Source organism: Arabidopsis lyrata (assembly GCF_000004255.2).
Source record: "Arabidopsis lyrata subsp. lyrata unplaced genomic scaffold ARALYscaffold_6, whole genome shotgun sequence".
Lineage (NCBI taxonomy): Eukaryota > Viridiplantae > Streptophyta > Magnoliopsida > Brassicales > Brassicaceae > Arabidopsis > Arabidopsis lyrata.
In genome coordinates, this window is record NW_003302550.1 from 1,373,506 (window position 1) to 1,495,429 (window position 121,924).

The 121,924-nt window shown below is 35.7% G+C and overlaps 21 protein-coding genes, 3 long non-coding RNA genes and 1 pseudogene across 38 annotated transcripts in view; 14 read left to right on the top strand and 11 right to left on the bottom strand.

Moving 5' to 3' along the window:
- LOC9309209 (phenylalanine ammonia-lyase 3) overlaps positions 1-1,186 on the top strand; it is a 3,805-nt gene extending 2,619 nt beyond the window's left edge. Inside the window, exon 3 of the mRNA XM_002871035.2 lies at positions 1-1,186. This exon is cut by the window's left edge and continues 151 nt beyond it. Coding sequence (XP_002871081.1) covers positions 1-921 — 921 coding nt within the window. The 3' untranslated portion in view covers positions 922-1,186.
- A 309-nt stretch (positions 1,187-1,495) lies between these two features.
- On the top strand, positions 1,496-7,336 carry LOC9307152 (probable lysine-specific demethylase ELF6). Of its 2 annotated transcripts, XM_002871036.2 has the most exons (7): positions 1,500-3,041; positions 3,371-3,449; positions 3,577-3,644; positions 3,948-4,098; positions 4,190-4,692; positions 4,777-4,941; positions 5,087-7,336. In XM_002871036.2, exons 1-7 carry the CDS (start codon positions 1,985-1,987, stop codon positions 7,072-7,074), a joined length of 4,011 nt encoding a protein of 1,336 aa, XP_002871082.1. In that variant the 5' UTR covers positions 1,500-1,984; the 3' UTR covers positions 7,075-7,336. The 2 variants fall into 2 exon arrangements, with proteins under 2 accessions (XP_020877334.1, XP_002871082.1); XM_021021675.1 differs by having other exon boundaries at positions 1,496-3,041; positions 4,190-4,941.
- A 1,506-nt stretch (positions 7,337-8,842) lies between these two features.
- LOC9307153 (OTU domain-containing protein DDB_G0284757) lies at positions 8,843-11,873 on the top strand. Of its 3 annotated transcripts, none has more exons than XM_021022386.1 (11): positions 8,843-9,105; positions 9,406-9,800; positions 9,885-10,102; positions 10,196-10,269; positions 10,640-10,694; positions 10,777-10,851; positions 10,949-11,022; positions 11,110-11,158; positions 11,280-11,364; positions 11,451-11,507; positions 11,624-11,873. In XM_021022386.1, the coding sequence occupies exons 2-11, from the start codon at positions 9,500-9,502 to the stop codon at positions 11,671-11,673; spliced, it is 1,038 nt and encodes a 345-aa protein (XP_020878045.1). In that variant the 5' UTR covers positions 8,843-9,105; positions 9,406-9,499; the 3' UTR covers positions 11,674-11,873. The 3 variants fall into 3 exon arrangements, with proteins under 3 accessions (XP_020878045.1, XP_002871083.1, XP_020878046.1); XM_002871037.2 differs by having other exon boundaries at positions 8,843-9,109; positions 11,624-11,867; XM_021022387.1 differs by lacking the exon at positions 8,843-9,105 and having other exon boundaries at positions 9,577-9,800; positions 9,890-10,102; positions 11,624-11,867.
- Positions 11,809-13,351, bottom strand: LOC9307154 (thioredoxin-like 3-2, chloroplastic). Its single transcript, XM_021022389.1, has 5 exons — positions 12,987-13,351; positions 12,654-12,728; positions 12,463-12,529; positions 12,313-12,330; positions 11,809-12,202 (listed from the first exon to the last, which is right to left on the bottom strand). Exons 1-5 carry the CDS (start codon positions 13,304-13,306, stop codon positions 12,098-12,100), a joined length of 585 nt encoding a protein of 194 aa, XP_020878048.1. The 5' UTR covers positions 13,307-13,351; the 3' UTR covers positions 11,809-12,097.
- Positions 13,352-13,469: 118 nt separating this feature from the next.
- On the bottom strand, positions 13,470-15,704 carry LOC9309210 (probable protein S-acyltransferase 15). Of its 2 annotated transcripts, XM_002873096.2 has the most exons (7): positions 15,325-15,703; positions 14,839-14,931; positions 14,642-14,743; positions 14,491-14,562; positions 14,164-14,262; positions 13,965-14,060; positions 13,470-13,839 (listed from the first exon to the last, which is right to left on the bottom strand). In XM_002873096.2, the coding sequence occupies exons 1-7, from the start codon at positions 15,583-15,585 to the stop codon at positions 13,747-13,749; spliced, it is 816 nt and encodes a 271-aa protein (XP_002873142.2). In that variant the 5' UTR covers positions 15,586-15,703; the 3' UTR covers positions 13,470-13,746. The 2 variants fall into 2 exon arrangements, with proteins under 2 accessions (XP_002873142.2, XP_020878047.1); XM_021022388.1 differs by lacking the exon at positions 14,642-14,743 and having other exon boundaries at positions 15,325-15,704.
- Positions 15,705-32,222: 16,518 nt separating this feature from the next.
- LOC9309211 (glycine-rich RNA-binding protein RZ1C) lies at positions 32,223-35,570 on the top strand. Of its 2 annotated transcripts, none has more exons than XM_021022447.1 (4): positions 32,223-32,341; positions 32,428-32,548; positions 34,422-34,954; positions 35,046-35,570. In XM_021022447.1, the coding sequence occupies exons 2-4, from the start codon at positions 32,438-32,440 to the stop codon at positions 35,323-35,325; spliced, it is 924 nt and encodes a 307-aa protein (XP_020878106.1). In that variant the 5' UTR covers positions 32,223-32,341; positions 32,428-32,437; the 3' UTR covers positions 35,326-35,570. The 2 variants fall into 2 exon arrangements, with proteins under 2 accessions (XP_020878106.1, XP_020878107.1); XM_021022448.1 differs by having other exon boundaries at positions 32,223-32,337; positions 32,426-32,548.
- A 283-nt stretch (positions 35,571-35,853) lies between these two features.
- Positions 35,854-42,675, top strand: LOC9307155 (protein RNA-directed DNA methylation 3). The gene is given in 19 exon segments (XM_021022449.1): positions 35,854-36,200; positions 36,414-36,661; positions 36,744-36,899; positions 37,019-37,177; positions 37,266-37,349; positions 37,477-37,544; positions 37,624-37,983; positions 38,069-38,123; positions 38,190-38,322; positions 38,325-38,347; positions 38,463-38,606; positions 38,688-38,790; positions 38,866-39,015; positions 39,094-39,148; positions 39,276-39,340; positions 39,494-39,563; positions 39,934-39,970; positions 40,089-41,147; positions 41,228-42,675. Coding segments are annotated over 19 exon segments (4,404 nt in total). The 5' UTR covers positions 35,854-35,986; the 3' UTR covers positions 42,449-42,675.
- A 328-nt stretch (positions 42,676-43,003) lies between these two features.
- On the bottom strand, positions 43,004-47,897 carry LOC9307156 (probable pectate lyase 13). The gene is made up of 5 exons (XM_021022441.1): positions 47,252-47,897; positions 46,317-47,024; positions 45,974-46,190; positions 45,359-45,564; positions 43,004-43,437 (listed from the first exon to the last, which is right to left on the bottom strand). The coding sequence occupies exons 1-5, from the start codon at positions 47,443-47,445 to the stop codon at positions 43,203-43,205; spliced, it is 1,560 nt and encodes a 519-aa protein (XP_020878100.1). The 5' UTR covers positions 47,446-47,897; the 3' UTR covers positions 43,004-43,202.
- A 1,090-nt stretch (positions 47,898-48,987) lies between these two features.
- Positions 48,988-52,258, top strand: LOC9309212 (SHUGOSHIN 2). Of its 4 annotated transcripts, none has more exons than XM_021022444.1 (16): positions 48,988-49,198; positions 49,292-49,384; positions 49,460-49,549; positions 49,636-49,673; positions 49,773-49,881; positions 49,988-50,011; positions 50,113-50,178; positions 50,266-50,307; positions 50,407-50,503; positions 50,580-50,646; positions 50,735-50,884; positions 51,005-51,109; positions 51,217-51,321; positions 51,426-51,503; positions 51,614-51,709; positions 51,794-52,258. In XM_021022444.1, the coding sequence occupies exons 2-16, from the start codon at positions 49,328-49,330 to the stop codon at positions 52,053-52,055; spliced, it is 1,386 nt and encodes a 461-aa protein (XP_020878103.1). In that variant the 5' UTR covers positions 48,988-49,198; positions 49,292-49,327; the 3' UTR covers positions 52,056-52,258. The 4 variants fall into 4 exon arrangements, with proteins under 4 accessions (XP_020878103.1, XP_020878102.1, XP_020878105.1 ...); XM_021022443.1 differs by having other exon boundaries at positions 49,300-49,384; XM_021022446.1 differs by having other exon boundaries at positions 49,300-49,384; positions 50,449-50,503.
- Positions 52,259-52,274: 16 nt separating this feature from the next.
- LOC9307157 (cytochrome P450 84A4) lies at positions 52,275-55,410 on the bottom strand. The gene is made up of 2 exons (XM_021022442.1): positions 53,133-55,410; positions 52,275-53,037 (listed from the first exon to the last, which is right to left on the bottom strand). Exons 1-2 carry the CDS (start codon positions 54,039-54,041, stop codon positions 52,408-52,410), a joined length of 1,539 nt encoding a protein of 512 aa, XP_020878101.1. The 5' UTR covers positions 54,042-55,410; the 3' UTR covers positions 52,275-52,407.
- An 816-nt stretch (positions 55,411-56,226) lies between these two features.
- Positions 56,227-57,430, bottom strand: LOC9309213 (zinc finger protein ZAT6). The gene has a single exon (XM_002873099.2). The coding sequence runs from the start codon at positions 57,110-57,112 to the stop codon at positions 56,390-56,392; it is 723 nt and encodes a 240-aa protein (XP_002873145.1). The 5' UTR covers positions 57,113-57,430; the 3' UTR covers positions 56,227-56,389.
- Positions 57,431-60,089: 2,659 nt separating this feature from the next.
- Positions 60,090-60,715, top strand: LOC9307158 (S-protein homolog 21). The gene has a single exon (XM_002871042.2). It carries the CDS (start codon positions 60,128-60,130, stop codon positions 60,518-60,520), a length of 393 nt encoding a protein of 130 aa, XP_002871088.1. The 5' UTR covers positions 60,090-60,127; the 3' UTR covers positions 60,521-60,715.
- Positions 60,716-60,945: 230 nt separating this feature from the next.
- On the top strand, positions 60,946-62,465 carry LOC110227871. The gene is made up of 5 exons (XR_002331533.1): positions 60,946-61,023; positions 61,149-61,201; positions 61,286-61,650; positions 61,742-62,117; positions 62,195-62,465. It is a non-coding gene; the product is annotated as an uncharacterized LOC110227871 (long non-coding RNA).
- A 5,448-nt stretch (positions 62,466-67,913) lies between these two features.
- Positions 67,914-75,213, top strand: LOC9309215 (pullulanase 1, chloroplastic). The gene is made up of 28 exons (XM_002871043.2): positions 67,914-68,226; positions 68,318-68,459; positions 68,542-68,594; positions 68,696-68,804; positions 68,944-69,080; positions 69,171-69,370; positions 69,460-69,609; positions 69,893-69,953; positions 70,149-70,269; positions 70,507-70,597; positions 70,673-70,766; positions 70,950-71,045; positions 71,143-71,283; positions 71,494-71,544; positions 71,692-71,762; positions 71,884-71,976; positions 72,099-72,189; positions 72,614-72,685; positions 72,931-72,987; positions 73,074-73,142; positions 73,236-73,292; positions 73,507-73,581; positions 73,724-73,812; positions 73,896-73,973; positions 74,077-74,215; positions 74,432-74,541; positions 74,632-74,731; positions 74,856-75,213. The coding sequence occupies exons 1-28, from the start codon at positions 67,990-67,992 to the stop codon at positions 74,964-74,966; spliced, it is 2,895 nt and encodes a 964-aa protein (XP_002871089.1). The 5' UTR covers positions 67,914-67,989; the 3' UTR covers positions 74,967-75,213.
- A 1,388-nt stretch (positions 75,214-76,601) lies between these two features.
- Positions 76,602-78,837, top strand: LOC9307160 (salicylate/benzoate carboxyl methyltransferase). Of its 2 annotated transcripts, none has more exons than XM_021023727.1 (5): positions 76,602-76,738; positions 76,952-77,087; positions 77,385-77,780; positions 77,870-78,127; positions 78,347-78,837. In XM_021023727.1, exons 1-5 carry the CDS (start codon positions 76,650-76,652, stop codon positions 78,716-78,718), a joined length of 1,251 nt encoding a protein of 416 aa, XP_020879386.1. In that variant the 5' UTR covers positions 76,602-76,649; the 3' UTR covers positions 78,719-78,837. The 2 variants fall into 2 exon arrangements, with proteins under 2 accessions (XP_020879386.1, XP_020879388.1); XM_021023729.1 differs by having other exon boundaries at positions 76,653-76,840.
- Positions 78,838-80,661: 1,824 nt separating this feature from the next.
- LOC9307161 (zinc finger protein ZAT5) lies at positions 80,662-82,631 on the top strand. Its single transcript, XM_002871045.2, has one exon. It carries the CDS (start codon positions 81,285-81,287, stop codon positions 82,371-82,373), a length of 1,089 nt encoding a protein of 362 aa, XP_002871091.1. The 5' UTR covers positions 80,662-81,284; the 3' UTR covers positions 82,374-82,631.
- Positions 82,632-83,706: 1,075 nt separating this feature from the next.
- On the bottom strand, positions 83,707-84,436 carry LOC110227893. The gene is made up of 2 exons (XR_002331561.1): positions 84,003-84,436; positions 83,707-83,906 (listed from the first exon to the last, which is right to left on the bottom strand). It is a non-coding gene; the product is annotated as an uncharacterized LOC110227893 (long non-coding RNA).
- A 3,450-nt stretch (positions 84,437-87,886) lies between these two features.
- On the top strand, positions 87,887-90,763 carry LOC9307162 (NAC domain-containing protein 78). 2 transcript variants are annotated; one of them, XM_021021338.1, is made up of 6 exons: positions 87,887-88,300; positions 88,415-88,692; positions 88,810-89,004; positions 89,342-89,905; positions 89,982-90,099; positions 90,183-90,763. In XM_021021338.1, exons 1-6 carry the CDS (start codon positions 88,135-88,137, stop codon positions 90,569-90,571), a joined length of 1,710 nt encoding a protein of 569 aa, XP_020876997.1. In that variant the 5' UTR covers positions 87,887-88,134; the 3' UTR covers positions 90,572-90,763. The 2 variants fall into 2 exon arrangements, with proteins under 2 accessions (XP_020876997.1, XP_002871092.1); XM_002871046.2 differs by having other exon boundaries at positions 88,813-89,004.
- Positions 90,764-90,839: 76 nt separating this feature from the next.
- Positions 90,840-94,065, bottom strand: LOC9307163 (acyl-CoA-binding domain-containing protein 4). 2 transcript variants are annotated; one of them, XM_021021339.1, is made up of 14 exons: positions 93,951-94,065; positions 93,510-93,647; positions 93,349-93,426; positions 93,132-93,263; positions 92,993-93,059; positions 92,854-92,915; positions 92,630-92,769; positions 92,393-92,519; positions 92,201-92,315; positions 92,005-92,093; positions 91,831-91,914; positions 91,425-91,745; positions 91,285-91,344; positions 90,840-91,196 (listed from the first exon to the last, which is right to left on the bottom strand). In XM_021021339.1, the coding sequence occupies exons 2-14, from the start codon at positions 93,618-93,620 to the stop codon at positions 91,038-91,040; spliced, it is 1,545 nt and encodes a 514-aa protein (XP_020876998.1). In that variant the 5' UTR covers positions 93,621-93,647; positions 93,951-94,065; the 3' UTR covers positions 90,840-91,037. The 2 variants fall into 2 exon arrangements, with proteins under 2 accessions (XP_020876998.1, XP_020876999.1); XM_021021340.1 differs by having other exon boundaries at positions 93,510-93,640; positions 93,951-94,034.
- A 343-nt stretch (positions 94,066-94,408) lies between these two features.
- LOC9309216 lies at positions 94,409-96,161 on the bottom strand (annotated as a pseudogene).
- Positions 96,162-96,456: 295 nt separating this feature from the next.
- LOC110227272 lies at positions 96,457-98,082 on the bottom strand. The gene is made up of 2 exons (XR_002331061.1): positions 97,757-98,082; positions 96,457-97,475 (listed from the first exon to the last, which is right to left on the bottom strand). It is a non-coding gene; the product is annotated as an uncharacterized LOC110227272 (long non-coding RNA).
- Positions 98,083-99,650: 1,568 nt separating this feature from the next.
- On the bottom strand, positions 99,651-103,383 carry LOC9307164 (protein BTR1). 3 transcript variants are annotated; one of them, XM_021021005.1, is made up of 9 exons: positions 103,095-103,383; positions 102,845-102,931; positions 102,114-102,352; positions 101,909-102,015; positions 101,295-101,488; positions 100,970-101,094; positions 100,321-100,416; positions 100,190-100,251; positions 99,651-100,100 (listed from the first exon to the last, which is right to left on the bottom strand). In XM_021021005.1, exons 2-9 carry the CDS (start codon positions 102,927-102,929, stop codon positions 100,004-100,006), a joined length of 1,005 nt encoding a protein of 334 aa, XP_020876664.1. In that variant the 5' UTR covers positions 102,930-102,931; positions 103,095-103,383; the 3' UTR covers positions 99,651-100,003. The 3 variants fall into 3 exon arrangements, with proteins under 3 accessions (XP_020876664.1, XP_020876665.1, XP_020876666.1); XM_021021006.1 differs by having other exon boundaries at positions 102,845-102,934; positions 103,095-103,302; XM_021021007.1 differs by having other exon boundaries at positions 99,667-100,100; positions 100,970-101,031.
- An 806-nt stretch (positions 103,384-104,189) lies between these two features.
- LOC9309219 (uncharacterized protein SYNPCC7002_A1590) lies at positions 104,190-106,316 on the top strand. Its single transcript, XM_002871048.2, has 6 exons — positions 104,190-104,650; positions 104,750-104,940; positions 105,061-105,106; positions 105,243-105,325; positions 105,407-105,523; positions 105,907-106,316. Exons 1-6 carry the CDS (start codon positions 104,401-104,403, stop codon positions 105,976-105,978), a joined length of 759 nt encoding a protein of 252 aa, XP_002871094.1. The 5' UTR covers positions 104,190-104,400; the 3' UTR covers positions 105,979-106,316.
- Positions 106,317-109,647: 3,331 nt separating this feature from the next.
- LOC9307165 lies at positions 109,648-114,046 on the top strand. 2 transcript variants are annotated; one of them, XM_021022467.1, is made up of 8 exons: positions 109,648-109,855; positions 109,963-111,357; positions 111,671-111,789; positions 112,146-112,733; positions 112,843-113,152; positions 113,272-113,437; positions 113,524-113,626; positions 113,707-114,046. In XM_021022467.1, exons 2-8 carry the CDS (start codon positions 110,179-110,181, stop codon positions 113,822-113,824), a joined length of 2,583 nt encoding a protein of 860 aa, XP_020878126.1. In that variant the 5' UTR covers positions 109,648-109,855; positions 109,963-110,178; the 3' UTR covers positions 113,825-114,046. The 2 variants fall into 2 exon arrangements, with proteins under 2 accessions (XP_020878126.1, XP_020878127.1); XM_021022468.1 differs by having other exon boundaries at positions 110,148-111,357.
- A 2,712-nt stretch (positions 114,047-116,758) lies between these two features.
- Positions 116,759-117,521, bottom strand: LOC9307166 (cyclin-dependent protein kinase inhibitor SIM). The gene has a single exon (XM_021023934.1). It carries the CDS (start codon positions 117,358-117,360, stop codon positions 116,965-116,967), a length of 396 nt encoding a protein of 131 aa, XP_020879593.1. The 5' UTR covers positions 117,361-117,521; the 3' UTR covers positions 116,759-116,964.
- Positions 117,522-121,924: the final 4,403 nt, after the last annotated feature.

The window sequence follows — 121,924 nt, forward strand, 5'->3', positions numbered from 1 at the left end:
CAGGGGACACCGATTGGTGTCGCCATGGATAACACTCGTCTAGCACTTGCTTCGGTCGGGAAGCTAATGTTCGCTCAGTTCACTGAACTCGTAAATGATTACTACAACAACGGGTTACCCTCTAATCTATCTGGCGGGAGAAACCCTAGTCTTGATTACGGGTTAAAAGGCGCAGAAGTAGCCATGGCTTCTTATTGCTCAGAGCTTCAGTTCTTAGCTAATCCTGTGACGAACCATGTCGAAAGCGCCTCGCAACACAATCAAGATGTTAACTCTCTTGGGCTGATCTCGAGCCGAAAGACAGCAGAAGCTGTGGTTATCCTCAAGCTCATGTCAACAACTTACTTGGTAGCTTTGTGCCAAGCCTTTGATCTGAGACACCTTGAAGAAATTCTAAAAAAAGCGGTTAAGGAGGCTGTGAGCCAGACTGCCAAAAGCGTTCTAGCTATCGAACCATTCCGCAAACACGACGACATTCTCCGAGTTGTCAACCGCGAATACGTCTTCTCCTATGTTGATGACCCAACTAGCCTCACTAACCCTCTAATGCAGAAGCTGAGGCACGTCCTCTTCGACAAAGCTTTAGCTGAACTGGAAGGCGAGACAGACACGGTTTTCCGAAAAATCGGAGCGTTCGAAGCCGAGCTGAAATCTCTCCTTCCTAAAGAAGTGGAAAGAGTCAGGACAGAGTACGAGAACGGTACATCTAATGTGGCTAACCGAATCAAGAAGTGTCGATCGTATCCGCTGTACCGGTTTGTGCGAGACGAACTCGAGACTAGGTTGCTAACCGGAGAGAATGTCCGGTCACCAGGAGAGGATTTTGACAAAGTCTTCACAGCGATCTCTCAAGGCAAACTCATAGACCCTCTGTTCGAATGTCTCAAAGAGTGGAACGGAGCTCCGATTCCTCTCTGCTAGAACGTTCACTCAGATCAAAGTCTTGCCTTGCCTTTTCAATATCCTGCTTCTTTTATGATTATGTTGTGTGGAGAATATTTGGTGTGTATGTTTAGTTTTCATGACACTGAGTCACTGACTTTGATCAAAGTCTTGCCTAGCCCTTTCATTGTCCTGTTTCTTTCTTGTATGATTATGTCGTGGTGTTGTGGTCGATTCTGTAACGGGTCAGTCTTGTTAAACATAACTTTGATATTTTTATTTTATGTTTTACAATTACCAAAAATTCTTAAGCTTTGGTCAATGATAACTTCTCATACTAGAAATCAGAAGATGTAAGTTTTAGCTAATCACTCTCCAATATATAGAGAGATTCGAACTCCTAATTTTTTTTTGGAATATTTCCTAATTATTACACCAATAGAACTACAGACGTTTTGTTTTCAAAAAAAAAAAAGAACTACAGACGTTTTATAAATCCAGTTAATACTATATTTTTTTAAATTAAAAAAAAAAATAGTTATTTCAAAAACTGGTTATAATAGGGCCATACAGTAGTGGGCTTTTTATAGGTCCAGTACCGGTCCGTAAGAGTCAGTCCGGTCCACGAACCACCGCACCGCTGGTTTAAGTTATCTGACACCTCGCGCACACTAGTAAAAGTTTTTTCATCTCACGCTAACATGCACCAACGGCAAACGTTAAAATAATTTAGGAAATTTCAAGATTTAACATTTTTTTACACAACTTTCTCTCTCTTGCCTCTTCTTCAGTTCTTCTCCGTCTCTCCGTCGTTGCGCAACCGCACAGTTGATATCGTTTCTTCTCTCCTCTCTTTATTCTTCTTCTTCTCCTCATGGAGATTCCGCTGCTTTTGCTGATCGTATCAGTGCCTACAATTTCATCGTGTTGATTTGGTCTCGATTGGAGGGAGCCAAGAAGAATATATCTTTGAAATCAGCATCGAATCTAGGGTTTTAGAGTGCTGGGTTTCTTCAATTGGTTGCTGTTCTTGATCTTGTTCATGGTGGGTTACATCTGATTTTGGTGTTTGAATTGTTAGTCATACGGAATTTGAATTGAGATGGGTAATGTTGAAATTCCGAATTGGCTTAAAGCTTTGCCATTGGCACCTGTGTTTAGACCTACAGACACTGAATTTGCAGATCCCATTGCGTATATATCGAAAATCGAGAAGGAAGCTAGTGCTTTTGGGATTTGCAAGATCATTCCTCCTTTACCCAAGCCATCCAAAAAGTATGTTTTCTATAACTTGAACAAGTCTCTTTTGAAGTGTCCGGAGTTGGTTTCGGATGTTGACATTTCCAAGGTGTGTAAAGAGGATAGAGCTGTATTCACCACTAGGCAGCAAGAATTAGGCCAGACTGTGAAAAAAACGAAAGGAGAGAAGAGTAAGAGTAATTCTCAAAGGAGTGGTGTTAAGCAGGTTTGGCAAAGTGGAGGCGTATATACATTGGAGCAGTTTGAAACTAAGTCGAGAACTTTCTACAAAAGCCAATTAGGGACGATTAAAGAAGTGTCACCAGTTGTCGTTGAGGCATTGTTCTGGAAAACGGCTTCAGAAAAGCCTATATACATAGAGTATGCTAATGATGTGCCTGGCTCTGCTTTCGGTGAGCCAGAGGGTCATTTCAGGCATTTCCGGCAGAGGAAGAGGAGGGGCAGGGGATTTTATCAGAGGAAGACAGAAATCAATGACCCATCAGGTAAGAACGGTGAAAACTCATCCCCTGAGGTAGAAAAGGCACCCCTTGCTTCTACAAGTTTATCATCTCAGGATTCGTCCAAGCAGAAGAACGTGGATATTGTTGATGAAATGGAAGGCACTGCAGGCTGGAAGCTCTCCAACAGTTCGTGGAACCTTCAGACGATTGCACGTTCACCTGGTTCTGTTACACGTTTCATGCCAGATGACATCCCTGGTGTCACATCTCCCATGGTTTATATCGGTATGTTGTTCAGCTGGTTTGCCTGGCACGTTGAGGATCATGAGCTTCACAGTATGAATTATCTTCACACTGGCTCACCAAAGACTTGGTACGCTGTCCCTTGTGATTATGCGCTTGACTTTGAAGAGATTATCCGCAAAAATTCTTATGGCAGAAACATTGACCAATTGGGTACGTTCTTTTTGAAAACTACTGCTAATGATGATATAATGATTCTGTATATATAGAGATGTGTTGTTGTTATAATGCATGTGAAAAATGAGGTTTCCTAGAATGATTACCGCATCGACTTTTTCTTTAATAGCATCATTTTCCTACTTTGCAAATGAAAATGTGGCTAACATTGACCATGGTATGAAGGGAGTTTATTACTCGTGGTTAAATGTCGTAGGTCTTATTGTTTTTACGCTATGATAGATAGGAGACATTGCAATACTTCTTAGGAAATGCTTTGTCCTTCTGTTTCTCATTAACTCTTCTCTGCTCGTTGTTACTATCAGCTGCTCTCACCCAACTAGGCGAAAAGACAACTCTTGTATCACCTGAGATGATAGTTGCATCTGGCATTCCCTGCTGTAGGTAGGCCTTTTATTTCATTGAAACTTTCACTTCTGTTATGTGGAGATGTGAGGCAGTATATGTTTTCTTATAAATACTTCCATGCTCTGCTATATCTATGTTTATTTGTCTTTGTTTGCCTACGTAGGTTGGTACAAAATCCTGGTGAATTTGTTGTGACTTTTCCGAGGTCTTATCATGTAGGATTCAGCCACGGTAAAATGCCTTTTTTCAAACATTTATTTCAAGTCTTAGTGATTCTATGCATTCCATTTGCACTCTCTAAAGTGGTTGAGAAAATGTGAAAAATTGAATAAAGCTGTGGAGAAAAAGGGTGTTTATCGACATAGCATGAGGTGAGGATTGATCTTCTAATCAGAAGAATGAAGAATCATATTTCTATTGAGTAGTTAGATCAGTCACATAGTAAAAAAGTGGTTAGTTTGGCTTAGATTAGGAATACGAATTACGAACTTTTCGGAATCCATAACTAAGCAGATTTAATATAACTTTTCCTAGGTTTTAACTGTGGGGAAGCCGCTAATTTTGGAACCCCACAGTGGCTCAACGTAGCTAAGGAAGCTGCTGTGCGTCGGGCAGCCATGAATTATCTACCCATGCTGTCCCATCAGCAGCTGCTATATCTCTTGACCATGTCCTTTGTTTCAAGGCAGGTTACCATGATCTCTTTGTCAGATAACCTTTTAAGTTTTGATGGACCATGTCAATGCTCATATTCTTGTAAATATTACATTTTCCAGAGTGCCACGATCATTGCTACCAGGTGGTCGTAGCTCCCGACTGAGAGATCGGCAGAGAGAAGAAAGAGAGTTCCTTGTGAAAAGAGCTTTTGTAGAAGATATATTGAACGAAAACAAGAATTTATCTGTTCTTCTTCGAGAACCAGGCTCTCGTTTGGTGACGTGGGACCCTGATTTACTTCCGCGTCATAACGCAGTGGCTCTTGCAGCTGCTGCTGCTTCTGCTGTTTTACCTCCAGCAGTGGCAACAAATGAACTTGAGGAGGGTCATTCTGAATTGCAGAATAAAGAGAAGACGACTCTTTTAGAGGAATTGAGCTTGTTCATGGAGAAGCTGAATGATGTATACTACGACGATGATGATGGTCTGCTTAACGATTTCCAAGTTGATTCTGGAACCTTGCCATGTGTGGCGTGTGGCGTTCTTGGCTTCCCCTTTATGTCTGTGGTCCAGCCTTCAGAGAAAGCATTAAAAGATCTCCCAGAGAGACAAGGAGATACAGGTAACAGATCAGTTCTTATCCAAGCTATGAACTGCATCATATGCCTTTTAAAGCCTATTAATTGTGTTTCTATTAACTATACAGATGCTCAGGAAATTACGACACTGTCATCAGAAAAGTCTGACTGCGAATGGAAAACGTCTTCTCGATATATAAGACCTCACATTTTCTGCCTTGAACACACTATTGAACTTCAGAGACTGCTGCAACCCAGAGGTGGACTGAAGTTCCTTGTAATTTGCCATAAAGGTTAGTCTGCATCATTTGCTCTACTTTTTGACAAACTGTTACATAGGAGAGAATTATGAGTTTTACACCCACCTGAAAACGAAAATTATGTAAAAATCTGTTGATTGTTGATCATTCTGCTGTAACCTTTTTGAAATTGTTGCAGACTTTCAAAAATTTAAGGCACATGCGGCTATAGTGGCAGAGGAGGTCAAAGTCCCTTTCAGATATGATGATGTCCTGTTAGAGAGTGCATCTCAGGAAGAGTTGAGTTTAATTGATCTTGCAATTGAAGATGAAGAAAACTACGAACACGGTGTAGACTGGACCTCAGAACTTGGCATCAATTTACGGTACTGTGTTAAAGTGAGGAAAAATTCCCCTACTAAGAAAATTCAGCATGCACTGTCACTAGGTGGCTTGTTCTCCGATACCAGCCAGATGCTAGATATTTCAACTATGAGATGGCTGCAGAGAAAATCACGCTCAAAAGCTAAACCCATTTCTACCTCAAGTTTCACACCTCGTGAACATCTTGAAGTAAAAGCAGATGGAAAATTAAGGGATAATATGGATTCTCAGGCCGGAAAAAAGGAAGAAAAGATCATCCAGTACTCTAGAAAGAAAAAGTTGAATCCAAAGCCTTCTGCAGAACATGGTCAGGAGCTAGCTACCCTAGCTAAATCAAAAGATTTTGATAAGACATGCAATAAATTTACCAATAGGTCACATCTGGATAGTGCAATTCGTTCTGAGATGAACAGTGAGATTGGAGACTCTGGAAGGGTCATTGGGGTATCATTTTCCATAAATCCTTGTAGCTCATCTTTCACTGTGGGACATGGGCAAGAACATCCCGAGATCACTGTCAAGTTTGGTTCAGCTTTAGATGGGAATGTCACAAATAGTTCCAGTATGGGGAATACAGACTCTGCTGACCTAACCTTAACCTCCATATCTAGAGAGCACCAAGGACACTCTTTGACCAGCAACAATAATGGCTCCAACTCAGGTAGTCATGTTGTGGCAAGCCAGACCATACTTGTTTCTACAGATAATAATCATGGTGGACCAAGAAAATTGTCTGGTGATTATGTCTGCAGTGATGTGTTTGTACGTGGTATTCAGGAAGCGGTTGAAATGAGTGACCAAGAGTTTGGAGAACCTAGGTCTACTGTCACTAATATCGAGGATGAACAGCAATCAAAGTTGGTGCAACCAACCAAAAGAGAAGCTGTATCTGGTGATCACGCACAGGTGGAGGGAGCAGAAGCTGTGTGTACCATAGAAAACTTGTGCTCTGAAATTATTCTGCACACTGAGCATTCTTCAGCTCAAGTGGGTATGGAAATTCCTGAAATAAACACGGCCAGTGAGAACATAGTTGTTGACATGACCCATGATGGTGAACCTTTAGAAAGTAGTGATATATTAAGTTCGAGCAACGGTGATCAAGCTTCTTCAAATGGATTGCAAGTTCTAGATGATGAGCTTAGCATGGAGAGCGAAGTTTCAAGCTCAGAAAACACTGAGGTTATCGAGGCTCCCAATTCTATGGAAGAAGCAAAGAAGAAGCGGAAAATAGAATCAGAGTGTGAAACAAATGATAATCTAGAGCGTAGCATTGGTTTCATAAGGAGTCCTTGTGAAGGGTTGAGGTCAAGGGGCAAGAGGAAAGAAACATGTGAAACTTCATTAAAGCCCACTGAAACGAGTGATGAAGAGAGGAAACCCATTGCGAAAAGGCTCAAGAAAACTCCAAAGGCTTGCTCAGGGAGTTGTCACCAAGAAGTCCCCGCGACAACTCACCCCAACCGATGTTACCTAGAGGGATGCAAGATGACTTTTGAGAGTAAAGCGAAATTACAAGCTCACAAGAGAAACCGTTGCACTTACGAAGGGTGTGGAAAGAAATTCAGGGCTCACAAATATCTGGTGCTTCATCAACGTGTTCATAATGATGAAAGACCTTTCGAGTGCTCTTGGAAAGGATGTTCCATGACTTTCAAATGGCAATGGGCGAGGACAGAGCATTTGCGTCTGCACACAGGAGAACGACCATACAAATGCAAGGTGGATGGATGCGGATTGTCGTTTAGGTTTGTATCGGATTATAGTCGCCACAGACGGAAAACCCTGCACTATGTCACATAGAACGGCACTGAATGCTGCAAAATGGTGGCTGGAGAAAGTGAAAGGGCCTCTCTTTGGAATTGAGAGTTGTTGTAAGATCTAATATCTGGTTGGTTTTTTTAGTTGTTGTCTAGTGTTTTAGACCGTTGTTATGTCTCTTTTTGTAGTAGATGCGACTTCTTTCCACTTTTGAGAACGACTCACTCACACTCTTGTTTGCTTTGACTGTTAAACTCGTAACCATTGGATTCAAAATGTTAATATGCATGATTTTCCCATTTAATCCCAGATCTCTTATTTATTAGGTTCCCAAACGGTTTAGCAAAAATTATCTTGGAACAACTTGTGGATCTTGTTTTCTCCCAGTTAACAAATAGTACCTATCTTTTACGGAATTGTGTTTTAATTGGAAACATAAGTTTTGAGTTTGGTTACGTGAGATTGACGAACTCAATGAGAATCTCACGTAACCAAACTCAAAACTTATGATATGGCATATCATACGTGTGATTGACACACATATCACGGTGAGAAGTATGATATGTGTGTCATTTGGAATTGACGAACACGTGTATTAAACTTGGAATCTATGTCAGATATTGTTGTTACGTATACGTGAGTTAATCCATTATTCTTAATTCTTATTTTTAGAGTTTTTTCTTGTTCTACAAAATTTAATGTTTTATAATAACATCATTATTACTTTTATTTGTAACCAATAAAAAAAGGAAAGAAGTAAAACTAAAATTATTAAATTAATAAACAAATAATTAAATAATATAAAAATTATTTTTTTTTAATTTACGTATAAAACTCAAAACATCAAACTTAAGAGAACATAAAAAATTTTATCTATCGATTACGTATCTTATTAAATCAGTAAATCACGATATAACGCTAGTAATAATATAATATTTATTTTACCAGCAAATATGAAGGAATTGTAGAACTTGGATTAGATGATTGAAGGTGTGAAAAAAAAAAAAAAACAAAGGTAACCATTAATTATTAATGATTGTAATATCTAGTAAACCACCTCGTACCTCAGCGTGACAGCGACTCCTAATACCAAATACGATAACACACATGCCAATTGAAGTAGAGAAATTGTTAAAAATACCCCTTTTGGTGTGCCCCTTTTCAAAAATGCCCCTTTTAGATGTCCATTTTCAAAAATGTCCCTTTTAAAATCTGAAATTTTTATAAAGTTTTATTAGGTTTATAAGGTACTTATGGATTGTAACTACTACTTGAAGACTCGATCCAAGTATTTATAAGGTTTTATAAGGGGTTTTTAAAGGTTTTACAAGTTATTTTAAAGGATTTTTAAGGTTTTTCAAAGATTTTACAAGATATTTTAAAGGTTTTTAAAGGTTTTTAAAATGCATTTATAAGGAATTTATAAAGTATTTATAAGATTTTATATACATAGAAATGTAGTTTGTGTATGTTTTAATAATATTACATACATATTTGGGTAAATCTTATATTTTTAAGAGCATTTTTTATAAGGTTTTAAAAAAGGGGTATTTTTGAAAAGTGACATTGAAAAAGTGGCATTTTTGCAAAAGTCCCATTGAAGTAATATGTGCAACTATAATGTCTAGAAAAAAGTGGAAAAATTAAATATACAGTGATTAATGATTATAATGAATGTAAATTTAAAGAAATAAATAAATTTACAAAAAATTGTAGGAATAGAGAAACAAATTATTTGGTAATTTATGACTAAAAAATGAAAATATCTGAAAAGGATTAAATAAAGCGTGATCTAATCGTTATAGAAAGTGGAGACACGTGGACAAATCAGGGGAGGGTATTGGGAAATAGCGGGGTTTTAGGATTGTCTTTAGCAACCGACCTCCGATATTAACCCGACGACGGTGTGAAACGCCGTTAATGTTATATATATCTGCCGGCTCTTTTCTTTTTTCAACGGCTGCGATTCTCTCTCTCTGACCAAACCCATCTTCAAAGGTTTTCTCTTTCTTTCACTTTTTCTCGTTCCCAAAATTTTCATTAAAAAGTTTCAGCGATCTCCAGGTTCCCGAGGTTGGTGAGTTTTCCAAATTCTCTAACTTTTTTTCCCTTTTCTTTTCATTTGATCAATTCGTTTTGAAAAGGTCAATCAATTGTTATTAAAAATTATTATATTGTTGGATTTGTTGGGGCTTTTTGGTGAAATTTGGTTCTGGGTTGGTCTCCAAATTGATGAGTTGGGCGGCAATCTGTTGCTTTTAGCCTATTGCTTTGATGATTTGCACACTAAATGCGGTTTCTTTTGATAGTTTATACATCATATCGAGAGAGTTTGTTAATGATCATGCGTTCCTCGTTTTCCATCTTTTGCAGGAAACTCAATTCTAAACGCAAGAGCAAGCCAAAAAACGCAATTTTGGTTGTTTGTGTTTTATAAAGTTTGACAATTTTATCAGTTTTTGAATAAATGGGGTATGAGCCTGATCCTGATGCTCTTCGCTGGGGTCTTCATGATCTGGAGGTTTGTACACTTACAAATGCTGGTTCTTGCTCTACTGTAACAAGGTATGAGTCAGGTGGTGGTGGTACTCAAGGCTATGTTAGAGAAGGTTATAATCAGCCTTTGACTGGTTATGTAGACAATGATGCGGCAATTGCTCAGTTTTATCAAGACGAATTGTCTAGAGTTGCTCGAGCCGAAGCATCGGGGCTCAATAATCTTAGTCCTACTTCTGTTGTTGCACAAGAGTGGCCTCATCCTCATCAAGGTGGATTTTCAAAAGTTCTTAGCTTTTATGAATTGTCTATGGAATCACTATTTGGAAAATCATTAGTTTACTTTTTGTCTGCAGGGCAGGAAAATCAAGGGGAAGCCATTGCTATATCCCGGGAAAGTGATATTCTTCATAATCATAACGGTAACATGGAAGATAAGAATGTTGCAAGGATAAGATTTCAAGGAGGACAAAGTTCCCCACCTCGTGATGATGACTCAGTTTGTTCTGTAGAAATAGAAGAAGAATCTTGGTCAGAGGTTGGGAAGCGACTGAATCAAATGATACCTATTGCTGTAAGTACCTCTTTTCTTTGTGAGGTTTTCTGATCAACTTATCAGAAGCATATGTAAGTTTTAAAACCCCTGATTTTGCTTGGTGTGATGCAGCACGTGCCGAAAATCAATGGGGAATTACCGTCAGAGGATGAACAGATATCTGATCATGAACGGCTATTTCAGAGGTATGTTATAGATGTGGTATCCAATACATGCTAGAGAACAATTGCTTGTCACCATTTCCGTGGATTTGGTTGGTTTTTTTAAGCTGTGAGAACATAGAAATGCAATCATATCTCTAGTCTCAAGTTGCATGGTTAATTGGTACATCGATTTTCTGGAACAACCTGAGCTGCTTCAAATGAACTAATATTGACTTAATTAATTTTGATAGCTGAGATTTTTGTGGTTTCAAACTTCTTCTCAGGCTTTTTGTTAGTTAGTGCTAAGAGTCCAAACAGATTGTTTTAACTTGGCAATTAATCTTAGCTTTATACATTTATATGAATGGATATTTAGAAATCTCTTCTTTTGTATGGCAATTATAAACTACAGATTACAGCTTTATGGCTTGGTGGAGAACAAGATTGAAGGAGATGGAAACTGCCAGGTTTTTTTCTTTTTCTCATTTCTAATAAAGGCTTTGCAGATAAATCTCTAGCAGCGTCTCACTGGTTTACATTTTTCCTCAGTTTCGGTCACTATCAGACCAGCTTTACCGCTCTTCAGAACACCATAACTTTGTCAGAGAACAAATTGTTAATCAGGTTGAGATATAGTACCAAGAAAAGAATCTATTCTCCTCCATTTCAGTTCAATATTCTTATCCTTTGATGATTTAACATTCTCATATATATATTCCAGCTTGCATATAATCGAGAGATGTATGAAGGTTATGTTCCAATGGCGTACAATGACTATCTTAAAGCAATGAAACGGTCAGAAACTTTCAATTCCTACCATTGAAGGTTACTGCTTTAGCTTATCACTAATGGTGAGAATTTCCTAATGTTTTGGGAACACAGGAATGGAGAATGGGGTGATCACGTTACTCTTCAGGCTGCTGCGGATTGGGTACTTACACAACCTAAGCACTTTCTTTTCTGTAGAAATTTTGTGTGTAAGATGAAAGAATCTTTAGGGAATGAGGTGAGATTTAGCTACTTAAGTACCTTTTTTTTTGCTGTTATTGCAGTTTGGTGTTCGGATGTTTGTGATAACGTCATTCAAGGATACATGTTACATTGAGATCTTGCCGCAATTTCAGAAGTCTAATCGCCGTAAGTCACCTACAACTGCAAATATTCTCTCGTTTGACCCAAAATCTCAGACATACAATAAATTAATGTGTTGGCTTTTGAATCAGTTATATGTTTAAGCTTCTGGGCTGAGGTTCATTACAATTCAATCTATCCTGAAGGAGGTATGTGACATTTCTTGTATGATTATAATCTGTTATAGATTCTGTTAAGATTTCTTGTTTGATCAAATTAGTTTGACTATTGAGCTTTGTCTTCCTGTGTTCTTGGCAATGTGTAGAGCTGCCCATACCGGAAGGCAAGAAGAAGAAGAAATATTGGGTTTTCTGATGGAAGCACAAAGTTGATGAAGTCTGCATATCAATATGTTTATTCTTTTTTTTCTAACTTAGAATATATTTAGTGTTAGAGAGCATTATGCGCTTGTATATACTGAACATAATCCCGTTAGCCATAGTCTGCTCATTCTTTTCAATAAAAGTTGTATTGATCTTATAAATAAGTAAGAGTCTACAATTACATTACATTTGTGGGTATCAACCGATATAGGATGGCTACAATTCTTGCTTACCAAAGCCTCAATGTGTTTCCCTTACTCCAATAGTCTAGTTACAGAACAGATAAAAAAACAAGACCAATCAACCGATAGTTCAAGTTACAGAACACATACTCCCATAACTGAACATTCCTATGAGTGACCCCAAAAAACTAAGAACAATCTGAGGAAAAAAGAGCAGAGCCTTGAGACCGCAATTCAACTGATTGAATCGTTCTCTATCATTTCCCTGACTTCGTTAACCACAAAATGCGCTTTGTGGCCGCCAATAACTTCAGCTTGTTTCTGACCATCTCTCCATAGCTGCAGAGTGAATAAGACACAGAAATCAGTGATTGTTTTGAAAAGAGTTTAGTCAGAGTCTAGATCTGAATTATAAGTTCCTTGAAGATATGGGAAAGGATAAAAGAAACCTGAATCGTTGGCATTTTCTGCGTCCCCCGGTGTTCCAAACATTAATTAAGTAGTTGTTAGATCAACAAGCCAACAATCCAAGGTTCTGATTAAAATTGATTCGAAAAGAGTTGTTAATACAGGAGGAAGATTTGTAGAATAGGGCTTACCGTAACTCCTGCACGGGAAACAAGTCTATATGGCACAGCGTTGACATCAACATGATAAAACCGCAGTCTGGAAGAAATAGTTTGAATCAGAAAACCACCAGTAAGGTAAATATGTAGGCACCAGTTAGAATAAATCTCACTGTCAAGATCCAAACATTCTCTGAAAACAAGAATATAAAATTACTCAAAACCTTGGATAGAATTCAGCAGCCAGCTTTTCGAGTTTTGGTTTCAAGTAAATACATTTCCTGCACCAAGCTGCCATCCTACAAAATCCATGTAGCTAATCTTCACCAAACCATAAATACACAATCAAACACATAAGAGAGCAAAGACTCGAGCTTTATGAAGAAAACAAACAATTGACGAATTCAGGAGACAGTGAAACACCATGAGAAATCCAAAAACGTAGGAAGAATCTGAGTGCAAAGTACTCTTTTTTTCCATCGGATTCTTGTTGATACTAGAATCAAGGAACCAATCCCATATAGATTTGATCTAAAATCTCTAACCTAGAAACTCACCAGACAATTACAACTGATTCACCAAGCTTCTGAGCTTCCTCCATCACTTGATCAAAGTGGCTCTCGCCACAGATCGGTCCGAGCTCAACAGACACCGGCGAGTCATCGAGCTCTTGCAAACCACCGTCCTGCTTCAGGGCATCGACTTCTCGGAATCTCTCCGCTGCCAAACAGATTTTATCGGTAAAAGAATGAAATTTGAAGTATCTCGGTTGAGAGAATAAGCTCGAGGTTTGACGAGAGAGATATGGAGGAACCAAAGCTGAGATCTTTGGGTTTAAAGATCGCAGAGATGATGACAAATTTACAACTTCTGACATTCTCTTTCACTGAAACTCTCAACAAGATTAGCAATAATAATACGTAACCTCCAATCCAATAGTCAAATATACCAGAAAAATAAACTCTTTTAGTTTTAGGAAAAGCCCCCACCGTTTTAATGGTAATATCGGATTAAAGCCTCTACTTTTATATGAAACAATATAACCCAACAACATTCCGATGATCTTACATATCAAAAACCATACTTGAAGCTGTTTTATCTTACAAAACTGTCACATCAACACTGTTCAAGAAAGCAACACTGTTCAAGAAAGCAAAAGAATTTATCAACTTCGTTTAGCTCTGTTTAACCTGAAAGACATGAACACTGTTCCATATTTTGGCTTATGAGGTCACAAAAAATGTACAAGTGTATGATTGAATTGCTGGGCAGATCCGCTGAAACTGTAACTGGAGATCGGTGACTGAAATTTTTAAGCTAGCTATCTCTCGATGCAGAGAAGCTAATACCGTCTTCAGAATTCCTAGTAAATGTGGGGCATAGCCATTTGATCATGTTAGGGCCTAACACCTGTGAAAAGCATGTAACTTTTTCTGGTCAAGTTCTTGATCAGAAATACATAACAGCGATGAATTGACTGAAGACTTCACATTGTGTAAGACACAAATGATAGAGGTCAATGTAATGAAAGGTACCGAGGTGATGTTTTTGTAAACACCAATATCGAATTGATGCCTAAAGCTTTGTCCTGATTTTCTAGCTAACCACGAGGCCCGCTTTGAATCATAATGCTACAAAGAAAAATTGCCGATTTACGCATTGAAATTTTATATGGAAGAAAGCCTCTTTATACGTCCTATCTTGAAGACTGTAGAGGAAAAATAGAATGCATACCTCAATGGTGGTTATATTGTGTGCGATGAGGTAGATATGCCAACAAAGGAGAGTCCCAAGTGTTATGCTTAGTCCGATCATGAAGATCCCACAACAAACCTATACCGTCAACAAAACACCGATAACTGTAAGTTGCTTTCGATACCGATAAGTTACTCATCTCTAAGTTTTCTATTCTTCAGAAAAAGATGTGATTCCTCGATAAATCTGCTTGATGACAAGTAACAAGTTTTTGAGAGAGTGCAGCATTCTTTTGAAACCAATGAAAATCGCTTAAATGCTAAGGATGCAGAAGCTATAGAAGACTTTCCAGTAAACAAAACTTACAATGAAAGTTTTGAGTGGAACATTTCCCGCATAGGAATCTCCGTTCTTGAATGCACAGCAAACCAGCAACACCTAAAATAACATTCATACACATAAGAGGAAAGTCTGACCAAGAAAAAGATTCATAAATTGAGAATTGGGATTTAAGTACTGTAGAGTAGATGGAAGCCACAGTTGCATAAAACACAAGAATGAAGAAAGCCTTATAGTTTGCATAACCAACACAGTTATTTATCCAAAGGCAATGGTGGTCCTGTCACATATATACATAAAAAACCGTTTAAAAACGAATCTCGATACACAAGATTCTGACAAAGCTTTGACTCAAAAGTGCTAAAATTTACCTACCATCTTCAAGACGCATCTTCTGCAAACTCGGCAATGGTGAGTCCGAAGAGGTTTATATGCAAAGCACTTATCACATTTCCTTGTTTCTGTAGCCTAATAAGTTAAATCAAATCAGAACAACATAATTCTATGCCCACTTGCAATCTCAAATTATCCAGGAGGAGGCAAATTTAGAACTCGAGGATTTCAAAATTTAAGCAGCTACTTTATATCAAACAGCATCAGTGATATAGCCATTCTTCCTAAGCTTAACACTAACATTAAACCCCTTTTCTGTAACACGGAAGAGAAAAAGCCATCGACTTTCACCTATTGTGAGCCTAAACTTCTTCAAATGACAATATAAGAATCGGTTACCGATCAATAAAGGCAAAAAAGTAGCAAACCCCAAAGATTCACAGATTTATCACTACTACTAGTTCAAAAGAGCAACAAAACATAAATACCCAAATGCTTCAAATTCAGAGGTACACAGGGGGAGCTTACGTTACCATTGGACCAGCCAGAGTCTTCAACATCAGGAACATAAGATGCTGGAACACGACCTGGATCTACAAGAACGCAAATCGAGAGCGAGAAGAGACAGAGAGATGCCAAGAAGCTGAAGAGTAAGGCGTTTAATTTCCCAGCTGAGCTTCGTAAACCAACCCAATCATCAATGAAAATGAAGAGTGTGACGTAGTACACGAAACCCATCACCAGAATGACCGAAAGGACCGGGATCGAGAAGAATCTCCGGCAACTCATCGCCAAGATCTCTCCGTGGCTCGTGAACTCTCGACCGGTTTATTCCTCGCCCGCCCAAAATTTGATGGTAAACCGAATCGAAATTTCCCAAAATGAAAAAGAAAAAAATAAGTTAGTCAAATTTGCTTGAAACGAACGATATTTAATTCGCTACTTAATTACTTACCAGTGCGAAACGGGCTCATTAGTTTGTGGTGGCTTAATATGGTATCAACTAATTAAATTGGGCTTGTGGCCTAATATAATGAGGAAGAAATTTAAATTTACTTCATAAAGTATTAGGCTATTAGCTTACTTTTTATTTATAACAATTATAAAATCTAAACAAAATCCCTTTAATATCTTTAAACCCGTTTGACTCGTAATTGTTGTTTTTTGTATATATCATTGAACAATTCTTGGGTTCACCCCTAGGAGTGAACTACTTTCATTCACCCCCTTTTAATTATCCAATTAGAATTTGCCATATCATCTAGTTAAAAAAATTAAAACAATAAGATTAAGTCATAACCACTCTTTTATAAACCGAAAACGATATTTAATCTCGTTTAATCACAAAATCTAAACCCTAATTCTCTTTTGTAAACCCAAACCGTCATTTAAACTCGTTTAATCGTAAAAAATCTAAACCCTAATCGTACTTTCTAAACGCAAACCGACACTTAACCTCGTTTAATTGTAAAATCTAAATCCGTTTATAAACCCAAACTGATAGTTAAATTCGTTTAATCATAAAATCTAAACTCTAATCCTTTCTAATAAACCTAAACCGATACATAATTTCATTTTAGTGGCAAATTAAATTTTATAATTAAATAAATTTTTTATTATTAATAGGTGGCAGATTTTAATTGGATGAAATAAAAGGGGTGAACATAAGAGGTTCACCCCTAGGAGTGAACCCAAGTATTTTTCTATATCATTTATCTTTGAGTAGTTTTTCTAATAAATAATTTTAGTTAAAACTATTATTAACATCTGAACTTAAATACTTTATTTTAAAACTTAGTTATCAACTAAAAATTTTAAATATAGAGATTTTTTTTTAAGTGTTCATTTGTATGTTGTCTATAGACAATAAATCGATTTTCCGTCTACCCAATTGTAGAAATAACTAAATTTCACAACTATTTAGATTGCTTCTATAGTATTAAATCATCAATGGCATCAATTGTACGTTGGTCGTCGATGTTGTTGTATATAATCTCATTTTTCTATTGATTTGATTAGAATAACGTACAAAATTTGTCCGTCGATTCCAAGTGGTCTAGAGGAAAAAAAGCTCGAGGTTTGATGAGTGAGAAATCCAAAAATGTGGGAAGAATATGAGTGAAAGTTTTGGTAATGAATTTGAAGAGTATCAAACTAGATCCATCACCTCCAAAGTAAAGCAATTCATTTATGGAAACACTTAGCATTCTTGGACTTGGACGGTGAGGCCTAAATGTTACAACACAAGTATCAATCATTTTTCATTTGCGTTGACCCAAGGTTAACAGGAAGTAGACAACGTCCTCTGCTTCTTCACAAGCCACTAGTAGTCGATACAACCCCGAGAAAAGTCAAATCCTAAGAAAGCTATGGTTACTTTCTTGGGTAAAGCATGAGCTATTATCTGTTATGTCGTTGAAGGATTCAATAGGAGTAGCCTTGAGACACTAGGGTACAAAATCAATCCTCTTTCATAGTAGTAGGCTCTGCCTAGGCCCTCTGTTATTGGACAGAGTCTGATAGTGACCGGTATCTGCCGTCTGTCATCTTCAAAAATCCAAACTTGCCAGAGAAGTAAAGAAGAAAAACAAAATTTGAAGAGAGAAAACAATCTGAAATTAGTTTCAACGGTAGGATTTCTTTATCAAGATTAATGGTTCGTTGTTGGCTCAAATCAATAAACGCTATCCGTTTAAAACCAAACTAGATCATCACCCGTACTACAGTACGGGTTAAATTTTATTTATTACAAAATTTATATATTATATATTTTAGAATAAAGTTGTGATATATTATAATAGTAATTGAAAAAATATAATTAGATTTTTGTCAGTCCCTATATATAATATTAGAATGAATATATTTTCCTTTTTTAATTATACTCAATTATGGATTTTTTTTTTAAGATATGAAAACGGAAAATAAAATTATTTTAATAAATTAATATGGTCTGAACAATTAGTTAATTTATATTAACAACCATAAAATGAGATTGCATATAATTCAGTTAGATCAAAAATCAAAATATTATAAATGAATCGCTTCTAAAACGTAGATTATTTTAATTAATTAAGAAAGTTAGCTATTATTTGCAATTAATTTAGGAAATTATTTTTTCAATTTCTAATTCTTTGGTTGTTGAAATAGAGATTTGTTTGAGGTAACTACGAAATTTACAAATTATTCGCGTGATCGAATATGTTATGAACATATATTTAGTATATAATATACCAAATTCAATCCGTACGTGGAATTTATATTTTTATTTTAGAATCCTAATGAAAATATTGCGTATACAATCTATTATTCGTTATTTCCAAAATTGCTTGCACAATTAAATTTTCAAATATTTTGTGGTGTCAACTTTATTTAATATATCTAATCATATAATCTTAACATGCCATCTATTATAAGGATCATAATTTTATATCATATAATATATTACATTTAACCCTCCGCCTACTATAACTATTTTAAATATATCTTTTTAGAAAATCAAATTACAGTATTTATAATTTTTTTTATCTTTTTAATCTATTAAATATTTATGATATTCATTAAAATATTAAATTAAACTATTTTAAAATGTTCCAAATTAAAATCTTTAAAAATATTTCTTGTAGTATATAAAATTATGAATTTCAAAAAAGAATTATCTGAAATTAAATAGAAATATTCAAAATCATAACTCATTTGTTAATATAATATATTATATTTAACCCACTGCCTATTATAAATATTTGTTTTTAAAAAATCAAATTAGAGTATTTATTGATGATATTCTTTAAATATTGATGATATTCTTGAAAAATATCTAGTAAAACTAATTTTATATGTTGCAAATTAAAATATTTAAAAATCTTATTGTAGTATATAGAATAATACATTTCAAAAAATAAATGTATGAAATTGAATATAAATATTCAAATTCTGACCCGTTACTTAGTCGAAATTTTTGTTGAACTTATTTTGGTTAAATGAAATATATTACTCAAATGTGAATTTTTGTCCCGTTAAATTTTTTTCTTCATAGATTTAACAATTTATATTCGTTTTTAAAAATTCAAATCTTGGCATATGCAGAAAAAATTTACTTTTTTTGTTATATGGATGATATGATGATTTATTTGTTTCTTAAAAATAGAATCATATAAAGATGAGAGGTGAAGTATAATGATTAATAACAAATTAATATGGTAAGTTAGATATCAAATCTTATATGTTCATTTTGATTGGTCATTCTTTTTTTTAAGTTAATAATATATTTTCATTTTTTAATTAAATTAATTAAATTTCATAAATTAGTATTTGACTTGTTTATCTTTAATGAGCTAAATTAATTTACTCTTTATATTTTTTTATCTCTAATGGCTTTCTAATGTAATAACTTACAAAAGAGAATGTTATTAAAGGGTAATTATAAATTGTACTCCCCAAATAATAGTATAGGATAAGAAACAAGATACGCTCGCCGACTCTTTATTTTTATTTTTGCCAATATTTTCCTAAAGTAAATTAATATATCAATATTATTATTACATTTCCAATCTAAACAAAATTCTACAAATGACAATTAGTTACCATTATTTAATGTTTTTTTTTTTTCCTTTTTCATATTTTTGTGAATTTTTAATTGGGTACACATTTCAGCAATCATATAATTACAAAAAATAGAGTATAATAATAGATCTTATTGCTTTATCATCACTAAAAATATTATAAAGTCCCAACTAATTATTAATTACCTTGCAAGTAAGTACATCAACTTTGACTACTCTACGTTTTAAGGTCTCATGCTGAATTAATATATATGTAAGTCATGGACGAATATATATTGTAAAGCTCCCACTTCATTTAAATCAGTAGCATCTAAACATCGAGATTCGAGAGAGTATTTGCATAAGGCTATTGCAAGTTATGATTTACGTCTTTAAATCGATCAAATTCAATATAGATTCGAGAGAGTATTTGCATAAGGCTATTGCAAGTTCATTTGTATGTTTTCAAAAACAATAAATCGATTTTCCGGAACAATAAACGGATCCGTCTATCCAGTTATAGAAATAACTAAATATCACAACCATTTAGATTGCTTCTATAGCATTATATCTTCAATGGCATCAATTGTACGTTGGCTGTCGATGTTGTTATATTTAATGTCATTTTCTGTTGATTTGATTGGAATAAAAGGTACTAATTCATATTTATAAGGGAATAGAGTAGCTCTAATGAGGACTTTTCTTTTGGCCTTCCAAAGTTAAATGTTATGTGTGGTTTTGTGAAATAGTCACAATCACTTAGTACGTCGGAACATTTTAAAAATAATATATACATTAATTGTATATATGAGATAAATAGTACAATAACTTAATATCAAGATAGTACTATGGATGCATAGCTACCATAAGTTCAATAGCCACCATGTGACTCGTGTCCCTCATATTTATTGGTGCAACATCCTCCTACGTGTCATATTCTGTTTCACTTTCGTCATTTTGGTATAGTAAAATTTCATGATTAATCAACCAATTATAAAATGTTTCATCTAAAACCTTACCAAAAAAAAAAAAAAAATGTTTCATCTAAAAGAAGCTAATATGTTATACTATAAGCCTAACCATTCGTATTCGTCAAAGATTTCACCCGATCAAACGGTTTTGTAGATTTTTGAGAATTTATTTTTATCTATAAAAGGAAAAGTTTAGAATATACAAGAGCATTTACTTTTTCATAATTCGTAACCGAGTGGAACTGAAACCCTAGACATCATTGATCATTCCCTAAGTCTATGTAAAACATACAAATAACTAAATGTGTAGGCATGATAAGACTAGCTCCTACTATATTTTCTTTATTTTTATTTCCCAAAGGAAGGTAGAGACTAGAGAGAAACCTAAACTGATCTATATAAATTTGTTTTTTTTTTTCTTAATCTTTACAGTAGTCAACGAGAAACTGTTTGTGAGTCCTAATCTAAATCCATTTAGAAAACTTAATCATCCGATATCTGCCATTAATGGACCATTAATTTTTGGTTTAGACTATAACGACTACTAATTTTATGCTTTTGATGATAATTGGTAGAACAAAAAATAATCCGACAATCGATTAAAAAAATATTTAAGACAATCATGCAACAATGTATTTAAGATATGTAAGAGTACTCTTTAATTTTCACTTTGATCGACGTTTATAAGATGTGGAAAAGAACCTCATATAAAAAACAAATCTAGTAGTAGTGTTTAGTAATTAAGAATTTCAACCGGAATTTGTTAAGCAAATCTAAAAACATCAATTATATTGGTAAACTAGATTTTACCCCGCGGTACACCGCGGATCGATTTTTTTATAACTAAAAAATTATTTAGCAAAATTTTAAGTTGTATTTGTTTTGTTAATATTTTTTATTTTGTTTAGTGTTTCTGATTTTATAATTAAATTTTGGTTTATAATTCTAGGATTTCATCCATAGTATATTGTTTAATATTAATATCGATCCAAACCCGTTGCACCATATAACTCCGTCCCGTAAAATCAAACATCATTTGTTATTTTTTTGAATAATATTTTTATCCACTACGGGTCGCAGATTCATGCGGATAAGCCCGTAGAGAGTTGCGGGTTTGCGGGTCGACCCGCCAAAAGAGAAGCTATCTTTTGAAACCCTTTGTTTTATTTAGAGGTTTTGAGAAAATATCCCTAAAAAATAATTTTCATTATATGAAAAAAAAAAGTAGAAGAAATTGTAGTATCAACATTCCCGATTTTTACATCACTCGTTACTATTAATTTTTTTTTTTGCAGATAAAAATCAGAACTTAACTAAGTCGAGATTTTTAAAAATATTGTGTAGAGATTTTTGGTAAATTGTTGAAAACATATTTGATTTCAAAATCTTTACTTAAATAGATAAGGAAAGATTTTGTAGAGACTTTTGCTAAATATATGATAAATGAATTTCATTTAAAAATTTTTACTTAAATAAAACAAATCTAAATAATTAATGTTAATGGCATGCCATTGTAAATACTTCTCAACTTCATGATTTATTTGCTAATTGTGATCCAAAAATGTATATATAGATTTAACTTTACGGGACAACTAATTAACACACACAAAGTTACTGCTGAGATCAATAACTGCCTAACTGGGTATATTGTGATGATCCCAAATCACCATCAACTCTTAATTTGACACTTTACTCTTGCTATTTAATTTGCCTTTCATCACTTATGCCAAATTAAGGACAAAACAATCACTCAAACTTGTCTTTAATTGCTGGCCCCAACCTGACACAATATCTTTAGATTCTCCCTTCTCCATCTCTACAATGGATTTTTGTGGGCAATTCTTCCTTAACTTAATTTCTTTTTGGAATCATATGGCAGTTTTTCTATAAGTTTATGATGCATGACCAATATTCATTCCGTAATTAGTGTTTTGATACACGATGCATATCAGCATATATCAAGAAAATCTATGGAATGTCTTATATATATACTTATCATTAATGCTTTATGAGAACTGGAGAGAAAACAAACTAATATAGCTTGTTTTGATTCACTGCTTAAAGTGTTTAGGGAATTAAGATTTGGAATTTCGTAGTAAAAACAACTAAAAACGATCATTTGTTCTTACGAAATAAGAAAATTTTGAATAATTAAACGAGCATAATAAAATTAAACATCACTTTAAGAAAGACATAATGGATATCTAACTTTTAATGGACGAATATGTTATGTTAACCTAACAAAACTCAATGTTCTAACAAGTCTTGGCAAAATAAAGACAAAACCACTTACGTAGCTAGCTAAGACGAAATCACATACGTCGTTGCACAGATAAAAACAAAGTAGTTTCCATATCTTCGCAGAATTTGTAGATGATTAGCTATATATGTGAATTCATGTATGCGTCAGATTGCATCAACCACTAATGAAATGTTGCATCACATGTTATGTATATGTATTGATGTTTGGACTAACCTTTTGGTTTTCATTGTAATAGAGTCTATCATTTATATGGTATGCACACATTTTATCTCTCCACCTACCTCTCTTGTTCATGAATTCACCAATAATATATAGTATACTTACTCTGTTCCTTTTTGTTTTAAAAATTTTACCCAAAATATATGGTTACAAGATTAGATATTTAAGCGAAATTGTGCCACATGTTATCTTCTTTTTTTTGGGTTTAGAAACAGATATATAAATCGAAACTAATGGTTCTCAAGTTGAGCACTTGCAAACAAAGTTATAGTACAATGTACAACACACCATAATGTTTGATTTGATTTGGCAAGAAAACCAAATTTCTAATATTACAAAATTAGAAGAAGAAGAAAAATTTGGGACCAAGTAATAACCCAGAAATAGAAGGTGGCACACTATTAAACAAATATTATTACAAGACTGTCGTAAAATTGAAACTATAAAAGGTCTGGACTCTGGCCTCTGGACGAACTTTATATATTTATTAGACCTGATAATAACACCAATGTAACATCGATCTTTCTTTCTAAAAAGTGACCCAGTCCGATCTGTGTTCACGATCTTGTTGTTCTTGATCATAGCATCACCTATATATTGGAGACTAAAGAAAATCATATGATCCTAGAAAAAATACGGTTAAGATATATATTTCATAACATCATTATACATCTGTTCCTCAATACACAAGCCAAGATCAAAGGCAAACTAGTTTTTCCATTTCATTGTAATTAACGTCCTAATCCGTCATTAATTGACCCTAGATTAAGGAAATATATATAACACCCAATGTGTATATATATATAAAGAGAGACATATATAATATATGTAAACAATGTTCAAACACAAAAAAAAAAAAAAGTGATTCTTCAAACTAATCAAGATAGAGATTTACCAAAGATCCAGACTTCAATTAACATCTTCAAGTTTCTTTCTCCAGCTTTAGGTATTTTGTAGCCGTCGATTGTTGATGCAGCATCATCAAGATTCTCATATACATATCAAAACCCTAATTTAGGAGATTTATCAATTTTCATGTGAATCTTGATGGTGCTGCACCTACAAACAACGACAGATGAGCTATCTTCCATGGATCCGCCGACAACTTGTATAGAACTTACACACACACACACGAGATCGAGTATCTAGTATTATACAACATATATAATGGAACAATAAGAAATATGATTGAAAAAGAGAAAATAATAATATCTTGCTAAACAAAATAGATCTAATCTTTCCGATTTCAATTTTATTGGAGAAGAAGAAGAAGAAGAAGAAGAAAAACGAGAAAAAAACAAGAAGAAGAAGAAAAGCAGTCGGATATGAAGAAAAGTAGATAGGTGAAAAACCTCAAGAATCCAAGGGCTGACGTGTCAATTTATAAGTGGTCCTTTTACGTCATAAGAAAAATATATGGAATATTCTGTATTTTTAGACCGTAAGAAACAAATGATGTGAAAATATAAACAATGAAGCATATGATAGGTCGAAGAGATAATAGTTGATATATCCAGTACTGACCGGTTAGTTGATTTTTTCTATCTGTCGATCCAAAGGCTCACACACAAGAAACCAATCTTGTAACTTTTCATATCAATAAATGCATAAAAATTATTTTATTTATGAGACAATAGTACGTACACATAAATGGGTGCACACAAGACTAGTTTTAGAGAAAGGGAGTGAGAGGTGCAAGTGAAGAAGAAGGTGAAGTGAGGTACTTATAGAGACACGCAATGGCTTAATTAGGTGAACTGGACCGAACCGTATTTATGGTTCATTGTCTCTAAACCGATATCGAACACTATGGATTTGAGTCCTACATGTCCTTAATACCAAATATTCATTGATATGGTAGTAATATCAATAGTAGATTAAATTCCGCTAATGCATAACCCATAAATATTTATGTTCGAACATATACATGTATAAGTATGAACTTGTTGACCAAAAAAAGATATATATATATATATATAGACATAATATATATGTTTGTTTATATAAATATTCATATATAAATCTCATAAATTAAGGACATTATTTTTTTTATGAATATAACGATATTTGTTTAGTTGATTTTTTTTTTTTTTTTTTTTTTACGAAGCATATCAAATAACTGATTGTTCGAACACTAAGGGCCTGACTGGTTTAAACGCAGCGGTTGCGGTTGCGGCTGCGGGAGTTTGCGGAAGCGGGCGGTTGCGGCTTCAAGCGTTATCAAGCGTTTTGAACGACTGGTTTAGCGTTTGAAAATGGATGCGTTTGCGGGAGTTTTATGAATGGTAAACCAGCGGGTGCGGTAGCAGTTAAATAAAAAATGACCAAAATAAATAAAAAATATTACAAAAAAAAGAAATAAAAACACCAATATATTATTATGATAATATTAGAAAAATTGAACATGCTTAATAATTAAAACCATAAATAAAGTACTAAATAATTATTCAAAAATAAAGAAATTTTGTAACAAGATAGTACTTTATGCATCTGGTTTAACATCAAAAATTGCATCAAGTAATGAGACAAACTGTAAATAACGTTGAATTCAATCAAAAAGCAAGTGAGTTTCTATTCGAGAAAACAAATCGAAACATATATTCAATCAAAAAGCAAAGCAATACGTAATGAAAAGAAAAATAACGATGCAATGAAAAATATTCAAAAAGTTACACATGAGGTGATGAATGAAGAAAATGATATATGATACTTACGTTTGGTTATTGATTTTCATCAGTTTGGGTGGAAGACATTGAGAGAATAGGGTTTCAGAATATTATTAGGGTTTCTGATGAGAAAATGATACAAAGATGAAAGATATATAGGATTAATATCCCTATATATTATAATAATTATAAGTAAACGTTTGATTTTTTTTATTTAAAAAAAAAAATCCAACCGCTACCGCCCGCAACCGCAAACGCTTGCGGGAAGGAGCTTTTGAAATTTAGCGATTTTGAGCGGTTCGAAGCGGTACGGAGCGGTTTCTATGATTGTTACCAACCGCTAACAACCGCAACCGTCCGCTAACAACCGCTAGGAGGGTACTAGCGGGAGAACCAATCAAACCCTAAATATCTGACTTGTTATCACATGGATACGGATAAGAAAAAGACTATACTATGAATAGAGAAAAACATATCACGGATATCATTTTAAGAAATAGAAAAAAGAATAGGATGTTTGTTATATATGTGTTCATCACTGCGCTAACATATAGCATTGTGATTTAGTAGTATCACTGCATAAATAAGAATCTTGGTTTGTGACGAAATCATCACGTTCTCTCAAAAGAAATGATTATAATACTTTAATTTCGTAAAAATTATTGTGTATACGAATAATATAGGATATATATATATATATATATATATATATATATATATATTTGCATTTCCGTTAAAGGAAATTTAATTTGCTATATTGTTTATATATTTTAATGACGAATTAAGAGAACAATTATGTTTTGTGTTACATGAAGTTCAAAGAGATAACGCCATTAACAAAACAAAACAAAACTTATTAATATTCTGGTGGTTTTTAACTTATCATCGACTCCCAGCTCCTCTAAAGCGTTGTCGAATATTCCTCATGCTACGAGGAGGGCATTAGCGTTAGTGTAGTACTACATCCACCAATTAAAAAATATAAGGATTACATAACATATTAATATTAGTTACATATATATAATTGACTTGGAACTGAGTGTGTATACACGTAAAGTGCAGTGGGCAAGTTGATAAACATAGTACACTTCAAGAAGAAGGAGAGATTCCTTGTCTCCCACACTTTCACCTGAAGATCATCAAAAGCCACAAGCCTATATATGTAAATTAGAAATCAAGACCACTATGCATTACTATTTTACTTCTTTATATTAATAAACATATATATAACTAAATTAATCACTTTTAAGAACTAAAAATTATACGTACATGTATACACCAAAAAAGCATTTCATTCTCATGGATCCCACTTGTATTTTTCTCTTTTTTTCTTCCAATGAAAGTGATGTCTTTTCTCCTAAAGTTGATACCTTATTTGATTATTTTACGGCTTTGCTGATGTGTAAAACTCCTTTTTTTATTAACAAAACATAAACAAGAATAGTCAAAACAGTAGTAGTATTAACTAGATAAAAAAAAAAAACTGAAAGGATAACGGAGAGACTGGATGTGAGAAATGGCCATCCTATTACAACTTACACGAATGTGGCTATTCTTATTAGAAAACTTTAAAATTGATACAGTACTTCTCTTATCATTTTTTGAACTTTCCAATTTTGATCACAGCCAATTAGCCATCAAATTGTTTTTTTAAAAAAAATAAAGAAGCTCTGAGATATAACGAAAATGTTGGCTTTCATTATTGTGACTGTAATTTATATTCCAAACACTCTTAACTATGAAATTATGTTCAAACATATTTACGAAAAACTGTTTGGTCACATACTTAATCAAATCAAGTTAATTTCACCTTTTACCAAAAAAAAAAGAAAAAGAAAAATCAAATGAAGTTTTTGAAAGGGAATGTGGTTCGTGCACCACTACTTTTCTAAAAGCTCGGGATATTATAGAAAATAATCAAATATACGTCTTGAAACCCTAGCATCTATAATCTTTGTAAATATTCAAAATTGGAAGACATACTCAAAGTTTTCCCAAAAGTATTTAAAAATTGTCAATGGTAAAAAGCTTCGCAGACAATTATTTTGTTTGGGAAGATGAGTTATCTACCCATATCATGGCAGACAACCTGGTACCTTTGCCTCTGTCCACATTATCATAGATTACATATATTTTTGGTTTTATATTCCATGTCTCTGTATTTTATACTTTAGAATATTATTTACACAAATTTAGTATATTTTTTTTTGTTTTTTGGATATAACTTTTTGATGACATTAAATAGATGCTATATTAGGTCAAAACTCTTAAGAGTAATCAAAATGTAAAAGTATATACTATAATATATATATATATATATATATATATGTCATATATGACTTATTTAATTTGTTGGAATCTCTCGAAATGTACAAAATAAGATTGGGTTCGGTTTAAAAAATGTTTAAGCACCAACCGGAATATATTAAGTAATCCAATTGGTACTGACTACTGAGATATTAATTACAACTAAATTTTCTTATATGCATTTCTTATAAGAATTTCCCTCGAGTCTTGAGAGTCATTTTAGTAATTCGAAAGCAAACTTACTTTAACAGATGACTATTTCTACAATCACAGTTTATCAATTGGATTATAAACTTGTTGACCACAGAAATTTTGTGTACCTCCAAATATTTAGCCATTTTATAACATATTGCTTAAGTAATGATCGTATAAAGACAAGTACATCTATGATCTGTCCACATGGGAACATGGATGCTTCTAACTAGTACTCTAGCTAAGATTTGTATAATTGTATGGATACATTTTCTTTCCGTGAAGGCGTGAACGTTTAAACTATCACATAAAAAATTAATATACATGTTGCGAAACATTCATTCGTCTCGTAATGAAAAGAGAAATTGTTTAAACGTACGTGTTAGAAAAAAAAAAAGACAAAGAATTATGTCATGTTTAACATTACTGTTTCCTTAATTTGCATTTAAATTTTTGTAATTAGGTGCAAATACACTTAAAAATTAGGAATGTGTACCAGGATAGTCGGAGTACTGCTAGATTGTTTTGCTCCAAAACCGTGGGCTGATTAAAGTTAGTTTATTAATTAGTTAATACGTGATTAGGTCATCTACACATTGTGACTTGGATCTCACGTGGAATAAAGCTTCTGGTATCTTATTTATTAATTGTAAAGCTAAAACTATTCGCACGTAATTTTTATATGCATGATCAAATTTTAAAAACTGTCAAGAGATCCTAATGGGAAAAAGGATAGACGGCCAAAAAAAAAAAAAAAATTATTGTAGAATCGAGAATAAATTTTTTATTTTATACAGGCCAAATCACGAATTAGTAACTGCATCCAATCTCAACAAATAATCAATTTTTGATTTTTGGGATGGAATATTTACAGAATCTCTATGAATAGGTCCACATTTATCATAGATGGAACAAAACAAAAGGAAAAGATTTGTAAGAAACTGGATAGGGTTTTGGTTAACAGGACGTGGATTAACAAATATGAGGAATCATACTCTGTTTTTGAATCCGGGGGCTGTTCCGATCATCAAAGGTGTCGAATTCAAATTGCTGAAAGGGTGACCAGAATTCAGAGGTCTTTCAAATTTGTAAATACAGTCACAATGCATCCTGACTACCACAGGGAACTTGAAGAAAAATGGCGAAACTCTCAGCCTCTTTTCCACTCAACAGTTGCAATGTATAAGATGTCTAAACAGTTGAAAGAGCTCAAGCCTATGTTAAGAAAAATGGGAAAGAAGATGATAAGTAATATCACTATACGCACCAGAGCAGCTCATAAAGCTTTATGTGAACTGCAGGCGGTGACGATGGCCACTCCTTCTTCACACGCAGTTGCTGCAGAAGCTGAGGCTTATGAAAAGTGGAGACGGCTATCTGATATCGAAGAAAGATATCTTACACAAAAAGCAAAGTTACACTGGATGAAGAATGGGGACCAAAACAACAAAACATTTCATGCATGCGGCCGCGAAACTTCGAGAAGTTCGAAACAACATCAGAGAGATTAGGTGCGAAGATGGTAGGATTGCTGACACTCAAAAAAGCATCAAAACTGAAGCTGAAAAACATTTTAAAGAATTCCTTTCTTTAAAACCACTTGATTATGTCGAATGGTCAAATGAGGAGTTGCAGACCATTATGACTTTCAGATGTGATACAAACGACAAGGCAATGCTGACCAATGAAGTCTCGGAGGAGGAAGTGAAAAAAGTTTTGTTTGCGATGCCAACAAATAAATCTCCAGGCCCTGATGGTTTCACTTGTGAATTTTTTAAAGATTCATGGTCGATTATTGGAAAAGACTTTGTGGTAGCAATTCAGTCTTTTTTTAGGACAGGCTTTCTGCCCAAGGGAGTGAACTCAACCATTCTAGCACTAATACCGAAGAAAAAAGATGCAGTGGTGATGAAGGATTATAGGCCGATATCTTGTTGCAATGTGCTCTACAAAGTCATCTCTAAGATACTGGCGAACAGGCTGAAAACTCTTCTCCCCAAGTTTACTGCACCGAATCAATCCGCATTTGTCAAAGACAGACTTCTCATGGAAAACCTCCTGTTAGCCACAGAAATCATCAAGGACTATCATAAGGATTCAGTATCTCCACGATGTGCAATGAAAATTGATATTTCTAAAGCTTTTGACTCAGTGCAATGGAGCTTCTTACTCAATACATTGCGGGCACTTGATTTTCCAGACCAATTTGTTCGCTGGATTCAAACGTGTATCTCTACAGCATCATTCTCTGTGCAAGTTAATGGCGAACTGGCCGGCTATTTTGGAAGTGAGCGTGGCCTGCGTCAAGGATGCTCTCTGAGCCCTTATCTGTTTGTGATTTGTATGAACGTGCTCTCTCTCAAAATCGACAAAGCTGCAAATGACAAGAAAATTGGGTATCATCCAAACTGTAAGCACTTGAAACTTACTCACCTCTGTTTTGCAGATGATCTGATGGTTTTTGTTGAAGGAACAAAGAAATCAATCAAAGCAGCACTTGAGGTTTTTGAGGACTTTGCAACTCACTCAGGACTCAAAATTAGCCTTGAAAAATCGACATTGTATATGGCAGGCGTTTCAACAGAAGTGAAAACAGAAATTTTGCAGCAATTCCCATTTGAGTATGGATTCTTACCAGTTCGATACTTGGGCCTACCACTATTAACAAGAAGAATGACTTCTGCAGATTATTCTCCTCTCTTGGAAAAAATAAGATCACAAATTAGCTCCTGGACAGCTAGGACACTCTCCTTCGCTGGAAGACTGCAGCTGCTCCGCTCAGTCACCTTCAGCCTCACGAATTTTTGGATTGCCGCTTTTAGACTCCTTAAAGCTTGCATTCAAGAAATCGACAAGATATGTTCAGCTTTTTTGTGGTCAGGCCCTTCTCTTAATAACAAAAGAGCAAAAGTGGCGTGGACTGAGGTATGCACACCAAAGAGTGAAGGTGGTTTGGGTTTGAGATCATTGGAGGAAGCGAACAGAGTAAGCATGTTAAAACTGATCTGGCGCTTGTTGTCTGCAAGGGGCTCCTTATGGGTGGACTGGGTTCACAAGTATCTAATCCGAAATGGTTCTTTCTGGGCTGTGAAAGAGACCACCTCTTGCGGCTCATGGATATGGAGAAAGTTGCTGAAGTATCGTGATCTCGCAAAACAATTTCATAGAGTGGAAGTTAAGAATGGTGACACTACATCTTTTTGGCACGACACATGGTCTGACCTTGGATGTCTTAAGGAGAAGCTAGGGGAGCGAGGCTGCATTGACTTGGGGATCCCTCTATCTAGCACAGTGAGAGAAGTGATGGCAATGTCTAGAAGGAGAAAACATCGCCAGGCAGCGCTAAACAGTGTTGAAGAAGCAATTAAAAACGCAAGAATGCAGCTGAGAGGAAATGAGGTAGATGTGGCCCTATGGAAAGGGAAAAACAGTAGCTATTGTAAAAGTTTCTCGACCAAAGAAACATGGGCGCAGATCCGCACTTCGAAACCAATGATGGAGGGATTCAAAGAGATATGGTTCAAAGCTGCAACTCCAAAATATGCTTTTATCACATGGCTAGTGGTTAAAAACAGAGTAGCAACAGGGGAGAGAATGTTGACTTGGAAGCAGAATGCAAACTCAAGTTGTGTGTTCTGTGGGGTACCTATAGAAACAAGAGAGCATCTGTTTTTCATGTGCCCGTACTCGAAGACAATTTGGAAAGAATTGGTTCTGGGGCTACTGTTGGATAAGTTCTCGGAACATTGGCAAGAGATCATGAAGATTATTAAAGGGGAGGGCTTTGACAAGACAAAGACTTTCTTGCTAAGGTACACGTTTCAAAACTCTATTCACTCAATATGGAATGAGAGGAATAGAAGGAGACACGGTGAACAGCCTTTACCAACAGAGATACTCGTCAAGTTAATTGATAAAAATGTCCGTAATCGGTTGAGCACAATGGAAGGGAGAGGAGCCTCAAGCGGACTCCAAACTTGGTTTGCATCAAGGATCTAGAGAAGACTTTGTTTGCTTTTTAATGTTTTAAAAATAATTCGAATTGTATCGCATTAAGTTGTAGAAAACGTTTATTTTGCTTTGAATATAATTTAACATTAAATTCAAAAAAAAAACAAAAGGAAAAGATTTATTTTGTTGTCGGTCATTGGTGGATCCAAGAGCTTAAGCAGAACGAACTTATATTTTGGGCCCATGAAATAAAAATGGGCCTGGATATGGGCCTTTATTGTCGATGCTTAAGCCTTTAGGCGCCTTTAGTGTACCTGTCTCGTGGCGAAGCACCTCAACCACCGTTTTAGGGTTTCTTCTTCTTCGTGCCATTGATATTTTGAGAGGCGAAGGAAACTATACGATTCAGATAATACTTTGAGAAATTCAGAGAGAGAGGTAAGATGAATCTATTAGTATGATTCTCGAATTAGTTTCGATGTTTTTGCTGAATTGTTGGAGATTTTATTGTTTTCTGTGAACAGAAGAGTAAAAATGGCTGCGAAAGAAGGAAGTAGGATTTTTGTCGGTGGTTTATCGCCGGAAGTGACAGAGAGAGACCTTGAACGAGCTTTTAGCCGATTCGGAGACATTCTCGATTGTCAGGTACCATCTTGATTTTTTTTTTTCTCTGTATAGGTTTGTGCTATTTTTCTTTCCTTGATTTTATTAGCTTGTGACTGCACTAGTCTGCTGGATATTTCTGAAAGTTAGTGAGATTGTTATGTAACGGAAATTCATAGCTTTGTGATAAGAATTGAAACATGTCTATGAATTTTTTTGGAATGCTTTAAAGTTTAAAGTGGTCTATTTACTGGTGCTGATTGTGAAAACATACTTCAAATTTTGCATTATTCCTCTTTTCACCTATTGATCGTCTTCCTTTTTTTTTTTTTTTTTTTTCCTGGATGCTCTGGTAATGTATCACTGAAACAATGTAGATTGATGAATTAGGGATGATATTGATCAGAGCTGTATGGTTCAAGTTGAGAAACTGCTCTGTGATAAAGAATATAACTGCCTGAGATTTTAGGATATACAGTAGTGTTTGAGTCTCTGAGCACAATGATTTCCACAGTTTTGGAATGTGTTTCACGAGGTTGGGACCGTCGTAGTTTCTTCTATCATGAAGGAATTTCTTTATTTTGCTCTGGACGGATGACTGATTTTCGTAACTCATGATTCAGCTGTGTAATTCTTGAGTTCTCTAAGTTTGCCGACTTTGGGTTATGATTTCCTTCCTGAAAATGTTCCTTGTTACTGTTCTTACTAGTAATTAAATGTTTCTTAGCTGGGCTGGGATGCTTGATTTGGTTTTGAGTGGTCTATTCGAGATGCTGCCCAGTTTAGGCCAGAGTCACCGTTCTCCTTCAGGTGGTGAAGATATTAGTAGCTCCTTGCAGTTTATTCACATGCTAAACGCTCTCTTCATGCTTCAGAAATCACGTTTGTGTAGTCATATTTCTGGATAAGACCAGTCCACATTCAGCTGTCTTGCTGCAAGATTTCGTTTTCTCCTGATACCCTGAGCGTCAGTGCTAGCAGTTTAGATACTTCAGCGTAGTATGACCTGCAGAACGGAAAATTACACTCAGTTGAAGCAGAGATCTCAAGGTTTCTGTGATCATTTGGGACTACCTCTCCTTTTCTTATCCCAGATTTCCTACTTGTCTTTCTTGTGGGCTGTTTGCTTTACTGTCATCTCGCTTCTCATACCCTGTGTGTTTAGTAGGAGTTACATGGATTTGATCTTTTCCTTTCTCTTTTTTCTTCTCCAGCCTTACAAATTTCCTATTTACAAATGCAAGCCAATTCAAATGATTCTCGGCCATACTTTTTCTAGATCCACCAACCCCAGTTCTCTGTGCTTATCTTTTCCGGAAGTTCTTAGTGTGAGAGTAATTCTGTATTTCTGATCTGTGGGCTGCGGTGCTATGTAAAGAGTTGTCAGCTCCAGTGGATCTGAATGACTTCAGCTGGATCAATGTCAGATGATATCTGCATATTGAGTAGAAACAGATGTTTGATCAGTAATACTGAGTACAGCTAATTAACTGACCTCCTTCTCTGTAAACCTTCTTCTCTTTCATTTTGTAACTATATCACATGGCTGGTGAGAATAGGGATTAACTACTATATATTGAGGAAGTTTTCATTTTGAACTGAGAAAAAGTTTTTAGTGGTGTCTGCTACCTCTGCTTGAGATTGGGGACTTGCTTTAAAGCTGATTCAGTTTCTGGGGATCTGTATTGTGTTTTGCTCTGAAGTTGAGGTTGATTGACTATTTACTACACAAAGCAGGATCACAGTGTTATGCAGTGAACCTTAAAACGGATGGGTGTTTTTGATGTCACATGGTCTTGATATGTTCTTTCAGATTTTGCAATCGTTTCATTTTACTACTGCCCTTCTGCTCAGTTTTAGCTACACGTATGCATATATCTTTGGGAAATCAGCTTTTATGGTGTGTTGTGTATAGATAATGCTGGAAAGAGATACTGGTCGTTCACGTGGATTCGGGTTTATCACTTTTGCTGATCGTCGTGCTATGGATGAGTCCATCAGAGAGATGCATGGAAGGGACTTTGGTGATCGGGTCATCTCAGTGAACAGAGCTGAACCAAAGCTGGGGCGTGATGATGGAGAAAGTCATGGCTCTAGAGGTGGCAGAGACAGTGGCTACTCAGTTACTGGAAAAGGAAGCTTTGGTGGAGGTGGAGGTGGCCGTGTTGCTGAAGATGAATGCTTCAAATGTGGACGGGTTGGGCACTGGGCCCGTGATTGCCCGTCTGCTGCTGGTGGTCGTGGTGGACCTGTTGGTGGTTTTTCTTCCCGTGCTGGTGCGTTTGGAGGATCCGATGTACGAGTTGACCGCTATGCTGACCGTGACCGCTATGTGGACCGAGAGCGGTACATAGATGATCGATACGACGGTGCTGCACGCTTTGGTGCTAGAGACAGGTTTGACAGCAGAGAAGCCTACATACCCCGTGATCGATACGCCAGTGACAGGTTAGAATTAAGTTCTGATGCAAGGCGATAATTGTAAGGTATTCAAATTGACTTTCTTTTCTTACAAAACTTAAATTCTGTGATTTGACAGGTATGCAGCCCAGGCTGATAGGTTTGCAGGCGGTGATAGATACAGCCGTGGATCAGACCGATATCCTCCAGGGAGCTATGACAAAGCCCGGTCCTTTGAGAGAGATGCAGTCCCGAGTGCAGGCAGTGACAGGTATGGTGGTGGTAGAGCTGGTGGTCCCATCCGTGGAGGAGAAGAGGGAAGAGGGTTTAGAAGCAGAGCCGGTGCTCCTTATGAGAGGCCAAGCCGAAGTGGTGGTGGTGGAGCTTATCCGTCGTCGTCCACTTTTGACCGTTATTAAGACATTAATGAAAAAAGTGATTGATGCTTGGTTAGAACTTTTATACACTCACTCTTGTGTGTGCATGTGGTGATGAATATCTCTGTAAGCGTTCTAGGTGTAAAAGACTCGTCTTTTTCTTATATTAGTTTTGCAGACCTGTTTAGCTTTGTATTTTGATCCTTTTTTTATTTTGGTTTGTTTTGGACCATAACATGACTTTTGAGCTTCGAGTTTACATGAGTCAATGTTAAACCTTGCACACATAACGAGCCTTTTTAGTTTTATCATTAATGTATAAGAGTGTCTGAGGCATGCGCATGTTATTCTAAATATTGAGTTATTGTTTTGTATACTGATTCATATTTTCAAATTTTCATGAACTTTTGATGTGTTTTGTCTATTACCAAATAAAACGAAGCAGAATATTTTTGTAGAGACAAAAAGGGTTCATGAAAAGTTGAGAAAATCATAAGGCCGAGAAATTAAACTATAAAAGAGTCCAATTGGCTTGGATAATAATAAAAAGGCCTAAAAGAGAGAAAAAAAAAAGCCAATCAAACAAAAGTCGCAAACACAATCACATCTCTCTAAACGTTTCTTCACTCGCTTTCACTCTGCTTCTCTCTCAGAAGAAATGCAATTGTGAAAAGCCCTAAACTTTCTCACCGCGAAGAAGACGATGGATCGCAAGGGAAAGGGTAAACAGGTCGCCGGGGATGAATCGTCTTCCGGCGGAAAGAAAAGGAAAAACACTGTCGAATTCAGAGATGAAGGTTTGAGGATTAAGAAGCGGAATAACCCTGGGGTTCTTCAGTTCTTCGAAGAATCTGCTGAAGTTGGCTACTATGGAGGCAGCTCCGACGAAGATGATGACGGATTAGGTTTCCTTAACGGTAATTTTTCATTATCTTTCTCTCGTTTCGTTGATTTTCTTCTTTGCATGCGATTGTTAGGCCATCTCCATGGGATGGCTGATTTCGGAGACTAGGGTTTGGGTTTGAACTTTGTTTTCGTGCTGTTTTTGTCTAGTTTTAAGGTTCTTATACTCTTAAAGCTGAAACATTGCATAAAGTTCCACACTTTATCTTACTGCTCATTTGATGCAGATATGGAAGACGAACCTGAGGTGGAAGAGAGTGCTAAGCCTGGCAAGGGAGAAAAGGGCAAAGAATCCTTTGTTTTTCCTAAGGAAGAAGATATAAACGAGGAAGAATTTGATAGAATGATGGAAGAAAGATACAAGCCAGGTTCTGGTTTTCTTCGATATGCTGATGATGATGTGAAAGATGCCATTGAGATGGATGCTCTTGCTCCAACTTCCAAGGATCCTCCTATATGGAAAGTCAAGTGTGCGGTATGTTAAACTAAGGGTTCTACCTTTTGCTTTATCCCTGTATGTTCCTACTTCTGCTCACTCCATTTGGTTGTTCCTGTAGATTGGACGGGAGAGGCGATCCGCTTTCTGTCTCATGCACAAATTTGTTGAGCTGAAAAAGATAGGCACCAAATTGCAGATCATATCTGTTTTTTCTTTGGACCATGTCAAGGGTTTCATTTTCATAGAGGCGGACAAGGAACATGATGTTCTTGAGGTAATGAACATTTAGCATGCCTATGTTGGATTATTGTTGTACTTATCTGACAGTTTGGAGGATGTTGTTTAGGGATAATCATAATGTGTATGACATTCTGATTTGTCTTATTTTCCTAGGCCTGCAAGAGTTTAACTGGTATATACGCTACTCGGATGGTGTTACTTCCTAAAGCCGAAACTCCAAATCTGCTAACTGTCCAAAGAAAAACTAAAAAAGTTTCTGAGGGAACATGGGCTCGTGTTAAGAATGGCAAATACAAAGGAGATCTTGCTCAGGTACATTTTACTTTGCTGTATATGTTTACTTTTCAGATCGTTGTCTTCTTAAGGCTACCTAATCATTTTATTCTATATGTCCTTGTAGATTGTGGCTGTGAGTGACACTAAGAGTAAAGCATTAATAAAGTTAATTCCGAGGATCGATATTCAGGCCTTGACCCAAAAATATGTAGCTACCCTGTCTTCTCGCTCATTTATTTGTCTGTGCCACTCATTTTGCGACTGTTTTTTTTTTTTTGGTGTGTTCTTGTCATCTCATCTTTTGCTCTGTGCTTTGCACTAACTTTCATGCGCAGGGTGGGGGAGTTACTGTCCAAAAAGGCCAGTCTCCAGCTCCAAGATTGATCAGTTCAAGCGAGCTCGAGTAAAAGCTTGATCTTTTCTTCTCTTTTGGTAAATAATTACCAACTTTCTAATCTTTCTTGTCCCCTCTTTCGTCACAGGGAGTTCAGACCTCTCATTCAAGTGAGGCGAGATCGTGATACTGGAATAACTTTTGAGCATCTTGATAGCATGATGCTGAAAGATGGGTATCTCTATAAGAAAGTATCCTTAGATTCAATATCTTCCTGGGGGGTTATACCATCGAAGGAGGAGATACTAAAATTTACGCCTGTAGACCGAAAAGAAACTGGTGATGTAGAGTGGATCTCAGAAATTTATGGTGAAGAAAGGAAGAAAAAGATTCTTCCAACCGGCAGAGGGGGTGGGAAAGGAGAAGGATCAGGGGGTGGAAAAGGAGAAGGTTCATCAGAATTTAAGTCAGAAAGTAGCTATGAGTTATATAATCTAGTTTGTTTCAGGTAAGGAGTCGTCCATAACTGTACTTTCTTGCAAGTCTTTGTTGTAATTTCATATGTTAAGCACTTCATATCTTTCCCTTTGTAGTCGAAAAGACTTCGGTCTGATTGTGGGCGTGGATGACAAAGGTGACGGTTACAAGGTATGTAGTTATTCACCATCTTATAATACCATGTGGCCTGTCTCTGATGATTGCAAAATATTTCAGGTTCTGAAAGAAGGTTTAGATGGACCTGTTGTAGTCACTGTTGGAAAAAAGGAAATGCAGAATGGACCTTTTGATTCAAAATTTACTGCCTTGGATCTGAATAACAAACAAATATCAATTAATGATGTTGTGAAGATTCCAAAGGCCCATCCGAGGATGTGCTTTTAAATTTCTTATTCTTGTTTGCTTCTGTTACACTTTGCTTTCACATAATTAGGTGAACAATTTTGTGTAAAAACTTATTACTTTTCATGCATAATTTACAAAATTTAGGGTAAACAAGGAGTTGTAAGGCAAGTATACAGAGGGATCATATTTATTTATGATGAGAGCGAGGAAGAAAATGGTGGATATTTCTGCTGCAAATCACACTCATGTGAGAAAGTTAAACTCTTTACTGAAGACTCCAATGAGAAGGTAAACTAGCCCAGTCTCTGCAGCTATCTTTTGATACAATTGTAAGATCTTCGTGTTCTGATAGCATTCTGTTTTTCTCAGACTGGTGGATTTGATGCTTCAGCTTTTGGAGATTCTGTATCCTCCCCAAAATCGCCGCTATCTCCTGAAAAAGAGTGGCAGCCCAGGGAAAGATACAATAATTGTAAGTATGGAGGGTTATTATAATCTGGCTTCTTTTTAATACCTTAGGCTTCTCACAAATGATAATCAAATGCAGCCAACCAAGGAGACAGAGGTAGCACGTATTCTATAGGCCAAAAGCTGAGGATACGGGTAGGTCCATTGAAGGGGTATCTCTGCCGTGTAATAGCTTTACGCTATTCTGATGTTACAGTCAAGCTTGATTCCCAGCATAAAGTTTTCACAGGTTTGTTTTCATGCGTTTACTCATTTGATATAATACTGTTCTGTTGTGCTTCTGAATATTTTCAGTGATACACTTCAGTTAAAAGTGAGCATCTAGTTGAGGTTCGCGACAGAAACACTGCGCTAAGTACAAGGTAAGCTCACATGAATCTCTTTAAATTATTTGCTCGGACTCTTATCTTTGTCCATGCATCTGTATCATTCATTGTCGTTTCTGTCAAATGCCAACTTCTCTTACACGCTGTCTGTTTGTTATAAAAGTGGGGATGCGGGCATCGGTTCCTTTCAACCTTTTGACATGCTTGGAACAGAAAGCAGCACTGGAGGTTGGTGTTTCTTGTGCATATTCAGAATTCTTTTCAATTTGGTTGCAATTACGTATAGCATACCTGCTTTGTTCTTAAATGCTCTGAATCATTTGAACATTGCTAGTCATCTATCCCATTTCCTTGTAACTATTCTCCTTTCTTGTATGGTAGACTGGGCGAAAGGAGCAGGCACGTCAGGTGAGGGTGGTAACTGGAATATAGGAGGCCCTTCTACTGATTCGTAAGTCTATTTTCCCAATTATGTAGCCAAAAGTAAATATGGTTTCCTTGGATATAATTGGATATTCCTCGAACTTAGATCTCGTTCCTTCAAATATAATTACTGGGATGTAAACAAATTATAGGGGTGATAAGCTTTCTTCAACTGATCTTTGTGTTGCTTCCTTCTGCGGTTTGGTTTTGTTTTTTTTTGCTGGTTTTTGTCACTTGGTATATAGATTTGAGGCAGGAGAGTCTCAATGTTGAATGTATCATGGTTTAACTGTACCGTGAGAACTGAGAAGTGTGTTAATAACAATACGAATTTCTCCTGAGCTGATTTGTTGCCTAAATCGCTCTTACAAAATTTTGATCTCATATCCTCTTTACAGGAACCCATGGGGCAGTAAGCCTACGTCTGACGTCTGGGTAAGTCTTGAACTTAATATTTTTATGTTGTTACTTTTATATTTACACCTCTTTTTAGCTTCAAAGGGCTCAAGGAACTCGCAGAATTCTTAATGTCACAAGGTTTCTTACTCTGCAGTCTCAGCAGCCGACAGTTGCCGATGATAATACTTCAACATGGGCCAATGCAGCAGCTGAGAACAAACCTGCCTCGGCTTGTGATCAACCTGGTGGTTGGGATTCCTGGGGTAAAACACCTGCTTCTGAAGCTGGCACTGTTAGTGGGTGGGGAGATACAAGTGCTTCAAATGTTGAAGCTTCTTCGTGGGGAAAACAAGGAGCTTCTACTTCCAATGTTGCAGATTCAGGTTCCTGGGGTATGCATGGTGGAAGCTCTGGTGGTAATAAGCAAGATGAGGACTCAGTATGGGGTAAACTATGTGAAGCTTCTGAATCGAGTCAGAAGAAAGAAGAATCGTCTTGGGGTAAGAAAGGGGGATCTGAATCTGGTTTGGGAACGGGAGATGGAGAATCTAGTTGGGCCAACAAAGATGGAAATTCCAGCGCAAGTAACAAAGATGGAGTTTCCTGGGGACAACAGGAGAAAGGCTCTGATGGGAGCAAGGGAGGATCTGCATGGGGTAATCAAGGTGGAGGTTTTGGTTCAGGAGAGAAAAAAGATGGTTCTTCTGGTTGGAACAAGTCAGCAGAAGATTCCAATGCCAATAGTAAGGGTGTTCCTGGCTGGGGTAAGCCAGATGGTGGCTCTTCATGGGGTAAACAGGATAAGCAAGAGGGAGTGGCATCGTGGGGTAAAAAGGATGACGGAGGCTCGTGGGGTAATAAGGATGACGGAGTATCATCGTGGGGTAAGAAAGATGACGGTCAAAAGGATGATGGAGGATCATCGTGGGGTAAGAAGGACGATGGAGGATCTTCTTGGGGCAAAAAGGACGATGGAGGATATTCTTGGGGCAAAAAGGACGATGGGGGATCGTTGTGGGGTAAAAAGGATGATGGAGGATCTTCTTGGGGCAAAAAGGATGATGGAGGATCATCGTGGGGTAAGAAGGATGATGGAGGGTACTCAGAACAAACATTTGATATGGGAGGACGTGGGTTTGGTGGGAGAAGAGGAGGAGGTCGTCGAGGTGGCAGGGATCAGTTTGGGAGGGGAAGCTCCTTCAGTAATTCTGAGGTTAGTTTGAGAAGAAACTTTCTTATTTTGTTTTTGTAGGCTATGTTGAAGTCTCATATTGTAAATTTCAATGGTTGTAGGATCTGGCTCCATGGAATAAACCAAGTGGCGGATCTAGCTGGGGCCAGCAAGATAGTGATGGGGGCGGTTCAAGCTGGGGTAAAGAGAATGATACTGGTGGTGGATCTGGCTGGGGAAAGCAAGACAGTGGTGGTGGTGGTTCAAGCTGGGGTAAACAGAACGATGCTAGTGGTAGTGGATCGAGCTGGGGCAAGCAGAATAATGCTGGTGGGGGATCTAGCTGGGGCAAGCAAGACACTGGTGGGGATGGTTCGAGCTGGGGTAAACAGGATGGTGGTGGTAGTAGTGGTTCTGGTTGGGGTAAGCAGAACAATGCTAGTGGTGGATCAAGCTGGGGCAAGCAGAGTGATGCTGGTGGGGGATCTAGCTGGGACAAGCAAGACGGTGGTGGGGGTGGTTCAAGCTGGGGCAAACAAGATGGTGGTGGTGGCAGTGGTTCTGCCTGGGGTAAGCAGAATGATACTAGTGGTGGATCATCGAGCTGGGGGAAGCAGAATGACTCTGGTGGAGGATCTAGTTGGGGAAAGCAAGATGGTGGTGGGGGTGGTTCAAGCTGGGGTAAACCGGATGTTGAAGGTGGCAGTGGTTCTGCGTGGGGTAAGCAGAACGATGGTGGTTCTGCGTGGGGTAAGCAGAACGATGGTGGTGGTGGTGGATCGAGTTGGGGCAAGCAGGGTGATGGTGGTTCTAAACCTTGGAATGAACAGAGTGGTGGTGGTCGTGGGTTTGGTGGAAGTAGGGGAGGAGGGGGATTCCGAGGAGGTTTCCGTGGAGGCAGAAACCAATCAGCTAGAGGAGGAAGGTCGTTTGATGGTGATCAATCATCTAGCTGGAAAACAGACAATCAAGAAAACACTTGGAAGAGCGACCAAAGTGGTGGATCAGACTGGAAAAAAGGGTGGGGAGAGAATTCAAACAATAGCAAGCCATCTGGTTCGTCCTCTGGTGGTGGTGCTGGAAACTGGCCTAGCTGGGATACTAACTCAAAAAGAGAAACCAATGATAAACCGGGAGACGAAAGCAAATCAGCTTGTTGGGGGACCAGTAACGATCAGGCGAATACCGATAACAACAATGACACTTGGAACAAAAAGCCAAACAATGATGTCGGAACGAGTGGAGAAGCTGATAATGCATGGGGCGGCAACACAAATGCAGAAGTGCCTTCACCAAGTGGCTCGGCAGCGTGGGGAACCGGTGACAAAAAAACTGGATGGTAAAAAGAAATCCTGACTTGTAAGTAAAACTCTCACTCTCTATCTATGTCTCAACTCTAAACTCTAGTTGAAAGTCATGAGGTGTGTCTTTCTTTAGTCTCTGGACTTTCTTTGTTTTGGACCCTCATGGTTCGGTTAGTTTATGTCGTGACTAAGGCTCTGATCGAGGACCATTTTTTGTAGCTGTTTATTATACCTTTTGGCATTATTCAGTTTTTTTTCTATTTTCACCACTTTTCTATCTTTGATTAACGCTTACTACTAGTGACGCAACACCACTTAAACTACATGGACAAAGTCGAATTGAAACAGCACTATTATTGTGCATAATTAAAACATGACAAAATATATTTAAGGAAGCTGAGCTTCTTGAAGTTGACTTGTGCGTAACTTAAGTTGGTCATCACTCCGATCAAACTCAGTCCCATTTTCTAAATTACGAAAATAGTTGTAGAAATTAGAACAACAATTAGAACAATGATAATAGTTAACTAATTTAGTAGTCTTTCATATACCTCTACTTTATCTCAGTCCCTTTAAATCCAAACAATATGAAGATTCCTCCAGCCAATTGATATGCTCCAATATTGGGCCAAAAAAGTTTAGGCATCAAACAAGAATAAAAATATTTTATACATTTCCCATATTTTACAACTTGCAAGTGCTGTGTACCTATATATTTGTATATAAATACGTATATTCGTTTTTTTTTGTAACCAGAAATAAATAATGACCCCTCTAACCAATAATGAAATCATCATCTCGTATGGTGTGGAATATACCAAAACAAAATGATAATGATCAATAGAATCGACCAGACTTGTCCCGGCCTTAGAGCCACGGCTCCGCTATTGTTACCGAATATCACTGTGAAAAGGCCATCATCGCTATCGCCGCTGCTGCCGCCGGGTCCACTTTTACTGTAACCGCGTGTGATGGTCCCACCACCGTCCGTTATTCCGGGAAAACTTCCTCCTTGGCCGTTTCTCCCACTACACCACCAAACCATATTATCAACAAGTCAACAACTATAATCATCATAATAATATATACTACTATAATAACAATAATTCATTGCGAGTATGTTTTGTCAAAAGATACTATAACAGTGACATTAGTCTTTGATTAAATGGGCGAATCAATGTAAAAGTTCAAAAAGTGGAAGTAAAGACGATAAACAAGTTGCTCCATCACATGCATCCTTAACATTTTTTTTTCTTCACATGTTAGAATTTATGACTTTACGTCCTAAGGTTTTGAGTTAATATGTTTGAAATTCATACTTAAAAAAAAAAAAATTGTGACAACTGAAAATACCAAACTAGCTTTCTGGTACAAGAACTAATCTAATTTCCCTAAGTTAGCCGCCTATAAACTATCCAGCAAACTGGTATTGGTTAACTAGATAGCTGGTAGCAAACTAAAGTATTTTGACAAAAGAATATCGAACTTTTTAAAGCAAGACGGCTAAGAGAATCCTCCATCCTTCTAAGGATACTTTACATTTGCAAAAGAGGGTCAAATAAATGTTAAATTCTAACCAATTCATATTTGAAAAAAGATAAATGCAAGTATGCAACACCAAGTAGGTCACGGAAAAAAAAAAAAAAAAAAGTAGGTCACGGAGACGCATATACACACAAATATATATGACTGTTTATTCCACATCTAATAAGTAGATCGAATCTGTATAATATGTAGTCTTCGAAAAGGTCCCACTAGGTATTGTTTTTTGCTGGAAAGCAGATGATTCAGTAGTAAAGGAATATATTAAAAATACGAACCCATTATATATATATAATCTAAACACCATCTATTTATCAAAGCAATTTTTATTGGTCCGTTTGATCCGATAATCAAACCCTAAATGTGTCTTCACACCTTAAATGCGTGAAGAACTATTTTACAAGAAATTAATATTATTTGCTGGGGTTTAGAGATATAACAAGTTGCGAAAGAATGAACCACTAAACCTTAAATTGGTGAAGAACTTGCTAATAAGGACATGAATCTTTTTATTGTTGTTGGGATTTAAAGATATTCCATATCGTCCAACAAAGAAAACCACTAAACCCTAATTTGGTGAAGAAATGGTAACAAAGGAATGAATATCTTTTAATAGCTTTCATTTTTATTTGCATGTAGAAGAGGAAATACGATAAAGCATCAGGAAAAGCATATAGACACTATAGAAAGGCTTTTGGGTTTTTTTCAACTTTTAGAAGTTTAGATCTCCGATCCACACGCTTCGCACGTGGGAGATAAATATGAATAAGGAAAAAGAGAAAAGTTTCTGATCATGAAAAAAAAAAAAAAAAGAGAGAACGGCTTTATGCATGTTCCAGTTCATGTTAACGTCTTTTTTTTTTCTTTGTTGCCATATTGTAATTATCTTAACACTTTAGTGTGCAACTCACTAAATATCCGAAACATTCAGGACATGTATATACAAATATCATGTTTCTATTTCTTGAAAATTTGAAAATAAATGTATTACCCTTTACGTCCGAATATATAATTCCGGAATAAAATATTTACTCGAACAAAATAATTATCTATTTGTAAAAAGGCGATTAATTTAAGTGAAGAAACATAATCTTCAAATTTTGAGAAAAGTCGATTAGGTAAAGCAAGAGTAAAGAAATATCACAAAAGACAAACCAAAATTAGTTTTAGGCAATAATTTTTGTAAATTAATAGTACCAATGTAAATGTTAAATCGAAATTCTCACAAATAATGAAATAATAAGTTATATATGTTTGTAAAAAGGTATTATCGAAGAAAAAACTCAATAAATAGTGTTAGAAATAACTAAAAGAATCGAATAAAGAATAGGGGCAAAAACCGAAATAAAGTAGATGCTAGTTTTGGTGGAGGAAGCAACGGAGTCAATAATAGTATAATTATAATACCTGGGATCGCCGAAGACGCCGGCGTTGACCGTGAGCTGGTCAATGATAGCGGCGGCTTTAGGCTGAACACTGGTGGCTCTGGCGTACGCTGGGCTCACTCCGTCACCTGACGGCACGAAAAACGCTCCGTTAACCATAACGTCACCTTCCGTTCTCCAGTTCCATCCCGACCAATGTTTCTCGTTTGAGTCCACGCGCTTCGTCACCTTCACAAAATAACACAGCGCGTGAGAATCACGCGACACCAAATGACCGAAGTGTCAACGTCAAAGACACACCAAAATGTTTCTCATTTCATTCGATTTGGAGGATGTGACTGTGTCAAGTGTCAACGTCATGACGACAAAATAATGTAACCGGCAAATAAGACTCAGCCGGCGCGTGGGGTTAACGCGCAAGTGGCCCAATATTGCATGACAAATACTTATCCAATTTTTGAAGAGAGCTTTAAACTTTCCCATACTAATTTTTAAAAAAATATTGAATTCAAAACCATGTTTTCGTTAAAGGAGAAAACATTCAAAAAACATTGTTATTGTAAGTTTGGTTATGTAAATTTCTTGTAAAATCGATTTGAAATATAATAATAGATGGGTAAGTAGAATATATACATACCTCTTTGGCGTTGGGATCAATAGGTGCGGTGTAACGGTTACCCTGACTATTAATTGTAGGGCTAGCACTTCCGCCGATTGCATACATTTCCCATGCCGTGAAGTCGTTGTTCACCACGTGGATATAACCGTGCCTACACCGCGGCATCCTCTGCACAAGCCCTTCTCCGAAATGGTTGAATGCAATTGTTACTTGCATCCCCTTGTCAGCCGTATACCTTTAAATACAATGCCATGATCATAAGCCACAGGGTTAAATTGATAAATCCGAAAAGTTTTAACTCATTAATTTGAAAATTAGTGAAATGAAGGGGCTTTTTACGGAAACAGGTGGACATATTTACCGGTCGTCGTGACCTAAGAGCATAACTTCGTCGTGATGAGAGAAATAGTTGTTGGAAATTGTGACGGCGGTGGAAGCGAGGATGACGTCAATGAGTCCGTCAGCACAGTAACCGAGAGAACAGTGATCGACCCAAATGTGATGCGAAGCTGAGACTGAGATTCCGTCTCCGTCGGAGACTCCTCGGAATCCGACGTGTGTAGGCGACGAAGCGACCAAAGTGTTGCCGGAGGGTTTACAGTGGTGAATGTGGACGTTGTGGATGATGACATGGCTCACCTGCTGGATCGTGAGGCAACCATGGCCGGTGATTTGGATATTCGTGCCTCTTCCATCGATTGTTTTGTAGCTTCCGATGATGAGCTCGTGTTTGAGTTTGATTCCCATGTCGCTGGAGAAGACGATCCAGAGTGGTTCCGGTTGAATCACGGCGTGTCGAAGTGTTCCGGGAATTGGATACGCCGCGTCGTTGTCGGAGGAATCGGTGACGAGGTAAAAGCGACCGCCTTTTCCTCCGAGTGTTCCTTGTCCGAAACCAATTGAGCAATCGGCTAGTCTTTGGCGATTTTCCGACCAGTTTGGGTCGCAGCGCCAACAATCGTCGATTGGGTTTCCGGTGATGCAAGAAGGTATTGGTGACGACGCCGTCGTGCCGTCGTCTTGTTGGTAAGTGAGAAGTTGTCTTCTTGAGAGAGAGTCGTTGAGTTTTCTGCATTGAGAAACAGAGCATGTTATAATGTTGGGAAAGAAACAGAGGAGGTTGCTCTGTTTCTGATAATGCCATTACTAGAAAAAAAAAACAGAGGTTTTAAAGATTCAAGCTTTTTTCAAATTTACGTTGGATTACTTGAGAATGAGAAAAACCCAGAAGATAAAACATGAAAACGAATCAAACCCATAAATGAAACCAAAGAACATGTAAGAGAAAAGTTATACCTTTGAACATTAAGAACAACATGTTCAGGGAATGGATGTTGGTGTGGGAGAGAAAGATTGAAGATAGATGATGATGATGATAATGATGATGAAGATGCTCTTCCATGGTGAGAGAGAGAAACCAAGAGGCAAAACCAGATAATGCAAATGCACGTTGGTTTTTGAAGATTATGGATCCTCTCGTGAGCCACCATTATAAACCTCTCTCTCCTATTAGCTCTTCTTCTGAAAAGACCAGCAGAATTAGAAACTGAAGTTTCTTAAATATGGGTTTATGGGGAATTGTGCAACTTGAATATATAATAAACAAGGGTCAAAAGATTTCATTTGTGTTTTCCTTCCTATCTCCTCTCTAATCTCTCTAGTTTGTTTCAAGTAGAAGAAAAGAAATATAGAGAGAAAGAGACAGTGTGTGAAAGGGGTCAGAGAATCCTTAAAGTGCTTAATCAAAACTATTTTTCTCTCCTTTCTCCAATCTGATTCTTACTTTTGTAAGAGTGACTCAGTTTACTTGAATTACCCAATCATCCACATATCCCATTCTCTAAAGCAATACTCTTTCTATGTATTTAGCAGCCTTTCTATGTCATTAATAACGGGATACACATATATGCTTGTTGTTCAAGGAATGAAGTTTGCGCTATAAACATGCGTATAAGAAAACAATACTTACCTCGATGAAAAAACTCGAATGCAACGCAAGAACCCTTTTATTGAGATGTGGAAGATTTGTTGGTTCGATTTTGACAGGACAATGCAAAGCCTCAAAAAGATTTTGTTAACACACAAAAGGACTCGTTCGTGAAGATTTATCACATATTTGAATTTCCATATACACTTCCTTCTAATTATGGAAAGTTTCTCACATATAGAAAGTTTCTTGTATTCGTAATCTCGCCGATGGGAATCTAATATTACCGAATGTTTAGGGGTTTGTAGCAGGCTCCTCAATTATTATTGTTTTGAATTCTGTTAAGTGAATGATGAAAAAAAGAAGAAGAATAATCAGTAGAATTTGACCTAGAGATAATAATTTTACCTAACCCATAATGGTCTTCACTTATCTTTGTCTATTAATCGGTTGTTTAGTTGCAGTTATTTTTCATCAATTGTATCTTCACTAAAGAGATCGAATCAATTGAGTTCTCTGAATTTCGATAAGCCAGTCATATATGTTTGCTAATTTAATCAGCCTAATTATAATTGACAAAGTGGCGGCACCAACAACTTCGCCGTGTACAATAAAATAAGAACAATCCTAGGAAAGTGATAGAATATAAGAAAGAAATACAAAGGAAATAATGTACCATCAATTCAATAAAATCGGCTAAATATAAGAGATCGGTGCAACTTGACATTTCTTTTGGTGAGATTCTAGGCCAGCTTGACAAAGTTAATGAATTTTAATTAACATGGTTTTAGCCTTTTAGGCAACATAATATAAAATTTTAATAAATATGTAATGTTTCTATAATTTGTTTAGGAGAATACCTTTGACGTGAAACTACAACTACATTTTTATTTAAATTGCAGAAAAAAAAAGAAGAAAAATTATTTAATAAATGCTTGATGACCAGTTTATTTTGAGCCCAGTGAAACACGACTTGAACCAGCTCAAAAGCCCAAATAGAAGGAAATTGAAGTTTCTAACCAGATAAGTGAACCGGTTATTAAACTTGATAAACCAGACCGGGTGAATTCTTTTGTAAATTTGTTAACTTGGTTTGCCGCCGAACCAACCGTATCTTTCCCCGTCTTCTTCGATAGAGAGAATCTAGGGTTTGGGAGATGAGCAGTCGATTTCGTCCGATCCCCAGCACCACATCTGCGTGAGCCTCTGAAATCTTCTGGTTTTAGTGGCGTCGATTTGCTTGAGGAGACAATCGAAGAGATTCCGGTGACGACGATGGTACATTGTTAAGTACGATTCTCACTATCGTGTTACTTGTAAGTTAAAATCGTTTTCCAATTGCGCTTCAAATTGTTCAGCTTTGACTGGAATCGAAGTATGAGAGTGAGGTCTTGATTCATGTTTCCCAATTTTTCAGAGCAAGGGAAGGAGTCCCCAATCAAAGGATGGTGCTAACTGAAATGAGCCTTGACTACTCTAATAGGGTTTTAGGTTCTCAAAAGGTGAGCAATTTTCTAACCTTAACCAACAATCCTTTCCATTCCCTGCCGTTGTTGCTAATCGAAAGCAACTTGCAGGATAATGTAAAACAAATGGACAGAGATGAGACGCAGCAGAAAGAAAATATGTTATTCTCTTCTCAGGAATTTGCTGCAAAGCTTCAAAAGGCATTTCTTTTCACCTTAATCTTGTTGAATCGTGGCTTACCGTATTTTTTACTGAATCGATTGTTGTATTTGATTTGATTCTGCAGGAAAACATGACACTGATGAAAGCCCTAGCACACCGAAAGTATATATCTTGTTTTCGTTAGAATATGTTGGCTTTTGAGTTTCATGAACGTTATTTTTGTTGGTAATCTTTGTTTTGTGTTTTATTTTGTGAATACAGTAAACTCGTCGAGTTGAGCGGTATTGAGATTCAGAAACTGAGGATAAACTTACGGAGTGTGCAGGAAAAGAATTTGCAGCTTGCGCAGGCAAACAGTCAGATGTTAGCGGTGTGTCCCATCTTTCTATGTTTTGATTTTGGATGATTGCGAGATTATTTGAAACTATATGACTAAAGTATGGCTTCATTGTTCTTTTTCATGTTTTTCCTGCCAGGAACTCAATACAAATAGAGATAGAGTAAGCTTTTCTAGAACTGAATTCTCTCAAACTGAGGCTTTTCTTGATTCATTATATTACAAGTTCTTCAATCAATTGACATTGTATGTAATTTTTCTCAGCTCAAGGAATTCCAGCATGAACTTGGCTGCAAGAATGCATTACTTAAGGTCAAGAAACAGCTTGAGGTAAGTTATTCCCTTGGTCTATATATTTTCTATTGACTATAGTTACCAACGAAAAAGTTTAAAACTTGAGAATTTGTTATTGTCCAGGAGCAAGCACTTCTATGTACACATCATGAATCGAAAGACAAGGTGTTTACTTGAGTTATCCTTGGTGGCATTCTCAGAATAGGAAATTATCACCTTTTCTACATTGTTTTCACACTATTTGGCTTGGTTGTTGACTTGAAGGTTTCAGCAAACGCTTCTGATGGTGATTGCAAATCCTTTCAGGTGCATGACATGAAACATAAAGATACCAAGAGAAAGCGAACACCAAGGATAAAACGTAAACTGTTTTGCTGAATTTCATTATTGATCCTAGAGATGCTTCGCATCCTTACTCTATATTGTTTCATCTTCAGCTTCAGTAAGTGCGGACGTCAAGCCAATACACGTGACTGAATCTAACAAAAAAGCTAACAGTAAAAGGTCCTAATCTACTTAATGTTTTATCCATGTTGACTGTGGAAGCTTTTGGCAGTCATGTAAACCTGAATTGTTATTGTATCTTTTGTAGAAGAGTTTCTGGAGTAATAGATACTACTGGTATCCCCGAAGAGACCTGTCAGACTAAAGATGACATTGAAAAGGGGGTTGACAATGTGGTCAACAAGAAGTTTGTTCCTGATGCAGCAAACCCGTTAAAAGACAGTGTGCATCGCAAGAGGTTCTTATATTCAGTCCAAGATTTACATATATACATGTCTACGTGAAAGCAGTGAGAATATAAGCATATCTGATTTGTGCTTTTATTCTTTTTTTTTTGTTTTTGGTTGTTTCGTTGTAGGCAATGTACACGAAGGCAATCTACCAGGTTTGATGTTCAAGAAACTGAACAAACGGAAAAATTGCTTGTGATGGATGATGCCAAAGAAAGTAAAGAAACCCAAAGGTTTGTTAGTGTTTTCTTTTTCCTCTTTCCCCTTTAATTACTGACGTTGTTGCAAAATCTGAATGGACAATAGCGTATTGCAATGACACTTTCTCCGTTTCGAGCAGGCTCTCTTTGAAAAGACGGTCTGCACGGTTAAGGCCTGAAGAAGTTGAACCATGTAAAAGCTTCCGTGAGGGAGACGAAGTTAGAGAGACAATCAAGAGGAGAAGGTTTGTAAGAGGCCTGAATTACGACATATTTACAAGTATTATTCTTTTAACAGATGTTACTACAAATGCGTTAGAGGTCACTAATTTCTTGTATAACTGTGCAGAGTCTCTTCAAGATTGTCCGCAAGGTTTGATATACAAGAACCGCATGCGACTGAAACCTCGAATGCTGATGTTGCAGGGTTTGTTGAAAGATATCTTTTAAAAAATTTCTCAATCCCAGTGATTATTAACACAAAAATTGAGTTTAGCTAATGCCACTTGTGATTTCCCTCCTGGATAATATCTTCAGAAGCATAGTAATCGAAGAATCTGCTGGATCAAGGTCTGAAGCTGTAGAGCCATCTGAAAGCAGACATGACACAAAAGAGACAAACCGGAAACACAGGTTTGTTAGTGACGGTGCATTTCCGCTGATGAATATGGGACTCTTAGTTATGTAATGTGACTGTTATCTCTGTGTACTTGCCAGTGTCTCAACGAGAAGACAGTCAACTAAGGGTAAATCTCAAACCGATGAAGCCATAGAAGAAATAGCGACAGACCCATCTTTGGGCAACAACATAGTTCAAGAGTGTGGTCACGAAGCAGAATCGAAGGATAAGCCTAAGGCTGATGAAAACGAAGGGATGACAAGAAGATCATCTTTGGGAAGACCTTCGAGACATGCCGCAGAGAAAGTCCAATCATACAGAGAAGTCTCACTTAAAGTGAAGATGCCACGAAAATGCTAAATCTCCAGCATTGTCTTGTTCTTTTATATTCTTAATCTGCAAAATTGTTGTTCAAAAGCTTACTTCATGCTCTTGTATGACTTTGCCTTCTTCTACTTAAAACGATAGTGTAAGCTATATCAACGCTTCTGTATTTTGTAGTTACTTTCTTATGCTAATTTTTCTTGAATTAGTATACTTTAATTAAAAACTAAGTCGTTAAATGTGGGTTTTGATTTCTTGTTTCGATTATTTATTCATACAAATAACTACGTCAAGAAGAATTTTCTCAATGTACGCTTCTTCTAAAAACTTATTACAATTACTCCGATTCCGAAAACTCTTGTTTTCATAGGTGGAGGCTTTTCAGGATTCAATAGACGATGGGGCAGAGGAGGCGCGTGGTCGGCACCGCCACCAAAGGAGTTGCCTTAGGAACGGTGAGACCCGGCCCTTCAACGGTGTCCACGTCACCGGGTTTCATACCGTCCGGTAAACTCCACGTGAAGCAGTGTAGAAGCTGAGCAACCGCAAGCTCAAACGCGTACAACCCGAGTTGCATACCCGGGCACGATCTCCGACCCGACCCGAAAGGAACGAATTCGAAATTATTACCCTTCAGGTCTGGAGCACTTGGGTCCAAAAACCTACCCGGGTTGAAAATTTCCGGGTCGGACCAAGAATCCGGATCACGCCCTAGAGCGTAGGTGTTGACCATCACACGTGATCCCTTGGGGATGAAGTAACCGGAAACCTCGGTGTCCTCCACCGTCTCGTGGAGCAGGAGAGGGAACGGCGGGTGAAGCCGGAGGGTCTCCTTAAGGATACACTTCAGGAAAGTGAGCTTCTCGAGATGCGTGTCCTCCACGCGCCTTCGGTCAAGCCCGACCACACTCGCTATCTCGTCCTGGACCCGTTTCATGTTCTCGGGGCTCCGGAGTAGCTCCGTAAGGACCCACTCGATTGCTAATGCCACCGTCTCGGTTCCTCCGAACATCACATCCTTTTTCCATATAAAAAGTTTTCAATTTTTTCCGAGTTCCCTCAAATATATCACTTCTAAAAAAAGTATGAAAATATTGGGGGACGTTTAATTACCATGATGATGCCTTTTATGTTATCGAGATTAATTTTGGTGTCTGAGGTGTTGACTTTGACTTCTTCTTCGTAGAACGTAAGTAATTGATCAACCATATCGGTCTCTTCGACAAGGTTATTATGTTCTCTCTTCTTCTTGTGCAAGTAGTGATCGTCGATGACGGACTCAATGAAACCGTCCAGAGATTTTCGGGCTTTCTCAACTCGCCCGTTTATCCCTTGCGGGTCAATCCAACTGAGCCACGACGGGACATAATCTGCTACGTTAAACTCACCAAAGAGCTTAGAGAACTCTTGAATGATCTCAAGGAACTCATCTAATCGGCTTTCATCAGAAGTGGATGAGGAGGAACCGAAAGCTGCTCGGAACGTTATGCCTCTTGATAAGGAAAATGCTAGTTTACATATGTTTAATGGTTTCCCGACCTTGGAAGCCACAAAACGGACCGATTTGTGGACCTCTTCATCAACAGAGACCCAAGACTCGGCCCGTTTACGGCTAAAGAGCATCATGACGTACAGTTTTCTCATCCTACGCCAAAACGGGCCGTAGTTGCAGAATGCAAGATCGGATCCACCGTATGTCAAGTATCGGATTGCGATTGTGGTTGGGCGGTTTGAGAAAACGTGGTCTTGGACTTGGAGGACTTGACGAGCGATGTCAGGAGAAGAAACGACGAAAATGTGGGAAAAGCCGAGGCGGAGGTGGAGCAACCCACCGTAGATACGGCTGAGCTTGGCCAGGCCGCGGTGGTTGAAGTGGTTCATAATGAGAATATTTCCAATGACGGGTAAGCCTTTGGGGCCGGGAGGGTAGGGTTTCCGAAGCCTCCGCCGCCATGAAAAAAGGTGGCGGAAGAGAAATAGAAGAAGAGGAACAAGAAGGATGAGAGTCATTAGAGTATGCATTTGGATACGATTTAGTGAGTTTATGGGACTGTAAATATATTAAAAACTTTTGTTGTCTTAATAGCTGTCTCAACGCTTTTTCTCTTGTTGTTTGTATATCTTTTGTGTTATTTAACTTTTTCTTCTTCTTGGTAATGTGAATCATGATTGGTACAGAGAATAATTGAAGAAACCACAATGATTAGGGTGATCAAGTAGATATATAATAAGGTTTTGGTGAAAATGACATCGCTTAATTATATAGCCTCTTTTTGTAGTTTACTCCTTTTTTCTTGTGTATTAAGTTATGTAACATTTCCGAATTTTATATCAATATTTTTCCCCTAAAAACCAAAATTTAGAGCTTCTATTTCACTGGCTATCCACGTAAAACATTCTTCGGACATGCAACAAGAGGTTTAACAAAAAAATGAATCTCGAAATCAAAATCATCCAAAATTTTATAATATCCACAAATATAATAATGTATGAACTTCGACACATGTAATTAGGTAGGTCACTTTTTGTCAAGTGGCGGAATGGCTCGTGAAAACTGAAAAATAATGGGGCTTTTTCTTGGTAATGTATATTGATTAATCCATGTTCACAATTCGCATTATAACTTTTCTTTCTCAAAAATGGGTACGCTACTGTGAATGTGTATATATTTTCGCAATGGAGCGAAACTCTCCTCCTAAAAAAGATTCGAACCATGACTTGGAAGATAATCTTCTCTGGAGGCAACAACGATATATAATGGCATCTAAACAGGTTTCATGAATCTCATTTAATTTAAAAACTTTTTCACACGTGCATGCAAAAGTTCATGGAGTAGGTAGACGAATGTTATTAGCTAATTAATTAGAAAGATATGAGTAGATGAAAATTTCGTTGGCAAGGATTCCCAAATTTCCTACAAAAGTAAATTTTTTTCAGCTTTCAATATTTAGTGATCTTTATATAAATTATATAAGTGCGATTAGGTCTTAAACGGTGTATGTATGTTAATATTATCGCTTTAAAATGTACTAATTTTTTTTTTCTGTTGAAGCTAATATTAGTAATTAATTAATCATATAAGGGAGTTTATTAAATAGAGTATTTACATTAATTAGAAAATCTAATTGTAATATATATAAACTACTTAGGTTGAATAGATTTCTATAAACATTTGTACAAAAATTAAGTAGAAGAAGGAAAATTTTTTCTCAAGTAGAAATAATCTCTTTGTTATCTTTTTTGTTATTGCTTTGTGTGTCGGATCAAACAGTCTAGCAGGTCGGGCCGGAAACTTTGTATATTTTAAGAACTCTTTTTGGTACAACTCATTTTAAATATGAATTACCACATCAGGTTAATTTTACATTTTATAGAGAAATTACTGCTATGAGTTGGATGGTACATGTATTAGGACATAATATCACACATCGGAAGTTGGAAGGGATCCTAAGTAATATATAAGGAATATAGGCCACTCCACTCATCGGAAATTGGTTTTGAGTTGGAAGCTCATATTCTCTCATATCCTTTATATATTACTTAGGATCCCTTCCAACTTCCGATGTGGGACATTATGTCCTAATAACATGTTTGTACTCATTCATCTTTTGTTCTGAATGAATTGGATGATACATGTTTGTACTTGGTGCTTTGGCTCTTCTTTGTTGAGCTCATTCTTTTAATCTTTTGTATAGGCCTTTCTGGTTGTATGTGGAGATGGTGCTAGCTAGTGTAGGTAGTTTGTCTCAATTCTCTTTGTGACTGATTAATATTATTAACTCGGATGACAAACAAAAAGAAGAGAAATTATTGCTATTAAAAGCTCTAGTTTTGAGAAGATGGGATCTACTTATTGGATGATGGTCACGAGCCACAATGCTTAGAACACGGGTAGTGGGGCAAGCAGGTGGATGTGAGTCTTGGGGTATAGGTATTAGAAAAACAAAAAAATTGTCTCTCTCTTCACACTCGAGTGTAAGTTTACACTCGGGTGTAACATTTTTTCTCTCTATCTCTCTTCTTTCTTTTTCTCATTTTTCTTTTGGTTTAAATTATAATACTATAATACGTTAGGTGATACCGGCCCACCGAGCTAAGTAGGCTAGTCCAATGGATTAACAAACTGGCCCGTAAATTAGTCATTTTTGACGATATGCCAACGTACAACGGATTCAAGCAAATTTTGATACGTGTGATCAACATGAAGTTAAATAAAAGTTCTACTTTTTTTTTTAGAAACATCTCTATTATTATACAACAAAGAATCATTTTTCAATGAAGAACATCAATCAAAATCGAAATTTGTATGTACAGTAAAACAATTTCCTATAAACTGAATCTGTAAGTTTTTCCTAGAGAGAGGTATATGTTTAGGGTTTCTCCGGGAAGTCAAACCGGAGTTTCTTCACCGGCATGGGACTCATCACCTCTTCGTCTCCGTTGACCACCGATAATTCCGGTATCGGCGGTATGTTGAGGTCAAACCCACGGTGGCCGCTACTGACGTGGCTTGTGGACCCTACACCTTCAGAATTCGACACGCTACTGCTCCCGCCGCCGCCGCTTTTACCTTCGTAGTGGCACCGTTTGTGGCCGCCGAGAGCTTGGCCGGTGGCGAAGGATTTATGACAGATGGAGCAAACGTGCGACTTCACACTTCCTCCTCCCCCACCGGAGATACCAGACATGGTTATCGCCGACGACGTCGATGGCTCATCTCCTCCTCCTCCGGCTGATTGAGTTAGCGAAAAGCTTTTCCGGTGGCTTGCCTTGTGTCCACCGAGAGCCTGGTAAGAAGAAAACGCCTTGTCACAGACGCTACACTTGTAGATCGGAGAGGGAAGAGGAGGAAGCAGAGGAGGTGAAGAATAAGAAGAAGGCAGGTCAAGGTCACGGGTTCGGTCTCCGTCGCGAGCAAGAAACATGAGACACAAAGCGATATATTCATCCTCCGTTAGACTCTGACGGTCGAATTCAGATCTTGATCGCTTAGATCGTTTGCCTTTGCTCCCATGAAACCCTAGTGCTGAATCTTGAAACAGAGTCGGCATCGGAGAAGCTAATCTTGGAGAACTAAGAGCTTCAAGTGCCATTATCTTTGAGTTTAAGAAGACTACTAAGTTCTAAATTGAGAAGATTTTTGTATATGAAAGATTTGATTTGAAGAAACAAGAAATGAAAGTGTGTTATATATAGTCAAGTCAGAGGAGTATGAAGAGGAAGGAAGTTGCGTGTCGAGAGATGAGAAAGTGTTGAAGAAGAGTGAAGAAGTCGATAATCACTTAATTTTATAAGTATTATTTTACTTTAATTATAATGTTGTGTGGACTAAAGATGAAATGAATTTAGTATCTAAGTTTGGTTTGGGCACATTTGGTTTGACTTGGTACACGTGTTTGTAGAAGTCGGCTAAGAAGACTTGTTCTCATTCTTTCTACTAGTAAGTAAGTAATGCCGCCTTCTTTAATTCTTATCACTTAAGAATATTCCAGAGAGCTCTCACTTAGGTGTTTGCTGACCAACCAACCAAGTGGAGATACAAATGGCCAAATTAAGTCGGCTGCTACTAACCACTTATACTGTCTTTTCATAATTTATCGAATTAATATCTACTACTAATGTCTAAACTCCATCAATATCGACGTAACCTTTTAAATCTTTATGTCGGGGGCTCACTTAAGAGACCATATATAACTGCTTATCAAGGAGAGGTTTCGTACTTGGGTGAAAGGAACGAACCTAGTGAACTAGTGCCACTATAGTGCCCCCACCCCCCCACCCTTCTAATGTAACCTTTATCTATGTTTATTGTTTCTTTAAAATAGGTTTGCCAAACTATATCATGTTGGCAAAATTTATATTGGCATCAATGACTGTTTTACAAACTATATATTTTTCAATAAAGCATCGACTAAAACTGAAGAAAAGAATGCTAACAAAGGGAATGTCTGACCAACTAAGAAAAGAAATTTACTATATAAGAAAAGTTTATAATATACTGACCTAGGAATAGACGAGAACTAACCATTATTTTAAAATTTTAATATTTACTCATATTGTTTTTTTTTTGGTATGAGAGGAGGAGACAAGTCTCCCACCATTTATTTAAAACTGAAAAGCAAATATTTACTCATATTGTTGTCTTACGAAATTTTAATAATTAACTTTGATCAACGACTATATTCATAAGAACGAAAACTAGACCATAATTTTAAAATGTACTCATATATTTATTTTACAAAATTTTCTCTCAATTTTTTAAACCATTTATTAAGTTTATGGTTGAAATATTTTCTTAAAGAAAATTACTCGACAAAAATTGGCAACTAGATATAATTGAAAAAATATTGACCACGCAATAGTACTAAATAATTCAGCCATGTCTACATGATGACCATCTCGATTCTCCAGCCATTTCTAATTTTAACGCATAACCTCAAAAAATAAAGAGAAAACAGATTTTAACGCATAACCTCAAAAAATCATATACTGATCAAATTTGTATAAATACATCAAAATCTCAATCTCTATAAAGAAAAACAAAAACAAAAACAATCTAATTAACATCCCCAGATAAACAAAAATGAAAGGGCTCACAATTGTTCTCATTGTTTTAGTGTTTTGCATTGGAGATACGCACGGGAGAAACGTATTAATGATAGTAAACAGGTTACCAAAAAACGGAACCCTGAGGGTCCATTGTTATTCGAAGGACGACGATCTGAGTGTCATATATTTGCATCGCAATGACCCACCACTAAGTTGGCGTTTCAACGATGCTTATTTCCGTGAGACGAAATTTACATGCGATCTACGCCAAGGAAATCATTGGGCGCATCACCGCACGTTTGTAAGTTACAAGTCAAGTATGAACCCCTCTCAGAAAAATAATGCAAATGCTACATGGTACGCCGGTGCGAAAGGACTCTACTTGTCCTTTAACTACAGGACTCCTGAATTAATGTATATCTGGATGTAAACCAATCATAACCAGTTGCTGTTAATTTTATGTTTAATTAATATTCTTGGTTTGATGTCAATATTACTTACTATATATCTAGGAAAATTTAATAACACAAAATGTAAAATAATAATATCGGAGACTCGAAAACATGTCATTACATATGAATGTAGATTATATATACGTTATATTTTAATTATGCCGTCGTAGATTCGAACGAGAAAATTAATCACCACCTCTCCCTCCTCTTTCTTCTATCCAACATGAAACTTCTATCGTTTCCTCTTTTTACTTCAGTTTGTTCTTTTTCTTCGTGGCTACTTAATTATTTTTGTTTTCAGATATTATTTTCGAAAAATTTATACAAATATTTATAATAAAACAAAATTTGTTAAAAACATGGATTATTATTTAGATTATATATTTATGTCATATTAGTAACAATATGTTTGTCACTAAATTATTTTTTTCAAAATGTATTTTGATTTATTTTTAATTAATTAATAAGTTTTTTTTTATAAAGGTAAAACTAAATTTTAGATTATGAAACTTTTTTTATAACCAATTCAACCATTAGACTAAATATTTTTTAATTTATTTTTAGTGAATATTTAAAAACATATTTTGCGATTTTCCAAATCCAAACCTGTTAGTCTTAAATTCATGGTTGGTTCGATCAAATTTAAACAAAGTGGTTATATATGATTACAATAAAACTTACTAAATCTTTCAAAAAATCCGTGTGAGAAAGGTCATAATTTAGTGAAAAATAAAAAGTCAATCAGAAAATTATGAAAACATAAAAATATTAGAGAAGAATTAAACAAATGTATTGAAAATGAAGACTATATGGGGAAAAAATATTCAAATTTTCAAAATTGATTAGAAAAGCATAAACTCAAATCAGAAATGTACATTTATATCTTTCCTAATTTTTTGTTGTCTATATAAAGATCAGCTTGAACGCACTTTAAAAGAAGACTACATTATTTTTTTCCGTTAAAAATAAGATAAGAACAAGTTTGGTAACCGTTTTGTCCTATTTTTGTTGTTGTAAAATATCAATGTCTATAAACAGAAAAGAAGATGTATATAAGTAAGCATCAAGGAGAAAGAAATCATAGACCAAAGAGATTTGATCAACAATATGAAGAATCTCTTCATCTTCTTGATTCTTCTTAGTGTATGCATCGGAAATACAATCGGAATAAGTACACTCTTGGTCAAGAATGAGCTGAACAATAAAGTCCTCGGTGTGCGTTGTAGATCTAAGGACGACCACCTTGGTGATCATATTTTGCGCGTTGGCCAAATGACCAAAAACAATTTTGATGATAATGTTTGGAAGAGGACACTTTTCTGGTGTAATTTGTGGAAAGGACCTGATTTTAAGCTCCACGTAGCGTTTGATGCATACAGATCTCAGTGGAAAGCAACCATGGGGCCTACGTACTTGTGGATAGCAAGAGAGGATGGGATCTATTACACACAAGATCCCAGGACGCCTCCTGCGAAAAGATATGATTGGCCAAAGGCTTAAACGCCCGATGATTAGGGTTTCGTTTTCTTCGTTCACGCATGTGTGTATCGGTCTGATGAAAATCATTCCTATGTTTTTTTTTTTCCGGTGATTTGAATAAAATTTGTTTACACATGTTACTATAGAAATGTAAATGTACATGTAACGGTCGGCGGTGAAGCTTATCGTGTTCATGTTACAATCCCTACTTCATTATTCTGTCTTGTGTTTTTAACTTTTTATTGATAGATGAGAAATCATAAGAATTGGATATGTAGCCTAGTGATAATTATAGGCAAAAGTTTTGAAATGTTTTCAATTTACAATCCAACTAAAAAAGGAATAAAAAAGGCAGAATTCATTTGATATACGAAAATGATGCCTAAAACCAGAGATAAAAAAAAGCCAATTATAAAAACCTTATTCAGACCTAAATCCCTAATAATATCTTTTGTTATCGCTGCCTCTCGAAAACCTAGCAAGCCGCTCTTCTCAACTTCACCATGGGCAAATCCATCGACAAAGTAAGTACTCTTCTACTTATATATATATCCTGATGGCTTTCTTCACAAGGATTAATCTTTAACCTTTCTGTTTGAAACGAAATATTTGAAGTTAGTATAATTTCTGATCTTTTGTACCTCCTTAGGGGCTGAAATTACTGTCTCTGAAGGGTAGCGATGCAGCCATTCCAAAAAGCTGGTAAATAGATATGATATTTGTTTTATGTTTGTTTGTTTGATATGTTTAAGATGTGTTCTTGTCTCGTTGATCAAATTATTGCAGCAACGTTGGGAGAATTAGGGTTATGGGATATGACACTGGGCTTCATCGTAATGATGTCGTATAAGAGCGTTGAGAAAACATTTCTCTTCATGTGGAGAGATCACTGATGTTTATATTTCCAAAAACTACAATTACCATACTCTCTGGAAGTTGCGTGGCTTCTTCTTCCTCCAGTTATTTCTCTGCCAGCTCTTTTTAAATGCTAATTGTACTCTAAAGTGTTTTTGTTTTTGGTTTCACAGATGTGGTCATATTTATTTTCTGGGAGAAGGCGCGGTAGATAAGGCGTTGCAACTTAACGGAAGTGACGTGGGAGGATGGAATGTCACTGTTGAAGCTCATCCGTTTCCGACATATGCAAACGAGTAAACTGATTTTTTTTTTTTTTTTTTTTTTTTTGTATCTTTAATATATAATGTGTATCATTCATCTCCAGCAATCCAATAATTATTGCAGTTCCGCTATTTTAAAGGTTGAAGGATATGACACTTCCCTTAGGGAGAATGAGATCAAGACACATTTGACTCAACTTTTCTCTCCATATGGAAAGATCTCGAGTGTCTTTTTTGGCAATGGGTTAGCGAGTGGCCTCTTCCTCCCGTTTTTCTCAACTTTCCAAGTCATTAAATGACTAAAAAGTTATGTGTCTTTGTTGATATTTTCAGCTCTGCTACAGTGTCAGTTCGTGGAGAGGACGTAGCAGTGAAGGCGCCCCAACTTAATGGGAGTGACATTGGGGGACGCAAACTAACTGTTCTGCTTCTTAATGGTGGAATATCGACTGTCCACGAACGTCGCAAATACGGCCATCACTGTCCTTGTCGTCACCTAGGTACATAAATTTGATTCTTTATTCTTGGTTCCTGATTTTCTTGATAACAAAGTAAAAACTTTCTTGGTTTATGTTAGGTAAGAAGGCAAATACGACTGCAGAGTAGAAAGCTCTCTCTCTTAGGACAAAGTCAAAGCTCTTTTGGTGTTTTTAACTTTGTAATACAAATGCAACCTTTCTCGATGTTTAAAGTAAAGCTCACTAATCATATTATCCGCCTTTATTATTACCCAAGAGTATCATTATTACATTTCTTAATCCCATTATCGTTGATGGACATACAAAATCTAGTTGACTTTCTTGTTAATAAGCTCCTTGAACATGTTATCGTTAATAAATCTAAACTTAGCCGGAAAGAAAATCACAATTAGTTAAAATGAGCTCATGATTTGAAGAGATTCTAGCTAAAGAACCGTTTTACGTCGAAGCTTATCACAGATTAGTATGTTGGAGATACAATCCAAGTCCCACATCGGAAGTTTGATGGGACAATCAATAATATATAAAGGGTTAGGGCCAATCCACTAATTGCCAATTGGTTTTTAGTTGGAAGCCCAGAATTAGCCCAAATTTAACATAGTATCAGAGCCCAAAATTCAAATTCTGGTGGACCTAGAAAAGTGGATACGGACATACCTCAAACCCGAGTAATGGGAGCCGAGAAAGGGGCTTATTATCGGTCCGAGTGAGGGATCGAGGAGGTGTGTTAAGATCCATGTGGTCCTTGGATTGAAGGGGAGATTGTTGGAGATACAATCCAAGTCCCACATCGGAAGTTTGATGGGACAATCAATAATATATAAAGGGTTAGGGCCAATCCACTAATTGCCAATTGGTTTTTAGTTGGAAGCCCAGAATTAGCCCAAATTTAACATAGTAGTGGCTTACTTTGAATCCGAATCCAAGTTATCAGAGATCGAGAGTAGAATCAACGAAAAGTGATTGAGAAATGCAAGGAGCTAGTTATAAACGATATGATGCCCTAAACCAGAGTAATGATAAAGTCATAAAATAAACAATTATAAATTAGTATCTTCAGACCAAATTAAATCCCTAAACCTGTAAAATATTTTTTAAAGGGTTATCGTCACTCGAAAACCTAGCAAGCCGCTCTTGTCAACTTCTCCATGGACGAATCTGTCGACAAAGTAAATCTTCTTCTTATATCTTTATGATGGCTTTCTTCGCAAGGAATCACATTAATACATACGGCATTTCTCAATCACATTATCGTTGATGGACATACCAAATCCAGTTTACTTTCGTGTTAATAAGCTCATTGAACATCTAAAGTTAGCCGACAAAAAAAATCACAATTAGTTAAAATGTGCGATATCTATTTGGCCAAGAGATCTAGCTAAAGATTCGTTTCGCGTCGACGCTTATCACGGATCAGTAATAGCGTAAAAATTAATGTATTTTGTTGGTCTTAGGTTCAAATAGGAAGAGTATGTGAGGTTTTTAAAGTACGTGAGGAAATAAATTCACATCTTCTGCTCAAACACAAACACAGATCAAACAAATCTTTAAAGATGGCGTCACTGTCCCTAATTTACTTTTTTTTTAATGTTATTTTTCGATTTGTATGGCTTTTCTAAATATCTATATTTTATAAGCCGAAAAACTGTTTTTTTTAAAATTCTTTATATTCCTAATCTATTACTCCAATTTTGTATTAAAAGCTGTTTTGTTGAAAAACAAGGTGTTTCGCGCTATTAACTCCTTTAATATCCCACCATCTGTGTACTCAAATAAAAATCGTATGTATAAAAAAGAATCGTATTTTGAAGAAACAAGATTGATCTCTTAGTATAAATATTTGGTCATAATTATTTCCCAAAATTAACAGAAAATAAAAATAAAAAATGGGAAGTCAATCAATCTTGTTTCTTCAAAATAGATTGAGAAATAATGGTATCATAAATTGGCAGGAATGCAAGGAGAAATTACTTTTAACAACTAGAATTGTTTAGAGTTGGAAATTAATAGGTAGTAGCAATATATCGAAAATACGGAAACATAGAAACAACTTCGAGAAACAAAAGCAAATATAACAAAAAAGCTAGACGAACTTGTTTTATAGGAGACAACCCCATCGCTCTCTTAACATAACGTGGTAGTGGATCTCAATATCTCATCATAAGGCTTGAACTAAGTAGTTGAGAAAAGTCATCAGACATGTCAAATGTTGAAAAACATACATATATCAGTATCATCATCAGAGATTTTATCGAAGTATAATATGGTTTACATATAATAATATCATAATAGAAATAAACACATAAATCCTTAACATAAGCAAGGGAAGTGGCTGCTTAATTAGGGCTTCCACTTAATATTGTATATTTTCTCACATTTTTATAAGTAAATGTTTGTCTATTTTGTACGAGATTTGTCAAGTTTATCTTAGTATTGAATTTAGCCATGTAATTCTCTAAGAAATCATATGAGTCCATATTATTTGTTTCTTTACTGAAATACGTGTATATGTATGATTATGAAGTGGTTTAAACAAAAAAAACTTACAAAATTTGTAAGTGTAATCATAAAAACATATACATATAAATATATATATATATATAGTTTTAGCAATCAAATATCTATTCATTCATGACAACTAAATTATACAGCTACATTTGACATAAATGGTATGATTATTTTCTAGAAATTGTGAAAAATATATTTTGATTGACAATTTGTTTTTTCCGCTTAAGGCACTTAAAATGTTTCGACCGACACTGCAGAATACATAATTACTTTCATTTCCACCACCTCAATGATCACGCTAAGGATAGAGTCTCTGCCAAGGTCTCTAGCAAAGAAGAGAAACCCCCTATCCCCATTTTTCACATCTTCATTATTATCGTGACATTCCCATACCCTAGTTCCATCTTTAAATGTTTAAGCACCTATTCACAACATTCCGTAATAGTTTAATTACATAAACATCAACAAGACAATGTAGAAATAGTAACAAAACTCTGTGATGTGATGATATGATGTAGAAATAGTTTAATTGAGAACATCTATTCACAACATTAGGTGATAGTTAAATTACAAAAATAATAACAAGACACCGAATAATAATGTGATGATGTGAAATAAGCAGCAAAACTGAGAATAATATAAATTTTAGTTAACACGGTTTTAACCACCATAATATAATTTTTTAATAAACATGTAATGTTTCTATGATTTGTTTAGGAGAATACTTTTGATGTGAAACTACAACTACACGAGCAGCTATAATGATGTACACCGGTGTTCATTTCCCATAAACCTTACCTAAGTGTTTCTGATTCCCACCGAATTTAAAAGTTTGATCCAAAAACTGATTACATTAGTATTTTCTTCAAACCAAAAAAAAAACCCTAGCTTCAGATTTCACATTTTTTTTTAATTAAGGTTTTAACTTATTTAAATTGCAGAAAAAGAGATTTTTTTTTTGGGAGACTCACAAAAATACTCCTTTTTCAATACCCCTTTTCAAAAATGCCCCCTTTGGATGTCCATTTTTAAAAATACTTCTTTTATGTACAAAATGACTAAATTACCCTTCTTTTAATAAAAGATATCATAAATATATAAGGAAATATAACAAAATTAGGTCCACAAAATACAAAATATTTTTTGGCGGGAAAAGTGATCCCCCAATTTTTCCCGTCAAAACACTTGTAAAAATTTGTAAAACCTTTAAAATACCTTGTAAGATTTTCCCGTAAAATTTTTTCCCGCCAAAAAATTTTCCCGCCAAAAATTTTTTTTTACGGGAAAAGTGATTCCGCAAATTTTTTGGCGTTAAATTTTTGGCGGGAAAATTTTTGGCGGGAAAAATTTACAAGGTATTTTAAAGGGTTTTTACAGGGTATTTATAAGGTTTTACAATGTATTTTAAAAGGTTTTACAACGTATTTATAAAGTATTTATAAGATATTATAAGATTTTACAAGCTATTTTATAAGGTTTTACAAGTTATAAGGTTTTACAAGTTTTTTATAAGGTTTTACAAGTTATAAATACCTTATAAAACCTTATAAGTACCTTGTAAAACCTTTTAAAATACATTGTAAAACCTTACAAAACACTTGTAAATACTCCGTAAAACCTTTAAAATACCTTGTAAATTTTTCCCGCCAAAAAAATTTCGGCAAAAAATTGTGGAATCACTTTTCCCGCAAAAAAAATTTTTGGCGGGAAAATTTTTTGGCGGAATAATTTTTACGGGAAAATTTTACAAGGTTTTTACAAGTGTTTTGGCGGGAAAATTGCGGGATCACTTTTCCCGCCAAAAAATATTTTGTATTTTGTGGACCGAATTTTGTTTCAAATAAAAGTAAAATGGTCATTAAAAATTAAAAGAGGGCAAACTTAAAAATGGACTTTTAAAAAGAGCATTTTTGAAAAGGGATATTGAAAAAGGAGCATTTTTAACAATTTTTATTTTTTTTTCGACAAATTGCTTATGGCCAGTTTATTTAAAGCCCAATTAGAAAGAAAAAAAGTGGATAAGAGAACCACGACATGGACCAGCCCAGAAGCCCAAATAGAAAGGAAATGGAATTTTCTAATCAGATAAGTGAACCGGTTATTAAACTTGATAAACCAGACCGGGTGATTATTTTTGTAAATTTATTAACTTGGTTTGCCGCCGAAGCAACCGTATCTTTCCCCATCTTCTTCGATAGAAAGAATCTAGGGTTTGGGAGATGAGTAGTCGATTTCGTCGGATCCCCACAACCACATCTGTAGCAATTTTAGAAGCGAGCGAAAGCTGTGAGTCTCTGAAATCTTCTGATTTTTGGCGTCGATTTGCTTGAGGAGACAATCGAGGAGATTCCGGTGCCGACGATGGTACATTGTTGACTTCCATTTTCTTTCGAATTTGAAAGGTTCTCAAGCTACGAGAGAGTACGATTCTCACTATCGTATTACTTGTAAGTTAATTTGTTGTCCAATCTCGCTTCAGCTTTGACTGGAATCGAAGTATGAGGATGAGGTCTTGATTCATGTTTCCCAATTTCAGAGCAATGGAAGGGGTTAAACGATATGATGCCCTAAACCAGAGTAATGATAAAGATTAAAAAAAAAACAATTATAAATTACTATCTTCACACCTAATTAAATCCCTAAACCTGTAAAATATTTTTTAAAGGGTTATCGTCACTCGAAAACCTAGCAAGCCGCTCTTGTAAACTTCTCCTTGGACGAACGAATCCGTCGACAATGTAAATATTCTTCTTATGATGGCTTTCTTCGCAAGGAATCACATTAATACATATGGCATTTCTCAATCACATTATCGTTGATGGACATACCAAATCCAGTTTAGAGCAACATTATCGATAGTTTCTTAAGACAACTCTTAAGCTAAGAGATATGTCTTATAACTAACAAAAGTCTCTTAGCTAAGAGACTTTAAGAAACTTTTGTTAGTTATAAGATATATCTCTTAACTTAAGAGTTGTGTTAAGAGACCACCAATAAAGATGGTCTTACTTTCGTGTTAGTAAAGCTCATCCGACCAAAAAAATCACAATTAGTTAAAATGTGCGATATCGATTCGGCCAAGAGATTCTAGCTAAGATCCGTTTCGCGTCGAAGCTTATCACGGATCAGTAATAGCGTAAAAATTAATAATTTGTTGATTGGTCCTCATATGAATAATTAGGATTTTATATTATTTGGTCGAATTTATCAATATTTAATAACACGTGTTCCATGGACAGGGTCAATTTGACAGGATGAGTAGTTATATATATAACTGAAAGATAGAAGAAAGTTTAGGGACTAAAAAGAAAATTCATAGATATTTTGAAGAACAAACGGTCGGAGAACATCTGAAACTATCATCAGTCGGAGAAGAAGAAGAAGAATGGCACTGACACTGACACCAACAGGCTCCGTTCATCTTCTCAATTCCACCTCCGTCTCGCGTCCTCAGATCTTCGCCGCTGATTTTAATCTTCGATCGCGGTGGCGACGTCGGCCTGTTTCGTCAATCTCTAACTTCCGTCTCAGAATTCCGTCGAGAACTTCGCTTCACTGCCTCTGTTCTTCGTCTTCCGCTTCATCTCCTATGTCGCTCGAAGTCTCCAGTCCCAAATCTCAGGTTAAACCCTCTCAATTTTCGAGCTGGAATGTTGACCGATCATGTTACTGATTTTGCTTCTTTTTAACGTTTGCATCAAAATTTTGGTCAGTTTCTTGATTGTTTGATCTATGCAAGAGCGTATTGGGTTACCCAAGGCGTAATTGCTTGGAATGTGGATGTTGGTGAAGGGTCTTGTTACTTGTATGCGAGCAAAAGTGCTGGTTTATCATTCAGCCAAGATGGAATCGATGGTGCTTAATCTTATCTCTAAGTTTGTTACCATATTCTCCCTGAAGGTTTTTTAAATATTAATCCAAGTTCATTGGCTTTCAGGTTATGATTTAAGAATCAAGCTTGAAGCTGAATCCGGTTCACTTCCTGAGAATGTGAGTTGTGCATTCTCTCTGCTTTATGTTTGCTTCATAAGAGTACAGAATTTGTTGGGGATTTTAAAAAAAAAATTCAAAGTAGAAAGGTTGATTTTCAGGTGATTGAGAAGTTTCCACATATTAGGAATTACAAATCGTTCAAAGTTCCTAAAGATTTGGATATCAGGGATCTTGTCAAAAGCCAGTTAGCTGTTGTTTGCTTTGATGGTAACAGTTTTCTTTACCATTTCATTTACATTTTCTATATTTTCATATTTGTTTCCCTTTCTTGTTTAGGATAACTCATTGCCAACACTAAGAAACTTACGGAGACTGAATTATTTAGTGGTTGTTTAATTTTCTGTAGCGGACAAACGGCTGATTCAGGGAACTGGTTTGCAGTTGCCTGGCGTCCTGGATGAATTGTTCCCATATGATGGTCCCCTGGGTGCACATTTTACACCAGAAGGTGTCTCTCTTCACCTCTGGGCTCCCACTGCTCAAGTATGTTGGAAATGGTTAATGGTGTTGCCTTTTATACCTGCCTTAAATATAATTAACTCTTTCTGCGTGTTCATTTGTGCATTTAAGTAGGCAGTATCTGTTTGCATCTATAAAAACCCACTTGACAAGAGTCCGATGGAAATCTGCCCACTCAAAGAGGCTACCGATGTGTGGAGCACTGAAGGAGCTTGTAGTTGGGAAGGATGCTATTACGTGTATAAAGTATCAGTCTACCATCCAAGCACCATGAAATTGGAAACTTGCTATGCTAATGATCCTTATGCACGGGGGTAATAGTATTTTTCAATTGGCTTGAAAGCATACCCCCATACAAACTTTTTTGAAAATGAGTCATATGTGATTTGTATTTCTCAAGCAGGCTTTCAGCAGATGGGAGCAAAACTTTCTTGGTTAATCTTGATTCTGATGATCTAAAACCTGAAGGTTGGGACAACTTAGCAGAAAAGAAACCATGCCTAAGATCCTTCTCAGATATAAGTATTTATGAGCTGCATGTGAGGGATTTCAGGTAATTATACCCAATTTCCAGATTCATGGTTTAATTTTACCATGGGGCAAAACATAGCATCTCGTCACAAATATACGTACTCTTTCTTACCAATTATCTTCCTCTCTTCCCGCAACCAAGAAACAGTAACTTCTTGAATAGACAAAGAAAAAGGATATTTTTCTGGCCTTTGTTTGTTTGGTCTAATCTTTGAATCACATTGTTGAAATTGTAGAGTCATTTTACTTGCTCATGCAGATTTCCCTTTTCTTCTCGTTTATCTAATTTTTACCTGCTATTTCAGTGCCAATGATGAGACTGTTGAGCCTGAAAATCGTGGTGGATATCTGGCTTTCACTTCAAAGGTGCATATATCTTTGTCCATGTGCATAACTTTATCATCTTTATCGATTTGTGCTGTGTAAATTCATATGTTATCCTGGTGATCCCAAATTTTAGTTGTATTTCTATTATTGATTTATTTCTGACACATTTGCTGCTCAGCAAAGATACTCGGATTCATCATGTTTTGTGCCATATCTCATAAGATATTTTGGCAGGATTCTGCAGGTGTGAAACATCTTCAGAAATTAGTTGATGCAGGTCTTACCCATCTACATCTTCTTCCAACATTTCAGTTTGGTGATGTTGATGATGAGAAGGAGAACTGGAAGTCCGTAGGTAGGGTATATTTGATGTCTCAAGCACACATTAAAACTTGATAGACTGTGAACGATTCTTCTTTGGGATGCTTTTTTCTTTAAATCTGAGGGCTTATTTATTGAACTCAAGTTAGAGCTCAAAAGCCGGAAAAAGGCCTCAAGTCTTCAGACAATAGAAACATAAGCCAAAGTAACAAAGTCGTCTGTCCTATTTCTGTTTTTTATTGTACACATAAGTATGACCTTTTTATTGTAGATACCAGTCTGCTGGAAGGATTACCACCTGATTCAACTGAGGCACAAGCTCGTGTTACAGAAATCCAGAATGATGATGGCTATAACTGGGGGTAGTTTGTTTGACACAAGTTACTTCATTCATTATGAAGCAATCACCTTAATCACAAGCTTTCTGTTTTGTGAAGGTATAATCCTGTGCTCTGGGGAGTCCCAAAAGGAAGCTATGCTAGTGATCCGACTGGTCCATGCCGCATAATTGAGTTTAGAAAAATGGTTCAGGTTTGCATTTTTCCCCTGTTTGGATATTGAAAACAGTAAGTGTATACTGGTCCTGGTGATTTGCAACACTAATAGGCTCATTGAAAGCTAAACTTTGTAGTGATTCGTACAATATGTTTGATGACTACATGGTCAAGCCTCATGTTTTTTTGAGTTGGCTCTTTATGTAGCTTCTTTTTTCAGGCTCTTAATTGTACTGGTCTTAATGTCGTCTTAGACGTTGTTTACAACCACTTGCATGCAAGTGGGCCACATGACAACGAATCTGTTCTTGATAAGGTGTGCACCTAACTAAGATTTAATTAATTTCAGTTTGATAACTAACTGTCTAGCCTTAATTCTCATCTATCTTCCACGACAAAATGTATTTGCTTAGATAGTTCCAGGTTACTATTTGAGAAGGAACATTGATGGTTTTATTGAAAATAGTACATGCGTAAACAACACCGCCAGCGAGCATTATATGGTTGATCGTCTGATACGGGATGATCTATTAAATTGGGTTGTTAACTATAAGGTACTTGACTACATGCTTGTAATCTACTCTGATTATTTTTCCATCTTGCTACTTCTTCCCCTCCCTAAAAAAAAAAATATTAGCATTTTTCTCATGTATCTTTCAACCTTTGATCGACTGACCATAACAAGGTTTATTGTATTCTGCTTTATTACACAAAGTTTATTTTGTCCTTTTATATTCTGTCTGATCATGTGCTGATTCTGTCAGGTTGATGGTTTCCGTTTTGATCTTATGGGTCATATAATGAAAGCTACAATGGTAAGCAGCTTTGTTACTCTGCATGTTTTATTTGTATGATTGATAGCTTTCTTTACTGTTTTCTTCAGAAGTTAGTATGTTATTTCACTAGCTTTAGTGTAATGTTACAAAAGTTTTGAGGTGAGTTGTAATATCGATATTCCTTAGGTAAACGCAAAATCTGCAATTGGTAGCTTGAGAAAGGAAACAGATGGAGTTGATGGTTCAAGAATTTATTTGTAAGTCCTGGCTATTTATCGGACTTAGATGCAAGTTTTCTGACATTTGTTGTGTCCTTATTCTTTTTCTTATGAAATAATTTTGGCCATATAATTTGTTGTGCTATCCCTTCATCATCAGATATGGTGAAGGATGGAACTTTGGTGAAGTTGCTGAAAATGGACGTGGAATAAATGCGTCACAGTTCAACTTAGGCGGGACAGGAATTGGAAGGTTTGAAAGTTCCTTTTACCTTTTTAGTTAATCCATTGGACATCTTGTCATTTTCTTCTACGATTGTACAACATTTTCCTGATTCATTTTGTTTTACCTGGAATGTTTAAATCTCTATTCAGTTTTAACGACCGGATACGAGATGCAACTCTTGGTGGATCTCCATTTGGTCATCCTCTTCAACAAGGATTCATTACAGGTTTATTGTTACAGGTATTTTGGCTTCTTTTTTTTTTTTTGTGCAGTTACCAATCAAGATATTGAATCACTAAAGTTTTTAGCTCTGCCCACGTGTCCCCTCTGTTCCATGAGTTTTCTTCTTCCTCATGTAAACCCTATAAAGCTTATCAGTTAAATGAAGAATATGGTATTAAACCACATCATCACATTTACATTTATATTCATGGCTTTACCAACAATTCATGTCTGTGGTTTTGCTTGGAATAGACACCACATTACGGCTGTATTGCCCATGTAAGTGTTTGAATAATTGTAGTGAGAAATGAGATTTCCATGCCATCAATCATCATGTATCGGTGTATCCTTATTTGCCCGTAAATTTTATTTCATGTAGAGATATGCTTAGAAATATGTAAAATTCTTCTCTTCACTTTTTAACTTTCCCTTTTATGGACAGCCTAACGGTCATGACCATGGTTCAGAAGCTACCCAGGAACTGATGCTTTCTACTGCGAAAAATCACATCCAGGTAATGATCACTGTTAGATATCATATGCAATATGGTAATCAGATTTCTGAAATCAAGGCTTAAGGATTGCCCAAACTCAACTTGCTCTCAAATTCGCTTCATAGCTGTTCCCAATGCTCTCTCCTTGCTTACTACATTCTGTTATCTTACTAGTTGAAATGTGACAGCGGTACGGATATCTTGCAACACTTAGGTTCTAGAAAGTCTTTTTCTGATATATTCATTTTACTTCCATCATGGATTAGACTGGTATGGCAGCAAATTTGAAGGATTATATGCTGACCAACCACGAAGGAAAGGAGGTATGTAAGTAGTCACACTTTACTATTTAACCTTTCACAAAGAATTTTTGCCTCACCTTTTATGATGTATGGCTCTCATTTTGTAGGTGAAGGGATCAGAGGTTTTAATGCATGATGCTAAACCTGTTGCATATGCTTCACTGCCAACAGAAACTGTATGCAACTTCATTTCTTCACTTTCATCATTTAAGTGAATCAAACACCAATAAATCTGTGATGCTCATACCAGCATTTCCCTGTGGTTTCAGATTAATTACGTCTCTGCTCATGACAATGAAACCCTCTTTGACATTATCAGTTTGAAGGTAATAAAACAAATATGATGTCTGAACTTTTTTTCCATATTTTCAATTCTTCAGCTCAATGTTTTCTTCTGCTTGATTAATATTCAATTCTGAAGCACTTCACTCTGCATGTTGTATCTGCGAGCCAACAGACGTGCATCCACTCTCTATTTATTTGCATCATACATTTCTACTTGAGGATATGTATAGACTTATTTCTGCTTTGTTCTTGCAGACACCGATGGAAATATCTGTTGATGAAAGGTGTCGAATCAATCATTTGGCGTCAAGTATGATTGCCCTCTCTCAGGTTCTCTACTGTATTCCTACTTAACTTAGAGATATGTAGACTAAGGGACTGCAAACTACGGCTAGTGGGCATTATTTTCGAATCTATTACACCAAGTAGATTTCCTGTTCAAATCTTACTATGTTTTATTCTGCATATAAAGGGTATTCCATTCTTCCATGCTGGGGATGAGATTCTACGCTCGAAATCACTTGATCGTGATTCTTACAATTCCGGTGACTGGTTCAATAGGTTTGCGTTTTCGTTCTTTTAATGAAACATTTCTTCTGAAAATATATTCCCCTACTGATCGACATGAACGGCGACAAGTTTAGGCTAGACTTCAGCTACAGTTCCAACAATTGGGGTGTTGGGCTTCCTCCAAAAGGGAAAAACGAACACAATTGGCCACTGTAAGTACCGACCAAATCGCCTTTAATAATCTGATTACTAATAGAACCATACATCCACTGCATGTTTCTGATACCAGTCAGCTCCTAATGAATAATTCTCTAGGATTAAGCCGAGGCTACAAGATCCATCCTTCAAGCCTAAGAGCAGTCACATAGTTGCCACCCTCCACAATTTCTTAGATTTGTTACGCATCAGATACTCTTCACCTCTCTTTCGTTTAGATACAGCAAGGGCTATACAGGTCAGGATGACTACTGTTTAATAAATTCTCTTCACTGGGTTCTCTGCTCTTATGAAACTTTTCATTTAGTATCCTTCTTTTGCTATGCCATAAAATACTACCAGAAGCTCATGCAGGTTCTAAGTGATTGTATTGACTCATTCACAATCACCGCAAATGAAGTAAGAGATCTCAAAAGCTTGTGGGCTGATATGACCTCTGTTTTTCTTTTTTCAGGAGCGAGTGCGATTTCATAACACAGGCCCCACATCAATCCCTGGTGCCATTGTCATGAGCATTGAAGATGGTCACAAAGGTATCCCCAGTGTATCTCAGATCGATCCAGTGTAAGCAAAAAAAAAATAAACAACTCGACAAATCTTTCGAAGCTTCATATGTGTAGACATTGTTCGGTAATGGTGCTGTTACCCCTACAGCTACTCACTCATTGTGGTAATCTTCAATGCACGCCCGTCTGAGTTCTCATATCTCAGTCCCGCTCTAAAAGACAGGAAGCTCGAATTACACCCGGTTCAGGTAAATCACGTATTACAGAAAATAGAACAATATCAATATCATAAGCTTTCACCTTTCAGTTTGTTGTGTATTAGAAAAGTTGTAAGATCTCTAAGGCGATAATTTAACTCTGAGTGACTAACAGGTGATGTCAGGCGATGAAATAGTCAAGAAATCAGTTTACGACTCGTTTTCTGGCGGCTTCACTGTACCAGCAAGAACAACGACGGTGTTTGTTGAATCGCGGAATGGTTGAAATTTATCCTTTATAGCTAAACAGGTAAATGCTCTGTTCCATAATACTCTCTCAAGAACATGGCTTGTCTTTAATATAATGCCTCGAAATTTAATATGTTGTATATCATTTTGGCTTACTTTCATCTTATTTATTTTAACTTATTCTATGTATCTCTATAAAGATTGTCAGATTGACCAAGCTCGAATGTGAAATTGTTTACATTTGGGCGATATAAAATATAGTGGATTTCGTCAAATTTGGGCGATATTGTTATCCAATTGTATAGGGATTGCTGTCATTTGTTATCCAAATCTCTCTGTGACCTAGTCTTCGAGGTGAAAAAATCCTTAGATATCCACATTTGTGCAACTTTGTTAACTATGTTCATGCATGGTTCCGGTTTTATCGTGATAGAGGGTCTTGTGAGTGCATCAAAGGTGAGTTCGTTCAAATTGCCGTATTATGATCCGAACGAAGAAGAATTGAAGGAAATGATTAGAAAAGAGGGATCCTTCCAAGTAAACGACTTGGAGACACATGGATTTGGATTGTAGCTTACAATCACACAGAGCTAAATCAGGAAAAAGAAAAAAAGCTACTAAGAGCAGTGACTGAAACAATGCTCATAGCTCACTTTGGAGATGCCATTAATATCGATCGATACATTGTTTAACAAGTACGTACATCACGTGTCTCAGCATGCTAGCTACGGGAATAAAACGTCGGTCACTTAATTTTGTCGTTTCATTGATTTGGAAATAATTTGTAGTATGGATTAAGGATATTTATCCGTGCGTGAAGTCGACAACACCAAACATGGCTTGGATTTCACTTTTGTGCATGTTGATGATTCTGTTCCAATAAGTGCTAGTGGTGTTTACGTATGAAACAAGACATAACGACATTAACAAATGTCACAACTATACAAAATCTCGTTTAATAGTTAAATATAAACATCATTAAAAGAATTTGTCTACTTTTTTTTTTTTTTGAATAACCGCGGGTCTCCCAAATGCTTCCTAAGCCCAATGACTAATCTCACGAGGCTGGCAATTCCTCTATGTAAACCTGCCAATGACCATGTCTCGAACCCTGGTGGCGGAAGTTACAGCTGTGACCCCTTTACCACTAAGCCACAAGGCCTGGTTGAATTTGTCTACTTCTTTTATTTACTAGAAACTATATACATGCCGCGTACTCCTTTGATGTGCCGCGTAGTCCCTCTTCCCCTCTCTTTTTTTTTTCAGATTTCTAAAAAGAAAAGACGACATATTAAAGAAAAGTTCGAGTTCTACAAACACGTGTCTACAACCTTTTTTCTTCTAACTTTTCGTTAAATCTTATCGAGAATATCATGGTTATTTGAGAATATTATGGGGGTCGTACTTATTCGTCATGATCTTCACTATATAATTCTACTTTACGACCAATAATGTCACTTTACATAGTGTTTTGATTCTCTATCTATGAATCGAGATACGATATGAGCTTTCAAAACATCATAAAATTCTCATCTTAGAGAAAAAACAAACACTACAATACTAAGTTTTTTCTTGTATAGAAACACTCGTAATTCTAATTTCCCACTATTTCCTTTTTTTTTTGCTTATTTTCACCCTTTTATTTATTTGACAAAATTTTAAATTATATATATATATATATATATATATATATATCTCTAGAAAGATTGGAAGATTGGGCATGATTGAATGTGCAACTGTGTATTGCAACAACTCGGCGTGTTTCACGTTCAAGATATGTCCCACCTCTATAAATAAAACGACTGAGAGGTAGCCTCCCTAAACAACATACCCATATTATAATATTTCTCGTTTTTGAAAACTATTGCGAGAAATGGATTCAAGATTCACCCATTCCATACCTACCTTAAGGTTCTTCTCACCTATTCATCTTCACATCATAAAGTTGTATATGTGAATTTGACATAGATGTATTCATATATGTATGATTGTATACGTATTTGTTTTATATATGTGATGCAGATGTAGTAATGGTAAGAGTGAAAATGAAATGAAAAACGGCGATGAAGAAAGAATTAGTAAATACTCTTATGTGAGTCCTCTATGTATGAGTGGAGGAGATGGATACAACAGTTACTCCACCAATTCTCTTCTTCAGGTTTCTTAAGTTTTCTTCATAATTCTTTCTTTTTTATAGGACATATCCATGCAGAAATTTAGAATCACATTGGTTATTATGTCGTTTTTTTAAAAAAAAAAATGGGTTTGTTGAATTCATGATAAAATTGAAACCTAATTTTCTTTTGTAAGACAAAATTTTGGTTAGTTTGTTTTGGGGCAACTTTGGATAAAAAGAGTTAAAAACGAAAAATAATTAATTTAATTAAGGTTACATGAAAGTGATTATCTACTAACTAACAAGTTCTTATTTTTTTTTATGTTTGTGTGTATTCAGAGAAGAGTGTTATCAAAGGCTAAACCGGTATTGGTTAAGAACACAAAGGAACTGATGATAAACTTAAACTTTCCTACATACATTAAAGTAGCTGATTTGGGTTGTTCATCTGGACAAAACACATTCTTGGCGATGTCTGAAATTATCAATACAGTCAATGTGTTATGTCAACAGAGGAACCAAAACCCACCAGAAATAGATTGTTGTCTAAATGATCTCCCTAATAACGATTTTAACACAACGTTCAAATTCATACAATTCTTCAACGAGAAGAACATCACGAGCAAAGAATCATACTTTGTCTCTGGAGTCCCCGGTTCTTTCTACTCGAGGCTCTTCCCTCGGAGGAGTCTTCATTTCGTACATTCCTCTTATGGTCTCCATTGGCTCTCTAAGGTATGATATGTGTTGACACTTCATTTTTAACATTCTATGTATAGAAATTGATAAGAAAATTGCTAATGCTAGAACTATTTGATTGTAAGGTTCCTGAAGGGCTTAAGAAGAGTAAGATGAGTGTGTACATCACAAATTCAAGTCCTCTAAGTACATATAAGGCTTACTTAAATCAATTCCAAACAGATTTCGCGACATTTCTTAAACTGCGTTCTGAAGAGATGGTTTCTAATGGACGCATGGTTCTCACTTTCATTGGTCGAAACACTATTGATAATCCATTGCATAGAGATTGTTGTCACTTTTGGACATTATTATCCAGATCTCTCCGTGACCTAGTCGTCGAGGTATTTAGATAAATCATTTTTTCTTGGACAAAATTAATATGTTCAAACATATATAGTTTCACATTTTTTATTTTTGTGAGGAATTATAAGCTTCAACTCAAAATCAATTGAAAATGTGTGGACTGCTCTATGTTCGTCAACATATTAGTGTTGGTTTCTTGATACTTTCGATTTGAAAACCAAACAATTTTGTCATCAAATTTTATTTTATTTTTATAGGGTCTTGTGAGTCCATCGAAGGTAGATTCGTTCTACATTCCATTTTATGACCCCAACGAAAAAGAAGTAAAGGAGGTGGTACAGAAAGAAGGTTCCTTTGAAATCAAAGACTTGGAGACACATGGATATGACCTTGGCCATTGTAACCAAGACGAGTCAAAGAGAAGTAAATCAGGGAAAAATGAAGCCAATTACATCAGAGCGGTGAGTGAACCACTGCTCGTAGCTCACTTTGGAGATGCCATCACCAACATATTGTTTAACAAGTTTGCATGTCATGTGTCTCAACATGCTAGTTGCAGGAACAAAACGACCGTCAGCATAGTCGTTTCATTGACTAAGAAAAAACTTTCCTCATGTCCTAAAGTTTAATACAATTGTGTGGTCGTATTAAAGGAACGTGCGACCATGAAATAGACACAAATATTAAGAAGAAGAAGCTCACACTCGATAATGGTCAGAGAGCCGACTTGTGCTCCTTAACTCTCCCACCACCTTCCTTCGCTCTATTAATCAACTACGTACAATCAATACAAAATCAAATTAAGTTACACAACTATCATGAAATTACTAATTATAGAAAAGAATATTCATTTCTTATGTTATATAAAATTCATTAGCTAGTTAATAATCAACTGGAGCTTGTAATGTAGTGTGTTATATTACTATTGTTGTTATATATGTACTCGAGTTTAATTGAACCTGTAAGTGTGTGTGTGTGAGAGTTATAGACGAAAAGAGAATAATTAAGATAACAACTTATGAAAGTAATTTATATAATTGTTAATTTGTAATAATTACATATGTTTACATTAATTCAGTCCATGTTATCTAGCTAGTCGGTACTCTTCCCTCATCATTGGGGTTAAGCAATAACTAGTCACGCTCTTTGCCCCTAGCTAATTATTTAGCTACTAACCAAGTCTCCCAACAGATGGAAGTAGACTTAATGTTATATATGTAGATTTGTTGGCGTCAATTGAACTACATATATATAACATTCAAAGAATCACATTTTCCATCTTAAAATTTTCAAATAATCCTCATATAGACTTTGAAAAAATTATGCCACTGATAGTAATTAGAGTCTTTGTAGAATTCTTACGTTGTTCAAAGTGAATGAAAATCGACGGAGCTAGATGACAATTGTCGAGGATCATATAAACATTGATTAATCGGATATGTATACTAAAAAAAAAAAAATAGATAATAACTCTTGAAGATACGATGAGCTGCACTTAATGATTGCTTGGTACTTACTACTTAGTAATATTCTTGACGTGGAATGGGTGCTCTTCACATCATGCATCCATTAACGGAATCTGTATAATGTATCCATTAACGGAATCTGTATAATGAATCCATTAACGGAATTTATGCCATCCATTAACGGAATGGGTGCTCTTCCATCTGCAAATACACGCCAACATGTGTTTATATATGGCACAAATTTGTATCTATCTCTCTATTTTAAATATTTTATTAATTTACTTCATATTCCATAACTAATGTGTTCATTTTCAATATTATGGTGGACGATTCTCTTAATTAGGAATATCTTTAATTACCTGTTAAATTAATATGAATAGACAAATATAAAGAGAATTTAGTTATATATAATTATATATATACTACTTTGCCACTACTTGTATTATTGTCTCAAAGTCTTGCTTGAAGTCTTATCGTAGCCTTAAGACAAATTAGTTGGACTTGAGATTTTTAGAGTCAATATTACACAATTCTAGATAATTAGAAGTGGTATGTTTTTTTCAATATACATATTTACGTAGAAATATGGTAAACAGATAAATAAAGTATATAAAAATGAAGATGGAGTGGAGTAATGGTAGAGGGAGAGAGAAGAAGAAGGGGAGACGTAGATTCCGTGAGAGACAGGCTTGCATTTTCACATCATTACTCCAAACCTTTCTATTAACCTCTCCTTCCGTTTTTTACCTTTCTTTTTCTTCATTCATAATTATTTGTTTTTTTTGTTTTGTTTTTAATAAGCATCACTCAACACTCCAAACTAATCAAAATAATCGATGATTAACGAAATTCGACTACAAAATGATATATATACATATATATAATTAACTAGAAAAACCAATACGTGATTAGATCTCATTTACGTTTGGTTTGGTTGTCGTAGGAGTTTATAGTAGATTCGAACATGTTAAGATTTTTAATTATTTTTAGAAAAAATTCTAAATTTTCTATAGAATAGTTTAATCAACTAAAATTACAAAACAAAAGATAAATAATAATTCGAACTAAAAATATAATGTTGAATCATATAATTAGAAATACGTATGTGATATTCTATCTTTTAATTTCTATTTTGAAGTGATCGATATATGCCTAGAATTTGTTAAAATTTACTCATCAATCTAAAAACTAATTTGAACAAGAAAAACTAAAGAAACTATTTTACATGTGATCACACCCCGAATAAATCGTTATGCAGAGTTAAAAAACGGGATTATTAGTGGAACAAGCAAATATTACTATAGAAATTGTCTAAAATTGTACATTTTTTGTTGCAAATTGTCACACACACTGTTTCTCTCTCTTTTATCTGATTGTAATGTGATTAGTTTGCCAAGTTGGGCAAATGGTAGAAGAGAGACAATAACAGAAGTACTAAAATTTAAGAGGCTACAAAAGGACAAGTCCAAACATATTCACATACTTAAAAAGCTTTCTCATATATTTTTGTTCTATATGTGTGGTGTCTCTCTTTGACTCCTCTCTTCCTAAATCACTCACTATTTATGTATCCATCTCTCCACACATCTCTCTCCATCCCACACACATCTTCCTCTTAACACATTACTATATATGCATCTCTCATCCTTAACTTCTTCATAATCAACAACACAAATCCTCTTCTCCGATCCTGATCCGTTCTTGATCTGTGATCTTGAATCTCTGGCTAATGGAAGCGTTCGAAGAGGCCACAAAGGAGCACTCTTTGATCCTTAAAGGGAAGCGGACGAAGCGACAACGTCCACAATCTCCTATTCCTTTCTCTATCTCCCCTCCTATAGTTTCTTCCCCGGAACGTAACATGGAAGAAGAATTCACTGATCTTGATTCCAAGGACAATGCTTTAGGAAACCACAAAAAGGATGGTGTGATCACGTCTTCATCTTCATCAGCCTCTTGGTCCTCTCACAACAACCCAATATTGAAGGCCGCAGAAGACGAGGAAGATCAAGACATAGCCAATTGTTTGATCCTCCTTGCCCAAGGACACTCTCTTCCCAACAACAACCACCACGTAACAAACAACAACAGCAACAACAACGCATACAGATTTACCAGCAGGAGGTTTCTAGAGACTTCTTCTTCAAACAGTGGTGGTAAAGCAGGTTACTACGTTTATCAGTGCAAGACATGTGACCGGACTTTTCCTTCTTTTCAAGCTTTAGGTGGCCATAGAGCTAGCCACAAGAAACCTAAAGCCGCCTCTTTTTACTCCAATCTTGACCTCAAGAAGAACATCTATGCAAACGACGCCGTTTCACTTGTACACACAACCACAACTGTTTACAATAACAACAAGAACAATAACAGTAGATCGCTTGTCGTGTACGGTAAGGCAAGTAACAATAAGGTTCATGAATGTGGAATCTGTGGAGCCGAGTTTACGTCCGGACAAGCCTTAGGTGGCCATATGAGACGGCACAGAGGCGCAGTGGTTGTCCCGGCGGCGGTTGCCCCCACCGTGACGGTGGCCACGGCTGCGGCCAACACGGAGCTATCACTGTCTTCAATGTCGTTCGATCAAATATCGGACGGTCAGGATCATCTGGTGATGCCAGCGAAAAAGAAAGCTAGGAAGACGGTCGTGTCACTGGATTTGGATCTGAATCTACCCGCACCGGAAGATGAGAATCGGGTCAACGGATTCAGCTTTGCTTCAAAGCAAAATCACGAACAAGAACATCAACAGAAGAAGCAAAGAGAAGAACCAAAGTCTCTTGTCTTGTCAGCTCCTACTTTAGTGGATTGCCACTACTGAATTTACTATTACATCATTATTTAACCCCCAAAAAAAAATCATTTTTTAATTTTTGGTTTGCTTTCAGATTGATCATTCATTGTTTATCTAGCAAACGTGTTTTTTTTTGTCTAACCAATTCTTTGCTTGTTCAAGACTTGCGAGATTCTTTTTTTTTTGGTGTCATTTATACAGAAATATTAAAATATAAGCACTTTGTTAGTTTCGATTTGTTGTTACAAAAGAAAATTGAATAAAAATTGACGTCACGTTCTTTTATACTTTTGATCAAGAATTTCTTTTTTCTTTCCTCCCCAAAGAAAAACTAAAGTTCATGAAAAGGGCGTGACGATTTTTTTCCCTTAAATTCAGATAAAAGAAAAAGTTCTCTTTTCTGCTGACAATAAGGTTTACATTGAGGGGAAAAAGTTTAAAGAGAGTAAGAGAACTGGGGAAAATCAAAATCCATATATGTATGTGTTAACAAAAAAAAATACTCCCACTAATTAGATATAGTAGAATATTACTATATCTAATTATCTATGTACTAGATTTTAACCCGCGGTACACCGCGGGTCGACTTTTTAACTAAAAATTTAAATTTTAAGTTGTAATTATTTTGTTAATATTATTTGTTTTGTTTAGTGTTTAAGATTATATATTGAATTTTGATTATTATTTCTAGGATTTTAACCCGTGGTATATCTTCCGGTATTATTATTGATCTAAACCCGTCCCACCATATAACCCCGTCCCGTGAAATTAAACATCATTTTTTTTAATAACACATTTGTTTAGAAAACATATAATTCGAGTCAATTTAAAAGTTTGCTTTTAAGTGGTTCCGTAGTATAAATATTTATAATTTTTATAGTGTTCAAATATTATTAATATTATAAACTTTTTATGGAATTAAATATTATAGATACTTTAAATATTATTAATTTATACTTCTTATAAGGTTAAAATATTTATAATATTTGAAACCTTATAAATAATAATAATCTAAAGCAACATATTATTCTTTAGACATAAATAATCTTTATATATTTGGTAATAATTTTTTGGGGGTTAATCTAATTTATGAATAAACATTATTTATTGCCAAAATGAGTTTGGTTTAAAATAAGTAATATAGCCAAATGAGTTTGTCAAATAACGAATAGTAACCATAATTTAACTAATCTACATTAAAATAAATATATTTAGAAAACGATTTACTCAAAAAATTGATAAATATAGATTAATCTATAAAGTTTATTTTATCACATGATTTTTTCATTTGATGGTAAACCACTAAATATTTTTTAGTAAACAAACCAAAGAAAATTTTCAAATCAATACTAAGAGCATCTCCAAATCAATATTAAGAAGCTACAACGGATTATGGTTAACCCTGCAAATATTTTCACACTCAAACATGAACCAATATACCAAAACAATAAAAATCAGAATCATTTCCTCATTTGTCCAAACACAAAAACATGTAGATTAAGGTAACGTAGAAGGACCAGTTTCCGAATACACTGGGAAGCTCCTCAATTCAACGTGAGGCTATCAAACATAAAGCCATAGAAAGATGAAAGTGAGTGATTTATCAAAAAAAAAAAGAGATGTAAGTGATTCAAATCAAAGAAGAATAGGAAGAACCTTAGTCCAAGACATGTAGAAAATGAAGCAAATGATTTGCAGAGCTGAGGGACGGCGAGAGTGGAACCATGCACATTGATTTGATGACTAAATAACCTCACTTATATATAGAGAATAAGTAGTCCATTGATTTAGGTCTTGTTATGATACAATATTAACAAAAAAAAAGATTTGATGAGTAATTGTTATCTTTAAGTTATATATTTACGTAATTATTTTCCTAAAAAGTCTACAACAGTTATTAGGTTCTGTAATTGTTTTAGGAAATTATTTATTTTGCAATACATTTGTCGTTAGAAAGTTTTTAAAATAAAAGGAAATTATTGTTTTTATTTATTATTGCAATTAATGATGGATCTTTAATTATGAGAAATCATACCAAATATATTTGAAGATTACAGTAAATCACGGAATAGTTATTATCGAGATTTTTAAAGTAATTAGTTGGAGAAGATTTGAAGAACGATCTTTAGAATAATATCTTTAATTAATTTTTTCAAATCTTAAGAATTAACTCCAATGACATTGTTTGTAAATACATTCCAACTCCAGGATTTATTTACTAAAAGTCATCCAAAAATGTATATATAGATTGTCGTTAGAAAGTTTTTAAAATAAAAGGAAATTATTGTTTTTATTTATTATTGCAATTAATGATGGATCTTTAATTATGAGAAATCATACCAAATATATTTGAAGATTACAGTAAATCACGGAATAGTTATTATCGAGATTTTTAAAGTAATTAGTTGGAGAAGATTTGAAGAACGATCTTTAGAATAATATCTTTAATTAATTTTTTCAAATCTTAAGAATTAACTCCAATGGCATTGTTTGTAAATACATTCCAACTCCAGGATTTATTTACTAAAAGTCATCCAAAAATGTATATATAGATGTGTTTGATTATATGTGTTTTTTTATTACCACTAATGATTTTTCCCTTTAATGTTGTCATATCTATTCACATTCTGTTTACTTGCAATGAATGTTTTTCCTTGATTCCAGGATCTCCACTAAAAGACAAATTTATTATATTTTAAAAGGGAAAATTCCCAAAAAAAACCTCAAGTATTTTTTATTTGGAAGTTTAATGCCCAATTCTTTTTGGTTGGAATAAAAATACATTATTTAAATATTGTTGGTCGAAAAATACACCATGTTAAAATTATTGGTAATTTCACACTTGCGACTTAACAGCCGTTAACGGACGTTACAGAATCATTGACGGTGTTAAAGTTTAATCTCATGAATTTAAATAGATATATTAAACATGTTTAGATTACTATACCTACATATCACCGTAGTCTAGTGGTGACGGTTTGGTTTTGTAACTCATATAATCTGGGTTCGAATCTCACCCATTGACATCTTTTCGTTTTTTTTTTCCCTTTTCTCTTTTGCTGTACCATGACTGCTATATCGCTCCTTCTCCTTCTGCTATTTACGCAAATCTCATCGCTGTCGCATGACTTACTTCCTCCCGCCTTATCTCCTTCTTCTTCTTCTTCTTCCTCCTCACTTCTTCAAGACGCTATATCGCTCATTTATGCTAAATCGTGATGTTATGTAATTCGTTTCACCAATTTGAAGATTCAATTGAAGAATTAGCTCCCTAATTCACCCATTAATTACAGTATTCTCTGGATTAACAAGTTCAAATTGGATTTAATTCCCATAGATTTCACCACTGGTTCATGTTTCCTTTAAAACCATTTTTAAAAAACAAAGGTTTGTTGGAGAAGAAGATAAGATGATGATGAAATCATGTCCTTCAACAACAAAAAGAAAAAGTTCAGTCATAAACGAATCTCAAGCCCTACGGCAACGGTACAGGTTCGAATCTCAAGCTTACATCGGCGACGATGTTCGCCGTAAGGGTTTTGTGAAGGAGGTGAGAAAGAGAATATAAAAAAAAAAATCGGAGGATCGAACCTGGGTTCTGTGGGTTGCAAAACCAACCTTTCACCACCAGACTACGGTAATATTCTAATAATACTTACCAAACATATTATACATATCTATTAAAATACGAGAGGTTAAAATTTAACACCGTTAAATGATACCGTAGCATCCGGTAACGGCTGTTAAGTCGTAGGTTTGAAATTACCAATAATTTTAACATGATGTATTTTTCGACCAACAATATTTAAATAATGTATTTTTGTTCCAACCAAAAAGAATTGGGCATTAAACTTTCAAATAAAAAATACTTGAGGTTTTTTTTGGGAATTTTCCCTATTTTAAAACCTTTAATATATAATTTTCCTTGTAAGAATAGACTCGCGGCCACAAGACAAAACTATATCAGTTGATTTTTTTTCAATTTATGTGGAACCAACACTTTCAATTCTTGAGAATATATGTAAAAGAATATACAGACACTTCAAATCTGAATCTAGCTTATTTTCCACTTCAACGTCAAGACCGTATTTGCTTTTCTAGATCAAAAGTGATTGTTGTTGGTATTCAGAGTGAAGACTGTATGCTGTTTTGCGCTTTTACTAGTCTAAATGGTTCGGGTTGAAGAAGAGAAGAAAAGAAAAGAAAAGAACCAATTACAAGTTAATACCAATGCAGAGGAAAAAAAATATATATATACCAATGCCATCGTGCAAAAAAAAAAGAAGAGAAGAAGAAACTAAATACAAATGTGGGCTTAAAAACTAGTGTGTTGCAAAATGAAATGATGTTGGGCTTAAATATTATTATATTAATAGCAACAGCCCAATTCTTAGACCCCGTTAATTCGATTTTGTTTTTTTTTTTTTCTTTTCTTTCATAGTTGATATATGAATGATATATGTTTTCTTTCATAGTTGATTGTTTCTTTTTTTGAAGTTGAAAAAATAATATTGAAATGTGTGTGTGTGTGTGTGAAAATGAAAATGAAGAATCATAGAAACTTTTTTTTTTTTTTTCCCTTTGCTCTGTTTTTTAGTCGAGTCCATAGAGATTGCAAGTTGAATACTCATGTAACTGTTATATTTTTTGTGAAGGAAAACCAGTCGCAGAGCAAGAACCTCATTGATCTGAACGAGCTCCCGAGAGAGAGTGAGATCGATCATGACAAGTTGACAACAACAAGAACGTTGATGATGATGATGAGGTACTGAAGAGAGAATCTGAAGCACCATTATTGCCTAATTATGGCCTCAACGAAGATGCTTCATTGCCTCTCATACAATACAAACGCAAGCGCCGAATCGGCTCTATTGGAAATTCCAACAGCTCAGGTACTCAAACCACTCAAGACCATTGTTCATCTACAGGAAGAATCATTAACAGTACTGCTTCCGCTGAGCAGCTCGATATCTCAGATCGAATTACTTAACTCTTCTTTTAACTTATGTTTCCGTGGAATCTCACAGACTTTACTTGAGCTATGTGGTTGGATTGGGAACGATGTCAAACTCTCTCTATTGCATAATTAGGATTAAATGAAAGGTCTGAGACATTTTTCTTTTGGCCTATCTTGTACTGTTTTGCATTTTATCATCTAAAACAAAACAAACAAAAAGTTATCAAGATAGAATATGATATCTACATATATATATATTCATATGTATATATAATTTTAATAAATAGGATTTCTAATAATCTTTTATGATCAGTTCAAGGCTTTTTGTACTTGTTATTTTGTAGTGAGTAAGAGATATTATTATGACAACGAAATAAAAAGATTGAAAAAACAGATTTGATTGTATTCCCAACGACCTCAACATGTTGGTTAGAATCTTCTAGAATCACAAAATATTAGCTAAAGGTGTTGACGTGTCACCTAACTAGATACCGTCGCTAATCAAATATCACCGCACCGTCACCGAACACTTATATCTAAATCTCACCTTCGTGGAAGATTTTAAAACCTTCGCTGCGTAATTTCTTCTTTTTTTTTTTTTTTTTTTTTCTTTATTCTTTTTCTTTCCACGGTTGCTTAATTCCAATGCCATCGTGATCGATTCATCTCTCTCTCTCTCTCTTTCTTCCAATTTTCCCTTAAAACCCTAATTTTTCAGATATCTAATTATCTGTTTATTTATCTCGAATCTCGAAATCGGAGCAACTCTCTTTCTACTCGATTTGTTCCCATAAAAACCCTTACTTTCTTCAAGTTCTGGTTCACCGATTGATGGGTCGTGGCTCAGTGACGTCGCTTGCTCCTGGGTTCCGTTTTCACCCAACGGACGAGGAACTTGTTCGCTACTACCTTAAGCGCAAGGTCTGCAACAAACCCTTTAAGTTCGATGCTATTTCCGTCACCGACATATACAAATCCGAGCCTTGGGATCTACCAGGTTACTTTTTTCTCTCAATCTCTCTTTTTGTTTTCTAGTTAGATTGAATTATGGAGCTTGATTATGAATGATCTGGAATTCTGATTGATTCGATTGGTTTTTTTGTGTATATAGATAAGTCTAAGCTGAAAAGTAGAGACTTGGAATGGTACTTCTTTAGTATGCTGGATAAGAAATACAGTAATGGTTCAAAGACGAATCGTGCGACGGAGAAAGGGTATTGGAAGACGACTGGCAAGGATCGGGAGATTCGTAATGGTTCAAGAGTCGTTGGGATGAAGAAGACACTTGTTTATCACAAGGGTCGAGCTCCTCGTGGTGAAAGGACCAATTGGGTTATGCACGAGTATAGGCTTTCTGATGAGGACTTGAAGAAAGCTGGTGTGCCGCAAGTAAGATTTAAGCAATTGGGTTTGTTTTGTTTTCCATTTTTGGTCTGAAAGTTGTTTTCTTCTATGTCTATGGATTGAGTTATTGACTTTGTTGAGTCGTTTTGGTGGTTGGTGGAGAAGGAAGCATATGTGTTATGTAGGATATTCCAGAAAAGTGGTACGGGTCCTAAGAATGGGGAGCAGTACGGTGCTCCGTTTCTTGAGGAGGAGTGGGAAGAAGATGCAATGACTTATGTACCAGATCAAGATTCTTTCAGTGAAGGATTGGCTGTTGATGATGATGTTTATGTTGATATTGATGACATTGACGAGGTTTGTATTAGAAGTAGATCCTACCTTTTTCTTCATCAATTCCAGAAATTATTTCCCTTTCTGATTAGTGTGTAATGTAGAAGTGATTAGTGATATGGTTAGAAAGATGGCGGGGAAGAAATGGAGTGTTTTCCTATTAGCAAGCCTTGGGTGCCTTTTGCTTATGTGCTGGAATAGTATACCTGTTTTGATTAAAGACGAGGGATGGATGTTAGTTAGCTTAGGTGTTGGCATTGGCATATTTATGATGATATAGATCTTTACATCTTCTTATTGTTTTGGATTCATTCATGACATGTCTTTTATGTTAGCGTCTGAATATGATTTCCTCTTGCAGAAGCCCGAGAATCTGGTGGTCTATGATGCCGTTCCAATTCTACCTAACTACTGTCATGGAGAATCCAGCAACAATGTTGAATCAGGCAATTACTCAGACTCTGGAAATTACATTCAACCAGGAAACTACGTTGTCGACTCTGGTGGCTACTTTGAACAACCAATTGAAACTTTTGAGGAAGATCAGAAGCCTATCATACGGGATGGTAGCATTCAGCCTTGTTCTCTGTTTCCAGAGGAACAAATTGGCTGTGGTGTGCAAGACGAGAATGCAGTGAATCTGGAATCTTCCAACAATAATGTGTTTGTGGCTGATACATGCTACAGTGACATTCCTATTGATACTAACTATTTGCCCGATGAGCCATTTATGGATCCTAACAACAATCTTCCACTCAACGATGGTCTGTACCTGGAAACGAATGATCTCAGCTGTGCTCAGCAAGATGATTTTAACTTCGAAGATTATCTCAACTTCTTTGATGATGAGAGTTTCACTCTTGATGATTCTCAATTAATGGGACCTGAAGCTGCTCTTCCCAACCTAGAAGGCCTTGATCAGAAAGTAAGACTCGTTCTTCCAACGTGCTTAGTTTTTACATATGTTAAAACTCTTTTTTAACTCACCTTTACACCAACAGCCTACCCCTGAAGAACTGGAGAAGGAGGTCGCAGGAGGCAAAGAGGCGGTGGAGGAAAAGGAAAGTGGCGAAGGATCTTCATCAAAACAAGATGCAGATGTCAAGGACTTTGATTCAGGTAACACTCAGATGTTCACAGATTCCTTTTTAAACAAGCCATTTGATGACCGATTCTGACTCTTTTGAAACTAAATCATGTAGCTTCGAAGTACCCTTTTCTCAAGAAGACAAGCCACATGCTTGGAGCCATTCCTACTCCATCTTCATTTGCTTCACAGTTCCAAACAAAGGACGCTGCAATGCGGCTACACGCAGCACAATCTTCTGGTTCAGTTCACGTGACTGCAGGTATGATCAGAATATCAAACATGACTCTAGCAGCGGACAGCGGTATGGGCTGGTCATATGACAAGAACGGTAACCTCAACGTAGTCCTTTCATTCGGGGTAGTCCAACGGGATGATGCGCTGAGTGCCTCGGGAAGCAAGACAGAGACTACGGCGACAAGAGCTATGTTAGTCTTCATGTGTTTATGGGTTCTTCTACTCTCTGTTAGCTTCAAAATAGTAACCATGGTGTTTGCTCGGTAATAGGACCAAAAGTCAAATCGTCTCAAAAAGACTTTTTGGTGTTTGTACCTCTCCAACTATATAGCCTTTACTTTGGCAGTGCTTTGCTGCTCCATATTTAAATTTTTATTTCTAAGGGTTTTGTGTAGTTTGAAATTCTCTTCTAGAAATAAGAACATAACAACTTTTTTATGACAATTGTTATTTGATCCATGGTCGTTAATTGTTATTGTTTGAAACTTTGGTTAAACATATTAGTAAAGTGAAATGATATTTACGTGCAAAAATATAACGTTGTAAAATCTCCAGTAAATAAGGAGGGAAAAAAACTCAAAAAGCATTCATAAACAAGCAAATTGATTTTGAATCTTTCATAATAAACAAGAAAGAACATCCTTATCCCACTCTCATTCTCAAAAATAGAATTATAAACCAATGTTTGTATCTTCAAAGCTTTAAGTGTTTGTGTAGCCAAATTGTTTAGGATTTACCTTCCAAACAAACCCCACACACCCCCAGAGCCTTGCCTTTGCACAGTCCCGTCTTCTCCTTCATCAGATACTGACCTCTGCCTTCTAAGCATCTCAACTTCAGCTTCGATAGATTGCCCTGACTCCAATGCTTTCTGCAATTCTGCTATTTGTGCCTGAGACATGCCATTAGATAAACCGTGCTTGAGTTGGTGATTTTAGAATAAGAGAAGGCTATTGGAAGGTAGGAGGATGCTTATAAACCTCGAGTTTAAAGCATCTTGATCGTTCTGAAATAAGTTGACCTTCTACAGATTGTAGTTCCTGGGATAATGTTTAAAGATTGTGAATCGTGTTCATAGAACGCAAATAGGGATAACCTTACACAGATAGAGATTACGTACTTGAGATAGCTCAGTGTGGCTGCTATTGACTTCATCTATCTTTTCCCTGAGCTTCGCATTTTCTACTTGGGTTTCCGCAACAGAGGATTCCAACGATCTTTTTTCTTCTTTAATGGTATCGATTCTATTCCTAATATCTCTCTCAGGAAGACTGCTTCCTATTCCATTGAGAGTTGGATTTGCAGGTGGTGGATAATCTGACTTATCTGACTTGGCTATGGCATAAGCAGCAGTGACAGAGGCTGCAGCTGCAGCGGCTGCTGGTGACTTAAAGATTTTGGGATGTGAGGATTCTCCTGGTTTTAGAATCATGACATATATCTGTAAGAAAAGAAGACAACAGCCCGAATAAGCATATCAATAAGATTTGACTTGTGCAAGTTGAAATCTATTGCTATGGGCTTACATCATTGTTATACTTCCCATTATAGCCGCCAAAAGCTACTAAGATGTTCTCTCCAAATACTGATGCTGAACATACACTGAGACCCTGCAGTTGAACCATAAAACACATAAGAAAACTCGGATAGGAAAGATAAAGAAACATCTAAGATTGGGTTCTAGTTTTGGAAGTATCAACCTCACTAGCAAGTGGATGTCTTGCTTCTACATGGGTTGATGTGGACCAAACCAGCTTTGACATATTTAGAACAAGGGTCTCTAAACAACCTGCACGGAAAGAAAAGAGTTACCGAGTAGAGATGAATGCAAAGAATTAACTGGAATAGTGTGTTGAGCGAGTAAGACGTAATTCTTGAATCAGAGAGTGCATTTACCAGTACTGTTATCACCACCCCCAACTATATACCAGTTTTCGTCAATGGTGATTCCAGCGTGTCCTGCCCGAGGAGTTACAACATCTCCCTGAACATGAGGCTGTGACCACTCCATCTGCCATGAGTAAAAACAAATTCATCAGAATATGATGAAAATGGCAAAAAAAATACCAAGAAAATGTGCTTACTTACTGTTTGCAAGTCAAGGATATGAAGATCACTGTAGAAGATCGAATGAGAACAACCACCAAAAATCAAGAGGTAACGATCGGAATGTGTGGCAGCTGTGTGGTCAAATCTGGGAACTGGGCGTGTCTGCCTATCAAAAAAAAAAAAACAATACAGTGCATTTGATTGTAAGACCGGGTAGACAAAACTGCAGTAAACATAAGCATGGATGTAGCTGTCTGCACTTTTACATAAACTTACTTTGTCTCTACAATATCCCAAGTCATTGTCTCAAGATCAAGAACATGCAGATCATTCAGCAGTCTCCTGTTCTTATCTTCCCCACCAAAAACAAGAACTCGGGATCCAACCAGTGTAATGGAATGTCCACCACGTGAAGCCTAGAAAACATGGAAGGTATATAACTAACTATCCAAAACAGCTACAAATGGAGCGAGAAATAATTTAGATAACAGTTTTCTTACCGGAACATTCCCAGACACATCAAAGACTCCACATAAATGTGTTTCCAAATCAATGAACCGCACTGTAAGAAAAGAATTAAACACACATATAAGAATTTCAAAGAGCATCCAATAAAAAGGAAAGCTGAATATGGCTAACCTGAAATGTTATCTGATGACTTCTTGGAGTGTCCCCCGATCAAAAGAAGCATGTTTCCCCACTTAATCTGTCAAAATGCTTCACATTTAACATTCTTTAAGTATTGATTACAAAATTCTTTTTCATGTAAAGGACTTACCATGCGGTGGTCTGAAATAGCAGGAAAAGCTTCCCTTAAGCTGCTACCATCATCCTCTTGAATGTTCTCAGCACTTGATGATTCAGTTATCAGTTTCAAACTAGACCAAGTCAAACTTGTAAGATCAAACACCTGATGAGTTGAGTTTTTCAAATCACCACAGATTCATGAAAACAAAAGGAAGATACAGACACAAAGAAGGAAACACACAATTTACCTGGACATCAGATAAATATCGGCCATTACGGCTTCCACCAACAATGTAGAGCTTTTCATCAACAACCACTGCCGCATGCTGCATTTTCCAGAGAACACACGAAAAGGTTTAGGAGCAATTTAATCAAATGCTTAACCACAGACAAAGATATAATCAGTGACCTTGTAGCGAGCTGATGCTCGAGAGCCAGAAACAGGGAGTGGTGTCCATTCATCGTGAGCGAGATTTGAATGCCAATCACCAACATCTATTTCTTTCCTGATCTCTTCCATTACCAGAGACTACGTCACAGCTTCACTCTGCCATTTTTGAGAGCAAAAGAGTTTCGATCTCATATGATTTAACAATTAGATACAAGAAACTGTATAATCAAGTAGATGATACGACTTCTAAAATCCAGAATTGAGCTTATCACGATCCTTCATTTTCATATGGAAAAAGAAGGAGAACACAACGAGATCCTAGTCCTTCTCGGGGACGATCACGAAAGCAAAGTTGGGGACATTGTAATCATAAAGAGATCGGGACACTAAATTCGAAATTGTTTTCACGAAAGCTAATTAAGTGATAACGGAGAAATAAAGGGAATGAGAAACACGAACATAAAGTTAGAAACTGAAATGACGGCGACGACTAGAGCCGCCGGAGAACGTGAAAGGTGTCGGTGTCGGAGTCGGAGAGGGAGAAGGATTGTAAGAAGTGAGATCGAATCTCCAAGTGTATTAAAATGTTACAGGTCCTTCCCCTGCAAATAGAGATAGTTTCGGGTCAACTATGTAAATAGCAGAATATACAAGTCTTAGTGTAAAAATAGTAAAAGATTCGAGCACTTCTGGTCAAATAAAAGTTTCAGGTGTGTAAATATCTAAATATCTAAATATCTAAAGTTGTGGATAGATACTCCGATAAATATCTAGGCTTCTCTTCATCATTGTATTACCTTTTACTGGGCTTAAAATTAATGAAACTTTGGCAGACCAAAAATATATATATATATATATATATCAAAAGTCTGGGTATTTCAGAAATTTTGAAATATCTGGTGCTTCTGTAATACTAGTACTAGGTGCCTACCCATAAGCAATAGTTGCCATTGAAGAGAAAAGTACGTGTCTGGTGTGTAAATAGCAGAAGATACTGCTAAATATAGCAACATATTGTATATGCAGTACCAAATACATTTTGTCTAAGGCAGAGACAAAAGTTGATTTTTGAAGAGCCCTGCCCAAAGCCATCACGGTTCTCTTGTTGCCACCCTCTACCCTGGTTAACCTGCTGGGTCGTTTGAGGCAGTGCCATTCCAGGATTCCATGACGGAGGAGGATACGATCCTTGGAAACTCAGATTCATCATTGGTACCCGAGCAATGAACCTTGTTGTGATCCGCCACTCTCTGTTCTTGTCATCTCGTACTGAGCACCGTTAAAGAATTGTTGAGATTTTTCAACCATATGTTGTTGGACACGAAGGAAAACCAAACTGCTGTGGCCTGTGGTAACCCCATTGGAACGGAGGGTAATTCTGGACTTGACCAAATGCAGATTGTGATTTTGCAAATGACGCCGACCTGTTTAGTAATGGTTGTTCACGGGATTGTAGCTGCTGGGATCTTAAAGGACCTCGCAACGTGGATTCTGAAGCTGAAGATGGCTGCATTGTGCTCTGAACATCTGACTGGTTACCATCTTCTTTCTCTGCATCGGCTTGTAATAGGCTTCCGTGGAGCTCATGGACATGGGCTTCAAAGTCAAGTTTCTTCAGGAATGACCTAAGACAATGAGGAGCTGCACAGATGAAGATTCCTTCCATCATCTTGATTGTCTGAATTTTCTGAATCCGTTCATCACATCTGTCCAATAACACACACACACACACACACAAGAGATCATAAGATTTCAGTTATATAATCCCGCTATAATCGCTTCGCCTACTAAATCTCTAAAAAGTCTCTGTAGATTACCAAACACTCTAAAGTATCTCTACCAAAGCTTCAAATGAAATGCTTTCCCTGTCTCTAAACTTGCCAATTCGAGAACACAAGTATGGCTCTTCCAAGATTTTTTGATTAAAGCACAGATTCTACACTACTATTAGTATGTTCAGACATTCATATGATCAAGCAATTTGAGAAAATTTGGTTCATAGGATCTAAACTGCATTGTGAAAAAGAGACAAGTAACCAGAATTCGAAGCAGATGCTTACAGATAGCAGATGGAATCACTAGGAGCACATTCAAAGACAAAAGGCATGATCACAAGGTATCTGCAAAACCAAACAACTCAAAAGTTTCAATCACATAGAAGAACCCCCAAAAAAACCCTAGATTGTGAAACTATACCAGACGACCATAGATTGCAATCGGAAAATCGCAACGGACGCAGAAATGAACTCTCTCGCCTAGCTGACGGCGAGAACGACGACCAACAGGCTTGATTACGGTGGTTGGAGTCACGGAACCGATTCCTTTCGCAACAGGAAGATCAGCGAGTACGAGATGGTCAGGACAGGCTCCATTTCCAGTCTCCGCCGGAGAATCTCTCCGAAGCCGAATTTGAAGCATTGTCGCTGCAAGTCCACAGAACAAAAAACAAAATTACATGAACGGAACCGTAAAAATACGAATCAAAAGAAAGATGAGGAATAAAAAAAATGCTCTACTTACCAAGTTAAATCGGAGATTGATGTTTCAGATCTCTCTACTTCAGTTCTTCCCAAGAATCACACCGGAGCCGAATACGGCGAAGGAAAAAAAAATTTTGGGCAACGGAGACGATACACACTCTGATTATTATTATTTTTTAGCTCACACACACTCTGATTAATTTCTATTTTATTTAAATAAAAATAGAGAGAACCGAGGAAGCAGACCATTAACTTCAAGTCTTCTTTTTTTTGTTCAACGCTTCAAAGTCTTCATTCTTCAACATTCCAAATTATATACCAACTGGATCTTATTATAAACTTTTTGTATATGAATGCATTTGTGTTGATAGCTTGGTAATGTTTCTATTGAACGTTGTAGTTGCTTAATAATAAGAGAAACTCAAAAATATATGTGCAAGTTTTTGCCTGCATTTAGGCTCATAGCTTTGAACAATCTATTCAAATAAAACTCAATAATTTGATTAGTCATACAAAGAAAGAAAAAGCTTGGAAATCCACTAATAAGAACACATGAGGAATATAATGTAGATCTTGCAGAATTCTAAAAACATAATCAACAATTGATTAGTAGCAACTTAAGAGGTCATTCTCACTAGCTCTGTATTTTTTCTTCAAGTCTCTTCCTTCACCTTCTTTGAAACCGGATTCCATAAATCAGTCTCCTCCTTCAGTTTATCAGCAATCAAATTCCATAGTGCCGTGCTCAAAGCAGAGGAAGCTCTCAACAAATTCAATGACAGTTTCAGTCAAGTTCCTATCAATTAAAGAGGATCAAAAAGGGTATGTAGAAGCATACCTCTGCATTGCTAATGCTAACTACTTGCACCTCTAGATCGTCTGCGTGACTCTGTAACTTCTTTAGTAAGCAAACTGAGGAGCAGGAGTTCATAGATGTAATGGTCAGATCATCTAAGACAGTAAACTTTGTCTCTTTCTTCAAGAACCCATGAGTAGACTTATCACTGCCACGGGATTTGGGATCCATCAAATCCACCCGAACGATTCTGTCCTTGCGCTAACAAGGAGTTCGATTACCGTTTGTAGTCACACCATCCATAGCTCACTTGCCTGCAATCGGTGTAGCGGTAGTATACTGGAGGTTGTTGAGTGATGATACGGGGCACCTGCATCTGGAATCTATAAAAAGACGGTAATGCGCATGTTGAAGTTGACAGTTCAGTCCCCTTATTAGCGTTTAAGTCACTGAAGCTTCTACACAAGTTTCCAATGCAACCTAAAGAGATACCGCTGCCAGAGATTTCCCATACAGATTTAAGCGGGACAGCAAGAAAAGATAAAAGAAGCTCAACAAATTCCTCTCCGCATTCAACGAATAAAATATTTATGTCTTGCTTCCTAACGATTGCTTTCAAAGTTACTACTACCTTCTCCGGTTCTGCTTCATCTTCTTTTTTCTCCAAACATGAACTTAGCGATTTGTACATTCCAGCAGAGTCAGTACCTAGTCCAAGATTCAGATATCGTAAGAGAGAAAACTAATTAGCAATAGTCGTTTTTTCTTTTTCTTAAGACTCTGTTTTAAATCAAGTAGTACTTTGCCAGAGAGATTCTAACACTTGCCAAGACTTTTGGGAATTACAATTACAATAAAATCAAAATCAATCTTTCTCGACTATCTCTATGAATTTGACTAGTAAAATGTAGTGAATTTCTACAAGAATCTGTTGGAGATTTTGGAAGACAAATCATGGTTTGAAATTATAATACTGGGATGGATTGAACCTGATTCGTCCTCTTCTACCAGAAATAGTTTCTTGCTCACAGTTTCTTGAACATGATTCTGTTACCAACCGGCGAGAAGATGCAAACAATTTCGGTTCGGTTTACATGGTTTGAAATTTCAATTGATTTCGGTTCGGTTTACATGGATTTGAAATTACAATTGATTTTCGGTTCGGTTTATATTGGTTTTGAGATTTCGGAAAGAAGTGCGTCGATTGAAAAAGGCATGATTTGGAAAGGTATTCACTATTCACCTTACTTAATTATAAATACATCTTTCGATGTTCTATCCTCTATGATTCACCAAAACTTTCTAACTTAAAAAAAAAATTAATGAAATGAAAACTTTTTTATAGTAAAAAATAAAACAGTTTACATAATAAAAACTAGTCTAAATGTTAAATTTACTTGAGTGCGGTTGGACTAATAACACATTTTACGGACCTGTCAGATGGGACGGGATGCTTAGTCGGGTTTATTTTTCAATTGCATTGAAATTTAACACTTAGTTTTTTAAAACAACAATAAAAACATTTTTCTAACTTTAAAAAAAAACTAAGGGAATTCCTACCCAAAAAAAAATTAATGAAATGAAAATATTTTGTATAGTTAAAAACTTAGTTTTAAAAAATTAGGTTATATAATAAAAAATTTTGTAAAAAACCATAAAAATTAGTCTAAGTGTTAAATTTACTTGCGTGAAAAGCAGTTGGACTAATAACACCTTTTACGGATCTGTCGGATGGGACGGGATGCTTAGCCCGATTAGTTTTCAATTGCATTGAAATTTGACACTTAGTTTTATTAAAAACAAAAATATTTTGTATAATCAAAAAATTAGTTTACATAATAAAAATATTTGAAAAAACCCATAAAAGTTATTCTAAGTTTTAAATTTACTTGCCATGAGAGGAGTCAATGGCAAAACCACTTTATGCAACGTGATGCACAATTTACCGAGATCTACAACCATATGAGAGATTATAACCTTGCAAAGGCCGGGATGCCTGGCTGGAGAGATGTCATTGGTCACAATGTTTTTGACAATCATCCACACATGCGATTTGCCGTAGAAGAGGTTAGTTTTATTTTTATAATTACCATTTTGTTCGTTTCTCTGAAACTGAGAGTCGTGTGTTTTTGAATTTTAATTGTAATGTTTGCAATGTCTTTGTTCCGCATTTGCACATGGGCTTGTGTGGCTTTTCGCTACAACCAGAATATGCAAGCACAAGTCATCAATCATTTTACGAGGTTGACTAATGCATACGATGGTTTGCTCAACCAATTTACTGTTTTTATGGCTGCTCTTGCGGCTGGTGAGGAACCAGTAGCAGATGCGAGAGCTGAATTAGCTATATCAGCTCATATTTTCATTTCTAAATTAAGATCTCTTAGACTCATTCATGCTATTCTATACCATAGACATGTTGACGAAAATCTGCCTAATTATAGCCTTAACGTTGATGGAGCGTTAATGATGTGGGTACTCAATCCTTTAAGATAGGTAATATTTTGTTGACTTGTTTGAAACTTAGATTCGCCTCCAAACAATTTTTTTTTTTTTTTGCCTCCAAACATATTATTTAAAAGATGATGTGTTTTCGATTTCTCGTTAATTATCAAGTTAATGTGGTGTATTTGTTTCTTGTTCGGTAACGTAATGAACATTGAGAAAAGCATTTTGAAGGGCATGTGAGTGAAATATTGATGATCATGCTCCATAGTGACATAACAGGATCCTCTAAGTATTTGGACTATGTTAGACGCACATACGACAGCAATTCAAACTAGACTACTACTCGCACTCCCAAGTCCTAAACCAAGTCAACACTTTTTGTAATTTCTCATTTAATCGTTACAGCAAAAAAAAAAAGAAAAAAAAAAAAAGAACTAAAAACTGTAAATAGTTGATAAAAGAAGGAAGCAAAACGCAATGTAAAGGCTGGTTATTGTAAATTGTTACAACAGAAAGAACTCAAAAGGGAAACAAAACTTCAACAAATTGCAACAAATTTATTAAAAAACAAATGAAAATAGTACTTTTCTAACTCCAAATCTGCTTCTCTCCCAGAGAAAAACACATTATATAATGTCGACATATAAATAAAACGAAAGAGAGCTCCTAGAGAGAAATCTCTGCCTCACTCAAAGATGATTAATGATCCCCATCCGAAAGCTTAAGCCTCAACAAATGAAGTAAACAGACCAAAGACAGGAACTGAGATGGATTCTCTTTAAACGGTTTTAATCGGTGGCTCTCTCTGTGGCTGAATCAACTTTCTGTTTTATCATCGTCTCAGCTTGTTGGATTGCTCTCTGTGGCCCTGTGATACTCACTTTCCTGTCAATATTTGCCATTTCTCAAGTTTAGACATGAGAGGTACAAACACATTGTTCGGTTGTTACACTCTCCAATAATCTTAACTTTACCTATCAGTGGTTCCAGACATGAAATCACCTCGGTCTGATATTTTTATTCGGGCACCAGTTATCTGCGGGAAGAAAAGTGGGCTTTAAGTTTCTGTGGACCGAAAGAGTTTCAACTAAGGGTTGCAAAATACCTGAGTGATTTCCATGATGTTTCTTCCTCCACGTCCAAGGACCAATCCTATATGCTCATCCGCAACACCAATTGTCACCGTGGTACTAGCTTCGTCCTGGAATATATATCAAAACACAGCTTAAGTAATGGAAAAAAAAAAAACGAATCTCTAGCTGTTTTAATACCAAAAGGCCATCTATTATCTTATATGTGACAGCAATGTGTTGTATTCTCATGTTGATAAGCTAGTATCGCTTGATTTTGTTCCTACTGGAGATTAAGCAGTGTGTTCGAATGAATGGCAATAAATATCTTTATATGGATAGTAAGACATGACAGAAATTGCATCTCCGATCAAATTTATTTTAGTAGTTGGTTTATTACAAAAACATCACCAATCTTTTTGATAAGCCTAATTCCTAACAAAAATATCAGATGTAGATTTCACATTGGTATCTCCTAAAGTTTCTAGATATTAATTGATCCATACAATCCATAGCAGTAACACAAAGATAGATTGATTCATACATATATATATGCGTTTACATAAATAGGGTGGAAGATATGACTTGTAACACCACATTACCCATAGCAGTAATACAAATAGAGATTGATTCATATAAACGCATAAATACTAATAGGGTGGAAGAGAATGAGAAGAGGCTAACCTTGTGGTTTTGATACTTGCCTCCAGAACCGTTGGGCGCGTAGTTAACTGAATTGTAGCCCGCTGTTGCAACAGAAGGAAGCGCATACGCATATGGAGGACCATGAAAACCAGAGTAGAAAAGACCTAAAATGCCGAGTTTAAAGGAACTTACAAGAGAATTAAGCTACAACAGACAACCATCATACACAATCCTCAAAAGGGAAAGAACATCCATGTGATGAAAGATACTAAACACCATTACTACCTTAGTGACATCATACAATCTAAAACTCAGTAGAAAATCCTATTGCTTTCCAACATATATAAATGCTGAGTTTATATACCTGCATATGAATATGGGGAATGCACATTCTGGGAGTAATGATCGTCCTCAGTAAGCTTAGCCAAAATCAAATCGATTGCCCGCATCTGCTCCTCGAAGGTCCCAGATAATGTCACTAACCTATCGCTCAACCCGTAGAAGGTATTATCCAGAGGGGATATCTTAATACCAGCTTTAGATTCCTCAATGAATGACCTTTTTGCAAAGAAAGAAATGTCTTGAGGGTTAGTGACAGCAGTACAACTGAAGTCAATATTCCTTGTAAAAATCAAAAATGCAATGCCATATTCTAGAACTTAAAAGAAACTAGTTATTCCATACTAACACTACTTCAAACTGAGTTACCTCTAATACTCAGAAACTGTGTTCACCTGTTATATATAGGGTCTTGACTTGTTTATGCATGCATGCATTCAGAGGTTATAATTGCTCTCTTAAAGATATGAACCAGAGAGGATTTGAACATGGAAAATAATGCAAGAACATGACCAGATACATTATAAATGTTATTTGGTGGTTAAGCGTGCTGTAGGAAATGGTGTTAAGGGAAACAGGCTATGGAAGGTCTGAAAACCTCAAAGAAACTGCTGCAACAGATACAGAACGGAAACTTACTTGATGGTGGCCCCTCCTTTTCCAATTATACCTCCACAAGAACTGTTAGGAACCACAAGTCTAATTCTTCTCCTAGGCTCAACCTCATTACCATCTTCAGCATGAAGCTAACAAACAAACAGAAAAGTTAAAACTGATCTCATTCTAAACGCAATTGTGACATGAAATACAAATTTGTCAAACACATCTCGAAAAAAAAGATTACCTCACTGTGCAATTTATCAAGGATAAGTTCCAGTCCATTGATAACTTCTTTGATTGAGCCCGATATCATAATAATTCTATCGGTCGTCCCCGGGAAAAACTCTTGATTACGTGAAAGCTGAATCCTTGCCCCGGACTTTGCCTGAAATTCAGTGATGGTCGAGCCACCTTTCCCAATGACGGAACCAGCTGCCGCATTGGATACAAGAAACCGAATGTGTGTTGGCTTCTCAGCAGAATCTGAAAAGAGCAAAACACATTAGATAGTCAAATAGATAGCATGGTTCACTAAAACGCATCATTATTGAGCTAATCGTTGAATTGAAACAGACAAAAATAAAACCTTGTCAACCTCGATTATAACAGCTACCACATATCTTACAAAAACACAACATGAAAATGAGTCTGAACTAACTCACTCACACGATTGTTCCTTTATATAATTCATTACATTCTGGAAAAATTCACAAGATTTTCATCAATGACTGAAGTATTATTTCATCGAACTGAAACACAAGGAATTAGCGTTGTTTAACCATCTTTGAAAACTGAATCTATCGCAGTTTTCATCAGCAAAAAGGCAATAATCACACATCTACGTTGTCAAATCACAAAGTACTTAAACGAGATCCAATTCACGAATGTGACGAAATACCGAAACATTTGAGTCAAAGTCGAAAGGAAAATGCAACGACGGAAAAAAAACAAAAGACCAGATCGGATCGAAAATACCAGCTTCCGAAGAATCATGCGGTTCTGGGGATCTCTTCGCCAGCTCTTCCGGTGAAGCTGCCGCATATGACTCAGTAGACTCCATTGCTGCTATCAGAAGATAAAAAGGGAAATACACAGAGAAGAATTGAATCAACCAATCGACATTATCAATACAATGAAGAAAAAATAAGAACGAAATCGGAGAGAGAAGAAGAGATAAGACTCGTTCATCGAAATCTGAGATTGAGAAGAAAAATTCCAAAGTTACCTGTCTTCGCACAATTCGAATCTGCTCCTTCCGTCGTCGTCGTCGCCGTCACTTGGCGCCGGTGGATATGAATCTGAGCAAAACTAAGTCTATCGATGTAAGGCTCTCTCGTCGGTCGTTACTTCCTCGGCTTCTTCGTCTTTGTCGCCGAGCGGTTTGTGAAGGTGGCTCTGGTGTCCTTCGTCTATCTATCCACTAGGCTCCCTTATTCTATTATTTTCATTTTTTTTCTTAATTTAATTTTATTGACCGCCTCTCTATCTCTTTTTTTTTTTTTTTTCCTTGCACATCATCTCACTTTTTATTATTTGTTAAAATATCAAATCAACTTGAGCTAGTAATTGCAAAATTACTAACAATTTGTTTTAATTATAACATCTAGCTACGAATTCTAACATAATTTTTTTTTTTAAAACGCCAAAATTATATATTTAAATAATTTTAAAATAGCGTAGAGTGTTTTTTTATTTCTCTGTTTCTCATTGTGGACGTTGATTTACATTCATTATTTTCATAGTTTGTTAGATCTTGAATTGTAGTTAATACAGTATATATTTGTCAAATTGTACGGTATAGTTGACGAAGAGAATAGATACGATTAATGGTAATGCATGTTTATGATTTGAATCGGTCGATTAAATTAATGAAGTTCAATATTATTATAAGGTGATTTTTGGTTTTTTAGGCCGACAATAATGGGAAGTCGCAACCTGTGTTTTCCTCACGACTACACAGATTCATTGGTTAAAAACCTTCAAAAAATAATCTTACTATATTATTTTGTGGCATCATAAACTAACTTTATATTAGTTACAATTTTGCCCAAAAAAAAAAATATATTAAATACATTATTACTTTTCAATAATTATAGATGACTCTTTTTAACATTTTCTTAAAAGTTTTGTTCTGTACTCCAAATTAGAGAAAATCTAATAATTTAAATAAAAAAAAACTAACAAGTGTTATGGAATGGATCCAACCGAGTCTGGTTACAACACATTTTTATATTTACTCAAATTGCCAAGGTTATTCGTTTATAATTTGTCGTTGGCCCAAGATATTTAGTTTACGGGGCTCTTATTGGGTTTGCTTCCAATATTCAGCGTATTTTAACAGTGGCGAAACAACGTGAGCAGGCTAACATGCGCAGCCAAAGCAGGTGGTGATGGTGGTGCCACCTCCCAAATCTCCGTCGGCCCAGAATCTTATCACCTTTCTCTCACTCTCTCTCTGCTTCGCTTCTGTGTTTAAGCTGAGACGTTAAGTCGTTAAAAATCTCGTATCCTAAAACGCCGTCGTTTTAGCTATGGCGTTGAGCTCAGCTACGCTTAGACTTACCTCTTTATCGTTCTCAGCGAAGAAGACGAATCGAAACCCTAGAAATCCATCTCTCTCCTTCACCATTAGTAGCTCATCGTCTTTTGACGAACCACCTAAACCTTCTCTTGCCTCTTCTACGCCACCTATTCGCGTCTCATCGAGCTCCACCCCCAAAGCTCGATTCATCGCTCGTCAGAAACAATCCATCTCCGTTCGTCAGCTCCAGCGACCTCTAAGTAACTTCAACCATGCTTGATCTAAATTTCTGTGTTCTTGTGGATTGGTTAAATCTGGATCGGATTTGGTTTTTTGTTTGTTGTTGTTTATGGTTGCAGTTGAGTATATGAGCTTACCAGCAAGTCAGTACTCGGTGCTTGATGCGGAGAGGATTGTGAGAGTTGATGATAACACGTTCAGATGTTATGTTTATACTTTTAAATTCTTCAACTTTGAAGTCTGCCCTGTTTTGCTTGTCAGGGTTGAAGAACAGCCTAATGGCTGCTGCATCAAGCTCTTGTCCTGCAAGGTAAAATCTTCTTTTGTTAATGATAGAATTTCCAAATAAAGAGAACAACTTGTGGCTAATAGACATAAATTGAGTGATGTTTGTTATGTTAATGATGTTTCATTGATTTGTGCTATATAGCTTGAGGGATCCCCTGTTGTGGTTGCTCAAAATGACAAATTTGATGGTAAGCATATCCCTGTATATGATTCTATTTGTTGGCCCCAAACTGATCAAAATTTTCTTGGTGAACTTTTGTTTACTGAAATTAGATATGGTGATCGTTGTATGGGCTTAACGTTTAGTATTTTCTAGTCATGCAGCTTCTATGGTGAACCGGGTATCATGTGATAGCACTCAGGAAGGTACATCAGAGCAACAAATTACTTCTGATGCAGTCATTGAGGTAGCTAACTTCTTCTTCCTTTTTTTTGCTTAATTAATCAGTGCATTGCTGTGGTATTTCTGATTTATTTGGCAATTGTAGGTCAATATCGAGATTCCTTTTGCATTTAGAGTCTTCCCAGTCGGAGCAATAGAGGCTACAGGGACACAAGTTCTTGATCAAATTCTTAAACTCATGCTACCGCGATTTTTGTCACAGGTATGCAGGAAAGCAACATTTGTATCATTACCTTTTAATCACTTATTCTGCATCAACGAGGTCATTTAAGCTATCATTTATGTTTTTCAATTGCATGATCATCCTGCTTGAGAGTATTAGTTTGACATCTGAGGTTTCCTGTTGAGAAGATCTTTCATATTTGAGCTGCTTGCTGTGGCAATATAACTTGTATTTGGGCTTTATTTATGTCGGTAATGCACATGTTGAAGCAGGACTCAGGTTTCAGATTAGCCAAGGCTTCTATGGTTTATACTGTAGAACTGGCTTGTTGATTCGTTATATTTATGCGTTCCTTCTTCATTTAATTTCCTGCCGAGTCATCCAAACATTAATCTTATCATGCTCTTTTACTCGTTTTGTAGCTCTCAAAAGATTATCAAGCATGGGCTTCTGGAGACACTTCAAGGCAACCTCTTGGGACTGGCGAGATCTGACAGTAAAGCAAAAGCTACTGTACCTGGTTCAACGATCCTGCGCCTCCTCAAGTTCAAATCGGGAATGTTAACTAATTCTCGATCTTTTTTAATGTGTTATTCGGGTAAAATGATCACAAATGAATCCGTAGTCTCTGGAATTTCAACCATTTTCAATAGAATACGTTTGTTTGTTTGTTTGTTTCACTGTAATCTCACGGTGTGTCATGGTAATCCAACCGGAAGTTCCCTAAACGGATCTACCTTTGTACCAAAAATATGTGTCTGATAGAACTAAAAGTGAACCGATAAATGGATGAGCCGGTTCAGACTGGAACCTGACAGTTTGTTCGATTTAATACTTTTCAGAAGAAAAGCTTTCTCACTTCATGTCTTTCGTCAATGTGTGATATCGATCTAGTTATGTTTATAAGTCAAAGATAATGTGTTACTTTCAAAATGAAGCCAAAACAATTTAATGAAATTGTAGACACAAACACGAAAGTAATCGAGCGAGGACTTTTTTGTTTGTGATTCGTGTTTACTTATTTTTACGATTTACAAATACTCATTATACGAATCAAACGTAAACATGAAAGAGAACCATCAAAATTTATCTTATGCAATATATTATACAAAATTAAGCATGAGTAGAAAAGAAGCAAATGTTGTAAGCAATTGAAAAATAATTTATCTTAGCGGTCCTCCTACAAACGACAGCCATATATCATTTGTGCGTATCTCAAAGCAAAAGTCTCTTCTCTCTTCGAAAGACAAAATCAAGCATATAATGCTAACTTCACAGTTATTGCAAGACAAAAGAAGACATTCACATAACTGTGAAACAAGAAAGATTGTGTTTGATATGTTTTCCTTTATTTTGGGTGAATTGGAAAATATTGTCAAGCCATGTATAGCCAAAGTAAAAGTAGTTTAAGTGAATATATCCGATTCACATTGCGTGAAATTTCCAAAACAAAAGGATATAGACAAAAGATCTATTATATACAAATATATATTAAAACTTACTGTGGCTAAGTTAAAGATGCATGATTGTATATGGATGTCGTAAAATGTTAAAACCAAAACGTGCGTTTGTTCCCTCTCGAATGAAAGTTTGGGACTTCGAGAACTATATTTTTTTCAGTAAAAGACAAAAATAGTGAAGAAGGTGGCACTACAAGAATACACGGCGTTTTGCGATGGAAGGATTTATAGCTAATCCTTCGCAAATCGACAATTGCAAGAGATTTGCGACGATAGTCAATTTGTCGCTATGCTCGTCTCGCAAAGTGGGACCCGTAGTACATCCGTCGCAACTTTTGCGATTAAAATATTCCCTCGCAAAAGGCACGGAAATTGCGACGAACAATTACTCTTGCTAACAACTTGCAAATTTTATTAATAGTACTTCCCTCGCATATTTTGCTATGAATTTGCTAGATTCCGAAAGACTTCAAGCAATTCCCTAGCAAAATTTGCTATGGATTTGCAAGTGAGTTGCTAATCAGTTTAGTAGTGTGTGATATCATAATTATTGTTGAAACTACTTAATTACTGTTATTATTAGAAAGTAACCCGTATTTCAATTGATTAAAAATATAACAAAAATAAAATTTGAAAGCAAATTTGATTCAAATGTACAATGTCTATAACATTTTCAATAAAAAATGTTGGTATTGAAACCTATCCGATCTTTTTTTAAGCATCACCACTTATTCAACTTGCCCGATTATATGGCCTTTTGGATTCACTTTTATATATGAAAATCAAAGTTCGCAAAACACTTTTACGTACTTTAGGGTTTAGGGTAAAAATTTGTGAGGGAAGTGCGGGTGATTTGCGACGGATTAGCTCTTTCTCGCAAGGTACTCGTAACTCCATCGCAAATTTGCGAGAGAATTAGCCGTCACAATTTTTGCGACGGAAGTGTTACGCGCGTCCAATTCGTGACAAATTACTTGCAATGCCCTCGCAAACATTCGATACTCGCAAATCGAGTGTTTTCTTGTAGTGATGGGTTGAATTGATTCAGATACATACCAGAACGTTTCTAGGTTTTTGGAGTTTTTGCTAAAACCCTAAGCAATGATTTTGCAGCAAATATCTAAAACATAGTAATTTTCTTTGAAGTTATTACTAATCACAGCCTAGATTTTGTTTTCCTAAACACAGTGATAATGTATACATCATGATAAACATATACTCCTAAAAGAAGAAGAAGATGAGTGGATGTTAGAAAAAGAAAACGTACGTTGTATAATTTGTATTAATCAGTGAAAGATGTATGTGACTGATGAGACCTAACATACACCCAAAATCCATGCAACCTTGTCTTTCGTCCCAATGCATTTGTAAGCTTTCTCATAGACATTTTCTTATTTGATTATATTGTTTAAAAGTATCAAATAATAAGAGAGAACGAAAAAAAAAAACAATCAACTATGCCATCATGTGATATAATTTATCTATTTTTCTTGATTACTCCATGTGAGAATAATTGTTTGGTACGAAACCCTCACAAAGATCGATCCAAATTGGGGAATTTTTATTATATATTATATAAACATAATTAACATAAACTCTTTCTTTGCCACTATGAAACTGAGCATTATTATACAAAATCTCATTGTATTATGCACTCGGACTCGGTTCTTATCTATCTATGATCAAATGCCCAACTACACTTTTGCTCCCCAGCTATGTATAAAATAATAGGTTATCTTAATTTTGAAAAGATATGGCCATGAAGGTTGTTAAAAATTGATTTGCCCATTTATAATACCAAGATACAATTGTTTGTCTTTTTCTTCTTTTTTTGGTTTGTGTTAAAGTACAAAGATGTAATTGTTTGCTGGAGTCTATGAAAATATGAATCCAAAATAATCTTAGGGTATATAAATATACAAAAAATAATATTTATATTTTATAATATGGTGTGAAGTTTGAGCTTTCCTTCCCTTTAAAAACTTGAAAGGTCAGAGATGTTGTCATCTCATCTCTCTCCATTTAAAATTTCAGGATCCAAACCTTAACACATTCCTAAAACCCAAAAAAAAAAAAAAAACCACCACACCTTTCTCAGGTAGGCCTATGTTTATACCTCCATTTTTTTCACAATCTTCCTTTCTGCGTCTTCCTTTATTTTGATTCCTCAATTACAAATTGGTGCAAATAAAAGTTAATTAGATCTTCATTTCCTTTTTCTATTCTTGATTTCTTTCCGTTGTTGCATTTTCAGATATTTTATGAGTTATCTTTATTTTCTTAGCTACATAGTACAAACTTAAGAAAAAGAAACCAACCTTTTTTTTTTTTTGTTGAAAATCCAACTATTTTGTTTTTGGGATCATTATTTTATTAATCATTAAAGAATTCCTACTATGTCTTGCTCAAATATGGATTTGGATATGGTCTTATGCATAATTCATTAATTTATCATTACAGTGACAATTTAGAGATTAAAAAACATGACGTGGGATGAGATAATCATGCCACGTGTTAGAATCGTAGACCAACTCCTCGCTTCCTTGAGACTCGCCTTTCCTTGCTTATTTTTAATTTTAGCAAAAGCGAAAAAGTAGACTAAATTAAATTAAAAATAGAAGAAAACTAAATAAAATTAATTAATTACGAGAAAAAGACAATTAAAGAGTGATTAATTAATTGTTTTATCTCTCTCTCTGTCCAATGGCCATTGTACCTTCTCTCTTAGAAAAAAATCCAATCTTTTTCTAGTTTCAATAATAAATCACCGATTATTTTGTTTTCTCTTCTTCTTCTTCTTCGATCCTTCATTGAATTTGATTGCGCAATTTCGTCTTATAGGAGCTTTTTGGTTCATCTTTCCCCTTTGTTTTCTTAATTCTGTTTCGCCATTGACGAAGAACACGAAGAGGTACGTCTCGCTTATCTAAATTACGTAACTTTGTGAATTGGGTTCGATTTTGTTGATAATTGGAAGTGAAATTTTGGGTTTTGAATGTTCAATTTGGCTGATATCAGGTGAGAGATGAATTGGAGGACATTTGGGTGTGAAATTTTGAATCTTTTGGATGTTGGGATTTTGTGTGTTCTGGGATCTTCTCAGAAATTCTGGGGAAGATGTGGTTTTAGGTTTTGAGAATGATTTGATGGAGTTACTATGTTGTTTTGAATATCGGAATTGACATTAAAAAAAGGATTTTTAGGTTCTGGGGTTTCAATTGAAGCGGGAGGAGGATGACTAGTATTCAGCCTTTGCAACAAAAATCGGAGTCTAGAGATGATGTTCGTACTGAGTTTGAACGTGGTTTGGAGGAATTCATGCGTGGGCACTTGGACGAGTGTATCTCATTTGGGTCTTGTAGTTCTGTTCACAACCCAGAGGATGAGGATGAGGAAGGTGATCAGCTTGTGAGGAGGAGACGAAGGTCTGAACTTGAAGGGGATAATTTGGCTGAATCATCTGCTGCAAGAAGGCGTCAATCTCAAATTTTGAGCCGGTGGGCTGCTAGGCAGGCTCAGGAGATGATTACTACGATTGAGAGGAGGAACCGAGAGTCTGAGTTGATTGCGTTGGCTGGTTTGCAAACGGTCTCCATGCTCGATTCTTCTTTCCTTAGGGAGTCTCAGTCTCCATCTTCAAGGCGTCAGGGTGCTGCTAGTGAGAGGCCTAACACTCAGGCATCTGGGATTTTGCAGATGTGGAGGGAATTGGAAGATGAGCATGTGCTTAACAGGGCACGTGAAAGGGTGAGGGAAAGATTGAGGCAGCAAAGGAGTGCTGAGTCTAATACTAATTTGTCTAGCTCTATTGCTTCGGAGAGTCAGGTGAGTGAAAACAATGGGAGTCTGAGAGACTCGAGTGAGAGTGAGAATGATTACGGGTCTTGGTCACATGATCGGAATGAGCATGGGGATAATAATAATACTTCCAGTAGGGAGCAGTCTCCTGATCTTGGCGATGGCGAGAGGGAGAGGGTGAGGCATATTGCCCGTGGATGGATGGATAGTAGGGGCAATGATCATTCATCTAATGTTAGGCAGAGAGATGATAACCGTAGACCCGAGTGGCTGGGTGATACTGAACGAGAAAGAGTCAGGATTATAAGAGAGTGGATGCAAATGACAAGTCAGCAGAGAGGAGTAGCTCGTGCAACACCGAGAGAAGATCCGAGGTCTACTTCAGAAGTTGATAGGAATCATGATACTGCACAAGTTGACAGGGTCCGTGTAGGGTTAGCTGTTACCCATGAAGAAGGGCAACCACATCATGTTCGTCGAGACTTGCGGAGAGTAAGAGGTAGGCAGGCATTACTTGATTTGCTTATGAGGGCTGAAAGAGAGAGACAACGAGAACTTCAGGGATTGTTGGAGCATCGTGCAGTGTCTGATTTTGCTCACCGCAACCGGATTCAGGTTAGTTTATAGGAAATGAACGGCTCTTCTTTCTCATATTCTTTTTCCACACACTTATGGCATTCTGAGATACCATTACAATTCATGAGCTATAAATTTTATTTGCCAGCATGATAAATTTGTTATATTCCGAATACACATGCTAAGAATTCTTGGTATTTGATTTTGGATTGAGATAAGAAAAAGTGTTTGGAGGAGCGAGAGATGTGTCCTATTTCATGCTAGGACCGGACAACAAACTTCATATGTTACCAGTATCTTAGCACCTTAGACAATTGTAGACTGATTTCTAATGCCTTACGCTTTCCTGCAGTCACTTCTTAGAGGAAGATTCTTGCGGAACGAGCGACCTACAGTTCCAGAGAGAACTCCATCAATGGCTTCAAGGGAACTGCTTCAGCTAAGAGAAAGACAAACTGTCTCTGGCTTAAGGTAAGATTTCCCTCAAATTCTATTTTGATGGATAAAACAATTTTCTCATACAGTTTTCTGTCACTTTCTTGTCAGCGGTAAAATTTCAACTTAATAGGATCAGATTTATTGCATCTTAATAATATAACTACACTACAAACCCGTAAAGGACTTTAGAAATGTGAATTTTGATATCCCTGTATCTCATCTTCTCTCGCGTGCTCACTGAATATCACATAAAAATTTCGGCTTGTTTTCTTGCTGATCTTTTTGTTGTGTTCGTATTTTGTCCTTTCATCTTATTGATAGACAAGTACTTATTGGCATTTAGCTAGCTTGCTGATAATTGCCCAACTGTGGCTTTGCTTCTGTCTCAGGGAAGGCTTCCATAACGGGAGGGAAAGTATTGTCCATGAAATTAGTAGCAACACTGATAGCGATAATAGCAATAATTCCACAAATGCTCTTGCAATTGCTATCACTGCTGAGAATCCTCAGCTTGTAACCGATGAGAGTTCAACTTCTTCCAGACAAGGTAATAATAGTCCCGTTTTGCCTGATGACTCAGAAAGCAACCTAGCAAATGCGGATAGAGATTGGGAAGAGGATACCAATCAAAGAAGGGTCTGGCAGGAAGATGGCCCAGTAGATGAGAGGCTAAATTTGCAACAAACAACTTTAACGCAATTTGATGGGTATGATAACACAGATATAAACCGTGATGAAACCTCTGTCAGTGACATGCACCGAGAAGCCAGTGGATTTGCAGATGATGAATATCGCACACAAGAAACTCATGGGGTTTGGCATGAGAATAGCTCTAGACAATCTGATGGGAACTGGCCTGAGACACGGTCAGAAGCCCTAACGAGTCGCCGTGCAGTACAATTGAGAAGATTAAATAGGTTTCATCCACCTGAGGATGACAATGTTTACAGCATGGAACTCAGGGAGCTCCTAAGCAGGTACGAAAAAGGTTTTAGCCACATAATTGACAAAAGTGGATTTGTTTTCTTTCTTTATTACCTAGTTTTCTGTTAGATTGATGATTTCTACCGTCTTTTCTGCATGCAGGAGAAGTGTTTCTAATCTACTACATAGTGGTTTCCGTGAAAGTCTGGATCAACTGATACAATCATATGCTGAAAGGAGAGGACACACTCACGTAGAGTGGGATCTGCATGGTAACCTGCAAACAGCAATCCCAGATTCTCCAGAACGTGACACAGACCACCAAGTATTTGTGAGGAACGATAACCAGCTTAATGGCATCAATGGTCCACAACTGCTTCCCACTCCACCCGCTCCTCCACCCCAGCCAATATGGCATCAAGATTTGCACCACACTAGCTGGTCTCGTCACTCTATGCATCGGTCTGAAATTGTAAGCCATTCATTGAGGGTTTTAGCCTCGAGTCCTTAACTAATTAATTATACTCAATGACATGTCATAAGCTTGGTTAGAAGGTGTAATGTAGATATTGCTTTACTTGCTTGCATTAGGAATGGGAGGTAATGAACGACCTAAGAGGAGATGTGGCGAGACTGCAGCAAGGAATGAGCCAAATGCAGAGGATGCTGGAAGCCTGCATGGATATGCAATTAGAGCTGCAGCGTTCGGTTAGACAAGAGGTCTCTGCAGCCTTAAACCGATCTGCAGGTGACCAAGGTCCGTGCCTATTCTATCCAACAAACTTTGTTTCTCATTTGGCGATCTTATGTATATAGTATCCTAAGAAACGAGTTCTGCAACAGGTATGAGCCCGGAAACATCAGAAGATGGTTCAAGATGGAGCCATGTAAGTAAAGGAACTTGTTGTGTTTGTTGTGACAGCCACATTGATGCTCTCTTGTATAGGTAACTAACTATTTGCTATTTTGCTCAAATATTTTATTTCTCTCTTAAATTCAAAACTGAACAATCCTTTGAATTTACAGATGCGGGCACATGTGTACTTGCTCAAAATGTGCAAACGAGCTTGTAAGAAACGGAGGGAAATGTCCGCTTTGTAGAGCACCGATCATCGAGGTAATCCGAGCCTACTCCATTTTATAAGCCTCAGAGAAAAAGAAAGTTCAAGGAGAGAAGAGGATATAGAAGAAAGGACCATCATAAAGATTATGTAGTTGTAGTATCTTCTTCAAATTCATATTTGATGTGTATAGTCTAAATTAAATTACTCTAAAGGAAGAAAAGAAAGGCTCTTATTGATGATTCATGTCTCTAAATCACAATTTTATTTAGCCAAAAATATAATTTTTGGATAATTTTCGAACAGGTCAAAGAGTAAAAAAGCCCTAAAGCAGTTAAATTTTTTATATGGTAAGATAAAAAAAAAAACGTTGTGAAATTAGATGACTGTATTTAAATGTGTAGACAATGGCTTCTCTTTGGCCATAGTACCATTCAATACTTTCTGTTTTAATGCCATTTAAATGGTTCGTCTAATTTCCATTTATTTCACCTCTACCCCCTTAACCTAATTTAATAAGCTATTTATTTTCATATTCGTTTGTATCCACAATTCTTTTTCTTTTTTTTTTTTCTGAAAACAAAATAATTCAATCCGTTTATATTTCAGGTTTATTTTGGATAGACGATGAAGCTTCTTCTTCTCTTTCTTTGTTTTGCTAAATGTAACTAAAAATAATTCTGTATATATTTTGGTGAGCTGTGTGGTAACCTTCGTTTAAATTATAATACTATGATTTAAAAAAAAATGCTATGCAGAATTCACGATGGTATATTGTACCATAAGAATCCGGCTAATTATTGTAACCCACTAGCCTACCTAATTTTAAATAACATGTTGTATGGATACTAATATTGAATAATATTTGATTTCATTGTACCGGAATAACAATCATGTTGATTTTTACGGCGTGTATAAAAGTATTACATTTTATTGTAGGGACTTTTACGCACGATCTAACAATGACTATTACAATTAATATCTATGTATTTTATCATCGTGCTTGCCCACCTTTATCCACATTGCATTTACAAGATCTCCATGAAAAGTAAATCTACAATTTATCTATATTGTGTTATTTAACCTTGACCTTTTTGTATGACCTCTCATATTTTTTAAACTATACCAATCTGATGGATTAAAAAGATTCAAATGGTTAAATTATATACAAAGGTCTTGATATATTGTGAATTTTTCTAGTATCCAAGCATTGACTTGCTAAGTTTAATTATGCCATAATTACTTCATTAGAACTAATGAACTTTTAATTATGTCATAATTTCAATAAAAACAAAAAAAAATCGGAGTTTACATGTGCGCTATTTTATGGAAATAGAATAATTTCGTCACTAGCTAGTCCATTGTCAACCCATTGTTAAAGGTCATTTTTACCAATAATATGTTAGTAAGTGGCTACATACTGACAACAAAATTCAATAGATAAATCAAACAGTAAAAAATCCAATGTCTAGCAGTAACTGTATATAATAAATTCAATTGTGACAGATGCATAGTGATCAGACGAATTTATCATTTTTCATAGCTATAGATTCAAGAATAATCCAACGTGGAAATTATGTGACATGTTAGACATTAGTAACCATTCAAATTTCTTATGGGTCTTCATTACTTCACTAAATTCAACCACCATTCAATCGCTACTGCATGTTTTCATAATAGTGTTATGGTAATGAATTTTCTGTTAGGTAATTGTCTGGTATAACGTATGCTACCTAATTTTCAATTAGATTATCTTGTTTTGTGTAATCTTTTGTTCATTTCCCTTTAAGTTCTCCAAGGGATTCATAAAATCCTTTTAAAAAATTGGTAAATCAACTCAATTTTTTTTTTTTTTTTTGTCTAAAAACGGCATTTAAAAGAGTTAACAGATTTAAGTTTCAAAGCATATGTGTTGGTTTAAACAATGTTTCAACAGAACCAGAGTGAAGCAAATGAACTATTTTGTAAAATCTTGTAATCAAATATTTTTTTCAACATGTAAACTTATCAATTGGTATCCGATTTTCCGAGTACGTGACGAATGGGCACCCCTAATGAATATTAGAGTAATTTTCTACGAGACGTCATCCATAACATTAAATTTTCATTAAATTACATTAATTTACAGATCCCAAAGCCGTATTTATCGCTCTACTTGTCGGCCCAAAAATGTCAGAGATCAACATGAATTTCCGATCAACTTTCTTTGATTACAATATAACTTTAATTAATTAGCTTACAAAATAAGCAACAATCTATTTTTCTATGGAAGTATAACAATAATATTTATTTAAATAGTTGGATCAAGGCATCATTATCTTTCTCGTGGATTCTTACACAAGCACACGTAAGTCACGCAACTATTTACATATCTCATCAACCAAATCATATCAACACCTAAACCACCCGTTAATTATCATTTTTTTTTTTAACTTTATAACCTTTTTTATAGCCTGAGTAACTACTTTATTCTTTTTAATCTGAACCTGGTTAACTTATTTTTCAAAATTTTCAGTATTTACTTTCTAACTTTTGATAACCTTAAAAATGATGTCATATTTTGTTTTCTTAATTACTACCACCATAATTATGTTTATGTTAATCGGATCGGAAGGCATAATTATGCGTAACATGGTAACACATAATAGAAATATATCGTGGCCGACAAACATAATTGCTTGCAAAGGCAAACTCATTTTCTCTCCTTTTGTTCGTGATATCTCAGTGTTTTGAAATTGTTACTTTTATTTAATTAATCACCATCATAACCCATGACACAAAATTTCATAATCTCTTCATATACTATTTATCAATTCAAGAGATTCATACATCCTTATTTAAGAAAGTACACCGATCAGCTAATGATGAAAAATGTACTTTTTTGGCCACTGAATAAATTGTAAATGCTACAGGATTTAATAGTTCATGTTTATCAGTGGATATAGGTTTTTATCTAAAAGATGATGATATACATACTTGTGTTATGCATGTGCCTAGCTGGAAATTTATTTACGATGTCAATAAAACTAGTGAAATTGTTCATTCGTTATCAAAACAGCTAGCAAAATTTACTAAAGAAAAAAAGATTCCATCGATCGATCGCACATGTATATTTATAGAGTGGGTCGACGTGTAAAGTTGATAAAAACATTACATAAAATAAATAAAAATCGAAAAAGCTATTCGAAATTATGGAACCTTTAATGAAACTTCCAATTATTGATCATCTTCGTGAACAAGAACGGAAACTTCTCCGCCGCTTGGCCACCGTGATGGCCGTGGTGGTGGTGGTGGTGGATGACGTCGTCGTCTGGTTGTAAACGGAGGAGAAGAACCGCTCGATCTCATCTTTGTTGACGATGATCTCATACGACTTGGATAATGACGTCATAAGCTTCCTCTTGCAAGATCTGATGCCGAGAGACGACGGTGTAGAAGGTGGACGGGGTTTCTGCGGCGGCGGAGGAGGAGTGGTGGCTGTGGTGGGAGGAATCTTGTGGTCGGAAGAAGTAGGAGTGGTGCAGCCGCCGCCGTCATCATCTCTGTTGGTGTTGGTTCGGATCTTGATGGCTGGTGGGAAATTCAAGATGGGCAGATCTTGTATTAAATCAAGATCCATTCTTTTTTTCTTTTTTATATAAATATTAAATTTATATGTTCTCGAAGGGTTATTTTTGTTTGTGTGTTTTAGCGTGTGCCTGAACAAATCTTCTTAGAGAAGTGGACTTGTGGGTTTCTTATATATATGTGCTTCTGTCTTTACATACATGCCTTTTTTGTTGTATATGTGTATATACCTTAATATAATTGGAAAGATAAGCGACGATAGAGATAAATCCACTACTACAATTCTCTTCATTTACACTTGATAGATAAATCTAAGCCACATGCCATGTGAATTTATTAACATTAGTTAAAGTGTCTTTACAAAAAAAAAATTAGATAGTTAAAAACTTATATTAGAGGAAATAGTGATGTAAGGAAATTTCTTACATGCATACTGAAATAAAGAAATTAATAATGACTGTAATAAGTAATTCATAGTGACTATTTTTATGTCAGTAAAAAGAAATTGTATCTTTTATATAGTGAATATGTTTATTAACGAACCAAAAAAAACGTGTGTGTTACATGAAGCTTAAAAAGCTAGCTAGACAGTAAAGAAAATTCAATAGTGGAAGCAAAGAATATAGATTCTTAAGAAGAAAAAAAAGCAGTTGTTTTCTACTGTAGCAAAAACAGTTAACATAGACTACATAGTATATGCATCTATTAATCGAGAGATAGAAAAGTCATCTTTCCAAAATGAAAAAAAAAAAAAAAAAAAAAAAATGTGGAAAAGAGGGTATATATTCATATTTTTGGATTGAGAGTTACATCCACTTAGAAGAAGAATCAAACCAAGAATAGGGAGCGCTATATAGAATTAATTTTACTTTAACAAAAATATTCAAAGAACATATTTTTTGAAACTATCAAACTTCTATCAATGCGAATGTAGACTAAACATGCATGTAATTTTACTTTTTAGAAAGAATAAAAAAGAATTCAAAATTTATTTATGGAAGTCTACTAACATGCAATTGTTTGGTTAAAGTAGTAATTAACATGCATATGTTTGGAAAATAATCAAGCAGTAACATGCATATTAGTTCAAATACACATAACAAATAGTTTTTATTATTAATAAGAAATAGTATTATATCAAAAATTAGGCAGATATATAAAAAGGATTCAAAATTTTAGCTCAAAGTTTTTAATCTAGATCTAAACGTAGAATTTATGTCGTGTACCGCTAAAGAAACTAGAGACATGTCATGTGTATAGGACTTTAGACTTTTTGTACATGCATGATGTATCAATTACATGCATATTAACATATATACATATTTTGTCAGATTAAATAAAATATATTAATATATTATGTGAAATATATATGTTTATAACTAAGTTCTGGGATATAATTGCAGTCGGTTTAATCTAGTTTCCTCTTTTAAATTAACCAAGATTCCATTAACAGAGAAAGTAGCATAGTTTAATTGAGTAAGCTTCCGTTGTATATCTTTTACTGATACTATTGATTATGATATTAACTTCGTATCCGCACGACATCTACACGTTCGTTTTAATCATGGTTTTTTTTATATGCCTTAAAATAGACTCGATCATGCCAATAATCATATTTCGAAAACTATATAGTTAAATTTGAATCTAGAACTTTTAACAAAAAATAAATTTGAATCTAGAAGTCAGCATATTTGAATCTAGAAGTCAGCATACACAATGAAGTATATGAGTGAGTGTATGCAGATTTTTGTTACAAAGGTAATTTAAGTGTCCAGAGAATCTAACATGTAAAGATATACCACGTGTCGACTTTGGAGGAGGCATGTAGTGTGATGTAAGGTTGATCTGTGGATGGATGCGACTGGCATTATCAGACAGTGAAAGCCCAAAAAAAAAAGGTACAGAAAAAGAAACAATCTCTCTGATCTTTTTTTCAGTCTATCACTGTCTTTTTTTTTTTCTTTTTTAACCCCCTTTTTTTACTTTAATTTTTAACACAAGTAACAATATATGTAATTATGTATTACTCTTTTTTTTTTTGAATTTTTTCCTTACGCAGAAATGCATGGACAATTTTTTTTTGGGTTGGTATTTCGATCTGGACCACTTTATCGGTAAATCTTTTTGGAACAACTTTAGTTGTTGACAACAAAAAAACGTTTGTTGTTACTCAAGCGTTCGTGCTTTAAACTTTTCGTAAGTTTTTGTTGAAGATTTTGGACCATTTGGTATTACTACTCTTAATAAATATATATTCTTCTTTGTATATGATGATGTATAAAATATTTAAGTAACACATACACATTAGTGTAACCGGTAAGTATAAAATTGAGTGCCGGTTTGACAAGAATTTCGAATGTGACACGATATTTGGAAAACGAAATTATTTACAGAAAGATACTTTTGGTTTCAGTTTTATGCGGGTAGATCTATGAACCAAAAAACCTAGCTAGCTACTACGTATACTCGATAAAAACAACAATGGATAAAAAGGATTCAAAATTTTAGCTCAAAGTTTTTAACATGCATATTAGTTCAAATACACATAACAAATAGTTTTTATTATTAATAAGAAATAGTATTATATCAAAAATTAGGCAGATATATAAAAAGGATTCAAAATTTTAGCTCGAAGTTTTTAATCTAGATCTAAACGTAGAGGTTGGTTAGAATTTATGTCGTGTACCGCTAAAGAAACTAGAGACATGTCATGTGTATAGGACTTTAGACTTTTTGTACATGCATGATGTATCAATTACATGCATAATAACATATATACATATTTTGTCAGATTAAATAAAATATATTAATATATTATGTGAAATATATATGTTTATAACTAAGATCTGGGATATAATTGCAGTCGGTTTAATCTAGTTTCCTCTTTTAAATTAACCAAGATTCCATTGACAGAGAAAGTAGTATAGTTTAAGAGAAATTGCACTAAATAACCTTAAAAAAACAAAATTAAATATCTAACCTCTAACCCCCCTATTCACTCTTTTTCTCTTCCTATCTCTTTCTACCCTTCTTTCTAAAAAACTAATTTTTCTTTTTTTTTGGGTTATTCACCTAAATCACCCATAGTTTAATCGAGTAAGATTCCGTTTTATATCTTTTACTGATACTATTGATTATGATATTAACTTCGTATCCGCACGACATCTACACGTTCGTTTTAATCATGGTTTTTTTTATATGCCTTAAAATAGACTCGATCATGCCAATAATCATATTTCGAAAACTATATAGTTAAATTTGAATCTAGAACTTTTAACAAAAAATAAATTTGAATCTAGAAGTCAGCATATTTGAATCTAACATGTAAAGATAATATACTTTTGGTTTCCAACATCATATACTTCATTTTCGAACATCATATACTTCGAATGTGACACGATATTTGGAAAACGAAATTATTTACAGAAAGATACTTTTGGTTTCAGTTTTATGCGGGTAGATCTATGAACCAAAAAACCTAGCTAGCTACTACGTATACTCGATAAAAACAACAATGGATGCATAAAATCCTCAATATGAAAAAAAAATCCTCAATATGATGATATTATATTTACGTGGTTGACATGAAAACAATTCATACGTGGTTGAGTTAGTATGTATTAATTTGTTTAATATTTTATTTGTTGTAAAGTACGATGGAGACAAGGGAAGCAAGTAAAACGTAACGTGCATGTCTCCCTAACAATGTATTAATGTATCCTTATAATAACATCAAGCTATTTTCCAAAATACTATTTCGAATACTATTTTTTATTAAGTAACCGATCGATCATCGATACCAAGTGGATAATGTTCATGATGGCCCTCTCTTGGATGTTTATGCTTCATATCCGATTGTCTCTTATACAAATGTCCAAACCTATATACATGTACACGGATACACACGACAAAAAGAAGGGGGAAAAAAACTAACGTTGAAAAAAGGAAAATAACACTCCAATATAAAATATCATTGCACTTAACACTCTTACAAAATAGAATGGTAAATTTACATCAAAATGTTTATGTTTATCCAGTAAGTTAACTAAAAAGCTAAATTTTAATTAAAAAAACAGAAAACCACAAAAACATTTTGTTCGATGATTTGCGATTTTTTTAAGAAAATAATTTTTGATTTTGTAATGATTAACTCATTGAGGCGATATAATTATATTTAATCAAGAAAATTTGAAGTTTATAATATCATCTCTCATATATCTGTGTTGCAGTTTTCTTCACAAACGTTCAAAAAACAAAGAACAGTAACTATATCTTTTATTTTCTTTCTTCTATTTATAAATCTTCCGAAGTAAATTTCACTTGGTGTCCTTTTGCATAGGATACCAAAAGAATACCGAGAACTCGGAGTGATTGGGAAATTTGGAGAGCTAGACTATAGTTTATATATAGCTTAAATGGTAAAAACTAATTTGGGGAAAATTTAAAAAAAAGAAATTGGGACCATTTACCAAACCAAACCCCATCAACTTTTCTTGATTCTTTCCTTTTGTCCACATACCATTTAATTTTGTGAAGTCGTTACGTTACTATTCCGATTGATCCAATTTCACGATTAATAAATGTTTAGCTCTTTTGGTCAGGTTTGATGTAGACAT

Excerpts from the sequence above, each read along its gene's own strand:
- LOC9309213 (XM_002873099.2), bottom strand. The coding sequence starts at position 57,112 with ATGGCACTTGAAGCTCTTAGTTCTCCAAGATTAGCTTCTCCGATGCCG.
- LOC9307164 (XM_021021005.1), bottom strand. The coding sequence starts at position 102,929 with ATGGAGTCTACTGAGTCATATGCGGCAGCTTCACCGGAAGAGCTGGCG. Across the intron at positions 102,353-102,844 it reads GCATGATTCTTCGGAAGCTG|ATTCTGCTGAGAAGCCAACA; the intron begins GTATTTTCGATC and ends TGCTCTTTTCAG. Across the intron at positions 101,095-101,294 it reads TTCCCCATATTCATATGCAG|GTCTTTTCTACTCTGGTTTT; the intron begins GTATATAAACTC and ends TCGGCATTTTAG.
- LOC9307158 (XM_002871042.2), top strand. The coding sequence starts at position 60,128 with ATGAAGAATCTCTTCATCTTCTTGATTCTTCTTAGTGTATGCATCGGA.
- LOC9307160 (XM_021023727.1), top strand. The coding sequence starts at position 76,650 with ATGATTGAATGTGCAACTGTGTATTGCAACAACTCGGCGTGTTTCACG. Across the intron at positions 77,088-77,384 it reads CCACCAATTCTCTTCTTCAG|AGAAGAGTGTTATCAAAGGC; the intron begins GTTTCTTAAGTT and ends GTGTGTATTCAG. Across the intron at positions 77,781-77,869 it reads GTCTCCATTGGCTCTCTAAG|GTTCCTGAAGGGCTTAAGAA; the intron begins GTATGATATGTG and ends TTTGATTGTAAG.
- LOC9309212 (XM_021022444.1), top strand. The coding sequence starts at position 49,328 with ATGGTGCTAACTGAAATGAGCCTTGACTACTCTAATAGGGTTTTAGGT. Across the intron at positions 49,674-49,772 it reads AAAGCCCTAGCACACCGAAA|TAAACTCGTCGAGTTGAGCG; the intron begins GTATATATCTTG and ends TTGTGAATACAG. Across the intron at positions 49,882-49,987 it reads CAAACAGTCAGATGTTAGCG|GAACTCAATACAAATAGAGA; the intron begins GTGTGTCCCATC and ends TTTTCCTGCCAG.
- LOC9307153 (XM_021022386.1), top strand. The coding sequence starts at position 9,500 with ATGGGGTATGAGCCTGATCCTGATGCTCTTCGCTGGGGTCTTCATGAT. Across the intron at positions 10,103-10,195 it reads ATCAAATGATACCTATTGCT|CACGTGCCGAAAATCAATGG; the intron begins GTAAGTACCTCT and ends GGTGTGATGCAG. Across the intron at positions 11,023-11,109 it reads TATCTTAAAGCAATGAAACG|GAATGGAGAATGGGGTGATC; the intron begins GTCAGAAACTTT and ends TTGGGAACACAG.
- LOC9309215 (XM_002871043.2), top strand. The coding sequence starts at position 67,990 with ATGGCACTGACACTGACACCAACAGGCTCCGTTCATCTTCTCAATTCC. Across the intron at positions 71,545-71,691 it reads ATATAATGAAAGCTACAATG|GTAAACGCAAAATCTGCAAT; the intron begins GTAAGCAGCTTT and ends GATATTCCTTAG. Across the intron at positions 72,190-72,613 it reads TTACAGGTTTATTGTTACAG|CCTAACGGTCATGACCATGG; the intron begins GTATTTTGGCTT and ends TTTTATGGACAG.
- LOC9307165 (XM_021022467.1), top strand. The coding sequence starts at position 110,179 with ATGACTAGTATTCAGCCTTTGCAACAAAAATCGGAGTCTAGAGATGAT. Across the intron at positions 112,734-112,842 it reads CTCAGGGAGCTCCTAAGCAG|GAGAAGTGTTTCTAATCTAC; the intron begins GTACGAAAAAGG and ends TTCTGCATGCAG. Across the intron at positions 113,627-113,706 it reads ATTGATGCTCTCTTGTATAG|ATGCGGGCACATGTGTACTT; the intron begins GTAACTAACTAT and ends TTGAATTTACAG.
- LOC9307162 (XM_021021338.1), top strand. The coding sequence starts at position 88,135 with ATGGGTCGTGGCTCAGTGACGTCGCTTGCTCCTGGGTTCCGTTTTCAC. Across the intron at positions 88,301-88,414 it reads CGAGCCTTGGGATCTACCAG|ATAAGTCTAAGCTGAAAAGT; the intron begins GTTACTTTTTTC and ends TTGTGTATATAG. Across the intron at positions 88,693-88,809 it reads AGAAAGCTGGTGTGCCGCAA|AAGGAAGCATATGTGTTATG; the intron begins GTAAGATTTAAG and ends TGGTTGGTGGAG.
- LOC9309219 (XM_002871048.2), top strand. The coding sequence starts at position 104,401 with ATGGCGTTGAGCTCAGCTACGCTTAGACTTACCTCTTTATCGTTCTCA. Across the intron at positions 104,941-105,060 it reads TCAAGCTCTTGTCCTGCAAG|CTTGAGGGATCCCCTGTTGT; the intron begins GTAAAATCTTCT and ends TGTGCTATATAG. Across the intron at positions 105,107-105,242 it reads TCAAAATGACAAATTTGATG|CTTCTATGGTGAACCGGGTA; the intron begins GTAAGCATATCC and ends CTAGTCATGCAG.
- LOC9307157 (XM_021022442.1), bottom strand. The coding sequence starts at position 54,041 with ATGCATACTCTAATGACTCTCATCCTTCTTGTTCCTCTTCTTCTATTT. Across the intron at positions 53,038-53,132 it reads ACATAAAAGGCATCATCATG|GATGTGATGTTCGGAGGAAC; the intron begins GTAATTAAACGT and ends ATATGGAAAAAG.
- LOC9309211 (XM_021022447.1), top strand. The coding sequence starts at position 32,438 with ATGGCTGCGAAAGAAGGAAGTAGGATTTTTGTCGGTGGTTTATCGCCG. Across the intron at positions 32,549-34,421 it reads GAGACATTCTCGATTGTCAG|ATAATGCTGGAAAGAGATAC; the intron begins GTACCATCTTGA and ends TGTTGTGTATAG. Across the intron at positions 34,955-35,045 it reads GATCGATACGCCAGTGACAG|GTATGCAGCCCAGGCTGATA; the intron begins GTTAGAATTAAG and ends GTGATTTGACAG.
- LOC9307166 (XM_021023934.1), bottom strand. The coding sequence starts at position 117,360 with ATGGATCTTGATTTAATACAAGATCTGCCCATCTTGAATTTCCCACCA.
- LOC9307163 (XM_021021339.1), bottom strand. The coding sequence starts at position 93,620 with ATGGAAGAGATCAGGAAAGAAATAGATGTTGGTGATTGGCATTCAAAT. Across the intron at positions 93,264-93,348 it reads GATATTTATCTGATGTCCAG|GTGTTTGATCTTACAAGTTT; the intron begins GTAAATTGTGTG and ends TCAACTCATCAG. Across the intron at positions 92,094-92,200 it reads GGGTGGTGATAACAGTACTG|GTTGTTTAGAGACCCTTGTT; the intron begins GTAAATGCACTC and ends CTTTCCGTGCAG.
- LOC9309210 (XM_002873096.2), bottom strand. The coding sequence starts at position 15,585 with ATGAGTTGCCGGAGATTCTTCTCGATCCCGGTCCTTTCGGTCATTCTG. Across the intron at positions 14,932-15,324 it reads CTGGCTGGTCCAATGGTAAC|GCTACAGAAACAAGGAAATG; the intron begins GTAAGCTCCCCC and ends TTAACTTATTAG. Across the intron at positions 14,744-14,838 it reads GAAGATGCGTCTTGAAGATG|GACCACCATTGCCTTTGGAT; the intron begins GTAGGTAAATTT and ends TATATGTGACAG.
- LOC9307156 (XM_021022441.1), bottom strand. The coding sequence starts at position 47,445 with ATGGTGGCTCACGAGAGGATCCATAATCTTCAAAAACCAACGTGCATT. Across the intron at positions 45,565-45,973 it reads TTGATCCCAACGCCAAAGAG|GTGACGAAGCGCGTGGACTC; the intron begins GTATGTATATAT and ends TATTTTGTGAAG. Across the intron at positions 43,438-45,358 it reads GGCGTCTTCGGCGATCCCAG|TGGGAGAAACGGCCAAGGAG; the intron begins GTATTATAATTA and ends TTGGTGGTGTAG.
- LOC9307154 (XM_021022389.1), bottom strand. The coding sequence starts at position 13,306 with ATGTCAGAAGTTGTAAATTTGTCATCATCTCTGCGATCTTTAAACCCA. Across the intron at positions 12,729-12,986 it reads GAATCAGTTGTAATTGTCTG|GATGGCAGCTTGGTGCAGGA; the intron begins GTGAGTTTCTAG and ends TGGATTTTGTAG. Across the intron at positions 12,530-12,653 it reads GCTGCTGAATTCTATCCAAG|ACTGCGGTTTTATCATGTTG; the intron begins GTTTTGAGTAAT and ends TATTTCTTCCAG.
- LOC9307161 (XM_002871045.2), top strand. The coding sequence starts at position 81,285 with ATGGAAGCGTTCGAAGAGGCCACAAAGGAGCACTCTTTGATCCTTAAA.
- LOC9307152 (XM_021021675.1), top strand. The coding sequence starts at position 1,985 with ATGGGTAATGTTGAAATTCCGAATTGGCTTAAAGCTTTGCCATTGGCA. Across the intron at positions 3,450-3,576 it reads TCTGGCATTCCCTGCTGTAG|GTTGGTACAAAATCCTGGTG; the intron begins GTAGGCCTTTTA and ends TTGCCTACGTAG. Across the intron at positions 4,099-4,189 it reads ACCATGTCCTTTGTTTCAAG|AGTGCCACGATCATTGCTAC; the intron begins GCAGGTTACCAT and ends TACATTTTCCAG.